Here is a 110,894-nt window from a genome sequence, read left to right on the forward strand (position 1 = left end):
ATGAACTGAGCCCATCCGCTCCCCGGGGAGTTTGGAGGAAAGGGAGCGGGGACAGCAGGTGATGTCCGCGCCCTTGGCGAAACCTGACCGCTCAGGAAGCCAGCGGCGGGTTGGAGGCGCTCCTCCTTGGTCTGTTGACCTGGGAACGAGGCTACCTGGCCAGCTCAAGGCCAGCCGAGGAGCTCAAGCTTTTGGGACCTCTGTCTCTCCATCCTTAAATCGAAAATGAGGTAGAGGCTAAGGTCCTAGCCACTGCTGATCCTCTGGCGACCCCCTTCTCAGAGCCTCTGTATAGGAGAGACTGGAAAAAGGGGGCTTCAGGGGACAGACGGGAAGGCCTGGAGTGGGTAGAGGCAGAAAGGAGAGGAGATGGAGCCACTTCTGAAGCAAATCGTGTCAGATGGAGACCCCCCAAATGTAAATTAAAACATAAATTAGCAGATACCGGAGGGGGTGTGGCATCGATAATCTTTACAAGCCTTCTGGGCCAGGGGTTCTCCCTGTCAGCAGCCACACAGGAAGAGAGCATGGCTCTGAGTCCCTCTGGGCTGCGCTGGATGCCCACACAATGTTGGCAGCCTTTAGATGACACTGAGTGGCCCGGAGACTGGATCAGCAGAGCAGAGTGTAGCTCCCTATCAGCATCGGAACATGGAGGACCTGCTTTCAGGCCCAGTGTCCTCAGTCCTGGGCTCTGAGAACCTACTCTAGGTGACCTGTCTGGACAGTGCTGAGAGGCTAAGTAAGGGGGTGGGAAATTCACTCCTACAATGTCCCTGGAGCAGGACACCATTCAGCTCCTGCCTCTCTGGGAAGGCCACCCAGGTGAGCATGCCTTGTCCTCCTGGGGAGTTCCTGGTGTATGGCTGGGTGAGGGATGGGCAGGAAAGAGATGGGGACTGCGCAAATCACTTTCTCTGGACCTGTTTCCGCATCTGAGACCCATCAACCTCCAGAGACCTGTGGCTCTGTCTCAGTTTTGATGTCAGTTTGTGGAAGCCTGCCATGGCTCTGTCTCTGTCTCTCCATGGGTGTGACAGCCTCGTATCATTCCTCACTCCCGGGAGGGGGCTCACTCCTGTGGGAGGGGGGGCTCTCCCTTGCCCACTTGGTCATCTCACCAACAGGCTAGCACAACAGAGAAAGCTCCAGCCCACCCAGGCTGCAGGCTTGGGGGCACCCTGTCCTCCCCACCACAGTGGGCACAGCCCCCAGTGCCTTCACCTGAAGGCCTGGCCCCCACACCCGGGAAGTGTGAGGCATGGCGTGGGGGTGCAGAGTGATGACATGTTTAAAGGCACTGAGATTTTGTCCAAGAAAAATGAAGTGTGATATTGTAAATTTGTGTCTGGAAGGCACTGCCAGCGTTAGAGCTCCATTCCTTGGGAGCATAGGGTTCTTATTAGCTGCCCAGTGAGTGTGAGGAAGGAGGCAACTGCCCGAGGCCCAGCCTGGGACCCGTGGACAGCAGCTGGCACAAGGGATCTGGAAAGATGTGCATCTCCTGTGGACTCTGAAAGGGAAGGCAACCATGGTCCTGCCAGCTCAGCCAGCCCTAAGCAGCCCCACTGTACACCATTTGAAACCCCAGGTATTAGGGAAGAGCTTCCAGGACACACTTTCAGTGTGGGATGTGGGGAGGGGACAAAGCCTACAGAAGAACCAGGCTTTACCAGGCTACATGGCGGGGGACAGTGCCCAGTGCAGGTGATGATGGATACACCTGAGTTCTGGGAAAGGCTTCCCCTGCCCCTGCCCCTGCCCCTGCCCCTGCCCCTGCCCCTGCCCCTGCCCCTGGGGAGATGGCAGTAGATGGAGGTGGTACCACAAGCTACCCCCATCTCAGCTGAACCTTGGACACAGGCTCCCCCATCCCAGGCAGTGTGAGGCAGCCAAGCCTTGAAGCCCCGCTTCAGGCCTGGCTGCCTTGCCCTGCCCCTGCGTGCATTCCCACTTCCCCAACAGTTGTTGGGGGGCGGTCCTAAGTTGCAGGGAGAGTCAAGGTGGCCTTCAAGGCTCCTGTGGAGTCCAGCCCTTTCCAGAGAGGACCTAGGTGTTCCCACCTCTGTGCCTGCAGCTCCTGCCTCCCCCACACCTGGTCCAATCTACCTGTGCTAACTCTGGTCACCTATAACACCTCCCCTGGCCACTCCACTTCTGTGCGGGCTGGAGAAGGAAAGTGAATTCATGGAGAACAGCCATTGGCAGACTAGCACCTACTCAGTTGACCTGGATGGTAAACTGAGACCTGGAGAACTCCTGCTGAAGGGCACAGGGCAAGCTACAGACCAACCACTGAGCCCAGCTTCCTGCTTTCCCAGCTTAGTCACCTTGCAGATCATCTCGATGGCCTCAGGCAGAGCATGAGGAGCAATGTTTTCCCAGAGGGCAGACCTCTCTCAGCACAGTGTGCTCTGGCCAATGGCAAAGTGGCCCTACATTGGAGAAGCTGAGCTTTGGGCTTCCTTCATTCCCGTGGCTACCAGGCCTGCCTGGCACAGACTAGCTGGCCAGGAGAGGACATACAGAGTCGGGGGCAGGACAAGTTTTCACTGGTTCAGGGACTGCAACTGCCCCATGCAAAGCAAGGCACACAAGGAAGGGTCCAGGCTGGGCTGGGTTTGTCTCCACCCTGCACATTTTCCTAATGGGTTAGAACATTCATAGCCTCAAGAGGGCTGTATGGGCCCTGGGAAGGGGTGTGTGCTCTGAAGCAGAGCCCATTCAGGGATGGAAAGCATAAAGGCAGCAAGCTGTGAGTGCTCACCAGATCTGGAGCTTTTGTAAACGTCCAGCTTCATGAGATCTTGGCTCTGTGAACCGCCAGGGTCAGCACAGCAACAGGTCCTGAGCCTGCTGACATAGGGAAGGGGCACCTGGCCATGCAGAAGGCTGCCAAGGACTTATCAAACAGCAAAGTTCTGCTGAGTCAGGGCGCCACCATGACTGCACTGGGTGTGGGGGAGGCAGGAGCCGCAGGCACAGAGGTGGTAGCACCTATGTCCCCTCTGGAGAGGGCTGGACTCCAGGCTGGATGAGGGCAAGCCACCCAACATATTCAAGGCACCGTCTGGTGCAATAGTGAGGCCTCAACTCTCCATTCAGAGACCTCCTTAGTCCCCTCTTTCCGGGGACAGAGACAGAGACAGAGACAGAGGGAGACAGAGAGAGGCAGAGGGAAAGAGAAGGAGGAGACAGGACAGGAGGCCCGCCTTCCCAGTTGGCTGGGGTGGCCATGTTGCCAGGCTGCTGCCCGGGAGGGGGAGCAGTTCTCTCGGGTGGTCTGGGAGAGTGGGTGAACAGCCGCTTATCAGGAAACATTGCCTAATTGGGAAGGTTTATGGGGCCAGGCAGGGGGTCTCCCTGGGGGAGACAGCAAAAGCCACTCATGAGTCATTTGAAACTGAGCCGGACAAAGAGCTCAAGGAGAAATGATCCCACCCAGGCTGCCAGTCCTGGGCAGAATGAGCTCATGGGCTGTGGAGCATGCGTGCGTGTGTGCATGTGTGTGTGGTGTGTGGCAGGGCGGGTGGAGAGGGGGGAGAACACTGGTGCTCACACAGCTGGGACTGGGAACTGGAGCCCAGCAGAGCCTTCACCACAGTCCTCTCCCTGCATGGCCAGGCTGCCCCCTGCAGGTCAACAAGGGAAGGGCCCAGCATCCAGTCCAGCATCCTGGTCCAGCATCCAGTTCAGCATCTTCCTCCAGCATCCTGATCCAGCATCCAGTCCAGCATCCTCATCCAGCATCCTCATCCAGCATCCTGGTCCAGCACCCAGTTCAGCATCCAGTTCAGCATCCTCATCCAGCATCCTGGTCCAGCACCCAGTTCAGCATCCTCATCCAGCATCCTGGTCCAGCACCCAGTTCAGCATCCTCATCCAGTATCCTGGTCCAGCACCCAGTTCAGCATCCTCACCCAGCATCCTCATCCAGCATCCTCATCCAGCATCCTGGTCCAGCACCCAGTTCAGCATCCTCATCCAGTATCCTGGTCCAGCACCCAGTTCAGTATCCTCATCCAGCATCCAGCCCAGCATCCTGGTCCAGCACCCAGTTCAGCATCCTCATCCAGCATCCTCATCCAGCACCCTGGTCCAGCACCCAGTTCAGCATCTTCATCCAGCACCCTGGTCCAGCACCCAGTTCAGCATCCTGGTCCAACATGCACACACCCTTTTGGCAGCACCTAGCACAGGACCTTTCTTGGTCAGATGCCAAATAGATGTGGAGGTTATTCTTCATGGTGACACCATCTGTTCATACCGTCTTGTCCTCTGTGAGATATGTGTTGGAGACCTGGATGTATAATACGTATTTTTTAATGTGTTTCAAAAATTTTAAAACACTGTTTTGAGAGAACTGTGGATTCACATGCAGTTGTAAAAAATAACAAAGAGAACCCTTGTACCCTTCCCCCACTTCCCCCAATGGTAGCCTCTTGCAAAACCCTAGGACAATATACCAGGAAACCGACACTGACAAAGTCCATTGACCTTGCTACATGCACTCATCTGTGTGCACATGTGTTTAGCTCGGTGCACTTTTATCACATGTGGAGGTTATGTGTCTGCCACCAAAGTCATACTGAACATCTCCATCAGCACGGGATCCATCATGCTGCTCTCCCTACCTCCTGGCACACTCTAATCTGCTATCACTTGTGTGTTCAAAAATGCTATATACCTGGAATCATACCGTATGTAACCTTATGGGATTGGCTTTTGCTCTGAGCTTAATTCCCTGGAGAGTCACCCAGGTTGTCAAGCGTATCCACAGTTCCTGTTTATTGCTGCATAGAAATTCACTGTGTGGATGTCCCACAGTCTGTTTAACCAGTTGCCCATTGAAAGACATCTGGGTTCCATCCAGTTTCTGGCTACTACAAACAAAAGTACTGTAAACATTTGTGTACAGGGCTTGTGTGAACATAGGTTTTGTTTCTCTGGGACTAATGCCCAGGAGAGCAATAGCTGGGTAAGGTGGTTGCATATTTAGTTTTGTAAGAAACTGCCAAACTGTTTCCAGAGGGGCTGGCCATTCACTCCCATCAGTAGTGTGTGAGTAGTCGTTTCTCACACCCTCATCAGCACTTGGGGTTGCTGCTGTGTTTATTTTAGTCATTCTGATAGGGCGTAGTGGTATCTCATTGTGGTTTTAATTTGCACTTACCTAACAGCTAATAATGTTGAATATTAATGATTTTTACCTGCCATTTGTATCTCTTCTTTGGTGAAATGTTTGTTCATCTTTTGCCCGTTTTCTACTTGGATTATTTTATGTCAAGTTTTGAAAGTTCTTTATATATTGGGGGTATGATTCTTTTGTCAGATGCCTGGTTTGCACATATTTTCTCCCAGTCTGTAGCTTGTCTTTCTCATCCCATTCATATGGGCATTTGCAGAGCAAAACTTTTTTATACTGATCCAGTTTATCAATGTTTCTTTTTTACAGCCATACTTTTGGTGATGTCTAGACTCTGCCTGGCCTAAGATACTTAAGATTTCTCTCTTTTTTAAATAGAAGTTTTAATAGTTTTACAGTTTACATTTAAGTCCATGATCCATTTTGAGTCCATTTTTTTCTAAACTGTGAGGTTTAGATTAAGGGTGTTTTTTGTTTGTTTGTTTGTTTTGGGGGGGGTTGTTGTTGTTGTTTTCTTCTGGATATTCAGTTGCTCCAGCACCATTTGTTGAAAAGGCTCCTTCCTCTACTGAAGTGCTTTTGCACATCTGTCAAACATCAGTTGTGCATGTCTGTGTGGGCTTCTGTTCATCTCTGTGTGTGTCCCTCTGCGACACCAACTGTCTTGATTTCTGTAGGTGTAGAGCGCCTTAATGTTGGGTAGGGCGATTCTTTCACTTTCTTCTTTCTCGAGGCTGTTTAGCTGTTCCAGGGCCTGCACCTTTCCGTATAAAATTAGAATAAGTCCGTCTGTGCCAACAGGAAGCTTTGCTGGGATTGTGATAGGAATCATGTTCGACCTGTAGACCAATATGGGGAGAATGGAGTCCTCTAGCCCACAAACATGAAATGTATTTTTATTTATTTAGGTCATCTTGGACTTTCACTGTGAGCATTTTGTAATCTCAGCATGCAGATTTTACACATGTTGTGTTCAGTTTGTTTTCTTTGGAGTGATTATAAACAGTGCTGTGTGTTACACCCCAGTTCCCACATGCTCACTGTGAGTGTGTGGAAATGTGGTTGAGTTTCGTGTATTGTTCTTATGTCCTGCAACCTTACAGAACTCAGTTTTAGAAGGTTTGGGGGAACGGTTCTTAAGATTCATTGGGATTTTCTATGTAGATAATCATGTCATCTGCCAATAGGAACGCTTTATTTCTTCCTTTCCTATGTGTATGCTTTTTCATCTTTTTCTGTCTCATCCCGCTGACTAGGACTTCCCACACAATGTTTAATAGGAGTGGTGAGAACAGACATCCCTGCCTTGTTCTCACTCTTAGGGGGAAAGCATTCATCTTTCTCCACTGTGTATGAAATGAGCTAGAGGTTAGTAGAGATATTTCCCCTCTATTCTTACTTGCTGAAAGTTTTGTCATGAATGGGTGTTGGATTTTTTCCAAACACTTTTTCTGCATCAATACAATCATATGGTGTTTTCCTTTAGCTTGTTGATATGATGAATTAAATTGATTGACTTCAAATGTTGACTCAGACTTGCATACCCGGAATGAATCCCACTTGGTCATGGTGTATAATTCTTTACATACATTGCTAGATTCAGTTTACTAATATTTTGTTTTGGATGTTTGCCTCTATATTTATAAGGTATATTAGTCTGTGGGTTTCTCTTTTTTATACTGTCTGCCTGGTTTGGGTGACAGGCAGGGCAGTACTAGCTTTCTAAAATGAGTTGTGAACTATTCCCATCTCCTCTGTTTCCTAGGAGGAATTGTATAAAATTGGTGTTATTTCCTTTTTAAATGATTGATTACGGTCTTGAGTGAAACTTTGTGGTCATGGAGATTTTATTTTGGGGGACCTTCTTTTTTTCCAGTTACAGTTGACATTCAATATTATATCAGTTTCTGGTGTACAACATAGTGGTTAGACATTTATATAACTTATGAAGTGATCTTCCTGGTAAGTCTAGTACCCAGCTGCACCATACCTAGTTATTACAATATTATTGACTATGTTCCCTATGCTGTACTTTACATCCCTGAGATATGTTGTAACTGCCAGTTGTACTTCTTACTCCCTTCACCTTTTTCACCCAGCCCTCCCAAACCCCTCCCATCTGGCAACTATTGGTTTGTTCTCTGTATCTATGAGTATGTTTCGTATTTACATCAATTTTTTAAATGATTATAGAGCTATTCAGGTTATTTAATTCAACTTGGTTGAGTTTTGGTAGTCTAGTTTGTGAGGAATTGGTCCATTTCTTCTAAGTCGTTGAATTTATGAGCAGAAAGTTCTTCATATGATTACCTTATAAACAAGGTAATGTCCCAGGATCTATAGTGATGTCTGTATTTCATCCATTGGTAACTGTGTCTTCTCTCTTTTTATATTCTTCAGTTTTACTAGAGGCTTGTAAACATTGATTTTTTTTTTTTTAAGAGCCAGCTTTTTGTTTTTACTGGTTTCTCTATTGTTTTCCTGTTTTTAATCGCATTGATTTCTGCTCTTATTACTTCCTTCTAGCTTTGGTTTTATTTTGCTCCTCTCTTTCCAGTTTCATAAGACAGGAACTTAGAATATTGACTTGAGAACTGTCCTCATGTTTAATGTAAGCATTCAGGGCTATAAACTTCCCTCTCAGCACTGCTTTAGCTGCATCCCACATATAAGATATGTTGTATTTTCAATATAATTTCCAAATGTGTGCACACCAAACAACAGAGTCTCAATATCCATGAAGCGAAAGCTGGCAGAGCTGAAAGGAGATGTAGACAAACCCACAATTATTGGGGACATGGATGCCCCTCAGTCAGCAGTGGGCAGAATTACCAGACAAAAAAACAGCTAGGACCTCGAGGAAGTCAACAACCCAAGAGGTCTGATTGATGTCCACCCAACAGCAGCAGAATGTACCTTCTTTTCAGACAGCTGTGTAACATAGACCAAACCTGAGCAAATGTAAAAGGAATGAAGTCATTGGGTGTGTTCTCTGACCACAGTGGAATCAAACTAGAAATCAATGCCAGAAAAGCACCTGGGAATTTTCCAAACACTTGGAAACTAAACAACACACTTTCTTTTTAAATTGATTTGAGAGAGAGGAAGAGAGAGGAAGAGAGAGAAACATTGATTTGTCGTTCCACTTATCCATGCATTCATTGGTTGATTCTTGTACGTACCCTGATAGGGGAGCAAACTCAAAACCTTTGCATATCAGGACAATGCTTTAACCAACTGAGCTACCTGGCCAGGGCTACAACACACTTCTAATAACCCATGAGTCAAATAGTCTCAAAGGAAGTGAAAAAATACATTTTTCAAATTTGTGTTTTTTAATTAAAGTAGAAGTAGTCTATCCCCTAATTTGACACTGATACATGATTTGAGAAGGGATTTTGTATGAATAATCTACTCCAAACCAGATTTCTGGAAAGCCTCTTCTTCCTTGGTTTATCCACTTCTGGTAGGAACGGTACCCCTAGGACATGGTCCCAGTCAGTGGGTGCTGATCCATGCCCATCACAGGGCCAGCAGAAAAAGTGGACAGGTGCTCAGATGGAGAGACTGTTCCCTCCTGGAGCATAAGTGGAAGCAGCACTACTCCTACTCCCACTTAGGGGCTAGGCTGGCACATGCAGTGGTCGAGGCCTGGCTTCTGCCCCTAAAGGGCCCTCCCTGTGGCTAGAGTCCAGTGGCTGCAGGCTCCTGGGAGCCTAGGGGCACAGATCCTGCATTGGGACTCTTCACTGTCCCCTCTGGCCTATGGACTCTGACCCCAAGACCACCGTGTTCAATCAGGTGCCCCTACTCCAGGGGCTTGCTGGCTCACCAGAGGGGATGTGGTTGCACAGGCCATGCTGAGCTTCCCCAGGTGGGCAGCATGTTCCCTGGGACAGACGCTGAGCCAGGAGCAACCTCAATGTTAGCAGGCTCCTCTGAGGCCAGGGAGGCAGGCTGTCAGCTCAGCAAGGGTCCAGATGTCAGCAGTGGAGGGACAGGGACGCTGAGCAGCCTTCACCTTTGGGAGCCCAAATGTGAATCACCGCGGCCTTTCCCATGACTTCATCCTACAGACTCAGCAGCCTGTATCCCTGAGAGGTGGACACCAGGCTATCTGGTCCTCTGTTCCTCCTGGACCCTCCAGCTGGCCATGGTGTCCCAACTGCAGGGCAGAGAGCAGCAGCACCCCCTGCAAGGACACCTCATTTATCTCCAGTCCCTCCTGTCTGTGTGGACTTCCAAATGAAGAGCTTCAGGGAGACTGTGTGGCCTGCCCCAGAACTGCCTGCAGCCAAGACTTTACCACAAACCGACACCTCTCCGGAAAGCCGGTGTCCTTGCTCAAACTTGACCTATGATGGGGAGAATTTCCTGAGATGCGTTTGTTAGCTGGGCACCCGGTGAGGTGCTATTCTGTCAGTGAAGGCGGCTGCTGGTGTCACAGCTGGGCCAGCAGGACCCGACAGCCGTCCTCCTGAGCCAGGCTGCAAGCTGGTCCCACCCAAGTGTCCCTCCCAAGTGCTGGTCCGGCCCTGTGGCCACTGTGAGGTGGGAGGAGGTGTAAATGTGCAGCAGGGATATGCTGACTAAAAACCAATTTAAAGAGAACAAATTAACTCTTTGAAAAAGAAAAATTCACACACTCCTGGTTTTGCCATAAATAATTTTCAGAGGGATTAAAGGGACTTTAAAATAATGAAAATAAAATACAGGAGAACTTTCTGTTGCTTTCAGGGTGAGAAAGCCCTTCATTAGCATGGGAAGAAAGCAGTGGTAGGGGCAGGGTAAAACGCACATTTTTTTGTAGGCTGTCTGGCAATAGAGCTCGCTAACCTCATCAAACTTTAAACCCAGTCTCTAGGCATTTATGCTAGAAAAGTAACAGAGAGGCACAAACACTGTGGACAGGGATAGTTATCAAAGCGTTATTTGTAATAGTACAAAATTACAAGCATTATAAATGTCCTCCAGAGGAGATCTGTTTTCAAATAATGTTTCCAGGAAAATTTAACTGTCTAAAGACATGAGAAAATTTCTGGCTAAAGATGACTGCTGAGCCCACACATTGATTTGTTCCTCCCAAGACCTCGCTAAAATGATAATAAATGAATAAAAACATATAGGACCCATGGGACAAAGTGACCTGGAGAAGCTGATGAGAGATTACAACAGATTTTTGAAAGAGAGAAAACAGATCGCGGGTTTGGGCCAAGCGAAGAAGCTACAACCAAAAGGAGGGTGGGTTCTCCAGGGACGGCCCTGGGGACAAGCATGGCTAGCAGCAGGGGGATGTGGCGGAAAAGGGGGTGTGGGGGCAGGCTAGTGTCTGCAGGGAGACTTCTGCTCCAGCCAAGTTTAAGTAACAGGGACCAGATTTACTCTACCTCCCAAAACAATAGGGAAACTTGACCAAGTTTATGGGAAGGTTTTCAGGCATTGGATAGCAGGCGGGACAGGGCAGTGACCCCGGAGGGTGAAGAGTGCAGGAAGCCCGGGTTCCCCAAGCGCAGCACAGGCAGGGGTCCAGGCAGTGTCCAGGCGGAGTCTCCGATTGAGGAGACAGCCAGAATCCAGGGAGACTGTTATGGCTACATTGTGCCCCCCTCCCAGGGCCTCAGAGTGTGACTGTATTTGGATACGGGCCTTTACAGAGGTGATAAAGGTGAAATGAGGCCTAGTCCAGGGAGAAAGAGAGTGGAGATGAGATCGGGACCCATGTGGGGTTAAGGGGTATAGGGTGGGACAGAGGGTCCAGTCCAGGCTGAGCACCCTGCCGTGCCTCAGTTTGCCCATGTGGTACAAGGCTAGGCATCTGAGCTGAGATTCTGTGACTCTTAGAAGTCAAACACTGCCTAGGAAGGCAAGACCTGAGGCAGGATGTGTGTAACCAACATCTATTTTTCCGATGTCAGTTTTTTGCCCCAGGATCAAGGATGGGTGGAGACTACTGCTTGCTGAGTCGATTCTCTGACAGAAGCCAGCTGACTTGTCCACTGTAGGGAAGTGCCTTCTGCTAACTGCAGAGTCCACTTCAACCAGGCAAGCTCCCCACTGTGGTCTCCCCATCTGAGCAAAGCAAGCTGAATGTATGTGCCCCATTGTCAGTGCATGGAGGTCACTGAAGAGGCCAGAGTGCAGGGGAGATGGTGAGTCAGATGGACACCAGGGAAGCAGATCACACACAGCCTTGTGCTGAGCAAGCAGGCATGCAGGTCTGGAGCCCAGGGCATGGTCCCTTGGGCTGTGGGGCAAGGTTAAGAGAAGAAACTGGTTATAGAATCATGTGTATGGACCAGAGAGCTGGCAGTGGCAGGCAGCTCTGGCCCTCCCTATAGGGAGAGCTCACAGGCCTCTCAATACTTGGGACAATGGGGATCTTGGCCCTGGAACCACAAGGACCAGGGTTCTGCCAGTAACCTGAGGAAGCTCAGGCAGTGCTAGCCCCAGACAAGCCTCCTGATGAGAACGCAACTTCCCACCCTTGGTATCAGTCAGGTGGGGCCCTGAGCAGAGGGCCCGGCCACACTGGGTCAACTTTGTCTACTGACAACATGGTGCATGAGTTTGGTTTAGCTCTGACCTTTTGCTGATTTGTTCTGCAGTAACCAACAACTAGTACACCTGGTGCCAAGCTTCAAGGGATCTCTTCAGACACAACTTTCCACATCTATCTTAATGTACAGTTTTCAGCAGGTGAAGGCCATGTAAGCCACAATTTTCCTCAGGCTGCCCTGCACCACAAGTGGCCACTCCTTCCCTCCACCCTCCATTTTGCCCCCACCCCCAGATAAGACTGTTGGAAGTCCTGATTGCTGACAGACCCTCTCAGAATCGCTCATCACAAGTCCACACCATTCAAAAAGCCCTCCCTCAACCCGGGGCTCTCCACAACTCCCCCTGGCAGGAGGCCACCCAGGCAGTGTGAGTCAGAGCACTCAACTTCGTTTCATTAGAAGGAGAACCCTGGAGGTCTTCATCTGACAGAGAACTTTGAGTGTTCTAGTCTTGCCTCCTCCCATCATCTAAACCTATCCCTTGGGCACAGAACTTAGTCATAGTTCCTGACCTCTGCTTCTGGTGCCCACAGATGAGTTCATTTCAGGGATGTGTAAAAGCCCGGGGATGGGGTGTAAACCCAATTAAACCCCTAGGTGGGTGGAGAGAGCTTACCGGCTCCTGCACTTTCCTGGGTGTCAGGTGCCTGCCACACCTCCAGAGCTCCGAGTGACAGCTAGCACAAATGGCTCGCAGCATCTTTGAGGGGTCTGGACCCTTTGCTCAGGCTCATCCTACACCCTCTTGGACTCATGGGTTGACCCAGACCAGTTCTGTCTCAGGCTCTTCCTAACTCACTCTGCTTGAAAGGGCTGGAAGCCCCAGAGGACAAAGAGCTGGAAATGCTACCATCTCAGATTAAAGGCCACAGGACACTAGCCACCATCTGAAGCAGAAGCAGCATGACCATCACTCAAGGACCTCATGAAACATGAATAGGAGATTGGTTCCAAAAGAACCAAGTGAAACAAGATGTGACAGGTGGAGAGAAGGCAGGCCACCAGGACCTTGGGACCTGAGGGAAGATGCAACAGTGAGTCCTGTGCTCCTTCCGTCCATAGATCCTGGCCTGGGTGTTGGAGAACCCAGAAACCAAGAGATAACAAGGAGTGTAGACCAAAGAAACTCTAAGAGAATCTGCCTCAGGAAAACTTCACTTGCATGACAGAGACAGACACCAACACTAAGATAACACAGATGTTGAACTTATAGGACAAGAATTTGAAGAAACTATCATTAAATGTTTCAATAAGAAATTACAAATGCACTTGAAATTGAAAGAAAGAAAGAAAGAAAGAAAGAAAGAAAGAAAGAAAGAAAGAAAGAAAGAAAGAAAGAAAGAAAGAAAGAAAGAAAGAAAGAAAGAAAGAAAGAAAGAAAGAAAGAAAGAAAGAAAGAAAGAAAGAAAGAAAGAAGTTTTCAGCCAAGAAATAGAAAATATAAAAAAGAACCAAATGGAAATATTAGAACTGAAAAATATAACTAAGAAATTACTGGGTGGGCTTGATAGCAGAATGCAGAGAACAGCAAAAATAGTGAACTTGAAGACAAGATAATAGAAATTACCCAGTCTGAACAACAGAAACAAAGTAGACTAAAAAAGAAAATGAGCAAAGCCCAAGGGACCTGGGGGACTATATAACTAAAGATCTGTCTGTCATTGGGATCCTGGAAGGAGAGAAGAAAGAGGGCCAGGCTGAGAAAGTGCTGGAACAAATAATGGCTAAAAATTTCCCAAAGTTGGTAAAATACATATATTTATAAACTTGAGAGACTGAGCAAACTCCAAGCAAGATCAACCCAAAGAAAGCACACCACAGTCAAACTTCTGAACACTAAAGACAAAGAAAAAATCTTGAAAGCAGCAGGAGAAAAGTGACACCTTACCAATAAAGGAAAAACAATTTGAATTTTAACAGATTTTGGATCAGAAACTATGGAGACCAGAAGGAACTGGAACAACACTTTTCAAGTGCTAAGAAAGAACTGTCAATCCAGAATTCTATATTCAGAAACAAAATTCTCCAATAATGAAAAGGAAATAAAGACATTCTCAGACAAAGTAGATAATGTGTCCCCAGTAGACCAACCCTGAAAGGATGGTTAAAGGATATTCATGGAACAGAAAGGAAAAGTCATGGAATATTAAGAAAGAAGAAAGGGTAAAACTATGGATCAATAAAATAGAATTTTCTCCTCCTCTTGAGTTTTCCAAATTGTGTTTGATGGTTTAAGCAAAACATAACATTGTTTGGTGTGGTGCTCAAAATATGTAGAGGAAATGTTTAAGATGATTCTATTATAAATGACAAATGTGAGGCTTCTACACTGTATTTGAACTGGTAAAATGCCTACATCAGCAGACTGTGATGTTATATACCTAGACGAACCAGTAAAAAAGTGAGGCAAAGCTGAGCACTCAAAAACACACTAGATACATCAAAATGGAATTCTAAAAAATGTTCAAGTAACCCATAGGAATGTATGAAAAAGAAAACATAAACAGCCTTGGCCAGTGGTGCTCAGTGGTTAGAGTGTTGGCCTGATCACGAAAGGGTCTGGGGTTCAATTCCCAGTCAGGGCACATGCCCGGGTTTGCGGGCTCGATCCCCATCTGGGGGCATGCAGGAAGCAGCCGATCAACAACTCTCTCATCATTGATGTTCCTATCCCTCTCCTTTCCTCTCTATGAAATCAATAAAGATATTTTTTTAAAAAAAGAAAAAAAAGAACCAAGCTGTTTTCAAGTAACTTAACTGTATTCTAAAATAAAGCTGAAGAATATTTATAGGACTACAAATGTAGCCCAGCAGGCATGACTCAGTGGTTGAGCTCGGACCCATGAACCAGAAGGTCATGGTTCAATTCCTTGTCAGGGCATATTCCAGGTTGCCGGCTTGACCCCCAGTAGGGGGCATGCAGGAGGCAGCTGATAAATGACTCTCTCTCATCGTTGATGTTTCTATCTCTCTCTCCCTCTCCCTTCCTCTCTCTGAAATTGATAAAAACATATTTTAATAAAGAATACAAAAGTAGTCAGCTAAATAAGGAAAAATTACAATATCTGGCATCCAATAGAAAATTACCAGGCATGCAAGTAAGCAAATACAACCCATAATGAGGAGGGAAATTAATTGAGCAATAGAAATAGACACAGATGAGAAAATTAATAGACAAGCACATCAACACAGTGATTGTAGGGATTCCACATATTCAAGAAGGTAGAGGAAAGACTGAGCAGGTTTGAAGAACAAGGAATATACTAAGGTAAACACACTTCTAAACATGAAGGCAAAGGGAGGAAAATGGGGGACCTCTGTAATACTCTCAACAATAAAATAAATTTTTAAAAATTAACACTCAAATAAAAAAACACCAGACCAATATCCTTTGTGAACATAGATGCAAATAGTCTTAACTAAGTTTTATCATATCCAATTCAACAATATATAAAGAAGACAATACATCATAACCAAGTGGGATTTATCCCAGAATGCAAAGTTGGTTTATTTGATCATCAATTAATATAACTCAATATATTAACTGACTAAAAATTTTAAAACCATATAATTGTTTCAATAGATGCAGAAAATCACTTGACAAATTTTGACATTTGTATAAAAACTCTCATCAAACTAGAAATATAGGGGAATTTGTTCAACCCGATAAAGGACATCTATGAAAAACCTACCACTGTTATCATGCTTAAATGGAACACTGCATGCCTGTCCCCCAATATTACAGACAAAGCAAGGATATCCACTCTCACCACTTTCATTCAACATTGTCTTGGAATTTCTAGCCAATGCAATAAAACAAGAAAAAGAAATGAAAAGTATCCAGAATTGAAAGAAAGATATAAAACTGTCACAATTGTCTATGTAGTAAATCCTACAGAATCTATTGGGGGTGGGGGGTGGAGAACCACTGGAACACAAGTGAGTCTGGGAAGGCTACAAGATCAATATACTAAATCAATGGTATTTTTACACACTAGCAGCAAATGATGAAAATGGAAATGGAAAGAAAAATACCATTTGAAATAGCATCCAGCTTCCAGAATAAGAGGAAGAAGCTGGTCTAGGAGCAGATGGAAGATTTAGAAGAGAGAGGGATGGTCACTGAGCCTGGATAGAATGAAAACAAATGCTTTGCTAAACCTTCTGGACCAGCTGGGCTGGTGGAATTTTCATCCTCTGAGGCAGGAGAAATGGAGGCCCCACTACAGGTTGTAATGGGGAAGCTGATGGCTTCAATTTCCCTCGATTACATGAGAGGGGAGGGAGACTACTGAGAAGGGAGGAGATGCACTGGAACTACAGAAAGAAGTGAAAGAAGTTGATGGTAGGGCACCAGGCTTGGCTGTGGAGGTGTGGGGAGATGGGTTGGTGGGTAGGGAGGCCCTACAAGCAGGTAGAAAGGGTGCAGCCCACCAAGGGGTTGATGGCCTGAGAGGAAACACATCGTCAAGTGCCACTGGAGCCAAAGAGCAGCGAAAGAGGAAGGGAGTGGCCAGTAGAGACCTGGACAACCTCAGGCCTCTGCCCTACCCTGCTTACACCCTCCCAAGATCAGGTTCCACCTGTCCTGGCCCAAAGAGCCCAACATAGAGGTGTGGGGAGGTGACACTCCAGCCTCTCTTAACCTGGGGAGATTGAGACCTACAGACATATGTGTCCCTCACCATCACTGAGGGAGGCTCCAAAGGTGACATTTTGGGGTGTGGTGCACCAAAGGAGAAAGAAGTCAGACCATTGACCAGAGTGACAGGGCAGTGAGAAGAATACCACCAGGGAGCCACCTAGACTCTAACCCTAATCCTCTGAACGCTAGCCCCATGAATCTCACTCTTAACCCCTCTGGTCCTCAGCTCCGACTCATGCCCTGAGAAGGGTAACAGTGTGTCCTGAGTGGTCTCAGGATCAGGTAAATCACAAGTAAAGCAGACCCTCTAGTCATCCTGTTACCAGGAGGAAGGGCCACGGGAAGGCCAAGAGCTGAGGAAGGGCTGAAGCTCGCTCCACTCATAGCAGAGCCCAGGTGGGCTCTGCCTGCAAGTGAGGGACCTCAATGTGGCCCCAGGTGTCCTGTCCACTCTGCCACCTCATTCCACGTGGTGGCAATGTTGGCCCAGAAATGAAACTCCCACAGGTGACCACTCAGACACTAATGGCCCCATCTGGCCATCACAGCAAAACAGCACATTAGACAGAAAGGCCAACACCCTCAATTTATAGGTGAGTAAGTCCACGGAGCCAAGATTGCAGGCCCCCAGGAACCTGAACCTCCAGAAAGCTAATCTACAGTCCTAACCCCTATGATGAGAGTCTGGGATTCCAGTACTCCACGATGCTAATTTTTATCCTCAGATTCTGTTTTCTTATACTGCTAAGGGCTCTGAAAATCAAAGATGTGAAGGTCTTATGGCTGCACTTCCTGAAGCAGGGTAAGGGAGGTCATGCCAACAGAAAGCCACTTGAGCTAGGGCTGTGTGCCTGGGGTGCACACAGGAGTCTTGTCCTGGGGGTGCCATGGAAGACAGTCTCCCACATGACATCCAGAGGCACACACTAGGTGTGTGGTGACTCAAAGTTGATCTTCTGAAAGGCGTGGAGGGCCCCTGGAGGGTGGGGTCCAGAAACAGAGGTATCATCCATTCACCCCTCTGTCTCTACCACTCACTCGAGCCTACTACCTCGCACTAGAGGGGCTGACCTAAGGCTCCAGTCACTTCCACAGGGTCTAGTCAGGGCATCCTGTCAAAATCAAAATGGAGCTCTCAGGGTTAGTTAGAAGTGGTGACTGTGAGAAGGCATCTGCTGTGAGATATCTTGAGACAGATGGACTAGTTCTCAGAAATGGAAGGGGCCTCACTCTCTATCCACAGGCAGCTCAGAAAGACGAGTGCACATGCCCCATCCCACTCCTGCATCCTGACCCTGGCTTATCACCACATGGCCTCAGAAACTTGGAGTCCCACTGCTGGCATTCAGATCTTGGAGGGACTGAATCTCTTGGGAAACACATACCGCAGAGACTGAGACCCCATCCTACCTTACCTCCCTCTGGGGGTGTGGGGAACCTCTCCCACCTAGAGACAGATGCTCCAAGTGAGATCAGGGACCACAGGACTGGGCAGAGCCTGGAACCCAGAGCATGTGCTATTGTCACTGTCTCAAAGGGTTTGGAGAAGTCACCTGATCCATAGCCTGCCTTTACAAGGAAAACCTTCTGGAGAGCCAAAACTTTGACCCCGGTTCTGGGCTGGAGAGAAGAGGTTCTTATAACACAATATGCCCACAAACTAAAAAAAAATTATATGGGCCAATGGAAAGATCCAGAAACGCCCAGCCAGATTAGATGTGTAGCAGGGTACACCAAGAGGTGCATCTGAGATCAGGGAAGGAATGAGGGGCAAAGAAGCTGAGATGGACCATGCATCTGGGGGCCACCCCCGACTACTCCTGGTAGAGCCGTGGTTTCCAAACTGTGTGCCAAGACACCCTGGGCCACTGCAGCAAATTCCAAGGACACTGCACATTCAAGGGAGACAGCAATATCGTCGTCTGCAGGAAAGACACCTACTGGCTCTAGGGAGCTGCATTTTAGCTGGGTTGGGCCACATTCCTTTGGAAGTTATCGTATCTCTGTGAAGCTGGCTTTCTGGCTGATGCTGTGATAAAAAGCAAATACCAGTAAAAATCCATGGGGAACAGAAAGTGAGGTGTCCTTGCCAACTGTGGGCACAGCTTCCCATTGGTAAGTAGCAGCAGTTAGGTGAGAATGAAATAAAAACAGAATTCTTTTAATTTGTGTAATTTTTTTTAAAAGAACTACTAATTATTATAGTTTTTGGACCTAATGACTTGCTAAACAAAACTGTCAGGTATGTCTTTTGGCCTGGGGCTGTCTGAAAAGATGACTCAGCACGGACAGAAAGTCTGAGTCCTCTGCCTGTGAGTGCAAGGACCCCACCCCTGAGGAGGAGGTGCCTCAGAGTGACACACACACACACACACACACACACACACACACACACACACACACACACGGTAGGTGAGGAAAGCTTCCGGAAGAATCAGGAAGAACACCCCTGCTTCTCATTTGAGACCCCCATCCTGTCTGCAATTGGTCACCACCTCCAGCCCCTAGTAGCCCACATCCTTTCCTGCCTCCCCAACTTCTTTTTGGAAAAGAAGGAAGTTAATGATTAGGCAATTAGTGTCTGAAAGTCCAGCTTCCCTCTCTCCAATACAAGAAATAGCACTACAAAATTTCACCTGATACCTGTCATGAAGGGTTTAAATGCCACCACAGAAAGGGAGCTCACCACCTCAGAAAGCAAACTGCCCTCCTATCTGGCCTTGCCCCCACACCAGGTCCTCAACACCCCTGACCCCCAGCTGGGGCCACCCAGAGCTCCTGGGATCAAGCCTTCTTTCCCCTCAGGGCCTATTCTGGAAAGAAAACGGCCCCATGGGCTTCATCCAGCCTGCAGTGGAGCAAAAACAGGATCTTTCCCCAGGAGTCATCCACAAAGGGGGAATGCTGTGGAATCATACCTGTGGCCCTGCGTGGGTCAGGGAAACTCCCTCTGGGTGACAGCAGAGGGCGCTGCCAGGAAGGCCCTCACCTTCAGGGGCTTTGTTGGGGAGGGAGGGAGCCACATGAAGTGGCCAGGACCAGGCAAGCAGGGGCATAAGCAAACATGTGGGAGGAGTGTCTCTCTTCCAGGTAGGGTGCAGAATTTCCAGCTGAAAGTCAGGGAGCAAGAAAGAACCTCACCACCCAACTGCAGTGGAAACCTCCCTTTCCTGCACCTGTGTTCCTCTCCACACCACCCCCAGGATGGCCTCACCCCATGCTCCTGGCCTTGCAGGAAACAGACTCAAGGGCTTCCATGGTTCCTAGAAAATGGGGCAGAGGAAGAGCTCGCCTTGGCTGCAGCTCTCTGGAAGGCCTGCTATGATGCATGTCTTCAGGGAACTCTCCAGAACAGGGAGCCTTCACCTGGGAGTGGCAGAGCTCACCTTTCACTCTCTCTTCCCTCCCCACCACCTAGCATGACAGAGAACAAGGCCCAGGAAGGAGAAGAGAGCATAGGGGCCGGGGGGGGGGGGGGGGGGGGGGGGGGGGGGGGGGGGGGGGGGGGGGCAAGGCAGGTGAGGGGCAGGATGGAGGACTGAAGAGACAAGACCCACCTGCTCCATCCTGGGCGTATTGGCCAGCCCTGTGTGTGTGGATCTAGCAGTCTCTGGGGACTTCTCATTGAAGCTCTAATCCCAGGCAAGCCTAACACCTGGGGAGGCAGGGGTGGGAGCTGCAGTGTGGCTACCCATCCCACAGCCCGGGTCCCCAGTAATTTGATAATTGGGTGGAGTTTTCTCTGAGAGAGAGCTGAAGTCCAGAGGAAGACAATCCAGCCCCCCTTGCCCACCCACCTCTCTCCAGAATCCCTCCCTCCTTCCCTCTGTGGATGGGGGCTTGGGTGACTCAGAGGAGGGATAGAGGGAGGGGGCATGCGTAGATATAACTGGATCTCAAAGCTGGTGAAAGGAAAAGAACTTTCCTTGAAATACAATGGCTTTGCTCCACATTGGGAAAGGGCTCCTGATGTGAGTCACCCGGTAACCCCGGGGCCAGCATCCGCAGGTGCCCAGGGCTCCCTTTGCAGATGATGGGGCAGCATGCTGTGGGGTGAAACCTGCCTCTGGATCTCCAGCCAGTGCTAAATCTGGAAGGACATCTAGCCACCCCCTGCACTGGGGCCTCTCTGTGGGGCCCCCACACTCTGCAGACCACAATGCAGTGTGACACAACTCAGAAGTTGTGGAGAGCAGTGATCATAAGAAAAGAGTCATCATGGGAGAGCCCAGACTTAGGATTTCAAGCTGCAGTTCTGCCCCCACCCCATCCCCAAACAATGACATGAATTCCTGCTCTGCTCTCCTCACCTCATAATTGAGATTGACCAGTCTCCCATGGGCACAGGTGTCTCACCTGTTATTATCATGTGCGCCAGGGAAAAGTAAGGGGGGGCGGACCTCTCTCCTCCCCTCCCCAAATAAAAGCCCCGGTGTCTCCCTGGGCTACAGATGACTATGCAGACACACTGTGGGCTGAAAGGTGGAGAGCCAGAAAGCCACTCCCTGAGATCTTGGATAAGTCACTTTCCCTTTCTGCTCTTCCCTTCCCTCCTCAGCTGAACCATAAGGCTTACCTCAGTTGTCAGAAACCCCTTCTAGGTGAAGAAACTGGCAGCCCTGTCAGACCCGGGGGTCTGAGGTCCCAGAGCTCTGGGCGCAGCTGCTGCGCTGTGCGCGCCGCCTCAAAACCCCAGGGGCCTCTTCCCTGCTGGGATGTGGGGAAAGAGTAGAGGCGTCACCACCTGCTTCCCAATCTTAACCTTCAGATACGTGGCTGTACCCTGGACACCCACCAGCCGCTGTCCCCCGGGCAGGCCGTCCCCAGCCCAGCAGGTCTCCGTCGGCCGAGCCGCTCGGGCAGCCTGGATCCCAGTGGACCTGCAAGGCGCGGCTCGTAGGGCTGGCCTTGGACGAACTGAGCCTCCACCCGAGCCCCTGGCAAAGAGATGGATGGGAGGGAGAGGCAGCCCGACCACCACGAGGGCAAGGGACAGAGGGCGAGACACCGCAGAAGCAGGAGCGAAAGCAGGACGGCGCGTCCCACGGCGAGCGCAGGGCGCGCGGGGCTCCAAACGCCGGGCGCGGCCCGGGAGCTCGGAGAGGATGACTGCCGACCGCGCAGTCCAGGGTCCCGGCCGGCCGCCGACGGTCCCCCTCCTTCCCCCACCTGACAGCAATCCCCGAACGCTCGGCGCACCCAGAGCACTCCGCGCATCCCGCGGCCGCGGGAGGGGCCAGCGTCTCCACCGCGCCGGCTCCCAGAGCCCCGCCCGCCCCCTGCCCGGCCCTCCCTGCCCCGCCCCGGCCAGGGCCCCGGCGGGCGCCCCCCGCGGCGCTGCCCCGCCCCCGCCGTCCCGCGCTGCCTTGGGCCGGGGCCCGCCGCCCCGCCGCCGGCCCACCTGGCGCAGCGCCGCCCTCGGAGCCCGCACACCCGCGAACACCCGCGCACCCCGCACATCCCGCGGCCGCAGGAAGACCTAGCGCCGCCGCCCGCCAGCTCCCGGGGCCCCGGCCCGCCCGGCGCCCGCGCTCTGCCGCCCCGCGATGGCCCCGCTCGGGTACTTCTTATTCCTCTACGGCCTGAAGCAGGCGCTGGGCAGCTACCCGATCTGGTGGTGAGTGAGCCTTCCTCGCGTTCGCCGCGGCCTCCGTGCGCCCCGCGCCGCCATCCCCTCGGGCAGGGCCCGCGGGGCCCGGAGCCCACTCCCTGCCCCTTCCATTCCGAGGGCCGCGGGCGAGTTGTTTCCCTTGGCGGCCTCTGTTGACCTGTTCGGGCCGGGGCTGGGATGCGGGTGGCGGAGCTTCCGGGGACATTGATCCCGGGGCCCAGAGGGGCCCCGGCGCGAGACGGGGCGAACAGTGGGCTGGGAAGAGGTGGGAAGAGGGTCCGCACAGATGTCACGAACGTCTGGGCAGCCTGAGTCCAAGGGAAGCCGGGAGGGCGAGCTGAGAGAAAGAGATTCGCCAGAGATTTTCCTTAAGGACCGTGTCTTACACACACACACACACACACACACACACACACACACACCTTAAAACAAAGTCGTTGAGACAAGACCGAACAGCTCGGGGCAGCGCAGTTACGTAAAGACAGCAGTGGGGACTGGCCAGGAGCGGCGGGCGCAGTGGGGCCGGTGCCAGGCCCTCTGCGCCTCCCGACGCTCTCTCGGCAAGGGTGTCCCCAGTGGCCCTCTCTGCGAGCCCTCTGCCTGGACCTCGATGGCAACGAGAGGTTGCCGAGAGGTGTAGAAGGAGTGAGCATCGAGTTTGGGGTTTCCTGAGTGAGAGGCCCTGGAACCCACCTCCGAGAAAGCCGGGGCGCTCTGTCCTCTGCCCCAGACAAGGCACATTCCTGTAAGACCGTCCTAAACCTGGTAATGGAAGCGCAGACAAACCGTGGGAAGGATCCCGAGAGCATACAGCACAATTGGGGGGGGGGAGAATCGGGGTTACTCTCCCTCCTGGCATCTGACTAAGCAGGGCCTCCACAGGCCAGGGTCACCCCAGGCCCCCTGGGGGAAAATAGGGCGCCAAGGGGCCGGGCGCGCCGTTGGAGGAGACCCAGAGCTGGAGAGAAGCCTCCCCACACTTGCGCGCTGCACACACCCTCCCAGGAACCCTCTCCGACGGCTTGCCTGGAATTATAATAATTACGCCGAGGGGAAGGGGGAGACCCAGCGAGCCCAAGTACATCTAATCCGATAATAATTTTTCTCTTCGAGATTGTTCAAGAGTGGGGGTTCCCGGGGTGGGGAGTAGGGTCCAGGCGCAGCCAGGCGGGGCGGGACGGGGCGGTGCAGGAGGATGGATGGGGCGGGGCGGGGGCGCCTCGGATAGGCAGCGGAGAGGTGGGGAAGCGCCTCGCAGTCCCCGGTGCGCCCCGCACCCGCGCGGCACCCGCGGTCCGGGTTGCCCCTAGAGCGCCCCTAGAGCGCGGGCTGCAGCGAGCGTGCCTCTGGCGCGGGGACACTGACGCTTGCCCCGCCAGCCGTGGGGGGAGCCAGGGAGCGTGTCCGGAGGGCCCCCGCGGCCGCCAGCTCCGCGCTGGCTTCTAATTAGAACCGCCGCCGCATTCCTGGGCGCGGGAGGAAGCGCCTTCGCCCTCTCGCTCCTGCTCGTCTCATAAAGAAGGGCCCCGGTCACCAGCCTCCTGCCTCCCCCAAGCAGTGAGAGCTTTGTCCTGCTGGCCTCTCGGGACCGTGGTCTTGTGCCCCACAACACACCTGTGTCACCCTTTTCACCTGGACCATGTGTTTTGACTGAATGGACCCTGACCCGGCCTTCTCCAGATGAACACAGGGGGTCCTCTCCCCAGGAGCTACCACTAGGCACCCACCCAAACAAGAGTCTAGGGCAGCCCGTGGCCCCAGAGGGTAGGGTGTCATGGAACCTCACTTTTTTGCACACTCAGTGATTCTCCATTTCCTGAGAAGTGTATGTGGTGGACACAACCTCAGGGCTCCTGGGGACCACCAATCCCCCCTCCTCTCTGTTCTCAGGCCAGCTGGATACAGGAGGGATGCTGTCTCCTCACAGGGCACACAGGCAGAACCGAGTGGGGCTCAGGGAAGGATGGGGGTTTACAGCGGGAAGAGCTCAGTCTTCATGCCCCACCTGACCAAGCTCCCACAGGTGGCTCCGCCCTTCTGCCCTCTCCAGGGGGCCTGAGGGACCCTCCCTTTATAACTTCTCACCTTCACGCTCAGCCTCCCTAATTGGCTGTTCTGTTTCACCACTCCTCCCTAAAAGGAAGCTACTGTCCCATTTCTTCTCTCCCCACCCCAGCAGCTCACATATAAAAGTGAAAGTGATGGGGACTTCCTCACCTGAGAAACAGCCAGGAAACAGCCCAAATCAGGAGTAATTAGGCTTTTGAAGTTGGTGTGGCTCTTGGTGGGAGGGTGGAGGGAGAGGAGGAGTTGGCTGCCAGCAGCAGCAGCACCCTGTGGGAATTTGAAGGGCCACAGGCTCCTCGGGGACCATCTCAGAGTGTTGTTCAAAGCCTGAGGCTCGAGGTCCAAAGGTGAAATGGTCCTGAGACCAGAATGTTGAGAGCTGTGGAGCCCTCCAGGAGTACGTGTTCCTATGTGACAGATGAAGGTGGGAACCCAGAGAAGGGATGGAGCCTGGGCACCTGACCCCCATGGCCAGTGCTCCCTTCACCAGGCTGCATTCCTATGGGATCAGAGTTAAGCAGAGGACCCTTGGGAACACAGGACAGGCATCAGAGTCAAGGGGACACAGAACCCTTAGAGAGTGGCCCCCAGTGGGCATGGTGTTCCCTGTTGTGCTTTGGGTGCCTTCCTTCCACTTCCCACCCCCCAGTAGCATAGCCAGGGCCCTGGAGACCATCTTCTGTCTCCATCCTTACCCTCCTACCCTCCAAGCCAATCCCACACCCTATTTCTCAGAGTTACTTCACCTGCATGGACAGCCTGCCCCTTTCCCTGTAAGGCCCCTCTTCCTGCTGCCTGGTCCCTCAGCAGTCCCTGCTGGACTGCAGGCTTCCCAGCACAGAGGCCATGCCCCGGAGCGGATGTCACTCCAGCTGGCTGAGCGGTGCAGTGTGAGGCTGAGTCCAGCCTTCTCCCACCTCCGGGCCAGTGCAGAGGCCTGGGATGTGCTCCCTCCTCTCCCAGCCTCTCATTCTCTTCCCCAGACCATGCCAGGCCCCATGCACACTCCTGTGCATGCAGGCACCAGCTAAGAGCATGTGTCCAGCCCTCCCTCTCCTTCTAGTCCCCAAGGAAGGCCAGCACCTGCCCTCACCGCACGAACCTCCTCTGTGATGGCCCTCCCTCACGCTGACCCCACAGGCTCCTGGCACGCAGGGTCTTCTCATCCTGGGAGTGGGACACAGGCTTAACTCAGTGAGCTCCGCTGTTTGTGGGATGAAGATGCGTTTTGAGTTCAGAAGCAGGTGAAGGAGAGTCATGGAGGCTCTGCCCAGGACCCACAGCCTCAGAGCAGGGCAAAGGGGGGGAGGAGCGGGGGGGGGGAGGCCTGAGCGAGACTCTGAGGCTTCTCAGACAGGCAGGGCCCAGGTGGGCAAGACTTCCCGAACTGCCCTGTCTCTGCGAGCTGCATCCCATGTGTCATCCCCACCCCCTGCTTCTCTCCAATTCTTCTTTTACCCTCTGCCCTGTGTCTCTTTGTCTCTTTCTCTCTCTCCCTCTCTCTTTCTGCCACCATTGAGGCTGGTGATGGCAGTAGCTAGCATATCACTGTCCCTGTCTCTCTGTCCCTTTCTCACTTTCCCTCTCTCTCTCTCTCTCTCTACACCCCCCCCCATCTGTCTCTCTCTGCACCCCTGAAGCTGGTGATGGTGGTAGCTAGCTTAGAGAAATTTAGCCACCAGCTGACACCCCCAGTGTTCTGGGGGTGGACCTTGGGGTACTAGGAACAGTGTTCTGCCACAGAACTACCAACAGACGTCCTTTTCCTGAGGGGCAATGTCAGAAATGGCCACAGGTAAGATCGCTAGGCCAGAACACCGGTTCATACAACTATCAGGTCAGAGCTCCCTCACAAGCCCGCTGTGGCGCATTCACCCTCACATCCATCCCTCTGACTTAGCCACCCAAATACTCAGACCTCTAGCTGGGCCTGGGTGTGGCAGCTTCTCCCAGGTTGGCTGCCCTCCATTTTGCTGGGCTCGTTATCAATTTTTATGAAGTGATTTTCTGTTTCATTTGCATAAACTTGCTAGATTCCTTTGTGTCAGGAGAACAGGATCCGTACATATAGGAGGAGCAGTCTCAGAGAGGCTGCAGATTACCCTCCTCATGGGGGGCACCCTGTGCAAGGCTCCAGCCTGCAGGATGGGAAGCGCCTGCCCCTGTGCTGCAGGTGGGCCCAGGGCAGGAGAGCAGGGCCGGGATATACCACCTGTCTGTGCAAATTTCGGTTATACGAAGAGTGTGGCCCACAGGTTGTCCATGAAGAAATGAGAACAGAAATTAAAAATACGCGTGTGGCATGCAGTGCCTGCACTGCTGCATTTTCGGGTATTTTATAATGGATTGGAAGTTTAAATAGAAAACTCAAAATGCACGCTGTTCTCTAGCGAGTCTGAAAAGCATCTATGTCTGCCTTGAGCCCGAAGTGCCCCGCAGCAGGCAGCCCAGTGGACAGCTGCCCTTTTGCTTCACCACCCAGCACTGCAGTTGGATTTTTGAACCAAATGTGAGGCCTTGTATTTGCCCTAGTTAAGCGTGGTTGGAGGACCGAGAAGTGTCAGGAGCCCACACTGCTGTGTGGGATCTGAGAAGTGGGGGCCAGAAGCTGCAGGGGCGCAGGAGGTGGACTTTGGCTCAGGGTAAGGAAGGCTCCCTGAATCTGAGAGCGGTTGCAGTGCTGGTGCTTGGGAGGTGGTGCGCTGCCCACCCCTGGAGGCGTGGAAAGGGACAGCCCACTTCGGTGTGGGCCCACGGACACCTGGTGTTACCACTGCAGCTGACAGACCTCCTGGTCATTTCCCTAAACTCTCCCAGGCGCAGTCCACAGTTGGAGTAGCTTGTTTGTTCAACAGCATGTCTCAGACATGCACTATACTGAGTGAACCTTGCAGAGAAGCCCCGGCACAAACAGCAGGGACAACCCTGCCTGGCGCACCCACTCTGGGTTGGACACGGAATTGACCAGGTCTCAGGTTGTAGGGAAAGAGACCCAGACCAGGCTGCCTTCTCCCAGTTCAATCTGTCCCTCCCTTTGTAGAATTGTCACAGAACGGTCCCTGCATCACTAGCTGTGAAATCCCATGAGGGGATCCGCTCTTCCTCCCTTCTCGCCCCTTTACACCCTGAAATTGCTGGTAAGATTTTGTTGAATGAACAAATGAATAAATGAATGAATGAACCAATGGAATCTTTCCTATAAAAGAACAATCCATATGAGGTGGCCTGAGCTGGGGGACATGAGGACACAGCTGAATGTTTTTACAGCACCCTCTCTAGTTCCCCGTTCTGGGGCTGGGTGCCCATGACTCATTGGGGAGCGCTACCTCGGTCTCCCTCCAAGCCTCCACAGGTGACACCCTGGAGGTGTTTAACGCTTTGGCGCTTCCACATTCCTTCCCAGACAAAACGTGCCGCTGCCGCCCAGGGAAGCGGGCAAATGCTTGGCCGCAGGCACTCGAGCTTCTGCCCACCTGCTGGGACTTGCTCAAAGTATGTGTCAGTAATGCTTTCTGGCCCGGTGGGTCGGGAGTGCTGGGAGGGCTACAGGCAGGGTCATGCACTGGGCAGGGAAGGGTGGGTCCTGGGACCCCTCTCCCATTGGCCCTCCCCATGTAGAAGGTGCTCAAGCTCCCAGGGAGGGGTCTTCCAAGTCTAAGAGAAAGAGAGGAGGCATACTGCCTTTCCTGGGGTCCCTTTGGTGGCAGGTCTGCACCCATGGGGGAGCCTCAGTTCCTTGTGGCTCTTGGACAGCTCCACCCAGAGGAGCAGAGCCCGCCCATCAAGCTGGGCAGTCATCAACCCTCAGGGCCACCAGCCCACATTTGGGTGTCTCAGATCTCAGGACAGGAACCTCGTTCCTCCCATGGAAAGGCTCTGATCTTAGAAGATAGCAATTCCAACAGGACGGGTGCTCTGGAGGCCTCATGCATCATTCAGGAGGAGACCCCTGGACAAACCACTACCCTTCTTGCCAGAGATCCCACAGTGTGGGCAGCAGAAGCCTCCATACTTCCTTGCTTTCCTGGGGTCTAGGCAGAACTCTGTGTCTACTCTGTGCCCTCAAAAGACAAAAGAAGACATGGCTTTGCCCTCTGGGAGAGGCACCTCATGGCCCAGACATGGGAGGGCATGCAGGGAGAGTTGGCTAGCTTCAGCGTGACAAGAAGGCAGACAGCAGGGCTGGGGCACAGGGTGCTTCCTGGAAGAGATGGCCTAATGATGTGGGTGGAACGTGCCCTGGGGCTGCCAAAGTGCAAAGGACCCACCTCCCCACTGTTCACTTCCCTCTGGGAGCCTCAGATAGAAGGTGGCCCACAATATCCTGCCCTCCAGGCCCAGCCGAGCCCCCACATACAGAGCCCCCAAAATGCTCACAGCCAGGCTTCAAGAAACCTGAGATCTTGCTGCCCATCCAGACCCTCCTGGACAGTGCACAGGGCCAGCATTTCTGACTTCGAATTTGTTCCTCTATCCAGAGTCTCTTCTGTCCTCTGGCCCCACCACAAAATTATAGTAAAGTCCACATGGTGAAGGCCATTAGCCAGACTGGGTTCTGGGCAGCCTGCTCCCCTGCGTGTCACAGCCAGTGCCGCCTCTATTCTGAGCAAGACAGTCTGGCAAGGTGCCCGGCCTCTCTGCAGTGTCATCTTCAACAGGAGTGATAGAAGAAGGAGGGAGGAAAACCACCAGCACTAGGGGCGGGCGTGGTTCACGTGGCCCCAGCCACAACTGGAACCAAGCCTAGGGGCCACTTTGCACGTGGTGTGTTCTGGGCTGAAGGTGACACCCCCACCTTGGAAAAAAGACAAGTCTGTCATCTCACTGACTTAATACTGTGGGTTCTTTTCATTTCACTCACACATTTTTCATGGTTATAAAAACTGCACAGAGCAGTTTGTGTTCTGCATTTTAAGGCTTACCTTGTCCGTTAAGCATTTTCTGAATCTCTGGGGCCTGCTCAGTGATGGTGCTCGCAGTTACTTGGGCCTGTGGTGTGGATGTGCTATGTCTGAGTGTTTGGCTCTTTCTGCTCTGTGGACACTCCTGCAGTGAGGGTCTCTCCTGAGCTGGGATCCAGGGTAAAGGCTCAGAGCTCAGGGGGAAAAAGAGTGACACATCTGGGGGGTGCATTCAGTGTGGGACACTGACTTTGAGAGGCCTGTGGGACATTGCATGTGCTGACCAGCTGCGCAGTTAAAATTCTAGCCCCTTTGCTAGGACGTGGTCACTTCCTGGGATGCCATCCTGCACTTCAGGGTTGGCAGAGGAAGGGAAATGCAGGCACTCTCATGGGGTGAATCACGTGACCAGGAGCAGGTAGAGGAAATGGGTGAAGCGAGGGCAGGTGGCCTCTGGCCCCCTCCCCAGGATGGGCAGGGCCCTCTTGTCCCTGTGGTTCCCAGGCCCCCAGTACCACAACCCCAAGGGCCATCAGGGCAAGGCTGGCCAACCCCCAAGGTGGCTGTCGGCTGAAACATCCTTTTAGCAATGGCCATGAGGAGGAAGGAACGCATGGTATCCCTGAGGCAAGGTCAGGACCTTGCTGGGACCTGGATTAAAAGAGGGGTAATAGATTTCAGGGTCCCACTGCCAGTGCTCACCTGGACACTGTCCTTTCTCCTGTGAGTAGCCCCTGAGTTAGGCTCCTCCAGTTTGGACCCCAGTCTGCATTCCAGTGCAGTGTGTGAAGGGCTCAGGGGAGACTGGAGGATTAACCTGACACCCAGACTTCAGGTGAGAGCTCAGTGTGGCTCCCGGAGCTGATGAGGCTGGGTCCACACCGAGGACCCTCCCAAGAGCCCCTCTCATTAATGCTGGACAGAGACTCCAGTTTGCCACTTCCGGCCAGGCGTCGCCCTTCCTACCACATGGCATCTGGGACATTCACCGCTGGTGCCTCCTCCTCTTGTCAGTGCCTCTGAGGGGACACGTGAGTCTGGCCCCTGTCACCTGCTCAGCTTTGGTTCTGGGACAAAGGGCTGGAGGGAGGTGCATGGCCGTCTCGTGGAGATGGATGAGGCTGTAGGGGGCAGGGGTTCATGTCTGGCCCCATTCCTGACCTGGCTCAGATGCTGCCTCCTGGGTCTAACTGAACCCACATTCTCAAAGGTAGTACAGGACATCTCCAGAAGCCTTGGGGTCTGGAAGCAGAAACCAGAGGGAAACCCTGGCAACCAGACCCAAGGGTTTGGACTTGAAGAGGCCTCTCAGGGGGGTCTCCTTGCCAGCAGTGAGGGTTTGCAAGCCTAGGACTCAGAACTGGACACACCTTCAGTGAACCAGAATTGGAACCCCTTTCCCAGGGCATGTTTCTGACTCAGCAGATTTGGGGAACTCAAGTTTTGGACAGGTCCTGTGGTGTGCACACTGCCAAGTCAGGACCCCCCCCCCCCCCCGCCCCGGAGGACCCAGCTCTCACCCAGCCACCTGGCATGTCAGCTGGGGAAAACAAAGCACAAAGGGTTCCCTAGCTGCAGGCAAAGTTGACCAGCCAGGGGACAGGCTGGGGCCACCACACAGGTCCCTCATTGATGACAGTCCATGATGGAAATGGGTCATGTTTTGTTTACGAATATGATGTACAACATACTCATTGTTGTGGACTGCATGTCCATGTCCTCCAAATTCACATGTTGAAGCTCTGACCCCCAATGCGATGTGTTAGGAGGTGGGGCTCCCACGGTAGAATCACTGCCCTTATGGGAAGAGGAAGAGACTGGAACGCGTTTTCCCTCTGCCACGGGAGGACACAGTGAGAAGGCAGCTATCTGTTGGACAGTGTCTTCCTCTGAGCCATGGCTTCCCAGTCCAGAGGGTCCTGGGTACCGCCTCTTAAGGTTAAAGGGAGTCACACACTGGGCCAGGCTGAGCCCAAGGCCACATAGGTGACAGTGACAGGGCAGGCAGGCCAAGTAAGGGGCTGGGCAGTGGCTAACTGCAGGGAGAGGCCTGAGCAATGCCAGGGGTTTGGAAGGAAGAAGTAACCAGCCTCCGAGAGAGAGGCACTGGGTTGTGGGGAGAGGTGGCACTGGGGATGCAGGGTGAGGTGGGGAGCTGGAAGAGCTATCTAAAGATCTCGGTGACTGGCTGGTGAAGGCAGCACTGGCACGGACCCTCAAGCTGCACATGGAAGGCCTATCAGCCCATGAGGCTCTGTCTCTAAGGACCTGAGAGAGGAGCGCCCTGTGAGCAGAGGATGAGGCAGGAGCACACCAGTCTGCACCACATAAGTGACCAGACTCAGGGCTTCAGGCGGCACCCATTCATTAGTTCGTGCTCTGCGTGTCAGAAGCTGGGTGGCTTATCTCGGTTTCTTGCTTAGGGTCTTGTGAAGCCAAAATCAAAGTGGCCATTCTGGCGAGGAACATGCTCCCAACATCACCTAGCTGTCAAACTCAGGACCTTGGGGTGAGGGGACCCAGTCTCCATGTACTTGCAGCTATAGGCCTGGTGGTTCTTAGCTCCTAGGCCCACTTTCTGGCCCCTCCATGTCAGAGCTGCAGCAGCTCCAGAGGGCTCTGCCTTCACTGCCGGCTGGAGGCTGTGCCGCGAAAACAACTTGTGGCGGGGCCCTGATTGACATCTGCTATCTGCCACAGGTCCTGCCGATATAGCAACTGTGATCTGCTGTCTGTCACAGCCTGGGCAGCAGGATGGGGACTCTTGAGGCTACATCAAAGTCTGGGCTAGGTGGGCAGTGAAGCAGGGGGAGCCATGCATTGCCCCCCCAGCATGCAAACCCCCACAGACACCCCAGGCAGCCTCAGTGCCAGCCCCTGGGATAGGGGTTGACATCTCTATTTGTACCCACCACCAACTACAGTTGGAATCACCTTCAGTTGTGAACACGATGGCAAGCTGCAGCAGCATTGGCAGTTTCTGAGCCAGTGTTACCAGGAGAAAGCAGATACTTTCATCTCAGATGACGGTGGGGGGAGAGAGTACAAAATGCACGCATTCTCAGCCCAGGCGGCGGTTCAACAAAGAGACATGCTCGCTCCTGAATCACAGGCTTGTGCTGTGGCTGCAGTCCGTCTGTTGCTTCCTCGGAACCGTGTCTTCTCTTGGTTCGAGATGAACTCCACCCATCCATTCCCACGCTGTGCCCACTTCCCCTCACACTCACGTCTTGCATAGAGGACACACTTGTCAAGATAGGGAGCCCATCCTGTGCAGTGCCACCAGCCACTTGTGGCTGACTCTACCAGTCTCTCTGTGGATGTTCTTTTTCTGCCCCTGTCCTATTCTATGCTGCCTCTAGCCCTTGGGAAAGGCCAGTACATGGTCACCCCAGGAGACTGAGCCCCTTACAGCCACTGCTGTTCCCCACCTTCCCTTCCCTTCCAGCCCCCAGCCCACAGCCTCCCACTTCCACCTGGAAGAGTGTGGGAGGAGGGAGTTACACACCTTGGTTTCCAAGTATTGACTAGGAACATCAATTTTCCCCATCGGTTAGAAACCTAGGTCCTGGGTGTGTGTTGTGTGGATGCTTTCCCAGTTTTGTTGAGATGCAGGTGATACAATGACATTGTGTGAGGTTCAGGTATACAGTGCAATGATTTGATACATGTAGATGTTGTGAAATGATCACCACATAAGGTTAGTGAACATATTTGGATTTTTTTTTTTTTAATATATCTTTATTGATTTCAGAGAGAGGAAAGGAGAGGGAAAGAGAGATAGAAACATCAATGATGAGAGAGTCATTGATCGGCTGCCTCCTGCACGCCCCCGACTGGGGATTGAGACCGCAACCCAGGCATGTGCCCTGATCTGGAATCGAACCCCGATCACTTGGATCCTAGGTTGACGCTCAACCGCTGAGCCATGCCCAGCTGGGCGATGGATTTTTTTATATGATTGTTTTAATGACTCAATTTATCCTTAAAGATCTAGCCAACATTTGGTGGCCCAATTAGCCCTCTTGGCCCTTTCCTGCCCTTCCTCCTGCTCAACACTGCCCCTGCCCTTGTAGAAAGGGGTACCTTCCAACCCCCCTTTCACTCCCTGCTCTCAGCCTTCCTCAGCAGGGTCTGCATTGTCCAGGCCCCCTTGGCCACCTGACTTTTGAGCAGAGAAACCTTTCTGGAAGCAATTCAAGAACTAAAGGGGTGGGAGAGGGATCCTGCTGGGGTTGGTGGAGGCTGGAGCAGCTGGAACGGCATCTGGGCTGGCGGCCGTTGGCACCCTGGCCTCACTCGGGGAGGTGACAAGCCCGGGCCTGCCCAGAGGAGGGCCAGGAGAAGGCAGGTGGGAGCTGATTTAGCACCCCCAGAAATGAGCTGGGTAGAGGCTGTCAACTTGAGAGACCCTCTCTGCTCCCCCTAGAGCAGTGTCCCCGGGTGTGAAGGACGCAGGGTAGGCCCAATCTTCCTGCCCTGGTCCTGACTCGCAGGCAGGAAGGGAGATAGATGGGAAGGGCCGAGGTGGTGCAGGCTCTGTGCTCTCACAAGGAGCTGTGGGGTTCTGGGGTGGGTACCTCGCCCCTCTTGTAACCCCGACACAGAATACATCCTGGTCTCACATCTGGCAGGGGGCCAGCACCTTGAGACTGGCAAAGGCAAAGATATGGAGTTCTTTTTTCTTTCTGTCTGAGTCTCCAAGTCAACATCTGCATGAATTTTCCTTCTGGTGGCTCCCCGACGGGAAGCACCATGGAAGCTGCTGAAGAAGCCTGAGCCTCAGCTGTTCCTCTCCCACCCAGCCTCCTGACTGACAATCAGCCAGCTACACGGTTCCCAGGGCCTCAGCACCTGCATCTCTTCACTCACTGCAGAGGGTGTTGCCCCCACCCCTGGTGCTGTGGTTCCAGGTCAGTCCTGCTAGTGCCCAGTGGTGGTGGGCATGTGGCCTAGGGGATGTGCCACAGAGAGGATTTTGGTCCCTGGTCCTTAGTATGGAGCCCCCAGCACCTGCTTATTGCCAAGCAGGGTCAGAAGTGGGGACACAAACGTTTGGAAACAGACGCTGACCTCAGCCTAGGGCAGGCAGAGCCATTCTCACACAGCACCTACACAGGCTGCACAGTCCCTGGGGCTGGGAAAGGCCATCTGGTAAGTGGGTGTCATAGAAACTCGCTGGAGTGAACTGGGCAGGAACTGGAGGTGACAAGGAGAACCAGGGTCCAGGCATGGCACTTTCTCTTTATGGTTCTCTGTGCCCAAGTGGCCAAGAGTGGCAGGGGGTGTGCAGGTTGGCTACAGACTGGCTCCCCCGCTGCCCTACTGCCTCCTCTCATCCTCCCGTCTGTGCCCTGTGCGGGAGCACCAGGCCAGGCCCAACATCTCAGCCTGGAGGCCTCACCCCAACCAACTGGCCGCTCCCGAGGGCAGACAGCTGACCTCAACTCATCCTGCCATCTGTCCACTTTGCCCCAGCTTGTCCATCAGGAAGCCAAGCACCAGGTTGGCACAGGGGTCCCCGAGAGATGGTGGAGGCAGCCATCCATGCAGAGCAAGGGTGCGGGAGAGCCAGGCATGGATTACAGGATGGTTTCGAAAGACCAGTTGAGCGAGAGCAGAGGGTTGGACTTTCTGGAAACTTTGGGGTCCTGGGACTATGAAGTGGTCATGAGAGAAACCTGGGAGAGTCAGCCTGGCCTGGAGCTTCACACTTACTGGGGTTCACAAGTGAATGAATGAGCCGGCCCCCACCCCCTCCATTGCATACCACACCAGGGAGACAGACTCAGGTGGAGGTGAGGGGAGGCCTGTGGTGTCTGGCATGAAGTCATGGCTGATTTGTGGCTCATCAAGACATTCCAGCAAGTAATGGACAGGATGGGGAGCACTCTGGGATATCAGGGTGGGAACATGCAAGGGACCCAAGAGGCCAAGAGTCTGGTTTGTAAGCACCGGGCCTCCTCCAGGATCAGGGACACAGGGGCTGGCACCCATGGGAAGGAAGATGGGCTTCAATAGAACACCTGACTGCAAGGTGGGCTGGCATCCCCGAGGAAGACAAGTTTGAGCCCTGAGAGATGCCCATGATCTGGAGGAAGGGAGGGTGCCCAGGAACACACAGGCTGTTGAAGGGTTTGGGCAGGAGGGCATGGAATAAGAGGACGTTGTACGTGGGAAACCTTGCAAAAGGACTTCCAAGGAGAAGCTGCCCACTGTCCAGCTGGCTAAGTAAATAAGGTGGAACTGTTTATGCGCTGCCTGCCACAGGGCAAAGAGCAGGGGTCTGCAGGGAAGAGGGTGCTCTGGGAGAGGGCAGTTGGCATGAGTGAGACAAAACCCTGCGCTGGAGACAGAGGAAGTATGTGGGGAGGCTGGTGTTGTCGGAGTGTAGGGCCTTCATGGTGTGAGAGGAACGAGCTGGAGAAATCCAGATCCTAGCAGGACTGTAATGAGGAAATGTTCTCTGAGCCAACTAAGGCGGCAGCACTCAGGAGCTCAAGGGCACAGGCTTTGCGCCTCAGGCAAGGTGGCCTTTGAAGATTTGGGAGACTGGGATGGGGAACGTGATAGGATCTGCTTTGTAGTTCAGAGAGCAGGTTTGTTTCTGTTTCCTATTGCTCTCGTGAAAGCTAGATGAAACTGAGTTAGACTTAGAGTAGGACTCACCAAATGTCAGTATCACAATGTGGGTATGTGGTTGCTGAGGGTCACAGAAGCCTTTGTCCCATCTTCTCAGGGTGCTCAGCCCTCCAAGGGGAGAGGAGGTGCCGAATAAGAAGAATTTCTAGGAGTTCTGGCTGAGGCATTAACAAAGCTGCCATTTCCTCAGTCTCGCCAAACAAGGAAGGAGAAACAGGCCTTCCCGCCGGAGCCCAGCTAGCAAGCTCCTAGATAAGCAAGGGCCCAGGGGCTGCTCTGGATCTGGGCCTGGGACTCCCCGCACCACACAGTCCAGAGGAAGGAGGGGTTGGGCTCCCTGAGGAGGAAGGGAACAGAGCATGCGCAGCCTGTGGCCTGAGTGAATGGGGTACCTCTGTGCTAAGAGTCAGGAGACCTTTGATGATGGTGCACTCAGAAACCATGGATGTTAGTCCCCTAGAATCACCCACCCAGCTGTCCTCCTGGCTCTGGGCCTCCCCCACCAACCTGAAGGTCTTTGCAGCCCTTTCCCAAAGACCCTGCAGACCCTCTGTGATATCAGCAGTTGACATAAGAAAAGATTACACATCCTGGCACCCTTCACACCGGCGTGTAGGAGGCACTGATATGCGGAGCTCTGCCTGCAAGTGTCACCAACCACTGCAGAGATGAACACGTCCACAGGTGGCAGGACAGTGGGGCACCCACTCCTGAAATGGGTGCGTACATAGATGGCAGGACCGTGGGGCACCCACTGTGGAGATGGACATGTCATGGCTGCAGGATGGAAATGATAAGTCCAAAGGTGGAAGGACTGTGCATCACCTGCCAGATTAGAGAAGCTCTCCCTCCTCCTGCCTAGAGGACCTGGTGGTTTTGTGAAATTGAGGTGCAGTTAAGTACAGTAAAGTGAAAATGGTTCAATCAGTTCTGACACACAAGCACTGATTGACACACAAGTAATCAACTCCCCCATCAAACACAGAGCACTCTGTCACCCTAGTCCACTGTGGTCCAGTAGAACTCTCCGCAGGGACTGAAATGTCCCATATCTAAACCTCCATCATGGCAGCCTTGGGCCATATGTGGCTGGTGTGACTGAGAAACCAAGTTTTCTCTCTTTTTATGTCATTTTACTTAATTAAAATCCAGTCGCCTGTGGGTAATGGGGGCCATTCTGAGTCTGAGAAACGTTTTCTGTGCCCCTGTCAGGCCCGTCCTCCCATGTGCATGAGGGAACCACTGTCTGGTTTTGTTCCCACCCATGGTGTAGCCGCTGTTGTCTCTGAGAAATGGAGCTCAGGCTCCTGTAAGGCCTCTCTACTGCACCCCACTCCTCTCTTTCCCCTAGCAACATTCTGCTGCGAAAGCTCCATCTGTTACCCACATTCCCATGCTGCACATGCAGTGGCTTCCAGGTGTGTGCTCATGATCACAGCCCTGTGAATATTCTTGAGCACATCTTCCTTGGGATGCATATTTTTATTTCTGTTGGGCTGGCACAGGATGGGGAGGGGTGTGATTCAGCCACTGCTGGCCCATCTCACCCCCAGTCCTGCCCCAGACCAGCAGCCCCTCCTCTGGGCAGCAGGTGGCCTCTGACCTTCCTTGAATTACTTCCCTCTACCCCGCAGACACATCTTGAGGTTTGTGCTAAATCTCAGGTACAGTGTAGCGACAGGCTATCCCCAGGGTGGAAGCATGTCTCACCCTGGAATGCACAAGTGCCCCAAAGAAGAGAACCCATGTGCTCCCTCCAGGGCAGACCCGGCTTCTACTCCTGTTTCACAGGCTGCCAGGGCAGCTCTCCCACTCACCAGGCCTCCTTGCCCTTCTCCCCCAGGTCCCTGGCTGTCGGGCCCCAGTACTCCTCTCTGGGCACACAGCCCATCCTCTGCGCCAGCATCCCAGGCCTAGTACCCAAACAGCTGCGCTTCTGTCGGAACTACGTGGAGATCATGCCCAGCGTGGCAGAGGGCATCAGGATCAGCATTGAGGAGTGCCAGCACCAGTTCCGTGGCCGCCGGTGGAACTGCACCACCATTGACAACAGCCTGGCCATCTTTGGCCCTGTGCTGGACAAAGGTATGCCTTCCAGGTGGAGGTGGCAGTGTGTTGGTGCAGCAGGCCCAAGCCAGCTGCCCTGCTCTGCCCTGGTGTCTCACCTGTCTGAGCATGGGAGCAGCACCTGCAACAGGTGGGCAGTGCCACACAGACCTCATGATGTCAGTATCTCTGATGTGGTTTCTTCCCATGGTCACTGGCTCTGAAGGGGCTCCTGGACCTCAGGAAAGACACAGGATCATGTAGATTTCCCCTGCTTCCCTTCCCCGAAAGGAAATTGCACAGTTCCAGGGCAACACTGCAGGCAGGTCTTAGAGAGAAATTACAAAAAACAAAACAAAACGAAACAGGAAGGGAGAGAGTTGGGGGCCAAGAGGCATAATGGGAGAAGCTCTCCAGGGTCCTGGAGTCAGCAGTTATTTTGGAAAGAGGAGGAAGAGGAGGGCTGCATGTTGGTTAACTTTTGGTGAAGAGCAAATTTTCTCAAAATGTCTTTAAACCAGTGATTAATTTCTTTAAACCAGTGATTTTCAACCAGTGTGCCACAAGAGGCACACCAGTGTGCCACAAGAATTTTTAAAACATGCAACACCTGACTATTTAGTCAGGGCACTGACCTCTTTTCCTTTAGATTGTCAGATAAAAAAATGACAACAGCTAACACAACAATAGTTGTCCAGTGTGAATGAATCAAAATTATAACTATTTTTTTGTCAGATATTAAAAAATATATAATATATTTTTTGGTGTGCCACAGAATTTTAGTAATTAGTTTATATGTCATGAGATGAACAAGGTTGAAAATCACTGGTATGAACTATGATGTGTCTTGTGTCCCAACAAATCAGAGTGCAGCACCCATGGGTAAGGTTGGTCTATGCCCCTCAGCCAGTCCCTGTTCTCTCTCATATCTGACAATCAGTGGGAATACCCACAAGTGGCCTCTACATGTAGCCTGGGCTCCCTTACCATATGGTGGCTGGGCCCCATGGGCAAGTGGGTAGAGAGGAAGGTGGAGAGTGAGAGACAGAGAGACTCCTTTCACTTATCAAAATGTGTTCAAGATTCATCCACACTGTAGCATGTTATAGCACTTTATTCCTTTTATGGCTGAATAATATTTCACTGTATGGATATGCCACATTTATTATCCATTCATCATTAATGGACATTTGGGGTTTTTCCACCCTTGGCCACTGTAAATAGTGCTGCTATGAACATTTTTGTACAACTATCTCTGAATATCTGTTTTCAAAGCCTTCGGAGTGGATGAGTAGAATTTCTCAGTCTCAGAATAACTCTGTTTAAGTTTTTGAGGAACCACCAAACTGTTTTTCACAGAAATTGCACCATTTTATATTCCCACCAGCAGTGCATAAGGGTTCCAGTGTTTTCCAAATCTTTGTCAACACTTGTTATTTTCTGTCTTTTTACTTTAACCATCTCGGTGGACACAAAATGGTATCTCATTGTGGTTTTTATGTGCAATTCCCTGATGGCTAATGATGCTGAGCATCTTTTTATGGGATTATTGGACATTGTATGTCTTCTTTAGAGAAATGCCTATTCAAGTTCTTTGCTCAGTTTTTAATTTGGTTGTTTGTGTTTTTATTCTTTAATTGTTAGAGTTCTTCATATATTCTAGACACTAAACACTTATCAGATATACAATTTGCAAATATTTTCTCCCATTTGTAGGTTATCTTTTCACTTTTGTGACAGTGTCCTTTGATGCACAAAATTTTTAAATTTTGGTGAAGTCTAATTTATCTATTTAGATGTCATATCAAAGTAAGCATTGCTTAGTCTAAGGTAACAAAGATTTACACCTATGTTTTCTTCTAAGAGTTTCATAGTTTTATCTCTTACACTTAATCTTTGATCTGTGTTGTTAATTTTTGTATATGGTGTGAGGTTGGGGTCCAACTTCATTCTTTTGTATGTGGTAATCCAGTTATTCCAGCACCATCTGTTGAACAGACTGTTTTTCTCACTGAGTGGTCTGGCACTCTTGTTAAAAATCAATAGGCAATAGACGTGTGGATTTATTTCCGGACTCTCAATTCCATTCCATTGATATATATGTCTATCCTTCTGTCAATGCCACATGATTTTGATTGCTGTAGATTTGTAGTATGTTTTAAAGTTGGGAAGTGTAAGTTATCCAACTTTGTTTTTCTTTTACAAGATTGTTTTGACTATTTGGGATACGTTCCAATTCCATATGAATTTTAGGATTAGCTTTTCCATTTCTGCAAAAATTGCTATTGGGATTTTATTGAATCTGTAGATCACTTTGGAAAGTATGCCATCTCAGTTGGTTGGAGCATCATCCCATACACCAAAAGGTTGCAGGTTCAATTCCCAGCGAGGGCACATACTAGGTTGCGGGTTTGATCCCCAGTTGGAGCACATACTGGAGGCAACCGATCAATGTTTCTCTCTCACATCAATGTTTTTTTCTCTCTCTCCCCCCACCCTCCCTTTCTCTAAAATCAGTAAACATATCCTCAAATGAAGATTAAAAAACAACAACATTAAGTCTTCCTATCCATGAACATGGGGTGTCTTCCATTTATTTAGTTTTTTCTTAACTTCTTTCAGCAATGTTTTGTAGTTGTCAGTGACCAACTCTTGATTAATGCATTCATAAGTATATTATTTTATTTGATACTATGGTAAATGGAATTGTTTTCTTAATTTCTGTTTCAAATTATTCATTGCTTATATGTAGAAATATGATTAATTTTTGAGTTTTGATCCTATATCCTACAACTTTGCTTAATTTGTTCATTAGCTCTGAGAATTTTTGTGGATTCTTCAGGATTTTATACATATGAGATATTGTCATCTGTGAATAGAGACACTTTTAATTCTTCCATTCCAATTTACATGCCTTTTATTTCTTTTTATTGCCTAACTGCTGTGGCTAGCACTTCCAGGACCCTGTTAAATAAAAGTGGTGAGAGTGGCCATCCTTGTCTTCGTCCTGATCTTAGGGAGAAATTTTTCAGTCATTCAACTTTGAGTATCATGTTAGCTGTGGTTTGTCCCTTATGTCCTTTATTGGGTTAAGGAAATTCCCTTTGATTCCTAATCTGTTGAGTGTTTTATCATGAAAGGGTGTCGGATTATATCAAAATCTTTTTCTTCAATTAAAATGATCATATGGTGTTGCCTTCATCCTATTGATGTTGTATGTTAGTGCTGGTTGATGTTTCTACATTGAACCACCCTTGCATTCTTGGGATAAATCCTCCTTGGCTGGATGATTTTCTTTGCAAGGATTTTGTTGAAGATTTATGCATCAGCATTCACAAGGGATATTGGTCTGTAGTTTTTCTTGTATTTGTCTAGTTTTGGTGTCAGAGTAATGCTGGCCTCATAGAATGTGTCTGAAAATGTTCCCTCCACTTGTTTTCTGGAAGAGTTTAAGAATGATTGGTGTTGATTCTTCTTTAAATGTTAGGTATAATCCCCCAAGCTTTTTTGTTGTTGTTGTTGAGAGGTGTTAAATTACTGATTCAGTCTCTTAACTTGTTATAGATCTATTCAGATTTTCTATTTATTCTTGAGTTAGTTTTAGTAGTTTGTATTTTCTAGAAATTTCTCCATTTTATCTAGATTTTTATTTTGTTCTTTTTTTGTTGTTTTGGGGGTTTTTTTTCCATGCCTCATAAATTTTAGTTGATATCTGTACCTTTTGAATATTATAATATGGTAATTCTGGAAACTGGATTATTTTCCCTCCTCTGGCTTTGTTGTGCTTTCTGTGAGTTGTAGTTGCTTCTTGTTGTTGTTGTTAATCCTCACCAGAGAATATTTTTTCCTTTTCAGAGAAAGTGGAAGAGAAAGAAGGAGGAGAGAGAGAGAAACATAGATGTGAGAGAGACATATCAACTGGTTACCTCCCTCACGTGCCCCGACCTGGGTAGGGAGCTAACTCGAAACCCAGGTACCCTTGACCAGGAATCAAACCATGACCCTTCGGTGTGCTGGCAGACACTCTAACCACTGAGCAATACTGGCCAAAGCTGCTTATTTGTTTAGTGACTTTTTAAAAAATGTTCACCCAAGGATATGTTTTTATTAATTTTAGAGAGAGGAAGGGGGGAGATAGAAACATTGATGAGTTGCCTGCCATGTGTGTCCCAATCTGGGATTGAGCCCACAACCTAAGTGTGTGCCCTGACTGGGAATCGAACCCACAACCTTTTGGTGTATGGAACAAGGCCCAAACCAACTGAGCCACCCAACCAGGGCAAGTATCTTTTTAAAACTATTTTAACTACTGTATTCTTTGTCATGTGTGGTCTCTGAAGTATCTGTTTCTTTAGCTTGTGGTCAGCTAGTGGTTTGGCAGAAATTTCCTTGATATCCTGGAGCAAAACATATGCAAATAAAAGGAAAAAATACTCTTCTAGTCTTTGCAGATTGGCTGTGCTGTGCACTCTTTCCATGTTAGCTACTCTGCTCACAATTCTGCCTTAGTTTTGCTTCCTGCCACTGAGCCTGGAGATCAGCTGGAGATGAAAGCTTAAGATATTTCCTGAGCATGCATCCTGCCTTTGGTATGCATGTGGCTTTAGCTCTCTCAGGATACACAGGAGCTTTTCAAAGCCTTTATTCACCAAAGTAGCTCTTCCCCCAGATTTTCCTCCCAGGCAGCCAACTGTAATCTTTTTCCCCAGGTGGCAGTGGCTTGTTTATTTGATTTTCAATGTTTTCAAGAAATACCCTCCATTGAGAGAGTTCTGATTTAGGTATCAGTCCTTCAGGGAACCACAAACAGGTCAAAACAGACAAAGTCCTTTGGAACAATGTCCACTACACTCCCTCCAGAACCATCTACCCACATGGAAACAACAAAGCTGCCATCTCAAGACTTCACTGTGCCACAGACTGGTGGGCTGTGGCCAAGTGAAAACACCACAGAGCTCTCTGACCTTGTCAGTCACCTTTTTCTTGATTCAGACTTTGCTTGGTTGCTGAAAACCTTGGGCTCCATTCCAGGGATCTGACGATGTTGATTCTGACAGCTTTTGCTTGATTTTTTTTATGTTTCTGTGGAGGGACAGGCCCTTGGCACTTCCTACTCTGCCATTTTACTGATGTCATTCCGTATTACCTTTTGAGACCTACTCTCGGGGCCATGCATCATCATCATCACATTTATTGGTTGAGGCAGTGTCAAAGGCCCAGCCAGGGTCTAGGGTAGGGGACACAAACCCCACCCCTTGCTAGCATGTCAAAGTCAACTTGAGAGATGTGCATGAAGGATGGGATGTGCACTGGTGCAGCTGCCCTCAGAATGCAGAACAAGGGAAAAGAACAAGAGATGTCTGGGAGGAAGATGCACCACATCCTGGGACTGCTGGCATGCGTGCAGCGGGGGCTCACTGAGGAGGGGTCCTGAGAGTGCAGCTGAGTGCTGCACTGAGGGCTGGTGGGGCCTGACAGTATTTGTTCAAGGGCCCAGGACTCCCCAGTGTCAGGTGGTCATGACCATCTTCCCAAGATGAGCCCATGTCCTCTGGAGCTTTGAGGGTCATACTGTGTGACCTTGACCAGCAAGTCTGCTCACTTCCTGGAGAGTCAGCATCACCATCTACAAAATGAAAAAATAATTGCTACTCAGCCAACTTCACAGAACTACTGTAAGGGTAATTATATAGCAGCTCCCCATGGGGATGGCCACTGCTGTGCATGGGAGGAGTTAGGTCCGTAGGGCAACGTGGCACATCAGGCATGTGGGAACATGTGTGTATGAGTGTATGTGTGTGCCTGCATGTGTGTGTACATGTGTGAGTGTGGTGCGTATGTGCATACATGTGTTTGTGAATTTGTATGCATGTGCATGGGTGTGCATGGTTGCATATGTGCCCGTGTTTGAGCATATGTGCGTAGTGTTTGTGGTGTGCATGTGGTGTGTGTGTCCATGTGTGTTTTACTGTGTGTATATATATATGTGGTGTGTCCATTTATATGGTGTATAGGTGTGTGCACACAAATGTGCACATGTGTGCAAGTGTGCATTGCATAGTATGTGTGCATGCATGCATGTGCATGAATGTGTGTGTGCACATATGAGCAAGCATGTATGTGGTGCAGTTGCTGCCTTTGTGGGTCCCACACTGTGCCTTGGTCTGTGGTGTTGTGGAGCAGGGAGGCATGTTCAGCACTTGCACCATGGCCAGGGGCCCCAGAAAGGGTCCCAGAGCCATATGGGTTCCTGGCTCCAGATTCCCAGTGGGGGTTCCTAGGGTTCCCACTCCCCCAGAAGGAAACAGCAGGATCTGGGGAAGAAGGCAGAAGCCTCTCCTACCTGGTGGTAGAGGAAGGCTGTCTCTGATGGGGTTGGGCCCCACCTGGAAGCCAGGGAGGGAAGTGTGGGTTTATTTCTGCGCTCTATTCTATTCCATCAGTCCACATGTCTGTCCCATTGATGCCCATGCCATGCCATCTTGATTATCTGCAGTAAGCTTTGAAATCTGGAAGTGTGAGTCTCCCAACTTTATTCTGCTTTTCCAGGCTTGTTTTGACTATTTGGGGCCCCTTACCATCCTATATGAATTTTAGGATCAGCTTATCAATTTCTGCAAAAAGCCTGGATTTTTAAAGATTGTGTTGAATCTGCAGATCAATTTTGGGGGTATGGCCATTTAACAGTATTGTCTCTTGGTCCATAAATATGGGATGTCTTCCCATGTACTTCAGTCTTCTGTAATTTCTTTCGATGACATTTTATTGTTTTCAATGTACAAGTCTTACATTTCTTTTGTTAAATTTATTTCTAAGTATTTTATTCTTTTTGATGCTATGGTAGGTGGAATTGTTTTCTTATTTTTAAACTGTTCATTGCTGGTGTAAAAAAACACAGTCAATTTTTAATATTGATCTTATACTCTGTAACCTTGCTGAAAGCTTATCAGTTCTGATAGTTTTTGTGCATTCCTTAGGATTTTCATGTTATTTGTTAATAGAGACTGTCTTCCTTCTTCCTTCCCATCTGGACATTGTTTCTTTTTCCTGCTCGGTTGCCCTAGCTGGAGTGTCCAAAAAAATGTTGAAGAGCAGTGGGCAGTGTTCCTCCTGATTTTCTCCCAGCCTTTGAGGAATAGATTTCAGTCTTTCACCACTGGGTGTAATGTTAGCTAGTCTTATAGATCTGGGTGTGAGGATACCAGTTCACATGAACAGGTAATGTGGGAGAGCTTTTATATCTATACAATGTGTCTTTTAAAACACTTTTTTGAGTTACATGTGCCAAAACTCACATAGCAATCTATCATCAAAAAGTTTTAAAAATCTGTCAGTTCATGACTCAGTTGGATTCTCTTTCATTCTGTGGAAAATGAAGAATTAGAAGCGCCTGATTTCATGGGATTTTGTGGCCCAGTTGTCATAGCCAACGCCACATGGGCCACATGCCAGGAAGACCAAAAGTCTCCTCCTAGAAAGAGAGGGAGAAGGTGGCCCTGGAAGGGGAGGCAGGAGCCTAAGCAAGGATGCCTTGGAACCACCCATGCCATCTAAGGGCTCTGGCTCCTTTTCATGCACCCTGGGGACATACACACCTCCTGGAGGCCCCTGGGGTAAGCGTTGTTCGCAGGGGCACAGCATCACCTTCACTGGATGCAGGCTCTGTCTTTTCTTCACACATTAGTACATTGAGTCTCATCATTCTCGGCTCCAAACTGCAATTTGCCAGCTAAGCTCAGGCCCACAAGCATCTGGGTCAGCAAGGCCGTTGAAGCCCTGAGGTCTGTCTGCCTGATGCCTCATTCACTCCCTTCTATGTTTCATGTCCCATCATCTCTCACATTCACACCCCCACGCCCTCATATCAACTCCCCCACATCCACTCCCCCATGTCCATTCCCCCAACATCCACCCTTCCCATGTCTATACCCCAAAACCACTCCCCCACATCTTATTCCTCACGTTCACTCTCCCATGTCCACTCCCCCCATGTCCACTATATCGTGTGCACTCCCCCATGTCCACTATACCACGTGCACTCCCCCATGTCCACTATACCACGTGCACTCCCCCCATGTCCACTATACCACGTGCACACCCCCATGTCCACTATACCATGTCTACTATACCACGTGCACTCCCCCATGTCTACTATACCACGTGCACTCCCCCATGTCTACTATACCACGTGCACTTCCCCACGTCTACTATACCACGTGCACTCCCCCATGTCCACTATACCACGTGCACTCCCCCATGTCCACTATACCACGTGCACTCACCCCATGTCCACTATACCACGTGCACTCACCCCATGTCCACTATACCATGTCTACTATACCACGTGCACTCCCCCCATGTCTACTATACCACGTGCACTCACCCCATGTCCACTATACCACGTGCACTCACCCCATGTCCACTATACCACGTGCACTCACCCCATGTCCACTATACCATGTCTACTATACCACGTGCACTCCCCCCATGTCTACTATACCACATGCACTTCTCCCATGTCCACTATACCACATGCACTTCCCCCATGTCCACTATACCACGTGCACTCCCCCCATGTCTACTATACCATGTGCACTCCCCCCACGTCTACTATACCAGGTGCACTCCCCCATGTCCACTATACCACGTGCACTCACCCATGTCCACTATACCACGTGCACTCACCCCATGTCCACTATACCACGTGCACTCACCCATGTCCACTATACCACGTGCACTCACCCCATGTCCACTATACCACGTGCACTCCCCCATGTCCACTATACCACATGCACTTCCCCCATGTCCACTATACCACATGCACTTCCCCCATGTCCACTATACCACATGCACTCCCCCATGTCTACTATACCATGTGCACTCCCCCCACATCTACTATACCACGTGTACTCTCCATGTCCACTTTCCATATTCACTTCCCCGCATCCACCCCTCCTACATACAAGCTCCTGTCTCTGTTCCTTGCTCCCTCTGGCTCCCCTTCTCCAGTCTTTCCATCCCCACCTCCCTCACACACCCCATCTCCTCCCTTTTCTGCTAGATTTCAATGGCTTCAGCCCCCACCCCTCACCACTTGGTCTACATGGGACAGAGGAAGCCCTGTTCTCCCTCACCTGCCATGGAGCTGAGAAATGGCCTAATCATTGTGGTGAGTGGCCCAGAGGAAGGAGCTGGCCAGGTGCCCCAGAGAGAGGCCAGCTCCTGGAGGCCTCTATGGAGGCCCTCACTTGCCCCCTGACTGTAATCAATCTGATTGGATTAGGGTTAGGGCAACCCTAATCGTGTCAGAGGTCACCCAGGCTTTGTGGCAGGGTCTGCGGGGTGCCTGGCCCCTCCACTGAGGCGGCACCATTGAACAGAGCTTAACACCACCGGGCCAGCTGAGGAGAGGGGCCCAGCCCTGTGTGGGCATGTGTGCATGCATGTTTGAGCATGTGTGAGTGTGTGCAGGGGATGCGAGGATATGAGGGAAGAACGTATGCTCAAAGCTCCTGCTTTCAGCGCGCACACACACACACACACACACACACACACACACACACTCCCCACCACCTGCCTGCCTGGGCTGGACCCACAGAAAGTGCTGGCCGGGAAGGTGGGGTTGGGTGACAGAAGTGAGCCCTGACTCAGGACAAGTGCCCCCTCCTGCTTCGAAGGCAGTAGGACCGTTTAATTCGCATCTTAGGGCAGAAAGCATTTGAAGAATTTTTGAGTGCATGGAGGCTGGCACAGGATTGCTGCTTATCTGTTCCCCACCCCTAGCAGGGCTCTGGGCACCTGGAGGGCCTGCTTTCCCCGAGGCTGGCCAACACCCCTCTTGATCCTATGAAGTGAAGGAGTGGGGAGGCCACAAGACAGGGAAGGCAGGCCTCAGAGCTCAGAGCCTCATCAGACACCCTAAAGGAGGGCCAACCAGGCCATGCCCTTAGGGAGCACAGTGGCATGTGGCTGGCCTAGGGTCCAAGCGTGAGGGGGACTCTCCTGTGCCACATGGCTTTGCAGGGAGCTGGGCTCCCAGCCAGGTGGAGCATTTCACCTGAGAGCAATGGAAGGGGCCATGAGGGTGAATCATCCACTGTGGGGAGTGGCCCCCAGCTGAATCCTCCAATGACCCTGGGCATTGGGCTGTGTCTCTTCATGCATTCTGTGCCCTTGGTGGGAGCAGGTCCAGGAACCCCATCACTTCAGAGTACTGATCAGTTCCCCAGGACCCCTAAGCCTCTCAGACAAGGTCTGGGAGGGTCAATCAAATTCTCAGCAGGTGTGTGCTGGGTCCCCCAATCTTTCCTGCTCTCATTAGGAGGCTGGGTTGGGGAGGAGCAGAAGGGGGACAGAATGCCTGTCCCCTCCCTGGCAGAGCCCTTTTCCTGGACATGCTCCAAGAGGTGGTCTGCTGCCTCCCTGGGAGGGCTGGGTGCAGGCACGAGCTGGGCTCAGTGCTCAAGAGGGGCCTGAATAGGAGGCCCTCGAGGGGATCAGCATCCCCAATCCAGGTTGCGACCTTTGACCCTCATCAGAAAGTGTTTCTGTGCTGGTGGTGGGGGCTCCCCCATATATCATTAACTCTTCCCAGTGGGAGAGGGTGAAGGCGCCAGAGAAACCCTGCAACACCCGCTGTGCCCGGCTCAGAGCACAATGTGCCCGCCAGGACGACAAGATTAAACACAGAGAAAAGTGAAAATGCTGCTGGATTCACACGCCCAAGGGCCATGTTCGGCGTGTGAACAGCGCTCCCCGCACATACCTCCCGGTTGCTATGACCAGCTTGCCATGGGCTAATCGCCGACGAGGGGGAAATTCATATAAAATATCACAGGCCATTGTGTGCCTAACTCGGCGTGACAGTGGCTCACAAAGCCAAATTCATTAGCCCCAGCAGGTAATCAGAGGACACTGGCCATGCTGCTGAAGGGGCGGTGTCAGGGGCCACTGCCTTGGCCACGGTGGGGTGCCAGCGAAATTCCACTCTCAGGTGGCTTCAGGATGCAATATTACCAGATGCTGTCGCGACCCCCCACCACCACCTCCACTGCCCACCTCACTCTGGGACCAGGGAATGTAGGCATTGTGGAAGGGGATGTGCTGGCCAGCAGGGCCCCAGTCTTGGGGCATTGATTGGGGGAGAGGTGCCAACCCACTGATCACTCTAGGAGTGCCCTGAGACTCCACCTGCCAAGAGGGCAGAACCTTGTAAGGCCCCAGGCCACCTGAGGAGGTTGGGAGGCCCAAAGAAGGAGGCTGGGATATGGCATGGCTGAGGGCACTCCAGTTCTCTCTGTGATGCACCAGTGATTCCCTATAGGAGGCAGGGGCAAAGTGACCCATAGAGGCCCCCACGGAGGCCCCCACGGAGGCCTGAAGGTCAGCACTGACCTGAGGAGAGATGTGGTGGGGAGAGCTGCACCCAGGCGGGGGAGGAGGTCAGCCAAGAAGAGACTCTAACAAGCAGGTCCTGAAGCTTCTAGGGAGGTCACACCCCACCCTGCCTTTAGCTGAGTACCCGCCTGGCCACCAGGTGACAATAGCCAGGCCTCTGAGTCCCAGAGGTCAGCAACCAAGGGCCTGGCTTCACATACAGACCAGGCCAGAGACACACAGCCCACCGTGGGAACCTAGGGCAGGGGAATTGTGTCTGAGACCCTCATGTGAGCCACTCCCCTCCCGCACACCTGCTGAGCCACACAAATCTGAGGCCATAATGGAGCCTGGGGGCCCATCCCAAGAGCCCCTCCTCATCCAGCATTAACGCGCTACAGCTGGGGATGCAGGGGAATCACCTGGGACCTTTTATAGATATAGATGTCTCCAAGAACTGTGGCCCCAGACCCACTGGTGGGCCTGCAGCGACATAGGGCTTGTCTTTGCAGAGCTTCCCAAAGAGACCACCTAGTAAACCCCACAGACAGAACATCCCAGGAGTTCAGCTTACTGTTCAGAAATCAGGTTTGAACAACAGTCCCCTTCCAGGAACCTCCACGGCCTAGAGCCACCCTTGTCCCTCAGAAAGGCCACAACAGTGTCTCCTGAGACCATCAGGCTTGTCCCAGGAACCTCTCCTCCTCATCCAGTATTAGTGCCCTACAGCCTTCCCCTCCCAGGAGAGGACAGGCAGGCATCCCCTCACCCTACTCTGATAGTGGGGTGTGGGCCCTGCAGGGTAAGTGGAGTCCTCGCCTCCTTAAGGCTGCAACCATGGAAACAGTCTGGTGGAGTCTCCGGATCCCTTTTTTTTTGGGGGGGGGGGCAGAAGCCTCTCCCAGGACCTTCTATCTGGGGCCTGTATTCCCGGCTATGCAGCCTGGGGCTAGTGGCTGACCTGCTCTGAGCCTCCAAACATTGCTGGAGTTAAGCAGAGCACCCCTCTTCCTGCCTGGGCCAGTTCTCTCATTAGTGATAAAGGATTCATGGTCTGGGACTGGGTGGCCTCCAGGCTGTGCCTTCCTATCAGTCTGACTGAAATGGCCTCCTGGGTGACCTCCCCGAAGGAAGGTCAGCTTGGAGACAGAGGCTGGGGCCTTGTTTTCCACCATGAACACAGTTGGTATTTAATGAATAGTTGCCAACTGACCAGCTTCCTGGTGAAAATGAAAGACAAGATCCTTGGAATAATTTTTTGGAACTTTCTTCAACATATAAGACTTTAGAAATATAACCTTTTTGATGTTAAAAAGTCCTTTTCTGAAATTATGATAGTCATTTTTTATGTTTTGCCCTCTCATGAAAAAGTAACAACACTTGGCAGTCCTCTTCCAGTCCACAAATGATCTCTGGTATTTGACAAGCCCTTGGAAACAAAGGAATTGTTAAGATCCTTTTAGTTCTAAGTTCTGGGAGGCGAAGTAACCGCCAAAGCCCATCTCAGGGGCGACGCGTGGCTTCCCGCACCCAGAGCTGCACTGGCATTAGCTGTGATGGGCTCCACCGGGCAGCTCTTCCTGCCCTCCTCCAGATGTCCAGTTCTTTCCACACAGGACTCCCTCATCTGCACCAGACTCTCCCCATCCATCCACCATCCACCATCCATCTATTACTTATCCATCTGTCACCTACCCATCCATCCATGCACCCACCATCCATCATCTATCCATCTATCCACCCACCCATCTACCCATTCACCCACCCATCTATCCTCTATGCACCATCCACTAACCATCTATCCATTTACCCTTCCATCCATCTGTCCATCCATCCATCCATCCATCCATCCATCCATCCATCCATCCATCCATCCCAGGCCTGCCCAAAGCTCATGTTGCCAAGCCTTCTTCTCATGTTGCCTTATTCCCCCTACTCTGCCTCATGAACTATCAGTTCCCAAAGGCAGATGACTCCACATAGCCCAAAGCAAAGAACCTGATGGCAGCGGCAGAGCCTACTACTAAAGGTGCAGAAGGATTCCTCCGGTTCACCCTCCTCCTTCCCAGGCCAAAGATTCTCTGCACCTGACAGTGGCTTGGTCATCCAGCTTCTGCTTAATTCCCACTGGGACAGGAAGCTCTTTCAACTTTCAAAAGCCTGGGTTGTTATAAAGTTCATCATCTGGAGCAGCAATCCACTTTCTTTCAGATTTCTTACGTTGGCCCTTTGGAATGGGCACCTTGCATCTTTCTCATTTCATGTTCCTACTTCTGAGTTTAATGTATGGCTCATTATAGACTCTCAGGTCCTGGATGGATGAAAGGATTGATGGAAGGCAGAAGGTGGATAGATGGTGGGTGGATGGTAGATGGATGGAAGGAAGTATAAATCATTGGTATTTTGTATGAACTCAATAAATAATTGCTAATGAGACAACATTAAGTTGGGAAGATGGTTTTCCTGGTGGAAGATGCTTGTCTTACAGAACGGCTTTGTCATGCAATTTCCTCTCTTCATTTCCCCAGCCTGATCACAGTGTGGGAATGAGCACTAGCCTGAAAAGAGCAGGCCTGAGGTAGCTTAAGAAACTTATCCAGGCTTCTCCCCAGAGAAACTGTCAGCATTGGTCCTTCAGCACCCCCCATCCCTCAGTAGCCTATGTCTCCTCCTCTCATGACCTCGCACAGCCCATTGGAAAGAAGGCATTTTGCTGGTGAAGGAAGTGCCTTACCAGGGCAGGATGGCTCCCCATCCCTCCCTCAGGAGCTGCTATGTTGTATAAACAGAAACAGGAACCTCTGCAGAAGCTGCTGTCCATGGATAAGAACTTTGCTGTGACTGGGGCAGCCTCTGGGCTCTAGACTCTCCATACCCATGACCTCAGGGAAGCCCTATCCCCCTCCTCTGTAAACTGAGGGCACTCCATCCAGTGGGTCATGACCCTACTATTTAGACCCCCTACCATTTAGAAATCTGATCAAGGCAATGGGTTCTCTATCCAGACACTGGCAAGAGTTTTCAGACATGCACTGTCATTCCTGCTCACGGTTTCAGGAGGGTTATGAACCCCCAGAAGCCTCCCATTGCCCCTGGGTTAAACCCACATGGGCGTCTGGGGGTTTCCTGCTACATAACCTTAGGGTGCACTTTAACTTTTTCTCTGGAAATAAGTGTCGACTTATAGAGAAGTTGCAGGAGTAAGTCCAAAACCACTCCCAGGCCTCTCCCAGGGCTGATGTCGCACAAACTCAGCTGCATCTGTCAAAACTATGTTCCATCACCATTAACTGAACTCCAGACTTTACCCAGGTTTCATCTGTTCTTTTTCACCAATGTTCCTTTCTTGTCCAGGATCTTATGCTGGCCCTCGTCCTTCGTGCCCTCGAGACTGGAAGGAGCCTGCTCAGGTCTCTGGTTTCCCACCATTAGATAAACGTTATGCATCTTTGGCAAGAATGCCTTGAAAGTAATGGGGTGTCCTCAGGGCACCTCCTGCGGAGGTGCATGGTGCTTGGCGTCTGTCCCATTGCAGGAGATGCCCACTTCTGTCCCTCCGGTGAGATGGGCCTGCCTGGTTTCTCCAGTGCAGAGTCGCCGTTTTTTCTTGGTGCTGGATCAGTATCTTGGGGAACTAACTGCTCAGGCCTGTGTCTTCAGTTTTAAAATGGACTTCCTTTACCAGAACAAACCAGGTCACATTTTTCTGAAACATAAAGCAGAGGCTTCTTTTCTCCATGAGCAAATTGAAGGCTACTCCATAGCATCTTCCACCATTAGCACTTTATCTGAGGAGAGGTTCTCTTGTCTGGGAGGAGAAATTGAGGCCCGTGGTGAGGGGCGAGGGGGATGTGTGCAGGATGGCACAGCTAGCTGGTGACAGAGCTGGGCAAAACTGAGTTATTTTTCCTCCAAGTTCAAGGGGAAGCCCCCAAAAAACCCCACCCCCACCCCACACACCCTTTCCCTCAAGTGTGTCTGGAAACCCTGGGCTGTTTGCCTGAGGTCAATAAGCAGGGATCTCCAAGCTCTTGTTGAGAGCTGTGGGGCAAGGCCCCTGCTTGCTCTCCCCTTATCTCCAGAAGAGAGTTTTGGGGAGGGGCTGACTTAGAGGGAAGAGGCAGAGGCAGAGCCAGGGTCCTCCTGTAGGAGCCTGCCCTGAGCCCCCTGAGCTGGAAGGCAGGCTCTGCTGGGGTTGGGGGAGGACATTCAGACCTTGGAGACCCTTGAGAAGGGCAATCATGGCCCTCAACCAGCTGAGAACGAGAAAGGGCAATGGACAAAGGCACCGGCTGTGTGCCCAGGAGTGCCCAGGACATACCGGCTCAGCCTTGTGCCCTGAGCTGCCCTGGGACGGATGGCCAGGAAAGCCGGCCCCCAAGGACCCTGCAGGCCATCCTAACAACAGCCCCTCACCCAGGCTGCACCGATGGGAGAGGAGGCATCAGGCTGGGCCCTGGAGAGGAGAGGAAGCGAAGAGTTGAGAGCTGAAGGCCTGAGAAGTGGGGAGGAGGCAGCCTGAGTCCTTGAGAACATGAAACGAGGGTGGGAGCTCTGCTGCGTGTAGATACAGGAGGGGAAGGGGTCTGTGCTTAGCACACACTGGTGTTCATTCACGCAAATGCCTTTGGCCAGTAGAAGGCTGCTGCCGGCCTGCCTGTGAACTGATTCCCTGTGTTGCTTAAGGAACACAGGGCAGGGGCTTCATGAGTCTTGGGGAGGCAGCTGCCTGGCTGGTATTTGAGAAAGGGAAGGATGAGGGGAGCTATCCTGGATCTGTTTAAAGACAAGCTGAGTGGGGAGGGTCAGAGAGCCAGACCCCCCAGGCTAAGCCTGCCCAGATGGGCTCAGATCATGCTCAGCTCCCTGCCCTGCCCAGGGCGCCTGCCCTCTCCTCAGACCAGGTCCTCACTCAACAACCATCTGTGTGACCACCTGGTGCTCTTGATTGGAAACAACAGGTGAACAGGACACAGTCCCTGCCTCAGGGGGCTTCCAGGCCGAGCGGGTGAAGGAGGGAGCTCCCATGGTTCCTGGGAGCCTGAGGAGCCAAGCTTAGATCATGCCCAGACCTCATGGCCGCAGGATCCTGTCCTGTGCCCCAAAGAATGGGGGAGTGGTACAAGGCAGGTGCTGTATGAGCATTAGAACAGCTGGAAAAAACCTAAAGGAGGGACAGTAGCTGAATGTGGCTGAAGGCCAGGTAGTGGCCAGCAGGACTGGGAGGGCAGCACACAGCAGGAGTTGGCCTGTGTTCAGTCAAGCAAAGACAGTGTCAAGAACTCAAGAAGGGGCCAGGCAGAACCAGATGGCCACTGGACAAAGCACTGCACCAGTGGCCTGTGTATGTGTGTGTATGTGTGTGCATGTATGTGTGTGTGCATCTGTGAGTATGTGAGAGAGTGTCTATGGGTGTGTGTTCATATATGTGTATGAACGCATGTTGTGTGTCTACATGTGTACACACATGTGTGGCCATGCATGTTTGTGTACATGTGTGTCTATGTGTGAGGGTATCTATGAGTGTGTGCATATGTGTATTGTGTTTGTGTGTATGTGTGTGTGGCCATGTGTATATGAGAGTGAATGTCTATGTGTGTGTGTCTGTGTGTGTCTATGAATGTATCTGTGTGTACATGTATGTGTACATGTGTATGCATGCGTTTGTGTATGTCTCTCTGTGTGTGTAAGAGAGTGTCTATGGGTATGTGTCTGTGTGTGCATGTATGTGTGCATGTGTGTGCATAGATTTATGTGTGTCTCTGTATCCGTGTGTCTGTGTGTGAAAGAGTGTTTATGGGTGTGTGTTTTTCATGTATGTGTGTTTGTGTGTATGTGTGCCCATGTGTTTGTGTGTGTGGTAATATGGATGGGGGAGGAAGCTGGAGTCTGAGGGTGGGGGTTCCAACCAGGAGCTCCTTCTGGTCCTGGTGGGAGATACTGGGAGCTAGACTCCTGGCGAAGGGCTTGGTGAGCAAGATGGGCCTGGGCCCTTGAGGCCAGAGCAGTGGGAGGCCTGGGGTTTACAGCTAGGGGTTTCAGTGTGGCCCAGAGTTTCCCAAAAGCAGGGAGAGTCCAGGCCTGCTCTGGTCAGAGCCCAGGAGGGACACAGGGTGCACAGGGCTTGCACAGGGCTGTCAGAAAGTGTTGGCAAATCTATGGAAGGAGTCACCAAAAGCAAAAGTACAAGTGGGGTCAGATGGCCAGTGGGAGGCCAGTGCAGAGGGCACTTCCTCTTGGCATCTGAAGAAATGTGCATTTTTTGGTAACAGGTGTGTGTGTGGATGTGAATGAAGCTGGATGTGTGAGTCTGCATGGGGTTTAGGGCACGCGTGCTTGGCTACAAACCTGGAAGCAGCCTGAAACCTCTGCTCAGTCCCCAGGATGGAGCCCACCTACCCATGTCCCTCCCAGAACAAAAGCCCCCTGGGCATTGAGGTGGTGGGGTGAGGAGCCAGCAGCACCCCTCCCCCATTACTCTCCCATAGCCATTGGGAGCTCAGCAGTGTCTAGGCCTGCCTGGGGCCTCTGCCCAGGAGGAGCTTGGGGGAACACAACAGGGCACTCACCCAGTGCCCTGGTCAGTCCTGTTCCCACATCTCTCCTGCTCCCTTCTCCCTCCTGCCCACCCAGGACCTGAGGAGAGACAGGAGCCAGAGCCAAGGAAGGTGGGGTGCAAAATCCTACATGAGGGCAACAGAGATACCTAAGGCACACCAGCCATCAGAGCCAAGCCAGGATTCAGCCTGGGCCTGCTGGGCTCCAAAGCCCTGAGAGGTTTTTTGCCAGGTTTTTTAATTCCTGCTAGTTGCAGGTAAGCTCCAGGAGACCATCTGGCTCCCTGCTGTTTGTTCCCCCGGCAGAGCTTGGCAAACAGCAGGTGCTCCATATGCCAGCCTGTGGAATGGTGAGCAGGGGACCCAGGGCAGCCCAATCCCCTCATCCTGAACCCAGAGCCCATCTAAATGTTTAACATATACCCAGGAGGCAATGCATTCATCCCCTCAAGAAAAGTCCTGCTGGGGGATGCCAGGCTGCCCCCCACATGTCCTGTGCTTCCCTCTGGTCCTGCCAGCTCAGCAGAATGCCCCTGCCCCCTGCTTTCTCTCTGTCTGCTTCCTACCTGTCTTTCAAGACCAGCTATTCAAGGTTCTGTCTACCAGGGCCAGGCTAGACCTCCCCTACCCAGCAAGGTCCAGGGAGCTTCCCTGGACACCCGCATACACCTGTCTGATCCTGTTGCCTCACAAGCTTCTTCTTCCCAAGCTCCAGCCCTCCCCCACTGCCCCTCTGCAGAACCAATGTCACTTCCCCTGACTCAGTTTCCTACGTGTGGAAGCAAGAGGCTGCGTGCAGGGACACAATAACAGCCTCTGGGTTAACAGAGGCCTGGAGACTGCCCCAGGGCAGGTGGCGGGCAGCTGTTGGGCATCCCCAGGGCTGAGCACGTGGAGCCAGCACAGGGTGAGGTGTGCTTTGTGGTCCTTGCAGTGCCTGGAGTCTGGGGGAAGATGTGCAGGTGGAGTGGCAGCGCCGGTAGCGGCATGAGGGCCAGAGCCACACCCTGGGGGGGTCCTCGGGCTGCTGGAAGCCCCACCCGGAAGCCTAGGGGGTGCTGCATCCGGGGCTGTCAGGGTGGCCTTTTTTCAGTCCCCATGATTATTCTGAGAAGCATCATGCTCTTTCTCCAATTACTGCTAAATAGAATTCCATTTTATGGAAATGCCACCGTTTTTCATGAAGATTTAATTGACGTATACACCGATTGTATTCGTTTCAGGTGTACAACATGATGATTTGCTATTTGCATATCGTGAAACAACACAACAAGGAGTATGGCTAACACCCATCACCTCACATAGTTACTGTTTTTTGTGTGTGGTGATAACACAAGATCTCTCTTAGCAACTTTCAGGTGTGCAATGCAGCCACCACCCTGCATATTATATCCCAGGACTTATTTATCTTATGCCATGGTTTGTTATCCTTCCACCTGTCCACAGACATTTGGGAGCTGCCAGTTTGGGGCTGTTACAAATAAAGCGGCCCTGACATTTGCTTCCTGGTCTTTGTGTCAAGGCGGGCTTCCTGCAGGGTAAATACCTGGGAGGTGATGGCCGGGTCAGGCAGTACATGTATGTTTTTTAGAAGCTGCCAAACCGCCTTCCAAGGGGCGCTCCCATTTCCCTCCATCCAGCCGCACGCAGGGGTCTCACGTCCCTACACTTCCCCACCACCACAAGTGCCATCCAGCATCACCTCTTGGGTTCCTTGGCCCTCGGTGGACCTTCTTCGGGGAAGTTCTCCCTTCTCCTTGGGTTCTCTGGGGACATGCACCCTTTCCCCCCAGCCCCGCCCCACCCCTGTGCCCTGCCCACCTCACGCCTCTCTCCACAGCCACCAGAGAGTCCGCCTTTGTGCATGCCATAGCCTCAGCCGGCGTGGCCTTCGCTGTGACACGCTCGTGCGCCGAGGGCTCCGCTGCCATCTGCGGATGCAGCAGCCGTCACCAGGGCTCACCGGGCCACGGATGGAAATGGGGTGGCTGCAGCGAGGACATTGAGTTTGGTGGGATGGTGTCTCGGGAGTTCGCGGACGCAAGAGAGAATAGGCCTGACGCCCGCTCTGCAATGAACCGCCACAACAATGAGGCTGGGCGCCAGGTAAGTCCACGACCCTGTGTGTCCTAGGGATGCATCTGGGGGTCCTCTGACCACTTCCCTGGGTATCCTAGGGTGTTGGGGGGGTGTCTTTGACCATGGCCCTGTGTGTCATGAGGGTGCACCAGGGGCCCTCTGACCATGCCCTGTGCATTCTGAGTGTTGGGAAGCCTCTGACCACTGACTGCCTTGTGCATTCTGGGGTGTTAGGGGCCCCTGACCATGGCCCTTTGTGCCCTGGGGGTGTTCCAGGGGGGCCCTCTGAACACACCCCTGATCCCTTGAGGAGTGTAGCCTGGTGAAGTCTGTAGGAGGGCTCTCTGTGGTGGCCAGGCTAGAGGGTCTTCTCACCTCCTGCCCAGGGCCCTCTGAAACACAGCACTCACTGTCCAGTTGCTCCACAGGTGTCTAGGGTATTCCCACAGAATGGCAGGGCCACCTCTGGAGTTGGGGGTCACAAGAAAGGAGGGATAGGATAAAGGTCTGCCTTGCAGGAGCTCCTACACAGCCAAAGAGAGACAGCCAGGTGGCTACAGCACAGTCTAGGAAATTCTGTGATGAGGAAATGATATACACAAGGTTACCTGGCACAGTGGAGGGTCCAGACCCAGGGTGGAGTCTCAAAAAAAAAAGACTTCTGCTGTCAAGGGTGGTGAGTGGATAAATGCAGGCTAATGGCAGTTATCTAGGTGGGGGGAGGCCAGGAGACCCTCCAGGCAGCCAGAGGTGAGACTGCACCATGAGTTAGTCTGGGTAGAATATGGAGAACAGAAGGAGAAAGAGAATTGGGGGGCAGGGGGATGTGGAGAGGCTGGTGGATCAAGTTTTGAGGGCTTTGTGAGCCCTGCAAAAAGGACTGGGTCAGAAGTTCAGTGGGAAACTGATAGAGGACTGACTGCTGATAACAAGTGGCCATGTAAGAACCTACAGGTGTCCGGTAGATTTAGAAACACAAAGATGGCACTGGCTTTGCCCAGTGGAACTAGGGGATTACAGAGGGCTGAAGAGTGAACAGGGACATTCAACTTCCAACAATGGGGTCTAGGTGAGTCAGACTCATTTTCCTGTTGAAGACAAGTGTAAGTGCAGGATAGCATATAAAAGGCACCCTGTTAAAAGTAAAGAATGCTCACCTGTATATGGTCACCTGATTTATCACAGGGAAGATAATGGCAGTGCAGAAGGGGAAATGGGCTTTTCAATAAATGGTGCTCAGTCAATTGAATCACAGTCTGGAAAAAAATAATCTTGACCCCTGCCTCACACCATATATACCATTAGTTACAAACTCAGATGGGAAAGGTCAAACAAAACAAAAATGCTTAGAAGAAAACATAGGAGACATCTTTGGGGTAGGAAAAGATTTCTTAAATAGGCCAAAGAAAAATATAATAATATGGACTGTATTTATATTAAGAATGCCTATTCATAAAAAATACCACCATGAAACTGAAAACACAACCCACACTGGAGGAAATAATGTATCTCCAAATATATATGAAAGCTATGATATAAGAAGAATTCTACAAATTCGTTTTTTTAAAAGACAGATAACCCAATAGAAAAGTTGGCTAAAAAACGGAAAGCCACTTCACAAAAGAAAATATAGAAATGGCCAGTAAATATATGGAAAGGTGCTCAATATCATTAGTCATGAAGGAAATGCTGACAGAATCAGTGCCCTGAACAGAGGGAGGACAACCACTGGAAAAGAGCATGATGGGAGTTTCTGAGGCATTGGTGATTTGTGAAATGTCATGTTTTAGATTATGACATATATACATTTTTGTATCATACACTTCCATAAAGTGATTTTTAAGTGTCAAATAACCATAGAGTGAGGAATTAGCAGTCCCAGGTCCAAAAGACAGGAATCTGAGCCTGGTGCCTGGGGTAGCTTTTGTCCAGGGATTATTTGTTGATGCGGAAGAAAGTACATACACCGAGCTGCACTTCCCTCAACCTCACAGAGCTAAGGGACCCACCAAAGGTGGTCTCTCTAGGAAATCACTGCCCAGTTCAGGACCCTAGGGAGTAAAAGTAAACCAGAAACACACCAGCTATTGTGCACATGTGTAGGCTTAAAAAAAAAAATCTCAAGACGTGAGAATGAATTAAGGGGATCCCAAAGGCTGGTATCCCCACACACTTGGAAAAAGCACACAAATCCTCTTTGGAGGAGAATAACCGTGAGCTAGGCTGAAAATTGTTTCTACACATAATTTTTCTTTTTCTTTTTTTTAAAAATATATCTTTATTGATTTCAGAGAGAGGAAAGGAGAGGGAGAGAGAGAGATAGAAACACCAATGATGAGAGTCATTGATTGGCTGCCTCCTGCAGGCCCCATGCTGGGGATCGAGCCCGAAACCCGGGCATGTGCCCTGACCAGGAATTGAACCCTGATCGCCTGGATCCTAGGTCGACACTCAACTGCTGAGCCACGCCCGGCCGGGCTACAAACAAGTTTTCAAACACAATGTTCAACACATAAATAAAGATAACTGTCATATGAGCTGTTGAAAACAATGAATAGGTTGTTAATCAGGAGAAAAAACACACACAACAGAAACAGGACTCTAAATACTAGAATGATTAGACGCAGATTATAAAAAAATATGCTCACTCACATTCATAAAGCTAAAATGCAAGGTTGAACATTTCAGCAGGGAACTGGAAACTATAAAAATAATATACTAGATTTGGGAAAGAATCAAACAGAAATTGTAGAACTGAAGAATGAATATGGACTTCCAGTTAAAGATAACAAAGCAAACACAAGGGTTTCCCTCTGCACCCTCCCAGATACCCACTAAAATGACAAGGAATGAGTTTTAACATAAAGATTCTTGAGAATGTGAAACACAGAAGAAGTGAAGATGGCAACAAAATTTTGAAAGCTAAAATCAGATAGACAAATACTCACTGTCTTAGTAGACCCAAGAAAGCTGAGTCTTAAGCCAGTAGAGGAGAAATCTGAGAAACAACCCAGGAATTACTAGTATCAGGTATCTTGAAAAGCAGAGGTAAATATGGGGCTGAAAACAGGAAGACTGGTTGAAAGTCTATGTTAAAAGCACTTTTTAACCCACCAGCTCTTCTGTCCAACTCCTTGCACCCAGGCAATGCCCCTCCCTTACCAGAAATTTGCAGACTTATTCTCTAAAAAGGGTAAAGCAGGGGGTGTCCAGACTGTGGAGCTCCAAGAACAACTAAGGGTGAGGCCACCCCAATGAAAATAGTCTATCTATGTACACATTTCTCTTCCTAATCTCCTAATGCTGCAGTGAAGCTTGATCACTGCCAGGCAGAAGATTGGAAGGTTCTGCCCTAGAAATCAGATGAACCCAGGAGAAGGAAGGGACTTAACTTCTCCAACGAAACAATGCAGCCAGGTCACTCTGGGGCAAGGGCTCAAGTTGGCGAGTCCCTTCCAGGCACGGGAGCTTCCAACAAGATTTTTAGTGCCCCATTTTTAAATATGAGCAGACAACCAAGGACTGTCAGACACCCAAGGAAGCCTCCAGCAATCACAAAGGTAAGGACCAAAACAAAGAAACAAGATCCAAACTTATGGAAAGGAGATGTTGTAAAGAGAGATGATAACTTCAAAAACTATCCCAGTTCCAGAGAGATACAAGGACACACTGTACCCATGAAATTGGAACAGAATGTTAATTTAAGAGAACATTGGGGAAGGGGGTGTTGTAAAGAGCTCTTAGAAATTAAAAATAAGACAGCAGAAACAAAACTCTCAGCAGAAAGGTTGGAAGATAGATGAGACACTTTTCCACAAAGCAGAGGAAAAAAGACAAAGAGATGGAAAATAGGAAAGAATAGAAAATATGGAGGCTCCATCCAACAGAGACATGAACATGAAGAGGAGGAAGTTGGCCCAAAAATAAGGCAGGAAGGTTCCAGGACTGGGGATCACAGGTCTCTGACCACACAGGCCCAGGAGTGACTGACACAAGAAAGGGAGACCCACACCAAGCTGACAGCAGGCATGGCCTCCAACCTGCCCAGAAGGTCGAATTCACGCAAAGTATCAGGAGTCAGAATGGCGTCAGAGTTTCCAAGAACAACATAAATGCAGGAATAAAATGGAGCAGTGCTTTCAGAATTCTGTGGGGGAAAATTTTTTAGCCAAGAAGTTTATGCCCAGCTAAACCATTTTTTCAACTTTTCAAGTGGAAAAGATTTCTTTCCAGACATGCACATTTCATAAAATTTACCAGAAGACCTCTCAAAAAGATGAAATCCACAGGACACCTGGTGTGTTTCAATATCTTGAAGAAGATACTTAGACAGTTAAAGGAGAGCTTGAGACTGAATCCATGATACTTGTATTTAAAAAGCAACAACAAAACATCCTGTAGGAAAGGAAAAGTAATCGTAACATATCACATGGCTCAACTGAATATGGCATTGAACAATCCCAATACCATCGGCACTAAATATTGATCTAAGTGGAAGTATGCTCTAGTTCTTAGGTCAGGAAGAGGTTGGAAATGTGCATCAGAGGGATGGGGGGACAGGGGTGAGAGGTCCAGAGACAATGCCAAACACAAGGCTTGTGAGAGGCACATGGCACTGCCTTGGATAGTAAGGAAAGTGCTGAGTGAGAGTGGCCCCAGAACTCCTGTGGGGGTTTTTTAAAATTGATTTATACACTCATTGGTCAATTCTTGTATGTGCCCTGACTAGGGGTCAAACCCACAAACTTGGTGTATGGGGAAGACGCTCTAACCAACTGAGTTACCCAGCCAGGGCTCCTGTTTTTCTTAACACATCTTAGGAAATATTGGGTTCTTTAAAGTATATACATATATATCTTTGATAAAGTCAAACTAAAACAAGAGACTGAGGAGGCAGGGGTGGAAACCAGCTGTTCCTATTTAGAAAAGTTTGGCCACAAAAGAGGATTAGACAGAAATGAACTGGTGTGAGGGCAACTCACAGATGCCCAGGGAAAGGGCCAGTATGAGAGGGAAGAGTTGAAACAGCAGGGAGATGGGGATGCAGCAGCGGCAGGATCTGGATGAAGAGCCCACCTGAAGCCTTAGCCCAGCATCATCCAATAGGAGTGCAATGGGGGCCATGTATGTGTAAGAAATTTTCTAGTAGCCACATTTTTAAAAGAAAACAGCTGACATTCATTTTAATACTAAATTTTATTTAACCCACTATACCCAACATGTTGTCATTTCAATAATGCAATCAATATTAAAATCATGCATGAGATATTTTATATCTTCTTCCTGTACAGTCAGGGGACTTACAGCGACCCAGTGTGTGGCCTGCACTCACAGCACTAATCAGTTTGGGCCAGCCATATCTCAGGGGCTCATGGGTGGTAGTGCCCACCATAGTGGACAAGGCAACCTTAGGTCTAATTAAGACACCTACCCCCACCTCTTCTTCCAAAAAGAGAAGGAAAGAGAACCTAGGTTCCCTGCTTCCCACAGGGAGAAACACACACACTACTCTGCTAGGCCCTTCTACTACCTTTGGGCCCCCAAGGTCCCCACAGCTTTGTCCCCTGCACTGCCTCGCTCCTCCTCTTCCCAATCCCCTGCAGTCCAAGAACTCAGCTTCCTGGGCCCTGAAGGTGCCCAATGCAAGCCACCCCCATTACCCACGCTCAGATAGCCCCCAGCCTTGCCACCAGCCCACATACACCTCTGGGCCTCGGGCTTGGGTTCATGCCTGCACTTACATCGTCATGTTACAGCCCGGGCCTTCCTTCACTCTGTCATAGATGCTCAAGAATTAGGCCCAGCCTAGGAGAGAGCAGGAAGGCTTCCAGGCCCTGCCCCGCCCCCCCCCCAGGGGGGGTGGATCTCGCTCGGGTCGGCCACAGGAGGCACAAGGAAGGGAATGGCACTGCAGGCCCACGGAGAGGGCACCTGCTCCTCCTGGGAGCCCCAGGTGCTTTATGGAGCAGGCAGGTGGGCTGGGTTTGCCTGGTGAGCTTGGGGGCGGGGGCTGCAGGCAAGGAGCCGGGTCATGGGAGGTTGTCCCGCACAGACGCACCTGGGCTGCTGAGCTCGGGCCCTGACGCCACCTGCCCGCGCTCCTGCAGGCCATCGCAAGTCACATGCACCTCAAGTGCAAGTGCCACGGGCTGTCGGGCAGCTGCGAGGTGAAGACCTGCTGGTGGTCGCAGCCCGACTTCCGCGCCATCGGCGACTTCCTTAAGGACAAGTACGACAGCGCCTCCGAGATGGTTGTGGAGAAGCACCGCGAGTCGCGCGGCTGGGTGGAGACGCTGCGGCCGCGCTACACCTACTTCAAAGTGCCCACGGAGCGCGATCTGGTCTACTACGAGGCCTCGCCCAACTTCTGCGAGCCCAACCCCGAGACCGGCTCCTTTGGCACGCGCGACCGCACCTGCAACGTGAGCTCGCCCGGCATCGACGGCTGCGACCTGCTGTGCTGCGGCCGGGGCCACAACGCACGGGCGGAGCGGCGCCGGGAGAAGTGCCTGTGCGTCTTTCACTGGTGCTGCTACGTGAGCTGCCAGGAGTGCGCGCGCGTCTACGACGTGCACACCTGCAAGTAGCGGCGCGCCCGGGCGGGGCGGGGCTCCTCCGGGTGGGGCAGGTCCTCCGATAGAGCAGGTATGCGGCTCCGAAGCGGGGTGCGGTTCTTCCCGATGGGTTCCGAGCTCCTCCGGGGGTGGGGCGGGGCTCCGCGGGTGAGGCTTTGGGATGGGGGCGTGGTCTTCTCTGGGAACCTCACTCCCACGCTGGGGATTCCGCCCCGCCACCTCCTCCAACACAGCCCACCTGCAAGGTTCCGTCCACCCACCTCCTTTGGGTAGAGAAGCTCTCCTGACAGAACAGCGTCCAAGACCCCTGTCCCCCAACCTTTTTCGCTGAAGTCTGGGGACCAGGCCCCCTCCAAATCTGGTGCTCTGGAAAGGTTCCGGCTCCCGCGCCGAGGCTTGGCAGCTGCCAGTGTTCCCAATAAAGAACCCAACGGAGAGAGCCCACGCCGTGCAGAGCCCCAAGAACCAGTTGGGTCTGGGGGAAAGAGGGGCCTAGCGGCAGAGACGAGCAGGAGGCTGGGCCCTGAAACCTGGTTCTGCCCTGGCTGTCATGTGTGGAGCATCAGACATCCAGGCGCTCTTCCCAGTGACTGTTACTGCTGTAGCCCAGGCCTTGGATGGAACATCCCACTGTGGAGCCCTTCCATCTCCCTTCCTCAGGTCTCTCACCTGTACCCCATCCCATCCACAAGAGAGGAGCATAGCCTCCTGCCCTGCCCTGCCTCCCTCTTTGCCTCAGCTCCTCCCCCACCTTCTTCATCCATAGCCCATACCCCACGTCTCCCCAAGGGCTGCCGGCCTACACCACCCCAGCTCCATCATCCTGCTGAGAGGCTCATTTGGGGCAGGGTTGGGTTGTCTGGGAGGTTTTGGTAGGAGGAGCCACAGCTCCCAGAAAAGTGGTCTCCCCTCCCAGCCTTGGTGGTTAGGACTGATCCCCTGGGTCTCCTGCTGCAGCTATGGTGTGCCAGACTTGCCACACTGGCCACTGTCCTGGAGCATGTGGCTGGCTGCTCAGCCCCCCTCACCTTCTAATTCACCCAGCCCAAGAAGGACTGGCCTCTGGACCCCTCAGACAATTTCCAGGCCAGGCCTCTTCTCACTCAGACTCTGCCACTGTGAAATGTCCCCCAGTCTCCAGGCAGGGGGAGGACACCAGCCAGACAGGGATGACCTGCACGCCTCCCAGGACAAGACCTTCCTCTGCCTTGAATTTTGCGTTTTTGGTTTTAATTTTATTTCTGATGCTGCTATATCCACCATACACTGGAGCTAATCAAACAGATGTGTTGTTATTTTTTCCCTTTTCTTTCTGTGAAAGAAATTATTTTAGTCATAGTTGTGAGTTTCAAACAATGGGGAAGTAAAAGACAGAAGAAAAAAAAACCCAAAAAGCAGAAACAACCAAATGCTGTGGATTGTGCTGGCTTTCTGGTGGTGGGTTGGCAAAGCATGGAGGTTGGATTGGTGGTGACCTCTGGGACAGGAGACATCCGTGCACCAGGGGAGGAGGCGGTTGGTGTGCACCTCAGAGATGGCTGGGGTCTTGGAGGTGGCCTCCAGAGGCCAGAATTCCAGAAGAAAGAAAGAGGGACTGCCGTGCCAAGGAAAAGAGGACACAGCCTAGTCTGGGGCAGGGGAACTAGACCCAGGCAGAAGGCTCCAGTGAGGTGCAGGGAGGAAGAAGCCTGCCTGCTGCAGGGGTCGTGCCATGCAGTGACCAGGGTGGAGGCCCCATGAGAAAGTTAGTGGAGCAGTGGGCCAGCCACCAAGTCAGCCAGAAGCCACTTCCCCAAATGTGCATTACACTCAGCTTACATTCCAGTGCTGGCTACATGGCCACGCCCTCTGGGTTTGGAGACATGGCCCCTGTGTGGGGTCCCCACTGTGGCCCACCACAGGGTGCTCCAGGAACCAAACCTGTCTGGGAGGCAAGAGACAGTCCCTCAAACAGAGGTTCGCCCAGCTGAGGCCTGGAAGTTGCCCATGTCCACCCTCACTGGGCCTATGCAGAGCAGTGCTGGGTGGGGCCTTCCAGAGGCTCCAGGAAGGAGGCAGGGGGCTTTCCCAAGGCTACACTTTTGCTTCTCCAAGCTGGGTACAGAGTCTTTGCACCTCTCTCTGCCCTTCTGAGCACACCCCCAGCCCCCAGCTACCACCTGTTGAACCAGACTCAAAGGGAGGGAGAAAGCTGAGGAGGGTGGGGGTGGACAGGCTGGGACAGGTGGAGGGTGAGAAGCATAAAGGAGAAGCTGAGGGCAGGAGGCCCAGCCCCCACCCTCTCGAAGCTCAGGCTCTAGGTAGGCCATTTGCTGCAAGGAAGGAAGGTGGGAGGGGGTGCAGGAGACCTCACAAGGAAATCCCTGCCAGCTGATGGTGGAGAGAGGGGACCCAATGCAGCCATTTGTGAGGTTAGGAGGGAGGAAGGAGGGGTCTACATGGCTTTGGGGAGCAGGGCCTGCCCATGCTACTCACTACTACTCCAGTTTTTTCCAAGAGGAGCCCAGCAGAGCCCCCACATCTTGGGGTAGGCCAGTCTCTGCTCTGGGGACATGCACCTCTACTGACTCCACTCAGCCCTTCAACTTTGCCACCCACTGCCTCTGCTCCCCACCATGGCCCCTGGGTACAGACTCCAACCTAGCTCCTTCCTAGGAGCCCATACCTGCCCCAGGTCAGCTCTATGCCCAACACATACTCTTGACCAGGGCCCACTTGGGCACAATACTACTGCCACTGAAACATCAGGGCCACCAAGGGCCCAGGAAGTAAGGGCCATCCTCTGCTGACAGAGAGCAACTGCTGGCTCCGCAGAGGGTCCTGGATAGGGTGTGCAGATGCAGGGCAGGAGGTTAGGAGGGAAGAGGGAGGGATCTACATGGCTTTGGGGAGCAGGACCTGCCCATGCTACTCACCACTACTCCAGTTTTTTCCAAAGGGAGCCCAGCAGAGCCCCCATATCTTGGGATAGGCCAGCCTCTGCCCTGGGAACATGCACCTTTACTGACTCCACTCAGCCCCTCAGCTTTGCCACCCACTGCCTCTGCTCCCCACCATAGCCCTTGGGTACAGACTCTGACCTAGCCCTATTCCTGGATAGGGGTGTGCAGAGGCAGGGCGGGGGGGTCGTGGACAGAGGTGTGCAGACAGAGGGAGAGGGGTCCCGGACAGGGGTATGCAGATGCGGGCAGGGGAGTCCTGGACAGGGGAGTGCAGAGGCAGGGAAGGGGGGTCCTGGATGGGGGTGTGCAGAGGCAAGGAGGGGAGTTCTGGATGGGACTGTGCAGACACAGGGCTGAATGGGGGTTGCAGAGGCAGGGTGCCAGCATGGATATCCGGTCCCGACCAAGTCCTATGCTAGAAGAAAGCTGTAGGTGGGTGAGCGGAGATGCCTGGTGGATGGAGTAGGTGCCCATCAGAGTGAGGGAGGCAAGAGGAAGCCTGGTGCTAGGAGGTCATGCCCCTGATGATCAAGACAGGACCTGGGGGATACCCTCTCCCAACTGCCCCCCATTTCTTATGGCAACAGCGTCCTTGCTGGAGGCTCCAAGCCACTGAAGACAGAGCAAAATGGGGCCCAGTAGGGCAAAAAGACAGGGAACAGGCCCAAGTTTCCAGGTTCCTAGTATCCCTCCCTGGCCCTTGTGGACTGGCGCTCCCATGTCCCACATCAAGCCCATGGCCTCAGTGGCTCAGGGCTGCTGCTCCCTCAATAGGCCTACCCCAGGCTGGGTCATCCATTGCTCTGGGGCCACGGGACCACCAGAGATTCCCGACTGGGGCTTTAAGAGGCCAGCCAGGGCCAGATGGGCTGCTCTATAAACAGAGAACCAGATAAGTGCCCAGGGCAGGGGGCTGGAGCACTGATGGTAATCTGTCCCATGGGGTGAGTCACCAGTAACAGGAAGCCCAGCTTTCTCAGGTCACCAGGCCATCCTAGGCAACAGCTGATGAGACACTCTACACAGGGGTCAGGCCCTGTAGGTGGGGGTGACAGGTGCTCCCGAGAGCCAACCGTGGGTGTGTCCACAGTGCAGACAGCACAGACATGCAGCACCTGAGTCAGGGGCTGGGCAGGAGCCACCCTAATTGGCACCTGCTGTGAACTAGGGGCCAGGGGCTCCACAGATGAAAGGGTCAAAGAGGCAGCCTAGGCATGGGTGGGGCTGGCCTATGAAAAGAGACAAGATGGGACCACCCTGGGGGTTCTGCCTGTCTGGTCTCTACACCTCTGAGTCACAGGACTGCAAACCCCTAACATACAGGCTCTGTCTGGCCAGGGCCCAGAGAGGAGATGGCATTGGCCTGAGGACACAGCATGTAAGAGACCCACTCTGGCCTCTGGGTGCTGGGTCTTGAGGCCCAGCTTCAGGCCAGGGAGCAGGACCAATGTGAAGATGGTCTCAGCTCTCCACGAGGTGAGGCACCAGGAGAGTGCTGACCTACGAGGCAAGCCCACCATCCCTGCCAGCATCGCTCCAGGGTGGAGAGAGACAGAACTCCACCAGAAAAGGTCCAGGATGGGGCACCCAGGCCCATGGAGCCACAGGACAGGCCCCAAGGGGTCTGGGGAGTGCCTATGTGAATGAGGAGGGGAAACCCTTAACTCTCACCTCTCAGCCCTCAACTCTCTCCCAGCCTCAGTTTCCCTCCAGTGCAAGAGGAAGTGGGATGAGGGGATGTTTCCCCAGGGCCTCTCTGCTCCTGCCTTTTGTTTATGTGGAATGTTCTATCCAGAGCCACTGCTAGAGCCTAGCTGGCTACCCTCTCACCTGCCAAGATCTATCTGCATGGCCCTATGAACCCCTGCCCAGCCCCCAGCCAGCCCCTTAACCCGCACTCAAAGGGAGGGCAGAGCTGGGAAGCCTGTGGCCTCTGAAGACACTTCTCCATGGAGTTTACAGCCTGTCCTGCCCGCCCTAGGAGGGAGGAAATGGGCCTGGTGGGCCTGTTCGCAGGTAGTTGAGACAGGAGAGGAATAACCATATTAAAGGCCCCGGAGGTGGTAGGCCCCCACCCTGCCCCAGGGTGCCCCTGGCCCCGCCCCTGCAAATCTCACACTCCCCAAGCAAGGGCTTTGAAGTCCTGGAGGGATGTGGGCCCCTCCTCTGGCCTCCACTTTCTTGGTTCTGGAGCCTCAGTTTCCTCCCTTCAGGGACACTCTGAGCACCCCCCACCTCCTCCCCAGGGCTGGGAACCGAGGGCAGTAGGACTCTATGCCCAGTCTCTACCCCAAATGTTGAAGGCCCCTGCCCCCCAAAGCAGAGCCTGGATGGGTAGGTGGGTATCAAGACCCTGCTTGACTGAACTTTGCCCCTAGGGGCTCTAGGGTCTGGTCTGGGGGACATGGCCCTGCCCTGAGGTCTGGGGGAAACAGCCTCACCCTGGGCTCTGGTCTGGGGAACACAGCCCATCCTGGTGTTTGCCCTATGGCCTGGGTGGCCACACTCCTTGGACTCTCCCTTACAGTAGACTCCCTGGCCCAGGCCCCACAACCCTCCTATCTGCCATCCATTTCCTTATTGGAACCCTGTCTCCCTTCATGAAACCCTCTGATTGGGATGCCCAAAGGCAGGGCATTCTGAGGTCTTGACCTGGTAGTCATCAGCCTCCTCTCCAACAGCTCCTTGGCCTCCAGGTCCTAGCAGAGGCTAGACACCTGACCTGTCCACACTGCCCTCCAGCCTTGCACCGCTCAGTGCTGCCTGGAGTCCAAGCTCAGTGTGGATGATGCACGACCTCCTAGAGAGACATCCAAGGCTCTTAGGGGAACAGGATGGTATCCCTCCCTACACTGGTTGGGGGCACTGCCAGCCCTCCTGTTCATAGGTACTGATGAGTAAACTGAAGCCTGTTGGGTGAGGCTACTCTCTGGGGTATGAGTTCATGAAGATGAGGCTACCCCTCTTCATCCCTCCCTGTCCCATCATAAAGTGGGAGCAGCTAACAGATGACATTCCCACCTGCCCCACCCCTCACTCCACCAAGTGACCTTGATCCTGGAGAGTTGGACAATGGCCCCTTTGCCACCTACTGGGTCACCTGGGAGGGTTTTCAGGAGGAGGTGAGCATGGGGCACTATTTCTCTGGCTCCAACATCCTCAGTCTGGGCCCCTTATGCCTCCTATACTTTTGAGGACCAGGCAGGGTGCCCAGGGCACCATGGAAGCCCTGGGGAGGGCCCCAGGCTAGGAGCTGCCATTGCCCAGCCTGGCAGCTGGGACAGTAACTAGTCAGAAGGTGCTAATTAATATTTAGCTATAGGCTGGCTCCTTGCTCATCTCTCTCTCTCTCTCTTTTTTTTTATTTGAGTCCTTGGAGCGCACAGTAAACAGTCATTTGGCTCTTGGGCCCTGCAAATTGGTGTTTATGGTGTAAGGACCAAGACTCGTCCACCCAAACACGGCTGGCTGGGAGGGACAGCACACCCTCCCACTCATGAAAGCCTGGTTCTGTGGGGGAACCTTTCCCTACTGAAGAAGGAGGTCGACCTGCTCCCTGCAGGCGTCTGAGGCAAGGGGCCAACTGGTTGACTGGACTTGCATTGGCCAGAATCCTGCTGGCCAGGTGCTTGTGTGGTTGGAGGTGGCACTGCAGTTAATCCAGAGGGCTTCTAGGAAGAGGTGAGGCTTCCATGGCAGGGAGGCCCCTCCAAAGGAAGCTCAGAATGCTCACCAGAGCCTTCACCTCCCTCCCAGGGGTACTCTGCATCCAACCACCTGTCACCTCCCTCAACTGGCTCCAGGTCCCCTCCCCACCCCAGCAGCCATCTGCAGAACTGAAGACAGGAATGCAAGAGGGTGAATGGTGGAATTCCAGGCACAGGCAGACAGCAGTGGGGAGAAGGGGACTTCCCCATCTGTCTGTCCCTCACTTGACGACGGCCGGTGGGAAGGCAGACAGGTCCGTGCAGAACCCCCAACGGCCTCTCAGGTTCATCCTCCCTATCCCACCTGGCAAGGCCCAGCCTGCCAGCTCACGGCACCCAGAGAGGCAAGGCTGGGGACCCAGGGCAAGGCTGTTTGGAAGGAGCCCTGTAGATCACACATGCTTCTTCCCACACACGTTTTCAGCATTCAGATATGAGCCAGAACCTCCAGAACTGAGATCATGGGTTGCATAGCCCTGAGCCAGCCCCTCCTCTGCCCAAGAACCTCCCATGGCTCCCCAGTGCCCACAGATGGAGTTGGAGTGCCTCAGCCTGTGCCCCTTGCATCCTGGTCCCACTCTGGGCTGAAGGGGGGCCTCTATGGTTAGATGGAGAAATTGACTCTCACCAGGGCATGATTTGCTCAAGGGCACTCAGCAACCTCACATTACACCTTTCAGTCACACCTGCAGTTCACTCTTGCCTTCCTTCACTCTCCCTCCATCCCACCAGCCACAGCCTTCTTACCACCACGCTGCCATAACCCTCAGTGTCTCCCGAATCACTGTGAATCAATGTTCACTGAGGGCCCTGGAAGGCCAGTGCCAGCCATACCTCAGGGCCCACACAAGGCACCAGGACTCCAGAGGAGGAGCTGTGTGTGTACACATGGTGGGGGAAGGGGCTCTGGTGCCAAGCCTCCTACCCTGGTTCTTCTGCAGGGACCAATTCTCTTCCCACCTCCAGACCCACCCCTAACAGACCCACCCTCCTCAGCCTAGTTGGTGCCCCTCAGAGCCCTTCAGAGGAACACTCCGCCGTCCCCTCACCACCCTCCACCTTCCCACCCCTTAAAGACAATTATAATAGGGGTGGTGGAGGCAACAGCTGAGGAGGGGGAGAGGCTGGAGACTCCTCCTAAGAAGAGGGTCCCCAGATGGGCTGGCAGGTGAAGGGGTGGAGGCTGGAGTTGGAAGAGCACCTACCCTACCCTCCCTTGGCGGGGACAGTGAGCTCCAAATGATTTGCCCCCTTGGAGAGGCCGGAACTGGAGGCAGCACATAGCACAAGCATGGAGAGGATCCCCACCCAGGAGGAGTGACAGGCAAGGGGCCTCCCTCTGGGGCTTAGGGCAGGGTGTGCACAGGCCGGCACTGGTAGCAGATGCTCGGACACCATGATACCTTCACTGGGCTTTTTAATTAGCCTCCGCGGCTCTGAAGGGCCCTAATTAGGTGGAGAATGTGATGGCAAAATGGGGTCAGGCAGGAGGCGAGTTTTAATTAAAGTTTGAGAGTTCCCAGCCAACGCAGTGGTGGCCTGGACAGGAGCGCCCCCGCCTGACCACCTCTGGGTGCCTCAGACGGCAACAGCAAGTCCGCCTGCCCTCCACTGGCTGGGTCACAGCTGGGCTGGGCCCCAAGGGCCTGAGGCCTCCCATCCAGTCTGCGTGGCCCCTCACTGGCCCTGCTGGCTGCCCCCTAAGACCTGCCCTGCTCTCCCTCTGGTCGTCTGCCCGAGAATAAGCCCTGGAACAATCAGCAGGATATCATGAGTATCTGTGGTGTCCACTGCAAAGGCTCTGCTAGGCGACAGGACACAGACAAACACAATGAAACAAAGGACTACAAGTGTCCTGTGCAATGGAGGAAGCAGGCAAGGGACAGAGAGAGAGCAGGGAGGGCTGTTTCAGATAGCGAGGGGGTGGGGGACAGGGGTATGACAGGCCTGACAAGGGAGGGAGCTCACCTGGAGGGACAGCCAGGCAAAGGTTCTTCTGGCAGGAGTCTGGACAGAGCTGAGGAGCTAGGGGTTGGGGTGTCTGCAGCTGCGAACTAGAAAGAGGGGACCAGTTTGCGGAGGGCTGTAGGCACAGTGGAAAGGGGGCTCTTGGCTTCACTAGGGAGAACGGGAGCCACACGGGGCTTCTGACGGGGCCACTTGCTAGGCACCAGGAACACCAGGACCCCAGTGACCTGAACTTCACTCTGGGTGTTGTCCAAGCAACCTGGCTTGGCTTGGAACAATGGGACTGCAAGCAAGAAGCACATGGATCCTTGAGAGAGTCTGTGTCCTAACTCCTACTTCTGATGACAGTCCACACCTGGCCTGGAGGCTCTTGGGGAGGGGAGGCCGGCAGGCACATGAGTCCTGCCCCACAGCTGCTGATTTTCTTCAGGGCAGTTTTGCAGTAGCCACCTCTGCTGTGCGGAGTGGGGCACAGGGGGCAGTACTGTCATGGATGTTAGCCTTATCAGCACTGGAGGTGACAAAGCCAACCAGCTGACAACCTCATAATTTCAGCTGAGCAGGGAGCAAAAATAGTAATTCACAGTTCTTGCAACAGCCATGATGTGACATGAAAATGTCTGACGTTCCTGTTGCTGACACAATCATAGGTCTTATGCACACAGTTTGGGAATGTCGCCTACATTCCAAATGGGAGGAAATGCTCAATGTCAGCCACGGGGTACTCTTAAAAACAAGGACGTGTTTTCAGCATCCCTGTATGCGTCCCATTGAGTAGGGCATCCCATACTCACCCCACCTGCTGTCCACCCAGGTATGGGGAGAGCCTGAGAACTAGGCTCCTGCCCTGAACATCCTTGCCCTGTAGAGTTGGCCTTCTAGGGAGAGCCACAGTGCCTGGGAGAGGCCAGCAGAACTGCCCACCCCAAACAGTGTCACAGGCAGAGAGAGCAGGACTCTGAGGGAATAGTCCTGGCCTGTCTCAGGGATAGAAAGGAGCTCCAGTTGGGTCAGGGGATCATATGAGGGATACAGGAAGGAAGGGGCTGGCATGAGATGGGGAAACTGAGGCAGGTGCAGGTATAGGGGAAAGAGATGATGCTTGGAGGGGCCCTGAAGTGAGAGAGACCTGTTATGTACATGGAACTGGGCTGTGACCCTCACGCTGCCCTCAGTTGCTGTGTGGCTACAGGTGGCCCACGGGTTTTTGAGATTTCTGCATGACTAGAGCAACAGGAATCAAGGCCTGGCTGGCCTCAAACACCAGGCCAGGCCAGGCCAAGGAGCAGGGCTGCCCTGGGGTGGGTTGGTGAATTTGGTGTGGGTATGGGGGCTGTGCAGGCCACCTCATGGGGCTGTACTGTCAAAGCAGCCATAACAATTCCTGCAGCCTGCACTAGGAGGGGCATGCATGAGGGTGGGCTTGGGGGATGGGCCTGGAAGAGAGTAAGGGAGAAAGGCCTAGCAGAGAGAAGGGCAGGGCCCTCTCCACACCCACCCATCTGGTCAGAAACACATCTCAGGGTCCCCTCTGGGCTCAGGGGCTCCACAGAGGCCAGCCTAATGGGGCCGCAAGCATGTGGCAGAGCACAGGGAGCCAGAGAGACTCCTTTCCCCCGACCATACAGGGAATCTTTAAAGAGGATAATGTTGTTCCACTAGGTGCTGAATGTTGTGTGTGTTAACTAAGTAGTGAGCTCCCTGCCACTGGAGGAGTCCAAGATAACATTGCAGCCTGCAGAAACGCTGAAGCTTCAGTGTCCTGAGAGGCCAGGCAGGGCAGAGGAAGAACAAAGGTGTCGTAACAGGCATGTTAGGGGCAGAGTTCCAGGGGCTCAACCCTAGCGTGTGACCTTGAATGGGCTTACAATCCGTCTGAGTTCTCAGGCTGTGGTGGACACTGCCCACTTCACAGGTGCTGCACACAGAAGGTGCAGAGGTGCCTGCCAACTTGGGTCCTGGAGAGTATTTAAACATTTCCTATTCCTTCTCCCTCCTGCCCCTTTGCTCCATCTGTTCTTCTGTCCTTGCAGCCACCTTCCTTGGGGAACTTACTGTTCAGCATACTTGGATATAAGTTCAGGGACCCCCAGAGGGGAGGAGCTCCACCCCAGGCACCTCCCCTCCTGCTCATGGGCAGGCTGGAGGATCTGAGCCCTGGGAGCTTTAGCCTGACAGTGGAGGAACACAGGCTGATGGCCCTCTAGTCAACTCACCTTATCCCTTCCTGGCCAAAGTTGGGCAGGCACTCCACTCAATGAGTCCCCAGGATATCTATCCCCAGAACCCCAGGGAAGAGGGACTGGGAGGTCCTAGCTCCCAAGGTAACCTCAGGAAAGCACTGGGGCCTGTTTCCCTAGATAGCTGCGTGGCACTTCCTGGCTCCCTGACAAATCTGCTAGTCATAGGTGGGATCCCCATACCTATATGGCCTGAAGATGCCCCTTTTTCCCAAGGGGGGGCAAACTAGGACAGAATCAGGAGGAAGGTAAATTTCTTAACCTTCCAGCAGGTACACAGGAAGCCATCTTGTTCTTGTTTAAACTCTGTATCTTTCACATGCTCCTTCCTGTCTATATTTTTCACAATTAAACTTTTAGCCCTGGCTGGTGTTGCTCAGTGGTTAGAGCATCAATCAGTTGCCTCCCTCACATACCCTAACTTGGGCCAGGGATTGAATCCACCACCCAGGTATGTGCCCCGCGACCGGGAATTGAACCCTCTACCCTTTGGTGTGAGGGAGGCAACTGATTGATGTGTGTCTCTCTTTCCCCTCCTCCCTCCCTTCCACTTTTTAAAAATCAATGGAAAAAATATCCTTGGGTATTAAAATTTTTTAAAGGACCTTCCTAAGGACACATGAGCATTGGCAGATGACTGGCCATGGGTCAGCTCTCCAAGGCTGGGAGCCAGCACCACCAGAAGGTTCTGTGCCTCTCCCTGGAGGTAAAGACCCCAGAGGCACTTTGCATGAGCAATCTTGGAGTGTTTGTGATATTGGGGATCAGAGCCAAGGTCCAGAACACATAGGTGGTGAGGTCTGGAGGAGGCTGGGCTGTGACCAGGACCAAAGGGTCTGGCTAACAGGGCCAAGAGCCCTCAGCCTCTCAGGAGAGGAGGTCATCAGTGTTTGGGGCAAGAGGGCTACATGGGAGTATGGGCAGCCCTTAGAGGCTGGTGAGGTCCCAGCTGCCCCAGCCCAGTGAGAGGGCCCTGCCCAAGGGGAGCAAGTGAGCAAGGTGGGCAGAAAGGGGGCAGCAGACCTACTCCCCTCCGCCAGGCCAGGGCCCAGGTGATGACTGTTTTGCACCCTCCAAAACATGCAAGGCATGAGGCTGAAAAGACCGCCTTCCCACCCCACCCCCGCAATCTCCCCAACTCAACTTGGGGATCAGTCGCAGCAGCACGAGGGTAGGGGAAGGGAGGAGCCCAGGTAGAAGGTGGAGGGGGTGGGGATACCTAAGGTCTGCAGGATGCGAAGCAAGGTCCCAAGTGGGGGTTCACAGCCAGGTCCGAGCCTGGAGAACGTGGAGAGGGCCGCGATGCTCCTAGCCTCCCTTCTGATCTGCCCAGGGAGGCTTCCCGGAGGAGGGGGCTACCTCTTTTTGTCACCTGGACCGTGGCTCAGCGGCCTCCTTGGGGGCAGCGCTGCCCCGGCTCGGCCCCTATTACTGACAGCTTTTTATTTGATATGCGGCCAGCTCCTCCGCAGCACCAACTCCTGCGCTCACGGGGCTGCGTGGGTCGAGGAGGGTGTCTCCAGCAGGCGGGCGCCCCGGAAACTCCCTTCCCGCGGCGGCCGAATGCTGGTAGCAACGGTTTCCACAACACCGGGCTGCCAGCCCGTCCGCGCGGAACCTCTGACCGGGAAACGGGCCTGGCTGCCCTTCCAGAATCCTAGGATCTGCTAGAGCTTCAGTCCCCGTAACCAGGAAACAGGTTTTAAGGTTCCATATGCTGCCTTTCCACCACCAGAGACGTGCAGCGCAGGCGCAGATGGACTTCATCAGGGGTTGGGGGTGCGCACGCGCAGAGGTGGGACGCGCACGCGCACGCGCACGCGCAGCGGTGGGCGGGGATTGCCCCCACAGCGCACTCCCGCTTCCGGATTCTGCTTGTGCGGGCCAAGGCGGGGCGTGGGCGGAGCCCCGGTGGCCTGCCCCATTCCCAGCGTCCCCCGCGGCAGCAGGCACTGACGTGGCTGCCGTCAGAGCCGCCATCTTGTGGGAGCGAAACCAACGCCTGGCTCGGAGCAGTAGCAGCACCGCGGCTGCCGAGGGTGAGGCGGGGGCCGTGGGCCGGCGGGGGCTGCGGCCGGGAGCTGGCCTGGGCCGCACGAGGCCCTGCCTACAGCGGCTGGAGTGGTGGGGCGGAGAGGGCCGACGCCGGGCCGGGGACCGCGGTGAGGAAGGACGCTAGGCGAGGCTGGGCCGGGGGCCATGGTGGGGGCCGAGGCTAAAGCGAGGCGAGGCAGGGCCAGGGGCCAAGGTGAGTGCCGAGTCTGAAGCGAGGCGAGGCGAGGCCGGGCTGGGGACCAAGGCGAAGATGGGGCGGTGAGGGTCGAGGCTAGGCTAGGGCCGGGGTCGAGGCCAGGCTTGGGACCGAGGCGCGGTGGGGCAGGCGAGTAGGGCTGCACTGGAGGTCTAGTCGAGGCCGGGCAGAGGTGGGGACCGGCGTCAGTCTCCTGTCGGGGCTCAAGTCGAGGTCAAGTTGCGATTGGGCCAGGTCGGGGGTCAGTCTCCCGTTTAGCTTCGGCCATGGCCCCGATCCTCCCAGGGCCGTCGGGGCTGGCGCCCGGAAGTCCGGCCAGGCCGCGGGCTCCCCAGGAAGCCCCGCTTCCTGCTCCGCCTCTCGCCTCGGGGTTTAGAGGACCAGGAAACTGAGGCCTCTGTCCCGGGACGCGGCCAAGGTCACGCGATGACCAGGGTTTGAGCCCAGTTCCTGTTTGCTCTGAGGATGGGACGGGTAGGGTGGGGCGGGGCCCGACCCGAGTTCCTGGGCTGTGCAGTGGGGCGAGGTCCTAGGGTCTGAATGGGAACTTCTGTGCAGGGTCCCTTTATCAAAGTTTGCTGTAATGCCAAGCTTGCTTCCAGGGCTCCTTGGCAGAGATGAGCACACTCTTCCGACCTGGTGAATCTTTAACTTACCTATAGAACGATGGCCTCACTAGCAGGACGCCTTAACACTTTCTTGTTGCACAATCCAGGTGGTTAGGGCCTGTAAAATTGTAGCTTTGTTCATAAGTCTTGCCAATTAATTACAGAGTACTTAAAATATTAGCTAGTCAAAACTCCGACGGCACTTTTTAGCTAGGTGGCACTCTCCAATTTCCTCAAAACACTAAGTTGTCGTTTTAAATGGATTGAGCGGAATTGCACAAGAAGTTATTGGCAGGAGAGGAGGGAATCCAAACGCTTTGGAGTGGTTTGGGAAATCACTGTTGAGAGCTGTGTAGTTGATGCTGCTACTGGTGTTCCAGTGGTCAGCTCTACTACTTGTTTCAGAACTAGTGGTCAGCACTTTATTCTGCCAGCTGTTTTGCATGATGGGTCTTACCTTTCCAGCTGTGTGTCTGAAAGAGTATGAGTTGCTGGGGTACATTGTGGCCCTCTGCTGAGGCAATTCTAGTATCTGACAAATGGGGTTGTAAGTGTGTTGTCCTCAGAGTTTTCAGCAACCTCCACAAGTAGCCAAAACTAAGAACTTGAATGCGTGGTGTTACTATCTAGCTGGGTACAAAGTTAGGAGTAATTGAGTGTGTATGTTAATCACAAACCTGGCCACTTTATTAGAGTATACTGTTTTCTCATAAAAGTTTTCTCTCCATAATGGGCAGAATGTAGCTGTGCCTCCTTACAGGTGTCACTGTCTTCAGGAATGTCCTGTCAAAAGTAAATCCTTATCACTTTGGCATTAGAAACATCCTATTCCCATCAGGGCTATCTTCAGATACAGGTATACAGAATTGCTACTTTAAAAAGACTTAAAATAGTTGGCTTGGATAATAGCTGACTCACATGCTGTCTGTTCACCACTAAGAAAGTTAGTAGAAAGCAAAAACTGGTTCTGTGCTTCTCACAGTTCTGGTTTTTAAATCGTGTGTTCTAGCTATTTGCTTTGCCTCTTGCACAATTTGAAGACACATTCAGACCTGCTAAGCTGCCTCTACCAAAACCAGAAGGGCTTGAAACTGTAGGAAGGTATATTTTGATTTATCTGTAGATTTCAGTGGAATTCATTGTGTAGCGTTGGCCTCAGGGATGATATGCAGAGACAAATGGGCACAGGAATAAGCCTAACCAAGGGGAAAACTGTGTGCAAGTTCATCAATAGTATGTTAACTTGGTTTGAGAGAGCTGAATCAGTTTTCTTCAGATTTTCCAAATTGAATGCTGCTTTGACATACGCATTTAAATGTGCTTTTGCTCACGTAAGGTCAGCCTTCCTAAGGATTGTGATAGTTTACTGAGTAAGTGTTCAGACCCCAGCTAGCCTGGGCTTGCCATGCCATTCATGATTGTCTCTGCACATTGTCCCATGAACATTCTTCCCCTTGACTTCCAACCTTTGTAAATTAGGAGAATGAAAGGAAATAAAGTACACATCTGTCAGAGGTGGGAGAGAAACATGAATGAAAAAAATTTCATTTGGGATCTTAAAATTAGATAAGAACTTACCTCTTGCTCTCTATACTTCACTGGGGTGGATGGTATTAGAGGTGTCCTTCCAGGATCATCTAAAGTGGTTTTTTTTGAAATGATTTTGACCTACTACTGGGGTTGGGTATGACCTTTCCTACTGGCAAATAAAGGGAATATGTGAGTATGCAGGGGGGGGGGGGGGGGTCTTGATTTCAGGCCACACATAACATCTCAGCTCATTTCCTTCATCTTTAGGTTCTATCTTCTTATGCTAGAAACTCTTTAAAATACAGTTGCACTGCACCTGTTATGACTATAGCTGTGTCACTATTCTGGAAGATGTTCAGAATTCTCAGATGGATCAGATGACCTGATTTACTGGGGGCGGGGGGCATCAAAGCTTCTCATTCCTAGGAGAGGAATGGTAAGTCTGTCTAATGCAGGAACCTACCTCCTTGTCCCTAACACCCTTGTTTCCTATTTTTTGCACACAGTGGCAACAAGAGCTTGGCAGCCTGTCATCAGCAGACAGAAAGGGAAGAGGGGAGGGAGGAGAGCAGATTTTACACACGTAGCAATTGGAAATGATTCTATTTTACACATCTCTGAGGCCACGGGTGTGACTGTTAGTATAGGGCATAAATTAATAGGAGGCCCAGGTATGGTCCGTGCACATTTTCAGAAGTTAAAGTGTATAGTGCATTTTGGAAACATTAATTAATGTTTAATCAGAGTTTTAATAAGTAATGCTCCTCAGAGGGATGCTAGCGAGCTAGCAAGTCATAATGTAAAATAGCTATCATCTTACAGTTTGTATTATATGTCAGATTGTTTTTGCAGCACCCTCTCAATTTGACTTAGATACAAATGACCAAGAAAGCAATTTTAAGATTCTGTCTAGACCCATTCACAAAGAATAGGAATGAAGGCAACGTTATATGTGCCAGTGTTTTGATCATGGGATTCAGAAATTCAGGATTCTTTTAAAAATTGTTGGTAATGATGTATTTTTCTTGAAGTTTCCTCTGTAGATGAGTATGCAGTTCCTAATTAACTGATCGGATCCATTAATTTATATTTGGGTGGTGAAACTTTGCTTAAAATTATAGCTTCTAGCATTTCTCTTGTGTCAAAGTGATATTGGATCTTGCCAATTCTTGGGGAGATCAGTGAAAATGTATTGAGTCACCAGTTGCACGCACCTAAGAGCAGGTGTAGGAAGCAGATTGTGTATATATCCTCCTGTGTACTGCACATTGGTGAGGTTCTCACTTTTGCCCTGAGGAGTCACAGTGTCCCCACAGCCCTGGTCTCCTCACTGAACCATCAAAGGAATGTTCTGACTGTACCACTCATGTATAATTTTAAAGCAGCTTGAAATTCATTGTTGACTTGATAGGTTTTTCCTGACAAACTAATTTTTAGGGAAAGTGTATTTGTAGGCATGTGTGATTAATTTTTTTGCTTTTTAATCCCTAAGGGCCCTGGTAAGTGCTCTTTTACAGTTCTTTTTATCCTCTCCTTGATGGTGAATCCTTTGGGTGCCCAGGGAGGTACACAGTGGAGGAAGATGGAAGTGTGACGAAGATGATGAGTTCTGGGCAGAGGAGGCCCCCACTGGCAGAATGGGGCCTAGTGGAGATGCAGGGTCCTGGCAGTGAGCAGAAAGGGAAAGCAAGCCTAGCATTGAAGCAGGTATTTTATTCTAAGTCACTATCCTTCGTTTCGTATTTATATTACAGTTGGGCAATGTATAATGGATATTTTACAATGAGAGCAGATGTTGGTTGTGTTGTCTGCTAGCTTCCTTTCAGGATAGTAAAGGTGGTGCTGTGAAATGCCCGTTCTGACCTGTGTAAGGACTTGAATTCACATCTGAGTCATCTGACTTATCCTATAGTCCCCTCTTGCTGGCGCTGAGAATACCTTGTGGAGTAGAAGCTACAGGCTGTTGAGGTGCCAGAGGGGAGATGAGGTGGCTGCACCAGGGCACAGGCACCTGGTGGTGGGGATACATCTTTCAAAGGGAGAAGTAGGACTTGCTGGTCAAGCAGACATTTGGGGATAAGAGGAATGGTGAAAGGGATTGTGGGTATCTCTGGGGTTTGAGTCTAAGAAACTGGGAGAAAGTTGCTTAGTGTTAAAGTAGAGAAGGGCAGGAGGGTTAGATTTTGCTGGGAGATTTGTGTGTTGAGGGGAATGGGCTCTGGGGGTGAGGGAGGGTTTCTAGCTGGGAATAAAAATATGGGGGCATGTTTAGGGGCCACACTCCCCAGGAGTAAATGGCCGAGAAGGGCAGTGTTGGGGGTGTGCTTGTGCCAGACGCAGAATATAGTGGGCAGTGCAGTGGCAGGGATCTGGGAGATTTTAAGCAGAGGCTGGTATGAGCAGGCGTGTGAATGAGATTTCCCTGACACCAGGGCTTCCTTCTAAAGTGTGACCAGAGGTTGGAAAAAGCCCATTGAGAGGTTGCTGTGGCCTCTCAGTCAAGAGCAGCTTCTTGGAGGATGAGAATAAGGGCATCCTGAGCCCCCTTACCCCTTTGAGTGCTTGAGCTGGCACTGGCTGCCACTGTAGCAGGTCTGGCAGGGGGCTTGTTCCAGAGGTGGGGGGAATCTAACAGGCTCTCAGCTCCTTCTTACACTTTCCTTTTCTGTGTCGTCTGGAAGCCAGTGCTTTGGAAAAAGAGGTGGGGCTGCAATTTTGTAAACTCTGTTTTCAAAAGGAAAGTTCCCTGAAGGCAAAAATCAAGTTTTGGAGATTGGCTTAACCCCTGACCAAAGCCCCTCTGCCAAGAAAGCCGTGGGGACTGCCTGCCATTCTGAGGCTTGGAAGGGCTCTGCGGGCTCATTGTTACAGTTCCCTTTTTCTTCAAGGGTATGGAGAGTGGTCTTAGAGCCCCACCCTAGTGCTGGTTGAATGGTGGACCTGGGTGGCCTCTTTGAGAAGGCACCAGAATAGAGACTGGATGCTTCTGCATGTTTGCAGTGGCCACATGATTAAAGGAGTGAAGTAACGAACATGATTTACTTCACAGAAGAAATCAGAATCCTGAATTGTTTTCTCTCTTCATGTTCTTACTACTAGAACTGAAACCCACGACTGTGGTGTGCCCACCTTTCCTTTTGTTGGGTGTATGGGTGGGTGCATGCCAGGGGCTGAAGCTGCTAGCTGCATTGAGGGGGCCCAGATGTCACAAGCAGCTTGTTTTTGTTTTTTGAGAGAGAGAGACAGAGGAAAGGAGAGGCATAGAGAGAAACATCATCTGTCAAGCTGTCTCCTGCATGTCCCCTACTGGGGATTGAACCCAAGACCCAGTTGTGTGCCCTGACCGGAAATTGAACCATGATGTCTTGGTTCCTAGGTCGACACTCAGCCACTGAGCCATACTGGCTGGGCCTGACAAGCAGCTTTGATGTTGCTTGACCTAGAGGTCTCCAAGAACAGAGCTTATGGATCAGGTGAGGGAGGAGGCGTAGGCACTGCCATTGCTGCACTCTCGTTTTCCACTTGTCAGTTGGATTCACTGAGTATTGTAGGCCTCTGTGTGCCCAGCTCTGTTTTCCTCGCACAGCTTTTCCTTTTGTGAGTGTGGTGACTATTCGCTCTAAGGTGTGTCAAGGGTGTGCTGAGAATAGAGAGGAACTGACCTTCCTGTGGAAGGTGGTGGCATTTGAGCTTGGCTTTCAGAGGTTGAGCAAAGGGCTTGGTAGGCACAGCATGAAGAGATGGGTGTGGCGAGGGCACTGGGACCACAGCTGGGGTCAGAACACGCCCAGGCAACTTGCTGAGGAGCTTCAAGCTGATCCCAAACTGCTCGTCCTCTAGTTTCCACTGTATTGGATTGAAAGAATTCTAATTGACTTCCAAAGGACCACTAACTGATAATTTGCAAAATTAGTAAGGGGTTGGTGGTAGGACACTTTTCAGGGTTTCTGGGTGCTTTAGAGTTGCCCATGGTTGATTAAATCCTGCTTTGCATTTTAGTCAGAAATTAATTTTCTCCGTTTTCAGTTTAATTTGTTGTGGGTTAACACAAAATTGTATTTTTTATCTTTGTTGTTTTTTTTCCTAGTAACAGGTCCTTCAGATTTAACTGCAATTGGGGTCAGACAGAGGGTATCTGTGCTCTTACTGCCAGAGTGGAAGTGCTCATTAGGGTGCTGTGACCCCTCAACAGGAGACCATGTGCCCACATCAGGGCCTGTAGGACCTGATTGATTAAGTTGTTCCATTCCACAGGCCAGAGAATACTCAGAGAGGCCTGCAAGGCTGCAGGGCGGTCAGGAATGTAGGATTATTCTGGAAGACCTGCCCAGGGACAGGTTGGGGGAGGAAATACAGAGAAGCAGGTCCACAAGGACAGGTGCACAGAGCTGTGAGAGCTGTTCCCGGCACAGCTCCAAGCAGGCCTCATCTGTGGGTCTCCTCCATCCTGGTTTCACTCCAGTGGAGACCCTGTGACATTTGGGTTCAGTGTCCCACATGGATATTGTTTTCATTTGGGCTGGCCCATCTGGTTATTTGCCCCCCATCTGTAGATTTCAGGACATTGTGTGTTTGGTAAATTGCTTTGAGTACAGTTATGTTAAATAATAAGTAAAACTTTAAGATTGTGAATAAAGGGGAGCTGCAAAACAAATATGTTTGATTAAATGCTTTGGCTTTTGTAGGCAATGGTAAATAGGATTAATTGCAGTTATGCTGTTCTTACATGTGCCTTGTGGTTGCTAGGTGTCTGTTCAGTTAGGCAGTGACAGTGGCTCTTGGGTGTTAACTTCATGTTACTGCCAATCAACAGTCACATACATGAATGAAACTCATTTCTAGCTATCATTTTAAGAATTTCATCTTGAGTCTTAAGCTGGCAAAGAGTGATCTAAATTGAATTTCACTGGTTGTTCCTCCTAAGAATCAGACCTGACAGGTAATGCCCTCCTTCAGGTGTGGGAGATGCTGTGTAAAGGATGTATTAGAGACCAGCCCTCCAGTGTAAGATACTGGCCTTCTCGGGGGGGGGGGGGGGGGGGGGGGGCATAATCTTGCATAGAGGCCAACCCTTGTGCCTGATTGGTTCCTGCAAAACATCCTGAAAGTTTTGTTTTGAAAAACGTCTTATCGAAACTCATCTTTAGATGCAGACCAGAGTGATAACAGTTCTAGAATATTGTTGCATGTCCTTTTGTTTGTTGAAAGTTCAGGGTTGAGGCCCAGCCAGGCATGGCTCAGCGGCTGAGCATCGACCTGGGATCCAGGCGATCTGGGTTTTTGATTCCCGGTCGGGGCACATGCCCGGGTTGTGGGCTTGATCAGTGACTCTCTCATCATTGATGTTTCTATCTCCCTCTCTCCCTCTCCTTTCCTCTCTCTGAAATCAATAAAGATATATTTAAAATAAAATAAAAATATTAAAAAAAAAAAAAAGAAAGTTCAGGGTTGGGGAAATGGGTGGGGGGTGGGTCAAAAGGTACAAACTGACAGTCATAAGATAGTTAATGTACAGGGTGCTGACTGTAGTTAACAGTACTGTATCGTACACATTTGAATGTAGTTCAGAGAGTAGATCTTAAAAGTTCTCATTACAAGAAAAACAGTTTTAATTAGGCGAAGTAGTGGGCATTATTTAACTAGACTTTTTTGTGGTTATCATTTCACAATATATGCACATATCAAATCATTATATTGTACACCTGGAACAAATACAGTGCTTATATCAATTATATCTGAAGTTCTGTCAACTTAATTAGATTCGTTGAGTGTCTCAGGCTGATTGTTGTTCTGTGCCTGTTGTTGATGCATATCTTTGTCATAATTGTATTAGGCCTGTGAGGTATACCTTCTTATCACTAGTATTGGCACATTCTGTTTTCCTCTTAACGCTAATTTTTATAAAATAGTGACAAAATGTGGTATACTACTCAAATGCAGAAAAACATTAGAGCTGTGGAAATTGAATGTTGGACTGACTGACAGAGTTAATGGCTTGAGGCTTTATTTCGCTGGTGTGCTGGAGTCCCAAGGTGATGTACAAAAAGCAGTTTGCAGCCTGTGAAAGTAAAGGATCCACCTTTAAATTTAAATTCAGGGATGAATTGGGCTTTCCAACAATGGATAATCTAAGTACATATGTGACTGCCACAGGCAGTTGCTCATTCATGAAACTCTTAAAATGTTTTGTAATGTATGTCAGTTCCTAAGGGAAGTCTTCACTTTATTCATTTTTCGCAGATATTAAAACAAATGAACTGTTGAGAACTGTACATTTTATGGTATATAACTTACACCTCAGTAAACTTGAAGGCAAAAAACCAAAAAGCTCTGTCACCCAAAAAGAGATTCATCCACCTGAACTCCCATTTACAGAGGAGACGAGTGGAGCACAGTGTGGAGTTAAGTCCTCACTTTCTGCCTCCCTGGATCACAGTTTTGTTTCCCAAACTACGCCCTATGTTGGTGGTGTCTTCCTAGTGATCCCAACCATTCAGGTCATCTAGGTGTTCACTGTTAAAGAGATTCTGTTACATAAACCAGCTCTAACGGTTTCAGAAAACCTGACAGACTTTCCTTCTGCAGAGACAAGTTGCACAACTCTGATTGCAAACAAGAGCTGTCTCTGCTTCTCATAAAACCACTAAGGCTTGGTGGAGATGTAGAGGGCACAGGTACATGTATTTCTCTTCAGCATTTAAAGCAGTCATTTATTGGAGTGGGGTGGATGTTTTCCCCAGGGAGGGGAGGCCCCATAGCCCCATCATTGGCCTTGTTGGCCTCTAGATCTTTGCATGTGGGAGTTGTGTTCTATTCTTGGCTTTAATGCTGGAATGCTACCCTAAAGGTTGTGTCTGTGCTCAGAGAAGTACCCTTGTTACTCTTGCATCTTCTAGATTGGTCAGTTACAGACTCACAGGTGGGGAGGAGGGGTTCTGCTGAGAAAATAAGTGTCTTCTCTGTTCATTAATATGATGAACCTGAAAAACGGGTTTTGACTTGAGTGTGCAGGATTCTGGTAGAGTAAAAGGTGAAATAGCACCTGGGCTGGGTGTCCCCACAAGTTGGAACCTGTGCTAAAAGGATGGCACAACTCTGTGGCCAGTGTTGAACTTTTCTGTTACGGCAGATACTGTGTTAGGTCTGGACCTCTGACAAAGCAGTAAACGGTGCTGAGGGGACAAGCCAGAAAGTCACCAAGGTCCCTGAACCAGGTGCAGGGGTGGGTATATATGCTTGTAATGGGGAGAGACCAAATGCTATGTATCATAGTATAGTATCTTAAATCTTGAGTCTTGGTGCTCATCCCCATCCTGGTTCTGCCACCAAGTGTGACTTCTTCCCTCTATGGGGCGCCATAACTTTTATCTGTTTAAAAACCGACTGGGGAAGGAGAGGACCATGCTGTGCTCGTAATCGGGGCTGGCAGACACAGGCCGAAGGTAGAGGTAGGGACATATATATAGAGGCCACACCCAGGTGTGGGGGGGTTTACCTGGAGATGTTCCCTCTGCTCTAGTGGGGTTGGGGAGGGTACAGGTAACCTTGTTAACGCCTTGGTGCCTAGGTGGGGTTTTTTTGTCAGTTTTTGTGAGGGGCATACTTTAACAATAAAACAAGCATAAATAGCAGGCCTCCATACTGCTTGTCAGGGACAAGCCTTTTCATCATTTGCCTGTACCTCTGAATGAGTTTGTCTGTTTTGGATGGTGGGGGTGGGCCCTTGACCCCGTAAGTTCTGGCCTTAGCAATAACAGTAACAGTATCGTGACTAAGTGAACATTGCACACTGTTGAGCCAAGAGGTGACTGTCTTATGTTTTCCCACAGGAAATCCAAAAATTACCTTCTGTTTGTTTTTATCCTTGAATTTTTTTCTGTGTGTCATTAGTTTTTCCCAATTCCCCTTGTATTGGTGAGCCCCATATTTAAACAGCGTAGGTAGTAATGTGTGGGCTGGCCACTGCTCACGCCTGGCTCTGTGTCTTCCCATCACCTTGGAGGCTCCCATTACTTGCGGGCTCTTGGCATTTCTCACCTGAGTTTTGCTCTGCCTTGTATTTAAACCATACTTTGGCTGGTATGGTAGTTTACAGGTTGACAGTACTGCTTCTGTCTGATCTCTCTGGATGCTAAGTGTAAAGTTCCTTGACCCTTGGTGTTCTAGATTTTAGTCTGCCTTCAGTAAGTGGGTTTAATTCCATCTTAGATGTTGATTTTTTTTTTTTTTTTTTTTTTTTATTAAGGGAGCAGTTTTAGGTTTACAGCAAAATGGAGGGGAAGGTACAGAGATTTCCCATACACACATGGTGTGGGAAATCCCCACTATCAGCGCCCCCCCCCCCCCCCCATGGTGCATTTGTTACAACTGATGAACCTTCATGGACACATCATCATCCAGAGTCCATAGTGTACATTAGTACGTTCACTTTTGGTGTTTGTACATTCTGTGGGTTTGGACAATGGATAATAACATGTGTCCACCATTGCAGTATCATGCAGAGTAGCTTCACTGCCCTGAAATTGTCTGCTCCAATTCATCGTTCCTGTCTCCTCAACCCCTGGCAACCACTGCTCTTTTTACTGCCTCCTAGTTTTTGCCTTTTCCAGAATGTCAGATAGTTGGATTGTACAGTATGTGGCCTCCTCTGATTGGCTCCTTTCACTTAGTAATACACATTTAAGTTTTCTCCATGTCTTTCTTTTTAGTGCTGAATAATATTCCATCATATGGTGGTAGCACAGTTTGTTTATTCATTCACCTACTGAAGGACATCTTGGTTGCTCCCAAGTTTTGGCAATTACGAATACAGCTTCTGTAAACATCTGTGTGCAGGTTTTTGTATGGATATAAAATTTCAACTCCTTTGATTTAATGCCAAGGAGCACAGTTGGTTGTAAGAGTATGTTTAGTTTTGTAAGAAACTGCCAAACTATCTTCTAAAGTGGCTGCACCATTTTGCATTCCCTCCGGTTGCCCCACATCCTCACCCAAATTTGATGTTGTTAGTGTTCTGGATGTTAGCCATTCTAGTAGGTATGTAGTGGTGGCTCATGATTTTAATTTGCACTTCCCTGAGGGCCTATGATGTGAAGCATTTTTTCATGGTTCATTTGCCTTCTCTGTACGTATTTCTTTGTTTCAGTGTTAAAGTATCCCCTTCACAAAAATCAACATAAAAGGTCTTTGCCCCATTTTTTAATTAGGTTGGTTATTTTCTTATTGTTGGGCTTTAACTAGTTTTTGTGTGTTTTGGACAACAGTCCTTTATTGGATGTATCTTTTGCAAATGTTTTTTCCTTCTCTGGACAGTGTCTTTCCCAGAGTAGAAGCTAAAGTTGAGCTTGTCACTTATTTCTTTCTTGGGTGATGGCTTTGGTGTTGTGTCTAAAAAGTCATCACCGTGCCCAAGGAAGATGTTGATCTTTCAGATTCTCCTAGTTTTCCCTTTCTTATCCATGTTTTTTGTGGATTTTTCACTTTGTCAGGTCTGCGCTATCACTCCCTGTGTTAACACCCTGCTGTTTCTTGGGCAGCACATCCCACCTTGTTAACACTGGGAGGCTGTGTGTGGGTTAGGGTTTTATTTGTTTTCCTTTGAAATAGTCTCTGTTTCCCGTCTTGCCTCCCTCCATATTCCTTGTTTGTGTGTTTTTTTTTTTTTTGGTCTCTTGCACGGGGAATTCTTAAAGGGAGATAGGATGTAGCTGGTTTGGGGGCCTCCATAGGTCCTTGCTTTGAGGCCTCTGGGTTCCTATGCCTCCCCATAGAGTGCACCACATCCCTTACTTTCCAGTACAACATAAGCCTTCACTCCTCAGCCTGGAGAGCGGAGTCAGCGCCCCTGGTTCAGTTGTTCCAAGGTGGTCACAAGGATGAGCATGCAGTCAGACCCCACCCACACTGTGTTAGCTCCCAGAATGTGTCTCCCCCTATTCTTTTTATCCTTGTGGGTTAGGCATCACCTTATCCGTAGTGATTTCAGGAGTGAAATGAGACAGATGTGTGGTTGGTTTGTTCTGAGTTCCATAATTTTTTATCCTTTGTATTAAGGAAAACTTGATGTTTGCAGAAAAGGAAATGTTACAGTAAAAATCTTTTTAAATTTTAAAATTTAATTTTTTGAATGGGTAATATTGTTCAAAACCAAAAAGAATTAAAAAGTGTCAAAAATGTACTGAAGCTAGTTTGGAAGGAGCTCTCCTGGGCAGGGTGGGACCATTAGAACATCACATTCAAAATGGGGCAGCTGGTTCTGACCCATTGAGTGAAAGAGAAGTGTGTGAGTTCACGTTCATGTTGATACCTGGAGAAGGAAAAGTGGTTTCTTACAGCAAAGAATGGGAATAGCTGGAAGGAATGACTAGATAGAAAACCACCATTTGACAGTTGTCATGGCAGTAGTTAAGCCAGGATATGTCAAGGTGCTGAAACCTGAAAGGGTGGATGTTTGATGAGCGGGGTGTGTGCATTGTCACTCAGTGCTCAGGTGGAGAGACCTTAGAATAGAGAGACCTGGTGACTCCACCTGAGCCCTTCATCAGGGGTGACATGGGTCGGTGGGGGTCTGGACATGCCCCACAAGTGGGGTACAGTGGGGCATATCTGTGCTAGGCCCATATGATGTTCTTCACTGGCCTCTGACCTCAGCAGTGTTTTTTCAGAGCCCAAAGACCAGGAGCTATTAGCTACTTCTGGGAGCAGGTGAATCACCATTTGAGAAAGTGATCGTTTTTTTCCTTGTTTGGAATAAAAGTTGAAGAGTGACAGTGCTGCAGTGTGGAGAAGCCAGCCAGGCCTGGCAGCTCCAATGCCCTGGGGGCCATCTGGGACTGAGAACCTACTTTTCCCAGCCCATGGCCTCCTGTCCCTTCCTGCCTGCTCTCTGACCTTGGATAGTAGTTGACTGGATGATGTCCCAGTGATTTTGCTCTGCTGAGTGAGGGAAGCCTGGGGTGAGTGTGGCTGGGACATGGCATGAATGTTCTCACACAAGCATGTTGCCACACCACATGGGCCAGACCTCCTTCTCTCTGAGACAGGGGTGGCCTCCACTGGTGGGAAAGAGCGCCCCTGACAGTGCTGCCCTGGGGCCCTTGTTGTTCCTTGGACTCAGTGCCCAGGTGTTGTTGGTCCCCATGTCTGGCCTGCTGTGGGGCAAGTGCTGAGCTCTCAGTGTGTTGGAAAAGGTTGGCTTCTGGTTTGTTCGGGGGTGGGGAGACTAGCTCCCCATGCATTTGTCATCTTGAGTGTGGGCCATCTTTCCCTGGGACTTGGTAGAACAATTGACACTGTGGGGCCTTGGTTCAGTTGTTTCTGTCCCCCTTGAAAAGTTCTGTGTTGGATTGGAGAGGGTTTACTAGCATTCCTTTGAAAGCCATCAATGTCAGGTGCTAAAGATCAGCCCTATTCCTAGGGTTCCCAGACTATCCCTTCTAAGGGTGATGGGGAAGGGGGAGGAGGCTTGAGATATCCAGCAGACGGGACTTTTTCTGTAGCTTAGGAACTAGAATTTCTTTAGCTCCTGCCCTGTGAGTTTCTAGGAGGAAACAGGGTGTTTGTCTCTCTGTTCATGGTGGGAGGGTAGGTTGTCTCTGAGCTGCTCCTGTGCTGCTAACCCTGGGTAGCACAGAAAGAGACCAGGGGACCCCTTCCTTATCTCTGCAGGTTTCTCTGGCCAGTGTCTCTCCCTCTGGTCTACAGCATGGGGAATATCTTTGCGAACCTCTTCAAGGGCCTTTTTGGCAAAAAAGAAATGCGCATTCTCATGGTGGGCCTGGACGCTGCAGGGAAGACCACCATCCTGTACAAATTGAAACTGGGTGAGATCGTGACCACCATCCCCACCATAGGTGAGGAGGTCAGGCCACAGGGGGCTGGGGGAGGGGGCTGGGGCAGCTAGGGGCTTGGCTCACACTGGGTCATGCTCCTGCAGGTTTCAATGTGGAGACTGTGGAGTACAAGAACATCAGCTTCACCGTGTGGGACGTGGGTGGCCAGGACAAGATCCGGCCTCTGTGGCGCCACTACTTCCAGAACACACAAGGTGAGGGCATGGGGCCATGGCCTATGGGAGAGGTTGAGTGCCCTCAGTGCCTTCACTAATGCCTGTTCCTTGGCAGGTCTCATCTTTGTTGTTGACAGCAATGACCGAGAGCGTGTGAATGAGGCCCGAGAGGAGCTCATGCGGATGCTGGCGGAAGACGAGCTCAGGGATGCTGTTCTGCTCGTGTTTGCAAACAAGCAGGTACGTACTTGAGTGCTACTAAGCCACCCCAAGGGGCTGGGAGTCTGAAGGGATCACAGGTCAGATGGGGAGGGGTCCCAGTCTTCCTCATGACACATGGCTGCCATGCCACCCTGCCCTTTCCACCAGGACCTCCCCAACGCCATGAACGCAGCTGAAATCACGGACAAGCTGGGTCTGCACTCTCTGCGCCACAGGAACTGGTACATTCAGGCCACCTGTGCCACCAGTGGGGACGGGCTCTATGAGGGACTGGACTGGCTGTCCAATCAGCTCCGGAACCAGAAGTGAGCCGAACTCTTCTCTTCCCCCCTCACTCCCTCCTTCACCCTTGCTTTCCTCTCATGTGGCAAATGTGCCCCTGTGGTGTGAGTGCCAGAAGCTGTCTCCATGGTCGGTCCCAGTGTGCTTCATCATGCTGTACATGTGCAGACGCAGCCTGCAACCGGGTTTTTATTTAATGTAAATAGTTCTTGTTTCCATTGAGGCAGTTTCTGGTACTCCTATGCAATATTACTCAGCTTTTTTTATTGTAAAAAGAGAATCAACCCACTGTTTAGTACTGAGAAGGGATTTTAGGCACCCGGGGCCTCTAGGAGTTGCTGTGAGATCAGCTCAGTGCTCCTCATCTGGGCTTTAGATCTGTGTTGAGATCCATTTTGGTGGTTGGTTTTTAACCCAAACTCAGTGCATTTTTTTATAATAGTTAAAAATACAAGGTAAGGAGACACTTGAACACAGAGAAGGGAGAAATGTGCCTAGTGTAGGTTCTGCAGTAATGGCTTGAGTCCAGTCCACCTGTGGTCTGTCTCCCGTCTGGAGCGTGCAGTGGGCAGAACCAGCCACAATACATTCTGCATGGTCACTTACAGTCCCTGATTGGCTCTATCTCACTGGGTCATTGCATCCCATAGCATTTGTGCTTGTACCTGTGCTTACACCACTGCCCAGGGAATGGGGTGGGGGCTGCAGCCACCATTCACCCCTTAGAGGGACCGCAGCCTTCTCTTGGGTCAGTGTGGGTCAGCATAGGTGCTTTGGTGGGACCACTCTGGTCAGAACAGGAGCCCCCCCATGGTCCCCAAGCACGCTCACTTGCTCCAGGTTGCCTGGGTCTCACTAGTAGGAGCGCAGACAGGTGGCCAGTCATCTTAGAGTCTAGCTCCTCAGAGCCCCTGCCCCGTCCACATGTGCTTTCACTCCCTCAGCCTGCAAGGATCAGATTTGACATCAAAAACAACAACCTCTACTTTTTTCTTTTGTATTTTGATAAACACTGAAGAAGCTGGAGCTGTTAAAATTTATCTTGGGGAAAACCTCAGAACTGGTTTATCTGGTGTTGTGGAACCTCTTACTGCTTTCAATACACGATTAGTAATCAACTGTTTTGTATACTTGTTTTCAGTTTTCATTTCGACAAACAAGCACTGTAATTATAGCTATTAGAATAAAATCTCTTAACTATTTCATGGCTTTCCAGTGCTTGGGTGCTGCTGAACAAGGCTGGGACATAGACAGCAATGGCTTAGGGAATATGGCCAATCCCTGACCTACCCAGACCAGTTTTCCTGCCAGTACCCCTGGGGGGCTTCCTCATTAATCCCCTGGCAGTCCAGTTCCCAGTCCTGGTCCAGTCTTCGTGATGCCAGGCCTAGAGAGGACCAACAGGTCCCCATGTGGGGTGTGCCTAAGAGGCCAGGACCTGGGATCATCTGTGGAGATGCCCCTAGAAGGGATGGAAGCCCTTGGTCTATTTCCCTATCATTGCTTTAGGAGCATTGCCATGGTGCCCATTGGGTGCTGTGGGCCCCCTACCTGCTCCTTGGGGGCTGTCCCTTTGACCTGGAGCCCTTCTGGGCACCGTGCTATCTGGCCAATCCAAGATCCAGGTGTCCTTCTTCCAAAGGCATCCAGCCCTGTGTGTGGCTCAACTCTCTGCCCTGTTATCTAGTCTCACTGACAGGTTGAGAACCAGGGCCAGGGCATTGAAGACAGAGGCAAAATTGAATATATTTTATAACAATGAATCTAGCCTGGGTTTTGTCTTTACTCCAGTGCGATTGTAAGTTTTCATTCTTTCGTGGATGAGGTGGTGAGTGGCTGCAGGTATACCCCCCAGCTGGAGGGGGGAAAGGGGTGGTGCACCTAGAGCTCTGCGCTGCCTGGAAGAAGCAGAGCAGACTCATGGGGTATGGGGCAGCAGGTCTCTGGATAGCTGAGGAAATAGTGTCTCTCCAAGTACAAGGTTACCTCCACCCACCAATTATAAGCACCCAATCTGGCTGCCTTCTACCCCAGCAGTCATCCACCTCAGAAAGACCCACCTGCAGGTTAGCAATTTCTGGTCCCTCCACCCTCTGCTGGCCACTAGGAGTCCCCCACCCAGTGAGGTCTAAGGTGGTACTGTTGGAACCCAAGGCATTCAGTACACTTTTACACATCACTTTCTATTGGAACACGTAACCTTCGCCTTAAAATAAGTTTATTTAAGTACAAAGGGTGAGTCAAGATAAAGAAAAATAGAAGTAGCAGTATTTGGAGCCTAAAGTAGGTGGACCTCTTCTGGGCAGGTTTGTCTTCCCTTTGTGCGCCTAGGGCCATCTGGGGGTGAGGCCTCACCTAGATACCTTGCGTGCTTACAGGGTCCTGGTAGGGCCCCCAGAAGCCTTCCCTCCAGCTCCCTGGGCCTGGCAGGGCACATGCTCAAAGGCTTCACTGAGGACAGGGCCTACCTGGAGTGAACAGGGTCCTGGTGGGCTGCGCTTCAGTTGCTTTCATGCCCTTGCCTATTGGCAGCAGGGAGAGGAGGAGTCAGAGTTGTGCCTGCAATGGCAGGCCCTGGGGAGACCGGGGGATGCCCATTGTGAGGAACTGCCTACTACCTGCCCAGCTCCAAAGGCAGAGCTACTGCACCTACCTAGCAGGAGCCAGTGACAGCAAGGAGGCTGCCTTGGTCCTGTGCTTTTTTCTCTCCTCTTTCTTGTGCTTTTTCTTCTCTTCCCTGCTCTTGTGACTCCTGGCTGTGAGGGGGGTACACAGTGCCAGGCCCACCACAGTAGTCACTGCATATGGCTATATCACAGAGTGAAGTTCCTCAGTACTACACATAGCCAGTGGCTGGCACAGTGGGCAGCTCCAACAGGGACCTTCCCATCTAGCAAAAAATTTGTGGGGCGTTCTCATGGTTCCTTCTAACATTCTCTGCCGGGTAGTGCCCCCTTCTGCACCCCACACCTCTCACTTGGCCTCCAGAGTGGCTACTGCTCTCCACACTGCTCCTGGGCCTCTAGAGTAGCATGTGGCTCCATGCACTTGGGGCTCCCTGGGCTCACAATCTACAGAGGATCCCAAGAAGTAAAAGGGGCCTAGAACCAGGAAAATCACTGGCTCAAGAGGGAGTCAGCAGGCCTGCTGAGAGTCCTATATGCCCCAGCCAGCCCTTACCAGGGTTCTGCCTTCTCAGGCCTCTGGTTTTTTGGGTCTGGGGAGGCCCTGGCTGCTCTCCACGTGGTGGCGCTGCTCTCAGGGTTGTGCAGGGCTCCCCGACATGGCGACCAGGGTGAACCAGCCCTGGTTTCCTGGGCCAGGGAGCCAAGGGTCCCTGAGGGAAGATGGCCCATCCCCAATCCTCAATAGGAACGACGCACCCAGACCCCTATCCCCATGAAATCCTGGAACATTTAGGGGCAATTATTGTGAACACCAAGAACGCCAGCTTAGCTGCTCGGGACAATGCCAGTCGGCCAGCGGAGCCACTGCAGAGACACCCGGTGAGGAGCCCCCGTACACACACACCACCACCCGGATCCCCCAGCTCTTCCTTGCAGCTACCAGCTTCCACTTGGGCTGACAAGGCCAAGCCCCTAAGACCTGCACCCACCCTGGATCTTACCAAGTACCCCCCCCTTCATTAGGACCCCACACACACACCCTGCACCTAGAGCTCCCCAGACCCAGAAGCCAGTCCACTCCCTTCTCAGGGTCACTTTGTGCTCCACAAAATCCTGTGGGAGGGCAGGTGCTTGCAGCTGTGCGTAGTCAACCCCAGGGGGCCACCCCTTACCTCCTTGCTTGGCCAGTAGGCTTCTTCACGTTCTTGTAGCCTCTGCGGAAGCACGCGAGTGTCTGGGGCAGCAGTCCTCGCCTCAGCCCCTCGCTTTCCCGCTGTGCCCCCGTTCTCCTGCAGTCGCCCTGTCCCCGGCGCACTCACAGCGCCTCCTACTCCACCTGACTCACAGCCACTGGCTTCAGTTCTGGGTTCATCACCACGCAGTTCACCCAGCCCTTAGCGTACCAGGTGAGGTTTATGCTCACCAGGACCATCAGCAAGTTGCCTGCAGGAAGTGAGGCCAGCCCTCAGCTCACAAGTCAGCGTGCACTGTGACCCTGCTGTGAGCTCACCCAAGTAGTTCTCCCTCTGCTGGTCGGTCTTCACATCTTGTCTTCCCAGCTGAACTGGTCCTGTGCGTCCATCTCCCCCTGCCCTGCCCCTGTTCACGCCGCTTCGGCTGGAGCCAAATACGGTTCCAGGCTCTGAAAGGGCAAAAGCTGGTCCCAAGTGCCTGGCTGGCACTACAGCCATTGTTAGAAGTCACTTTGTGTGGTAATGCCAGGATCCAGGGGTGGCCTCCGAAAGACACCGTCTCCGATGTGTGCTGTGTACCGGGGCCCACAGACAGGTGCCCCAAGGAAGTTGGGGAAATGAGTCTCCAGAACACCGAAGTTCCCGCCATCACGTCTGTGGCTGTGGGAGCCGGGGGTCAGCCACAGCACTGGGACCCTGCTGTGGTCACAGTGGGGAGGGGCGTGAACACGCATGGCATCGCTCTTGGTTTGTGGCAACACTGGGGAGAACGTCTGCCCCAGTGCAGGCAGAGTCCACGCAGGCATGTGGCACTCACTGCTGATGGCTCAGCATGCTGGTCGTCAGACAAGTGCATCCCACCTGGCAACACCACGGGTCACAGACCTGACTCAGTGACAGTGGTCACTAACCCTAGGGTGGCTGCAAACTTGGGACTTAAAACAAGGTGTCTCCTGAGTTGCCATTTCTATGGGTTCTTTTACAGGATGCTGCCCTAGTGTGTACCCTGCTTATGTGGCCTGTAGTTACTCAGTGGGTAAGGCAATGGTAAAGCCTGTCTCTACCTGCTCTCCTGGCCTGCATCCACTGAGTCCCTCACTAGCTTTTTGGGGGCTCCCACAGTTGGCAGTCAACTGGGTTGGGGCCCCAACCTTGTAGTATACTACCACTAAGTAAAGTCTGAGCCTCACCTCCCCCACATGGGTGCCCGACTTGCCCTGCACAAGCTCAGGAGCCTCCAGTGTGGGACAGCAAGTCCAAAGCCACAGATGGGCCCTTTGCAGGATCCCAGCTTTGCTGGGGAGGGAAGTGTGTGGTGGTAGGAGGCCATGGGACCTCACAGGGCGGCTGTGGTGGGTCTAGAGGCAGTATTGCCATATCTGACAAAGGCTGGATGCCAGCCTGGAGGCACTGGGGAGCAGCAAGGTCAACTCTAAGCCTGCCCCCCCTAAATCCACATCCCTACCTGGGGAAGGCCTAACCATATTCTGGATACTGGGGTTACCAGCATCGATGGCATTTTATGGTGAGGTGACTGGGGATAAGGGGGGACAGAAGAGACATGGGAGGAGCTGAGGGGCTATAGGGAGCCCCATCACCTCCACCACTACCCTAACGGAGTGCAGATGGGACTCTGCTTGACCCTTCTCAGGCTCCTCAGAGCTCTCCCACCAGGCCTTGAGCCTCAAGGTCCATCTTTACACTTCCATTACTGGCAAGAATCCCCACCCTCCACAGAAGTCTGATCACCTGCCTGCCTGCCTTCAGTAGCAATCCTGTTAGATGGGTTTAACCAGAACTCCCACTGGGTGAGTAATCATAGTAACTTCCTAACACTGACTCCTACCCACCTCCTGGCACAAATCCCCCCTTTTCTGTGCAATACTTAGCCTCTTCCCCACGCTCACTCCACCCTCCACTGCATCCACCACCACAGCCCTACCCTGAGTAAGGTCTGCCTTGCCATCTTCAACAAGTGCCATGAATAACTTGGCCCTGAACAGTGAGTGCAGATACTGGGTGCCTCCCTGCAGGTAAGTGGTAAGCAGTAAGCTGGGGCAGCAGCTAAAAGGATAAAGGATCCAGGGAGGCTGCCCAGGTGGGAATGTCCCTGAGACCGGACAGTTCGCAGATCCTGGAAGGCAGCCGCCCTCAGGAGCTGCACATGGCTGGGAGTCCACGGTGGGTACCCAGCCTAACATCCTTCCCTGTGAGCTGCCATCAGAGGCAGGGTCACATTCCACAGAATTTTGCCTCCATGGTCATGGCTGGAATGCCCTCCCTGCTGTCTATCTATATGGCAATGTCCTACCATGGCCCTCAGGTTTATGAAAAAGCCTGACAGCCAGTGTCCCATGATCAACCCCTAGCATAGGACAAGGTGCAGCCCCAGGCCTGGGCCAGGTCAGTTGCTTGTATAAAGGTTTGGTAGTTGCCCCCTTAGGTCTTGCAGGAAAGGGCAAAAGGTGGCAGCCCACCAAGGCTCTTAGCTCAGACTTGAAAAGTCAGCGATGGGGCTGGCTGCTCCCCTTCTCCTCTCTGTCAGGGAACATCTTCCCACAGCCAGGGGGCAGGGCTAGGGGAGCATCAGAGAGGGGCAGAGCATGCAGCTGCAGGCTAGGCGCAAACATCCTTGGATCACACCCACTCCCCATGCCACTGTGCTCCCTGAGAGAGCCCCTAGTACTGAGGCAAAGGCAGAGGGGGCTCCAAAGCCCAAAGGAGTGGCTAGGCAGTACCAGACGCTTCCTGCAGTGAGAGAAGCACCCACAACTTCTGTCACGTAGACAGCTCATGTGCCCTTTGAGCCTCCTCTAAAACTGCAATTTGACCCAACTCTGAGCCCTCCAGTGAGTTTAGTCGCAGAGAGCCCATCCAGTAGATGTATGAGAAAGACAGACAAGGTGGATTTAAAATCCTGATACTGAATTTAAACATGAATGCCCCTCCCCTTCTACAGCATCCTGAACCAGGGCAGCTTGTGGGCATGGTCACTTCTTGGTCCAAAACTGCTTGTACTGCTCCAGGTCAAAGTTGTCAAGGAGCTCTGGCTCCTCCTTCCCTTGGAGCTGGATCTCACGTTTGCGGAACCGTGCCCGCCTCTCCTCCTGGGATAGGGCATCCAGGTCCACAGGCATCTGTTGAGGAAGGGGGGGGGGGGGGCTCTGCTCACTGGAAGGGACTAGGAAGTGTCTGCCACTTCTCTCCCTTCAAAGCTTCCACTCTTTAAAGAAATTTTTGCTTGTTTACCCAGGACATGTTCTTGTGTGGTTTTTTTGTGTTTTTATTTTTACACACAGCCTGCTGCTGCTGCTGTCTGATCTTGGTGTGTGGAGTTAGTTCCATGACTTGTCCGCCCTCCCTCCCCCATCTAGCCCAGACATGCACCCCACGGAGGGAAGCTTACCGCCAGCATTCGTCTGGGCTCCCGGTATCGGATGTGGATGGTGGAGCCATCCTGCTTGACCAGGAGCATGGGGTAGAGGCGTGCATAGGCCTGTCTGTGCACACGAGTGAGCGAGGCTCTGCTGCTATCAGCCCGATGGGAGGACATGTGCAAACAGCGGCCCACGGAGGCATCCCCCATCACCACATGCTGCCGCAGCAGGCTGCACACACAACATGCTGGTCATCTGGTCAGCCCAGATCAGCCAGCTCCTTTGGGTGCCCACAGCGATCCCCTAGGTTTGAGATGTGGTCAGAGCAGCTCCTACCCCAAGTCTGGGAAGAGGCACAAGAGGCTTCCAGACTGCTGAGGACAGGAGACTTAGGATAGCATTCTCTAGATGTCTGGAGCCCTGCACATAAGCATGGAGCAGGAAGCTGCCTTTTAGGGGAACAGGGACCTGGTACTGTGAACTGAATGTTTTGTATCCCCAAATTCACGTATTGAAGTTCTAACCCCAGATAAGAGGGCATCAAGAGCAGGGCCTTTGGGGGGTGATTAGGGTTAGATGAGATCATGAGGGTAGGGCCCTTACAGTGGGAATGGTGCCCTTATAAGAAAGGATGGGAACTGGCTCCCTCTCTCTGTCCTGTGAAGACACAGAGGAGGTGACCCTCTGAACTAGGAAGAGAAACATCTCCAGAACTGTGGGAAATAAGCTGCCTGGTCTGTGGTGTTCTGTTGGGGCAGCCTGAGCACACCAAGACCTGTGGAACCCACTAGCTTCTGAAAGTGGAAGACATTCAAAACCTCCCACACAGGGAAGAGCACATTCTCCGAGGCAAGGACCTGCCCTGCCTGGCTCTCACTACTTTGGGCCTTGCCTTGTGACACCCTAAGTCCCCTTCAGCCTGGCTTTCATGCAAATTTAGATTGAGACCTACCCCCTGCACTTCCCAGCTGACACCCAGGACTGAGGGCCCATCTCCTCTGCTAGACTCTGATGGCCTGGGGCCAAGAACCACAGCTTGACTGTTAAGTCCTAGACCACCAGCTGAGCACTCAGTAAATTTTGGCCAAATGAATCTAGTCCCTGCCTTCAGAAATGTAAGACAGGAGAAAGGAGATGTGGGGGAGCTCCAGCACCAGAAGAGCCTGCAATCAGGCAGGGCCTGTGCCTAGCAGTGTCTGTGAGCCCAGGGCACAGCCCATCTTGAGAACCTGAGATCACTGGGTTGGGGAGGCTTCTGGAAGGGGATGGAGCCAACCCTTGAGAATGTTTGTGTTCTCCCACTATAGTATCAGTTCCCATATGAAACCTTCCCAGGATGAGGGCCGTCTAGGGAATGCTGCAGCCAGAGTCCCTACCCCATCTTCACACTGACTCAGACGTCAAGTGCCACATCCCTCTCCCCAGATTCCAGAGAAACAAGAAACCTGCCCTCATTTCCTCCTCTGGCAACACTAACCACACCATGCTTCCAATTTTGGGGAGGCAGTGGGGCAAGGGGAACAGCAGGAAGGCCATGGCATTCTCCAAAGACCTCAGAGCAGGGCTAGGTTGCAGGCTCTGAATAGGAAAGTGACTGCCACCACTGTCTGGTGCTAAGTAGTTGCAAGCTGCTTCCTATTCCTCCCCCAACACCCTGTCAGGGCATCTGTCCATGTGTACTTGTGTGTGTTCTCCAGATAAACACACTGACTTGGGAGGCTTCCCTAAGGCAGGACAGCCTGAGGCTGCAGAGTTTACATTCATTTGGGTGGCCCCATGACAGCAAACCTAAGGAGCCTGTTTGTGCTTACCCAATCATCCTGCCCACAACTGCCATTCCTCCTGAGCGCCACTGTAGCACGTGGAGGCCCAAGGCCAGTCACTGGCCCAGTTGTGACCTGCTGAGCAAGAAAAGTCTTTTTAACAGGCAGGCTTTTCCACATAATTGATCCTTGCCAAATCCCAGCCAGGACAGAAAGCCACAGACCTAATCACATCTACAAACAGGTGTGTTATGCCCAGGTCACTGCCAGTCTCTTCCAGTCACCTCTCAAGCTCTCGCCCTGACCTGGCATTAGAATCACCCGTGGAAGGTTTGTGAACAACAGATACCCAGATCCTACTCCCAAAGATCCTGACTCGGTAAGTCTGGGCAGGGCCTGGGTCCATTCTGCTGAGTTACAGAGTCAGGAAGCTGCTTTGAGCATGGAGTACAACGGAAACTTAGGTTGGTTCATACCTTGTTTCCAAGGTAATTTAATTCTCACAAAATCCAGCGAGGTAAGGGCCCCTGTGGCACATGGAGGGAGCCGAAGCCCAGGGTCACTCTTACTAGGCCCTAACTCCCAGGGTAGCGTCTGTGCCTGTGCTGAGGTTTCCGCGGCAACAAACCAGAAGTTTCAAAACCAAATGCCTGAGGTCTCGGCATTCAGCCTCCATGAAACGAGTCCTCCAGGCCGAGAGGCGCAGGTTTGTTTCGCTGTTCCCTGTCAGGGCAGGGCAACCGCAGGCCTCCCTCCGCCTTAGCGGCGGGAGAGGGAAAAGCTATAAGCTTCCCAACCGGATGCCCGCGGGGCCCGAACCTCCCTCGGGAAAGCCCTCCCTGCCCGCACGACGCGGCACCAACCTGCCTCCCTTACTGACCTCTGGAGCGGTCTCAAGGACCAGCGGCCTGTAGCCACTGGCCAGGCGGGAGAGGGAGTGGCCGGTGCCGCACACGCCGTTCTTTCCGAGCCAACGCGGGGCCCTCCGGCGGCGCAGCCGCAGGTTATCCGAGTGTTCCGTCGCGCCGCGCTTACGTAGAGCCCTTCAGGGTGGGGCGGGCACGGCGCGGCGCTGACGTAGGCCGGCGAGCGGAAGTGGGCCGGCACGGCGCTGTGGCGTACGTCTCCGAGGGCGGCGGCCGTGGCCCCTCATGCTGCGGCGCCCTCTGGCCAGGCTGGCGGCAGCGGCCCTGGGCCGGGCCCCCTCAGACGGTGAGTGGCGTGTGGGCAAGCACAGGTTTCAGAGGGCCTTCCTGGGGGCCGTCGCGGTCCCCACGTGTTTGAGCCGCTCGCGTTCAGCTGTCTCCCCACACCCAGGACGTAGCTTCCCGCGTTCCTCGGTGCATCAAGGGGCCTTGTCTGGTAGCCACCGGAACTGCCCCCTACTGCCCTCGGTGGCTTCCAGACCACTTACGCTGGCTTGTCGCTTGTAGCGAGCGAGCGAAGCAGGGGACACGAGGACTGGGTAGTGCGGTTTTTCATGGAGGTGAATTGACTTCTTTTAAGGGGTCGCCTTGCTTTTTGAAGTTGTGTCCTGTGTGTTTGCGTGTCTGGGTGTTAAAGTTGCTTTTGGTGGCCATTTTTCTTAGGCATATTAAAAGCTGGTTCCTATGTGCCAGTTCTCAAAACGTGGGAGGAAATTATCCTGGCACGGAAAGCTCCAGACTACTTGTAAAACCCCTGCAGCCCGAGGACTTCATTCTGGATGCCATTGTGGACCCGGAAGGATGCGGAAGGGCAGAGAGGGGAAGCAGTCTGACACTCCTCCCCAAGGTGGGCCACACAACAGAGCCGAAAACCCTGGGAGATCAAAGGCCGTTAGTGGCCACCTGAGGAGCCTGGTATGGCAGAGTCCCCACAGTCGCTACCAGCCTTCGGGGCCACCAGGACTGCCGGTTCCTGGTCTCCTCCAGGGCCCATACTTCTCTCAGTCCCAGAGACCTCAAGTCTAGATTACTGGAGCTGCCCATTGCTGCTCTTAGACATTCTTTTGGGAACAGAGGGAATGAGCCTAGTTCATTCAGGTGCTGGTTTTGGGAGGAGCAGTGAGGGGTGTCACCTCACCTGTTATTACTGTTGTCTTTCACTGGGGTAGAGAGAAGCTGTAAGCTGAGATGACCACTGGCTAGTGTGGGGTGGGGCCTACAGGGACAGCAAGAGGGGCATCTGGACTTGCCCCTCGTGGTCAGCCTCTTGTGAATCCCCTAAGCAGCATGCCTGTCCAAATGTGGGCTTTTATGGACTTTTCTGTTACTCTTAGACCTTCCAGACCATGACTTGCTGTGAGGAATGTAGGAAAACCTTCCCCTTAACTCCCAGGAGGGATCTGGGACACGTGGGGTTTCCTGTCTTACCACAAACAAGCTTAATTTTCTGCCAGGTGAGCTTCCACTCTATCCATGTTTGCAGAATGCCACACAACTGCCTGCAACACCAAGCTCACTTATGCCCAGGTCAGGGCCACACCTATGACAGGTGCAGAGTGCTTGGACTTTGTTTAGATTCTGGGTTCATATAGACGTGGCCCTTGATCTTTGACTAGGGCGGGTGATATCAGTAATTTTCTCGAGTAGCAGATTTCAGGAGTTATAGCAGTACAATCACTACTTTTCTATTCAGCCGTACCAAAAAAATTTTTTCTTTACACCTAAACTGTAAATTTCAGTCTTTTGCAGCATGTTCATCATAGGTGGAAAAACATGTTCAGTCGATCTGAGGAAGAGCAGAAATAAAGGGGGTATTGTGATATGGTTTCGGGTGGAAAGAGGTGACTCCAACCCACTAGCAGTGAAAGTCGGTAATGAGGGTGAGCAACTGGGAGCTCCAAAATGGGCACAGGTACTTCTGTGGACAGGAGCTGTCCAAGTCACTGCTACCTCAGTGGACTGGGCCTCAGTCTCCCCTGGTCCCTGCTGACTGCATGTGCCACCCCTCAGTCTTCCCTGGTCCTGCCTTCCCTGGTCCCAGCTGATCCTGCATTTGAGGGTCTCAGTTTCCTCTCTCTGAGAGCAAGGCTGATTCCTTTTAGGGCCTGTGCCCCTCCTGCTTCGTAGCTTGCTTGCCTGGGACCCTTCCCTCTCCTCTTGTGCTTCCTCTGCCCTCTGCCTGTGATGCAGAATTGGGATTTGGTACAGGACTGAATCCTGGTCCTTCTTTGTGGAAAGAGACCCAGACAGGCCCAAGTCCTGCACAGATGGTGTGGCTCTTGCCCATGCTTTTGAGGGGCCAGCTTTCTCTCATGGGAGGAATAGTCCCTGCCCTACTGTGGGGAGAAGTGAGAAGGAAATGGCTGGCTGCTTTGTGGCTGTCCCAGTTCAAGCCAGGTTCTCAAAGGCTGACTGGTTTTTCAAGGCTACTGGGCCAGGATATGTCCCACACACAGAGCCCTGCCCCACAGGGCTTCTTTGGGGGCTGAGACATGACCTGCTGTCCTGAGCCAGATTCCTTCCCATCTTGTGGCTTGTAGCTTACAAGAGGACTGGCAGGACTTGACCTTCCCTTTCTGTGTTCTCAGAGGTCATGCCTTGTCTTGGATGTCTTGTAGAGTAGTGGGAGGGAGGGAAGGAGGGAAGGAAGGAAGGAAGGTGATGACAGTGCCATGCTCTTGGGACAGAGCAGGATGAAAGTGGAAGCTGGAAAGGGGAGGTTCCACCTCATGCTTCTGGAAGAAGGCTGCCTGGCTGCATTGGGTGCTTCTTGGGCAGGGTTCCATCGGAGAGCATTCCGGAATGCATGGGCTTACATCCCGGGGGGGGTTTTTTCAGTCCTGTGAGCTTTGCCATTTCTTTCCAGTCTGCTAGGGTTTGGGATTGTGGGATAGTCAAGGAGTGGAAAACCCAGAACACCTCCAGCTAGAGGGCTCTGTCTTCCCAAGAGATGACTCCTCTGATTTGCACATTTCAGTCAGTTGGTTCTGCAGGCACTGGGGCCAAAGTCAGTCTCTGTGACTATTGAGGCCTCAAGGCCAAAGCCCCATCCCATGCTGGGTGTTCTGTGGAAGGTGGCTTTACTGGACAGAGCCCTGTCTCCAGCTGCTCTCCAGGCACTTGTGCAGGGCCAGGCCATCCCTTTGTAGTGTGTGTGAGCCAGCCGTTGTGCTCTGAGAGCCAACCTCCAGGTGGGACTCAGCTCTGTAAGCCCGACAGGGTAATATTCAGCACATATGCCCTTAGCCAGGCTGAACAGGCTGGACCCTGCCACTGTGAGACTGCAAAGTGGGGCAGATGATGGCTTCACTGGAGTGCCTGGGGCTGAGGGTTGTGGTGATTCAGAGCCAGGCAGAGAGTGAGCTTTGCAGCTGCCAGCCAATCCTGTGTGGATGCACCCCCGGCTCACCGCTGGCCCAGTGCAGGCAGGTAGTGGGCCTGGGGGTAGGGCTCCCCCCAGGTTGAGGGTGCTGCTCGGTGAGACAGGCTCCCCTGCCCAATGTCCCACCACAGGATGGAGGGCGCAGAATAGAAACCTGCTTGTGAGGTGACAAGCAGGACCTGTGCCACATGCCCTGTGAGGGTGTCAGCACTGGGACTTGATATGTGGTGTTTAGTCCTAACTGAAGACTAGTCCCATGCAGGTTTGCAGTCTCCAGGTGTCAGAGCTCATGGCCAGGAGGTGTGGCCTGACTGCAGGCATGGAGAATTGCAGGAACTGCTGGGGAAACATGTTGGAGAAGGAGCCCTGGGTCCTGCTGACCAGGTTACAGTTGGGAGCTGGGGGGTGCCCACAGGGTTGTGGAGGTGCGAGGGTAGGGAGCCCACCCATGGCGGGCACACAGCAGAGAGCAGAGTGTCCCTTAGGGGCTTACGTGCAAGCAGGCAGGATGGGCCGCACTCCCTTCTTTGTACTCTCAGCCCCCTGGAAGGCGCCTCCCAAGTCCCTAACAGGAAGGTAGGGAAGCCTTTGGGTCCTCCCCTCCCTGGAGGTAGACTCCCTAAGTCGAGTGCCTACTGGGTTGAGTGCCCACTGGTTTGAGGGCTTGCTCCCATGATCAAGGCTTGGGCAGGCCTCCTGGTCATCGCCATGGCCACCACCGTGTGTCCGCTTGGGGCTGCTCCTGCCCTGGAAGAACAAATGTTCCTGTAGCACCAAACACACCATCAGGTCCAGGGGTTCTAGGCCACTGGATAACCACATTTGCTCAGCCAGAGGGGCAGACACCCAGCCTCTCTTCTGCCCTGCTGGGTCTCTCCCTCCACTTACTTCCCCAGTCACCCAGTGCCTAGAAAGTCAGGACAGACTCAGGGGAGTAGGCTGGGCTGCCCATAGGACATCCTTTCTGCAAAGGACAGAGCTTTGTGAGGGGTGCCAGTGAGGGAGAGATATCTTGTGCACCAGGCCTCAGGGGAGAGACAGGGCTACACTCTGCTGGTGGGCAGTAGCCATGGTCTTAGAGTCAGACGCAGATGCATGCAGATGTATGTGTGGAATGCAGGTGTGTATGTGGCATGTGTATTTGGGTAAGAAAGCTGGGATGCCAGAAAGGAGCTGGAATTTCACTGGGATTATCTCTAGGTAGAAGCAAGGTGCTTTTTGTAATGGGAAACTCGCAAAAGGCCAAGGAACTAAGAGTCACTTGGAGATGACACTCAGAGTGTTGATGGGTTCCTCTGGGTCCCTTCCTCCTGTGTCTGTTTCCCACTTTCCCCAGGGAGCATGTGTGTGGTGTGATAGCCCCAGAATAGCAGTGCTTTAGCCAGATTACCCAGTTGGCCTACATTGTGGATTAGGAAAGCAGTGCTTGATGGGGGTCTTGCTGGAGACGGGTGACAGGGCATCCCTGAGCCAAATGGCCCATCCCTCCTGGGCCTAATTTCCTGTCTGCTGGCCACTGACTGCACTTTGGGGGCCTCCACACCTTACCAGGGGGTTCCAGACAGCCTGCAGGGCCAGGCCTGCGCAGGGAACTGCTCCAGCTCCCACACACCCATCTGGTTTCCCTCTGAGGCAGGGCACACTTACACCTGGCCTTCTGACATCAAGCTCCCGTGGCTGGGTGGTAGGCCACTACTGAAGGGCCAGGAGCAGCCTCCTCTTCCCCAGGGCACCTAATGGGCAGGGCCGATTGCCCTGGGAGGAGTTTAATCTAAGAGGTCAGATAGGCTGGGATTACTCACCTCTCCCAGCTCATCGTGAGCAGCCTGGGCTTACAGAGGTGGCCTAGCCCCACCCAGGAGGTAGGTCCTGTTCTGGGGAGGGGGCTTGAGGTGTGAGGCGGGCACAGAGCTGGGTTGATACCTCCCCCAATCCCCTCTTCACCCGCTCTCACCTGTTGCAGGTGTCTTAGCCTTGTGCTGTGGGCTGGGAGGGGACCACTGCTGCCCTCTTGCTGGCTTCCCAGCAAGAATCAGAGAGGAGGGGAGGTCAGGAAGCTGTGGTCCCTCTGGGTCGGCCCCTCACTTCCTGATGGAAGTTCCCAGAACAGGATTTGGGTTCCACTGAGCTTAACCTCGGCCACCTCTATCTAGGGCATGGTGCCAGGAGATGCATGTGTGGGCACCCAGGTGTGCCCTTCCCAGGAGCAGAGGTCCAGGCTCCACAGGTGGGGTAAGAGTGCACCCAGCTGGGGAGGCCATGTGTTTGTGGTACCAGGTGGCCCACCCATCAGGGAGGTGCAGCTAAGGTTTGAGTATGGCCCTTAGCGCTGATTCCTAGGGAGAGTTGGAGGGGTTGCAGTTGCAGCCACCCCACTCAGGCCTGCTGACATCTCCCACTTGCCCACAGGGATGTCAGGACCAAGGCCTGTCGTCCTGAGTGGACCTTCTGGGGCCGGAAAGAGCACTCTACTCAAGAGACTTCTACAGGAGCATGGCAGCATCTTCGGGTTCAGCGTGTCCCGTGAGGTCCCACGGGTTTGGGGGCCCTGCTGACCCCCCTGGAGCCCCACATCCCCACATCTATAGGGACATGCCCACACTGCTAAGCCCCCCGCCCCCGGAACCCTCCCTCACGTACACGGGATGTGCCCGTGCTGCTGACCTCCCTGAAGCCTCCCTGTGACAGGCTGAGGTGGGCCCTGTGGGAAGGCCCCAGGGATGGGATGTGTGGGCTCTGGGTGTTCCAGATGGGTCACAGGTGCTTCCTCCTAGACACGACGAGGGACCCGAGGCCAGGAGAAGAGAATGGCAAAGGTAAGCTGGCCCTGCCACTCAGTTCTCCAGTGCAGCTCTGGAGCTGCCCCACACACACTTGTCAGGATGATGCATGAGGCCCCATTCTCCCCATGTGATGCGGGCCCTTCTCCAGGGTGAGTGGGTCGGCAGGCCTCGTTAGATAATAGGCATCAAATCTCATGCTGACACCACCTGTCCATGTGAAAGCCTGATGGAGGCTCTGATCCCAGGAGCAGGCAGCTGTGGGGCACCTCTGCCTGAATGAGCACTGCATTATACATGGCAGTATAGGTGGGGTCAGCCGTGCACGCCATTTCGGGCTCTGACATCATAAGCATCTTTTGTAACCTTAGGGTGTTTGTACCTTCCTGAAGCAGAGCATTGAAGTCCCCCCAACCTCCCCCACTGAAGTTGGCAGTCACCAGCACCTCCCAACTCTACCCCCAGAAGCCAGCAGTCTCCAGGTCCCCAGCCTCTCCTGTGGAAGCTGGCATTCTCCCCGCCCCCTTCAGTGAGGACAGTATGAGATGTGTCTGTTCCCTCCTCAGACATCTCCCTAGTGGCTGGAACAGCTCTAGGTGTGGATGGATAGATGAGCAGACAAGCCCAGAACAGAAGCTGGTTTTGCCCCTGTGTGGTTGCATGGGCCATGGTGGTCTGGCTGTGGGCAGCTTCAACAGCTCCTGCTCTTTATAGATTACTACTTTGTGACCAGGGAGGTGATGCAGCGGGACATTGCTGCCGGGGACTTCATCGAGCACGCTGAGTTCTCGGGGAACCTGTATGGGACTAGGTGGGCCACACTCAGCACCCTCCCTCCAGATCTCCTGGGGACCTAGAGGGAGCAGCCCAGGCAAGGGGTTCTTTCTATGAGCTGTCAGGGTAAGGGACCCAGCCCTTCCAGGGGTTAATGGGGGAACAGTCTGGGCTCTCCAGGCTATCCACTCCTCACCACACCTGGCCAGGCTGCTGTGGGAAGAGGGGGCCAAGTGAGAGGCTGGTGTGCAGTGAAAACTCAGAGGATCTGAATCTCAGAGGTCTGTAGGCTGCACTTCAGTCCGTTCCCCTCCCCTTCAACCAGTAGGGCAGCCTGGGACAGTCCCCAGCCCAACAACAGCTGCCCACCTCCCACACACATCCAGAGCAGCATCATTGCACAGGCGGGCCCAGGCTTGCTGTGTGCAGCCTGTACCTAAGCCCCATGGGACGGATGTGCTCCGCCCCAGGTGCAGCTGGCAAGGGCAGTCAGCCTCTGAAGGGGGTCACTGGGGCTGCTGTTAGCCTTAGATGGTGGGCACCCAGGAGCCCTGAGCCCAGTGGTGACAGCCAGGGCCTTTCTGCCGTTCCCCACTGCGCCCCTCCCCCCTCCAAGCTTAGCAGATGGCCCAGCATGAAAGGGTTACTGAGGGAGTGCTTCCGGAAAGGGAGAGCAGACACTGGGGTCAGGGTGGGCCCCTGCTGGCTCCCTCTCTCCTACCAGGCCCAGAGCAGGGAATGGGGCTTCGAAGCAGGACCCCAGGGGATGGCAGTGGAGGTGGTGTGGGTGTTAGGACCCAAGGAGCCCTGGCTGAACGGCCCCTCCCCTCCTGCCTCCTTAGCAAAGCCGCTGTGCGTGTGGTGCAGGCCATGAACAGAATCTGCGTGCTGGATGTGGACCTCCAGGGTGTGCGCAACATTAAAAAGACTGACCTGAGGCCCATCTACATCTGTGTGCAGCCACCCTCTCTGGAAGTCCTGGTGGGGGCAGGGAGCCAGGCAGGGGAGGGGTGGAGGAGGGACTAGGGCTGCCCTGCAGGCTCTGACCCTCCTTAGGCACTTCAGGAGCAGAGGTTGCGGCAGCGGAACACGGAGACCGAGGAGAGCCTGGCCAAGCGGCTGGCTGCTGCCCAGGCAGACATGGAAAACAGTGAGTATGTGGGTGCGGCCATTGTCCCCCCACCCTCCCCCATAGCAGAAGACTCATCTGCCAGAGGTGGGAGGCAGGGTCCGGAGCTGTCACCCACAGCCCCCCTCCCTTCACCAAGCCTCTGCTGGCCCTGTGCCCCCCCCCCGCCCCCCTCAGGCAATGAGCCAGGCCTGTTTGACCTGATCATCGTCAATGATAACCTGGACAAGGCCTACGGGATCCTGAAGGAGGCACTCTCGGAGGTGGGCTCTGCCAGGGGGCAATGATAAATCTGTCTGTGCCGGAAAGGGTCTGGGATAGGGGACTTGGGATCCAAGGCAAGCCCCTCTTTCTCCTGCAGGAAATGAAGAAGGCCCAGGGGACAGGCTGCTCCTGAGGATGCCAATGGCTATGTCCCCCCTGTACAGGATCCTGTACCCATCCTGGTGGCCAGGGTGACCCTGGCAATGTTGCCTCTGCCTGCCTCTTTCTGGGTGCCCCTGATCAATCCTGCTCTCCTGTGGGAGCTGGGCCCACGTCCTAATAAAGAGCTACTGGTTGGAGTGTCCTTGAGTCCATGGATTGCCATCCTGGCCCTGCATCCTTCATGCTGGACCTTCACTCCTGGCAGCCCCCTCTCCTAAACAGCCAGCCCCAGGAGGGCTGTAAGCAGCAGGTTCTACCCCATATCTGCTACTCGGTACTGTTGGCCAGTGGGGCTGCTCCCCAATTGCACACTACTTCCCCAGGCTCCCCACGTGCCCCAGCTCCACATCACAGAGACCAGCAGGGATGCCCTGCTAAGGAGTACTAGGGAGTACCCTAAGGCTGGGCTGCTTCCTGTCCTGAGGCAGGGTGAGGCTGACAGCACACAACTCTCCCATTGTCTTCCCAAGGTACCTTGAAACTGGGAGGAGAAGGCCCTGGAGGACTCATCCTGCCCCAGCCACCTCTCCTGGTCTCTGAGCCAGGTGAGGGACAGAT

General features: G+C 52.3%; 4 protein-coding genes across 10 annotated transcripts; 3 read left to right on the top strand and 1 right to left on the bottom strand.

The window, feature by feature from the left end:
* Nucleotides 1–21,891: 21,891 nt before the first annotated feature.
* Nucleotides 21,892–65,585, top strand: WNT3A (Wnt family member 3A). The gene is made up of 4 exons (XM_016203513.2): nucleotides 21,892–21,965; nucleotides 37,413–37,654; nucleotides 57,389–57,654; nucleotides 63,735–65,585. Exons 1-4 carry the CDS (start codon nucleotides 21,895–21,897, stop codon nucleotides 64,212–64,214), a joined length of 1,059 nt encoding a protein of 352 aa, XP_016058999.2. The 5' UTR covers nucleotides 21,892–21,894; the 3' UTR covers nucleotides 64,215–65,585.
* An 11,470-nt stretch (nucleotides 65,586–77,055) lies between these two features.
* On the top strand, nucleotides 77,056–93,162 carry ARF1 (ARF GTPase 1). Its single transcript, XM_016203514.2, has 5 exons — nucleotides 77,056–77,098; nucleotides 91,116–91,300; nucleotides 91,384–91,494; nucleotides 91,571–91,695; nucleotides 91,825–93,162. The coding sequence occupies exons 2-5, from the start codon at nucleotides 91,153–91,155 to the stop codon at nucleotides 91,984–91,986; spliced, it is 546 nt and encodes a 181-aa protein (XP_016059000.1). The 5' UTR covers nucleotides 77,056–77,098; nucleotides 91,116–91,152; the 3' UTR covers nucleotides 91,987–93,162.
* Nucleotides 93,163–97,583: 4,421 nt separating this feature from the next.
* On the bottom strand, nucleotides 97,584–101,945 carry MRPL55 (mitochondrial ribosomal protein L55). 2 transcript variants are annotated; one of them, XM_016203515.2, is made up of 4 exons: nucleotides 101,800–101,945; nucleotides 100,968–101,054; nucleotides 99,186–99,387; nucleotides 97,584–98,916 (listed from the first exon to the last, which is right to left on the bottom strand). In XM_016203515.2, exons 2-4 carry the CDS (start codon nucleotides 100,991–100,993, stop codon nucleotides 98,770–98,772), a joined length of 375 nt encoding a protein of 124 aa, XP_016059001.2. In that variant the 5' UTR covers nucleotides 100,994–101,054; nucleotides 101,800–101,945; the 3' UTR covers nucleotides 97,584–98,769. The 2 variants fall into 2 exon arrangements, with proteins under 2 accessions (XP_016059001.2, XP_016059002.2); XM_016203516.2 differs by having other exon boundaries at nucleotides 100,968–101,057.
* Nucleotides 101,946–102,031: 86 nt separating this feature from the next.
* GUK1 (guanylate kinase 1) lies at nucleotides 102,032–110,476 on the top strand. Of its 6 annotated transcripts, XM_087816902.1 has the most exons (9): nucleotides 102,593–102,692; nucleotides 103,180–103,299; nucleotides 107,637–107,750; nucleotides 108,002–108,043; nucleotides 108,722–108,818; nucleotides 109,624–109,762; nucleotides 109,838–109,931; nucleotides 110,088–110,173; nucleotides 110,272–110,476. In XM_087816902.1, the coding sequence occupies exons 3-9, from the start codon at nucleotides 107,639–107,641 to the stop codon at nucleotides 110,305–110,307; spliced, it is 606 nt and encodes a 201-aa protein (XP_087673028.1). In that variant the 5' UTR covers nucleotides 102,593–102,692; nucleotides 103,180–103,299; nucleotides 107,637–107,638; the 3' UTR covers nucleotides 110,308–110,476. The 6 variants fall into 6 exon arrangements, with proteins under 6 accessions (XP_087673024.1, XP_087673025.1, XP_087673028.1 ...); XM_087816898.1 differs by lacking the exons at nucleotides 102,593–102,692; nucleotides 103,180–103,299 and adding an exon at nucleotides 102,032–102,131; XM_087816899.1 differs by lacking the exons at nucleotides 102,593–102,692; nucleotides 103,180–103,299 and adding an exon at nucleotides 102,032–102,131 and having other exon boundaries at nucleotides 109,847–109,931.
* Nucleotides 110,477–110,894: the final 418 nt, after the last annotated feature.

The sequence above is a fragment of the Miniopterus natalensis genome, chromosome 4 (genome assembly GCF_054644295.1).
Source record: "Miniopterus natalensis isolate mMinNat1 chromosome 4, mMinNat1.hap1, whole genome shotgun sequence".
In the NCBI taxonomy this organism is placed as follows: Eukaryota; Metazoa; Chordata; class Mammalia; order Chiroptera; family Miniopteridae; genus Miniopterus; species Miniopterus natalensis.

Bases quoted from the DNA above. Each gene is read 5' to 3' on its own strand.
- MRPL55 (XM_016203515.2), bottom strand. From the start codon at position 100,993: ATGGCAGTTGTGGGCAGGATGATTGG. The intron at 99,388-100,967 runs GTAAGCACAAAC...TTGTGTGTGCAG, and splicing joins GTTGTGGGCAGGATGATTGG to CCTGCTGCGGCAGCATGTGG. The intron at 98,917-99,185 runs GTAAGCTTCCCT...CTTCCTCAACAG, and splicing joins AGCCCAGACGAATGCTGGCG to ATGCCTGTGGACCTGGATGC.
- GUK1 (XM_087816898.1), top strand. From the start codon at position 102,071: ATGCTGCGGCGCCCTCTGGCCAGGCTGGCGGCAGCGGCCCTGGGCCGG. The intron at 102,132-107,636 runs GTGAGTGGCGTG...ACTTGCCCACAG, and splicing joins GGGCCGGGCCCCCTCAGACG to GGATGTCAGGACCAAGGCCT. The intron at 107,751-108,001 runs GTGAGGTCCCAC...GCTTCCTCCTAG, and splicing joins CTTCGGGTTCAGCGTGTCCC to ACACGACGAGGGACCCGAGG.
- WNT3A (XM_016203513.2), top strand. From the start codon at position 21,895: ATGGCCCCGCTCGGGTACTTCTTATTCCTCTACGGCCTGAAGCAGGCG. The intron at 37,655-57,388 runs GTATGCCTTCCA...CTCTCTCCACAG, and splicing joins TGGCCCTGTGCTGGACAAAG to CCACCAGAGAGTCCGCCTTT. The intron at 57,655-63,734 runs GTAAGTCCACGA...GCGCTCCTGCAG, and splicing joins ACAATGAGGCTGGGCGCCAG to GCCATCGCAAGTCACATGCA.
- ARF1 (XM_016203514.2), top strand. From the start codon at position 91,153: ATGGGGAATATCTTTGCGAACCTCTTCAAGGGCCTTTTTGGCAAAAAA. The intron at 91,301-91,383 runs GTGAGGAGGTCA...ATGCTCCTGCAG, and splicing joins GACCACCATCCCCACCATAG to GTTTCAATGTGGAGACTGTG. The intron at 91,696-91,824 runs GTACGTACTTGA...CCTTTCCACCAG, and splicing joins TCGTGTTTGCAAACAAGCAG to GACCTCCCCAACGCCATGAA.